This window comes from Anoplopoma fimbria, chromosome 17 (assembly GCF_027596085.1).
Source record: "Anoplopoma fimbria isolate UVic2021 breed Golden Eagle Sablefish chromosome 17, Afim_UVic_2022, whole genome shotgun sequence".
Classification (NCBI taxonomy): domain Eukaryota; kingdom Metazoa; phylum Chordata; class Actinopteri; order Perciformes; family Anoplopomatidae; genus Anoplopoma; species Anoplopoma fimbria.
The window spans coordinates 11,867,558-12,011,736 of record NC_072465.1 but is presented as its reverse complement, the minus strand read 5'-3'; the positions used below and the strand labels follow the sequence as shown (position 1 = coordinate 12,011,736).

Genomic DNA, 144,179 nt, shown 5'->3' with positions numbered 1-144,179 from the left:
GCTTGTGTACTTCTCTCACCAGTGAATACATCAAAAAGACAGTCTCGGATGAATATCTGTTTTACTGCCGCTATCCTGACTGTCGTTCCTTACTTGGCTAACTTGCTTCTCTTAGACAAGAATCTCAGCGTCACTACCATACCATACCGCTACTGCCCCCTATTGGCGAAAATGATTATTGCCCTCCGACTGCTTAAGGTGAAAGCAGGTTAGTTTAAGTCACACAAAGCGTTTTAAATTATAATAACCAGAAAATAATGGTCTGGTGGGGAAAGTTAATAACACACACTAATACAATAAGAATTCTGCAAATAAAGTGGGGTGCCACACATATGCAGGTTTGAGAAGACTGGAGTATCGGCGCGTGGCCAAAGCAATGTACTAGCAGTAAAACATATTTCAGACAATATCAAGTTAAGTCTACACTATAATAACAAATGTTTTCACCCCTTTATATGTTCTTTCTGCAGAACTGAGCTGAAAGTGGAACTTATCTATGCTCTCTTTAAAGCCACCAGACTCTGCTGACAAAAAACACGTTCTCATCCCAACGCATCACATTCTGACTCTTGGTCGGGTCCGCTTACGTCACCTTCTAACGCACTGGGAAACTCAGCTCGTCACACTTTGCCACTCCACTACGTTTTTTCTTTGCCCATCCACCAACACCCCCTCCCTGGGTTATTTAGAACTGTGTACTGACTCATCACACCACACACCTCCCTAAAGGGTTACTTTCTTTAGATCATTTCCCCCCCCCATTCATACTTTACTTATGCTCCTTGCAGGAGTTTTCCCATTGCTTGTGATACATTACCAGTATACTGCACTACTATTTATGCATAGCATCATCATTTGCATCCCCCTTTACATGTATATCTTTTTCCACATACGTTTTATTTTACTACATATTTCATACACTACATTAGTGTAAATGTAATATGTATATATTTTTACTGAGCATCTTCGTTTAGTCGAGTTGAGAAATGCTACCTCACTGTACAGAAGAAGGCATATTTTCATAATGGGAGTATAAAACACTTTGAGGACTCTGTCAGTAGAGATTTGTTCAGTAGGAAACATCTGACAGTGATATCTGTGGATTCACCACGATCATAGGGACACCGCTTTGCTTATTTTTTTTAAATCATTGTCCTTTTATAGTGTTGTGAAAAGAACAAATGGAATTACTGTCACAGATGTGGTATGGACCCAAAAGCAGTATGACCAGGAGACAGATAAAGTTCTGGGGCTTTATTTAAAGCTGAGCACACACACAGACCAGGCAGGGTCAGACTCACATTGGGAAACAGGCAGGGGATCAGGCAGACGGAAACCAGAGGAAGCGGAGGCTAAACTCGTGGTTGGGGACAGAAGGCTAAGGTGGCTAACCGAGGCAAAGGCAAGGTAGGGGAATCTGGTGGTAGGGAACAGAAGGCTGAAGGCTAGAACTCCTCCGAGGCCGCAGAGTCAGAATCCTTGAAGGCTGAGGCAAGGCGGAGACGCAGAACCCCTCTGGAGGGGGCGAACAGGAGGACAACCAAGGCGGAGAGGCAGAACCCCTCTGGAGGGGGCGAACTGGAGGACGACCAGGCCGACAGGGCCTCTCTGGGGGTCGGCCACGAGGACGACCAGGCCGACGGAGCCTCCCTGGGGGTCGGCCACGAAAACGACCAGGCTGAAGGGACCTCCCTGGGGTTGGCCACGGGGACGACCAGTCTACAGTGGGACACGTCATGCATTCAAAGTCTAATTCACCAGTATGTGAGATTTCCAGTGGAAGCCTCTCTGGAGGTCGGGCGAGGGTCTGTCGATGGCGGGCGGATCCTCTCTGGAGGTCGGGCGAGGGTCTCTCGAGGCGGGCGGATCCTCTCTGGAGGTCGGGCGAGGGTCTCTCGATGCGGGCAGATGATCTCTGGAGGTCGGGCGAGAGGCTCTGGAGACAAGGGCTCTGGCGGCAAGGTCTCTCGGACCTGGGGCTCTGGCGGCAAGGCGGGAACAGGAGCAGGGGGACTCTGTAACCCAGCAGGAACAGGAGGACGCTGCAGCCCAGCCGGGACTGGAGTCGGCCGGAGCAGCGACGGGTCGGGAGGTGCAGGAGTCAGCCGTGGTGGCGACGGGTCGGGAGGTGCAGGAGCCGGTCGGAGCGGCGGCGGGTCAGGAGGTGCAGGAGCCAGCCGGAGCGCCGGGTCAGGAGGTGCAGGAGTCGTGACGGATCATGAGGTGCAGGAGTCGGCCGGAGCGCCGACGGTTCTGGAGGTACAGGAGTCGGCAGGAAAGCCGACTGGTCAGTAGGTGAAGGAGTCGGCATGAAAGCCGACGGGTCAGGAGGTGAAGGAGTCGGCCGGGTCAGGAGGTGAAGGAGTCGGCAGGGACGGAGGGACAGGAGTCAGCCTGGACGCCGACGGGTCAGGAGTCAGCCAGAATGCCGAAGGGTGAGGAGTCGGCCAGAATGCCGACGGGACAGGAGTCAGCCAGAACGCCGACGGGACAGGAGTCGGCCGGAACGCCAACGGGTCAGGAGTCGGCAGGAACGGCGAAGGGTCAGGAGTCGGCAGGAACGGCGAAGGGTCAGGAGTCGGCGAGACAGGAGGTGCAGGCGTCGGCCGGAAAGCCAGCGAGACAGGCGCAGTCGGGATAGCCGGCGAGACAGGCGCAGTCTGAATAGCCGGCGAGACAGGCGCAGTCTGGAAAGCCGGCGAGACAGGCGCAGTCTGGATAGCCGGCAAGACAAGCTTAGGGACAGGCAGAGCGAAGGTCTGCGAAATGGCTGTTGTGAGCTGCTGAACCTGGTTAAACAGGGCAGTCCAGGCCTGGTTGCTGCTCGCCAGGGCTTGGTGAACGTCAGCGGTGTTGGTGACAACCTGGGTCTCGCGTCTCTGGAGCGCCTCTTCAATGAACCCGAACCGGGCCTGTGACGAGGTGTCGAACGCTGGGTCCATGTCATGGCCAGATCGTACTGTCATGGATGTGGTGTGGACCCAAAAGCAGTACGACCAGGAGACAGATAAAATTCTGGAGCTTTATTTACAGCTGAGCACACAGCAGACAGACAGGCAGGGTCAGACTCACATTGGGAAACAGGCAGGGGGATCAGGCAGACGGAAACCAGAGGAAGCGGAGGCCTAACTCGTGGTTGGGGACAGAAGGCTAAGGTGGCTAACCGAGGCAAAGGCAAGGTAGGGGAATCCGGTGGTAGGGAACAGAAGGCTGAGTCGTTGACCGGGGCACAGGCAAGGCAGGGAAGTCCAGACAGGCAGACAGGCAGGCAGGGTCGGCAACGGGAAATCAGTCCACGGGAAATTGCTGGAAGGTTTGACATAAATGCAACGAACGATCTGGCAGCGAGTGTGTGACTGACTGGGGTTTAAATACTGCAGGGTGTAGGTGCAGCAGAGTGAGCAGGTGAGAGGGATTGTGCTGATGAGGTGGGTGTGGCAGACAGGTGCACTGCATGAGGCTGATTAGGTGAGTGAGGGAGAGTGTGGTGAGAGAGAGGGGGCTGGGCTGTGAGCTGGAAGTGGAACTGGGAGTGGCCAGAGTGAACTGAGAGAGAGTGACAGGCAGGTGAACAGAGTGAGCCAATTAGGTGAGTGAGACAGAGTGACAGGGAGTATGGAACTACTGACAGTATGGAGGAAGAACTGTGACAATTACAGAGACTTCAAACCTAGAAAAATCTAAAAAAAAACTGAGTGCAGAGAGCCACGTGAGGTTAGGGAGAACTCGAACAATGAACTCTCATAATAGCCATCCTAGACATTAACCTCTGTTCTTAACTTCTTCACGTTGATTTTCTACCAATTAAGAGAATCAAAGAAGAAACCTCAATCACAAACCAAACATTTTTGCATTTAGTGAAAGCTGACCCATACTAGTAAGGTTGTAGTTTATGATAGATGGTTGGTAAATTCTTGTCAGCTGCTGTCATGCTCCTCGTAACCCTTTGTCTCTGTTTTCCTCTATCTTTCTATTTCTGTCTCCACTTCCATCCGCTCTCTGTCTGCCTGCGTCAGTTCTAGCCTGAAGCTAAAGCCAGCTGAGAGCTTTTGGTTTTAATTGAATTGGATAACCTGTGCCATCAGCTTCATCTGTTAAATATCACGCTGTTCTCATTTGGCCTGCTTGTGCTGCCACATTAACTGATAAGGAAGTGTCAGTCAATGTGTCTGCGCCACCAGCCCAACAGATGCACGGTCTTGTTTAGTTCTAGCACCCAACAGCTCTCAAATCTCCCAACGTCCCCCTTTGTAACATCTGTTGTTCCTGGACCAGCTTTTAGAAAACACAGATATTATACAATAACCTGATCACAACTGATTTGTGAACTGTGTTCTGAGGGAAATCTGAAGTCTGAGCATGTGAGGTGAATCCACAACAGGCTCTTTGCGCTTCTGTGAATCTATCTGTCTAAGGGTTAGTTTTAAGTAGCTGCAACAGTAGGGTAACATTTCACATACTGTTTTATAAGTAAACATTTAAAAACTTTTTATATTTAGGTACACATCATTCTGCATGACCATATTCTACTAGGCTTTGAAGAGTTCTCTCTCAATAACCTCCTAATTACTGCTAATTGATATTAAATATATAAGATGTACATAAATTATGATTGTAAAATGATTTGTTAAGTATGGGCCTCATACGGGGACTCACAGTAATACGTAATGTCCACTCTAAAGTAACATATGTTCCCCATTCTAAAGTGAGGTCTTATTCATAACTAATTTACTTGTAGTTTGACACTTATTAACCCACACAGCAACTCCATTCTAAAGTTGCCTTATCTTCACACTTAGTAAATCCATTTTAGTACTACTACTATTAACAGACTATATTCTTAAGAGATGGAGGCCTATTGAGACACACAGGTTATATCCCCATTCAGAGGTAGAAGAACACAGCCAGCTCCAGTAGAAGCTTTGAGGGAAACTTGACAAAATATTTTGACAGACATGTTTGAAAATCTCTGAAGTGGTCTATTAATAAAGGAGATATTTGTACCACCACTGAATGGGGATAGAACCTGTGCGTCTCAATAGACTGAGTCGTTTGTTATAATGGATTTACTAAGTGTGAAATGGAGGCAAAATTATAATAGGGAACCTATGTGGGACTGTATTAGGTTTGGCTAGGTGTACCTTATAAACCGTCCTGTTATTTTTATTTTTTTTATGTTTATTTTGTTTTTTATTGCAAAACGAGACTATACATCCATAAAGTTGTGCATTTAACACTGTAAAAATATTAATAAAGTCCTGAGCGGTGTGGCCCCGTCCACTGGCAGCAAAGCCAGACCAGGGTACCGTTAGGGAGCTCCAGAACGGGTCAGCAGGATCTGTCAGGCACGGTCACCTTATTGTTTTGTTTTGTAGTTATTAATAAGAAATATTATTTATTCATTTATTTATTGTTTTTAATTGTAATTTTTGTATTGTGTTTGTTCTTTTCTGCCTGATTGATCCAGCTTTGGGTCGCCCCCAGACCCTTAAAGGAGGGGGCTGGCCCATTGTGGGTTTGATCGCTGTAAAAAGAGAAACAGCTCTCAGACCCCAAGGAGGGACATATTATTTATGCAACAGCTTGGTCTAATAATGAAGTTGTTTTCTGCCTTAGTGTCTTGCAAAGTAGACATTTAAAAAAAAACATTAAATGTTTAAGTTACTCAAAGGAAAAAAATACGGACTAATTATATGCCTGTTTGCCTTATCATTACTATGTTATGTTATTACTATTACTTAATTTGCGTCACATTTGTTTTGTACCTCGCTTATGTTATGTAAATAGCTGATTAAAATACGTAACGTTAACCACGTGTTGAAGTCTATCAGACTAACCTACACATTAAAAAGTGATGCCAAGGGGTCCTGACCAAGCATCCGTATGTGATGAGTAGGGAGTAACAACGTGTTGCAGTGTCAAAGATCTCAAACTCATTGTACTCGCTGTGACTTGCTCCGGCTGCTGTATGTGGGATGTCAAGTTGTAAATGAACAGTTCTACCCAGACAGTAAATAAATAGGAGATGCAGAGAAGATGCTGGCTCATTTCTCATCTCATTTTCTTTCCCTCTTCTATTCTTGGTGGATCCAGCACACTGAATCCTGGAGGTTTGGGAGCACTTTACAAAGCCTGCCCTGAGGAGCTCAGTGCCTGTCTGCATCATTTATCAGAGCTAAGACAATTATCTCCGCTGAGGTCTGGATACTTTTTCTCACCATTATTAGGTTTCCTGCTTGGACAGATTAATTTTAAACAGCTTGCAAAATGTAGTTTATGCATCTGAAATTACATAAAACACCTGACATTTATTTTTTATGAATAATGTTTTAGAATAAACATCAAGTATTTACCTTATTTTACAGAGAAGTGTTTTTTTTCCTCTTCAGGGAGGTCATAGGTCACATACAGCCACAAAAGGCTGGGTTAATGTCTTGCCAAACACAGCAGCAGTATATAATACATATTGGAATCAAAACGATTCAAAGCAGGGTTCAAAAAGACTAAATAAAATATCTGTTTTGTAAGTGCACTGGAGCAAGAGTGAACCACCCAGGCCACAGATAATACACACTCACCTCGTAGTAGCTCTGGACAGCGTTGATGAAGGCCTCATCAGCAACAATCTGGGTTTCTCCGTTGAGGAACGCCTGGAAACGCTCTTTGACCGTCTGCAGATGCTGCTTACTGATCTGAGAGAGACAGAACAAGAGCCAAATAGGATAAAAATTATGAAACTTAAAAACTCTGTGAACTATGCAAATATTATATTATCTGAAAAAAGATAGGAAGGTGCTGTTCAATTAAAATACATTTTGTTTAATTTCCTGTTTACTTTATTTCTTCACTTTAGACCTCTTAAATGTTGATCCCTTAATAGATCCTTGTGATGTCTAATCACCTGAGTTTATAAACAGCCTACTTGTTCAACCAAAAGGACATAAAACTATTTGACCATTTGAAGTTTCTGTTTTGGAACTCCAGTGTCCAAAGAGGTTGGCTGTCTATGTGTCTACATTGCTTTTCTACAGGTGATGTTACCCACTGAGATAAACTCATATGATGATAAATATTATCATATGTAGAACTGAATCCTCCTCAACAAAGACACTAGCACTACAATGAAATGATCAATAGGAGCCTCCCTCCCTGCTAGCAGACTCCACACCCATTGGCCAGTGTCCGTCTGCAGCCCTGGTAACCGTTACCATGGCCACTGGAGCAGGGGAAGCAGTATGAGATTACAGCATCCATAATGGGGGTCAAAGTTCACAGTTCAGATTAACCACAGCGCAGCCGCTGTTTGCCGATGTTTATCCATAACACATCGTTTGTGGGTCAGTGTGTTGTCTCACTTGGTTGAAGAACTAAAATAAGTAATATCTTTAAAACTCTAGCAGCTTAATCCATTTGCAGGTATTCTGTGACGTGATTATAATTGACATAGACACACCAACAGATTATTACCATGGTACCAGGCTCCCTTAAGAATTCTCACCTTTAATTTAAACGTTATTATTTAAAAATGATAACAGCAAAAGTTCTGCCTAAAATCACTTTCACAGGGAAATACCTCCCATGACCACCAAATCCAGTACATCTCTAATCCAGTTTCCACTAAAACCATTGTAGATGTGCTGCAAACAATCAACAAGTCCTCAAGCACAGGACACACACCTCACACAACTTTGCTTTTGAGAGACCACCCTCATTATTCAAAAGACTGTTAAAGCTCGACTGTCAGGAAAATGTAAACATAGGTTGTTTTAAATGCCGCAGGGAAGGACAGTCTCCGAAACGTGTGAATTGTTCGGAGTTGTGTATTTTTCGGTTGTTTTGGTAAAAATGAAAGGTTTCACCAATCCAAAATGACTAGCCTCCCATACTGAGGTCCACTTTATCAGCCTGTGAGTCTGTGAAATAAGGGGCTCTCTGTCAGTCAAAACCATGGGACACCATTTCTGCCCCAGGCTCCAATCATGTCATCAGAAGTTCCCAACAGTGAGTTATTATCTGTATCACAGTATGTGTGAGAAACAGTGAGAGAGCCAGAGAGAATAGGGAGGCGTTCCTTTCTGCCATGCTGCAATGCTGTGTTGGGCTGTAACGATGATTCATCATCAACAATACAATATCACTGATGCAATGGGAATACGTCAATACATAGCATCATCTCAAGAAACACCTTTAAATTGAAATTTCCATGCAACGACTGTGTCTCCATTTCCGCCCACCTCCTTCCTACAGTGCCCACTAATAAATTTGTCAAATCCTATTTGAGTTGCTTTTAGTGAGCTGATATAAAAGTAACTGATTGTGTTAAATGGATATATGATATCATCTCACATGCAGCACAGGCCCTTGAATTGATTCAACCTCGAAATGGAATAATGGCAGACTTTGTGATATCAGCAAATGTCGCTCAAAGAATATAACAAATATATGGTTCCCTCTATAGATAAACGTCTTGTAAACAAGCTTTGTAAAAGTGTTTGATCAATTCAAACCAGATTTATTTTTAGTTTAGGGGGTATGATTTAAATTTTGTTTCATAATTATTCTCATTATTATCTACCCAAGATTTTCCTTGTTGCCAGTGTTTTGGTACTTTTTGTAAAAAGAAAAAAAAAACAAGTTTAATGAAATCTTAAGTAAAGAGGTAAAAAATGAAACACCAAAGTATGGTTTACATTTTGTACTACCTTGTCATTTGCAAGTGCCTTCATCATTTCAAGTGTTGATTGTAGAAAGAAATGTTATGTGATTCAAAAAGCATAAAACTTAATTTTATGCTTATGAATCAGGCCAGATTAGGATGATATTTTATATTGATGATCCTCATATGATTAGTCCTATTAATGATCTTCTCTGTAGCGCCACCAAAAAGGTCGGATTTAAAATTTGTACCCCCACAACTTCAATTATAGCAAAGACGTATCAAAAAGGACAATGTGTGATGTGAAAGGTTGTTCATTGTAATCATAGTATAATATATGTTTTGTATTATCAGTGCAAAGTATAATTAAACTCACACATAGCGGTATAGTGTGCTTATTTTCCACGAACCATTTCCCCCTCAGGGTTTTCACTCTTGGCTCTCTTTCCTGAAGATATCGTTCCACCCCAGTTGTGCATGTTAAGAGGCATCTGTTCTAATGTAACGCTCTGTTACCACTGCCACTCCAGGGAGGAGATGACAGAGGAAGAAAATAAAAAAGAAAAGAGGCAGAGCAATGACAGGAGCATTCCAGAGAGGGGGAGAGAGGGACACCAAAAGGAGAGAAGGGAAGGAATGGAAGAGGGGTGAGTAATAGACAATTAAACAGAGTGAAAATAGAAATATGGATAGGAAAGATGATACAACTTCTCACCAGCTAGACAGAAGCCTGTCCAGTGGGGAGCAGTGAGAATGTGGAGTGAGGGCCAAAAGGTGTAGATGTTTATTACACAGCAAGGATTACGGACAAAAGGTTGGCAGTGATGCAAACTTAGCAAATTTTCTATATTTGACCACTCTCAAAACTGCACTAATCAATATTTTTATTTTTCCAGTTTTCCTTATACATCCATGATTGAGCTACAGAATTCAATTCAATTCAATTCAGTTTATTTTGTATAGCCCAGAATCACAAATTACAAATTTGCCTCAGAGGGCTTTACAATCTGTGCACATGCGACATCCTCTGTCCTTCCCTCACATCGGCACAGGAAAAACTCCCCTAAAAAACCCTTTAACAGGGAGAAAAAAGGAAGAAACCTATGGGAGAACGACAGAGGAGGGATCCTTCTCCCAGGATGGACAGAATGCAATAGATGTCATGTGTACAGAATGAACAGCATAACAGAGATACAACACATTCAATGTATATGACATAAATGATGTCATATACATTGAATGTGTTGTATCTCTGAAAAAAGAAGCTGGTTGATTGGTGGTGAGCCTGGAGGTGATGTTAGGACCTCAGCTCGATCGAGTTCAACAAAAGGTTATTAAATACAGAAATAAGAAACCTAATATTTGAGTTTCAGTAACACTAGAGCACGGCAAGGGGTGAGATCATTGATCTAATGAGGAGTTGATGCATTTTTATTTTTTTGTTTATTTTTTGTAGCAGAGTGGAGAAATACAAAAGTTCAGTAGTTTTGTGTTATGTGAAGGGTTTTAACGTGAACCGTTTTTTCAATAGTATGTAAACATGTGAGAGAGGGAGTGTAATTACACAGAGGTTTGGAATTGGTTGAGTATGATTTGAAATTTGAAAGATGTGGTCATTGAATATATTTTGTAAAACACAGTTTAGTTCACACTGACTGGGAACAGTTTTGAAGAAGAGGATACATTATTTAGAACAAAAATGACTGTTACATATCAAAGGCTAGCTATGTTAAAAAAGGAAAAGGTTTGATAACCTAAAACTTAAATTTGCTACTTAAACAGACAGAGAGACAGACAGACAAATCGACAGACAGACAGACATCGGTGTGTAAGCAGAGTCTCTGGTGTAAGTGGAGGATGGCCAGTTACTACAGCTGCCATCAGGGAGATATCCCTGTGTGTGTGTGTGTGTGTGTGTGTGTGTGTGTGTGTGTGTGTGTGTGTGTGTGTGTGTGTGTGTGTGTGTGTGTGTGTGTGTGTGTGTGTGTGTGTGTGTGTGTGTGTGTGTGTGTGTGTGTGTGTGTGTGTGTGTGTGTGTGCTATCTACCTGCCAGAAATTGCTCCAGCCTGCGTGGCTGCTGGAGGGGAGCTGGATGTGGCTCACAGTCAGCTGACATCACACTGACTCAAGTCTGAGAGCACTGGGTATTCTAGGAGCTTCTTCACTTTGTCAGATCACTTTGACTTAGTCAATATAGCTGTCTGATAGTTATCCATCATTTAAAAAAGTTTTTCTTTCGCAGGTTGAGGGGACGCACCCATAATAGGTGTTCTGACAAATGGAGGTTCAGAAGACCAGCTCAGGAAATGCAGCTGACCTGAATTTGTTGTCAAACAACTGATTTGAAGAGGAGCAGTGAGCACACTGGTTATGTACTTGGCCTGGAAAAGTTAAAGCAATATATGTGAACATGAGCTACTGCCTCTAAAAGCCAGAATCCGGAGAAGTAAGTCGCAGATGTATGATGTCATCAAGTATGAAGTCTGAAGCTGCTCCATAAACAATGAATGGGAGACTGACTTGTACCATTGACTAAGAACAGTCCCATGGGTGCTCTCAGTGTCCTCGGTAACAACTGTCCCTATTCATTGTCTATGGAGCAGGTCCGCACTTTATACTTGATGACATCACATATTTGAGTTTTAGCACTGTAGTCTTTGATTTGCTAAAGAGTTCTTCATGTTTTCTCATACTTTTTAAAATGTTGTAGACAATAGGAATAAGATTTATGAATTTTGAAAACTGTTATAGTTATGCTTGAAAGGACGCAGTATGTCTTCAAGCTCTTCACGTGCATTTCAGAGACCAGCCAATGGGCTATGATTCAGCACCCCCCAATCAATTGACAGCAACCAATAATAAACGATGATGAATGATGTACCAAATAGTTTGAAGCTTCCTTAATACTGTTGACATTCATCTGCTATTTTTGTTGTTGCATCTTTATTCATTGTGTTTACAGCTGCTATTTCAGCACAGCTCCATCAAAACAACAGGCTGCAGTAATATTATTAGTATTGTACTATTTGGAGAATTAGATTCCAGTGGTGGCTGTGTAGGATTGTTTAAGACTGGTGTGAGCCAAACATTCCCAATAACCCCAGACCAATGTAAAGCTCAAAAGTATACCCATCACCAGCATTCAAAGGTATTTTAGTTTAACGGCTTGATAAAAAACCTCTCAAGCACATTATTGAATAGGAAAAAAATCCAAAATATGTTGGATGTGCTGTTTTGTGTAAAAAACAAAAGTGTATAAAAAAACATGTGAAAAATGTCTGCATGGTGCGTTCAGGATAAAGTCTGCAGGCACTACTGGTACAACGAGATCACTTCATTGAGGCAATATTTATTCTGCTCCCCCAGATTCCTTGTTTCCTCCCTGCATATAAAAAACAGAAAGTGTTTATCTGTGGTCACTGAGACAAACAATAACAAATAGATGCTCAGTTGACAGTGAATTAAGGGTTTTGTTGATTCAGAAAAAATATGAACACACACTTTATTTTAGTGCGATGGGACTGTTTTAAACCAAATGTGCACACGACTATGTTTCACTGGGTCTCTTCACAGACTCCACAGATTCTGCTCTGTTATTGTGTTCTCTCATCAAATTATCAAGTCCTGGTTCTTACTCTGGCTGCAATAGCTGCCTGTTCTACATTGAACTACCCTGGATATGGGATTCAGGGGAGAAGGAATAATTTATTCCAGGATTTTCCCCGTTGAGGATCAGTGTAAGGGATTACAATTTACAATACAGTAATCTTATTGTAGTTATTAATCCAATAGACAGTGAATTACCAGAATCGTTTTGGTTATTTTATATTACGACGCTGTGGGTCGGGACAGTGTTTTCAGCGGTAACCTTAACTGCAGTATGAGCACAGCTGCCATTAGCTAGCCAGAGGGACACACACAGAGGGAGCACAGGCAGCCGGTCCGGCTTAGCAGACTTATGTCAGGTGTAACACTATTTGTGTTATAAATTAGTACGCCAACAATGTACAAAATTTAAGCTGCAATGGCGGTGAGTGCTGCTGTTCTGGTCGTTCTCCTTGACTCCAGGGACGTGAAAAATAGTTTGATTGTGAAGTTGTCCAGCCTTCATGTAGCGTTAGCAGGCTATATCCAGCACCCAGCAGCAAAAGAGAACCGCAGTCAAAGAGCCGTCGTCTGATGCTGCAGAGGACATGCTGGACTTCAGAACTGAGGCCCCGTCCCCCACTGCTGCACAGAGCGATGTGTGCTTATTTATTTAGACTAATAAATAGTGAACTTGCCACGCGTCAAATTGCAGACAGTCAGAAAGACAGAGATTCTGCTGATGCAAAACTTTACTATATCCACATCTGATGCAACATCAGTTTAATGGTTAAGTTAAAAGTTACTGAATCAGAGCACAATTCACCAGGTGAATTTAAAGGGAAATCAGTGATAAAGTTTAAATTGAGTTTCAAGCAACCAAGCTGTGTTAAGCCGATTTAATACCCATGTTGAGTGTGTTCAGCCTCAGAAATTGATCCACTTGGAAAAGTCTTATAGATTCCCGATCACAGAACAGCAGACAACATTATGGATCAGATGAAATGAAACATTTCACTTTTGGACTATAGGTCACAAGGCAAAATGACCACCACATCGTCACAGAGGCTCGGGCTTAGTTTACACAATGACCTACACATTAAGAATCCAATGAAGCACACACACACACTCAGGCATTTACATTGACATTAACCCTTCCTCCTTGTTGGAGCAGGGAACATGCTGGAGCTCCGTGGTGATGACATAACATCAAATGGAGGGGTAATCCCAGATTACACATTCCACAGCAGACCAACAAAGGATTGAGAAAGTGCTCATCAGGGCGGGGGCTGCTATTCACACACTCACACACAGGGCTCTCACATGAATACAGGGCAGTGGCTAATGCCTTACAACGCACACACACACACACACACACACACACACACACACACACAAACACTAAAACACACACCTTCCCCCATGCTGTGGCTTTAAGCAAATCCGAAATAAAAAAAAACAAAGTATGCTTTTAATTCTTTCATGTAAAACTGAATATCCACATTTGTCTGGAACATCTTCTCAGAGCAATGACATAGTGATTGAGAGTGCAAGGGCGCTGTTTAAAGAAAGCTTCAAAACAAGCCACCCACTCATTACTGGCACAGGATCAGCTGCTGGCAAGTAAATTTGTCAAAAGTTGAACTGCGACCAACTTCCTCACTGGCCAACAAGGCGTTTAGTGCCAAAATATACTGTACTTCTCCCATTAAGAGACATTATATTAACATTCTGTGAGAAATTTCTTGATCTACTAATGTCATACTGTCGGAAAAGTGTGGAGCTTTCCATTTAGATAGATTTCACTAATCCAGCATTGGCAGATCAGGGATTAGTCCAAGGAAATAAAGGCACAGACAGTTTGGAAATCTGCTTGTGTGTCCGTTAGTCTTCTGCTCTCTACATTCCTGAACATCCTGCTTCATGCTCTTTGGTTCAGTTGATCCAAAGCAGTTTCAACAGAAGTATTTCTACAGAAACAATGCACCTTGGCTGTAAATTTAGAGAAGAGGGTGTGACTGTAGAAGTCTGAGCATCCTGGGCGACTTGTTGTGTTGATGCAATGTGACTTCACACACAAGAGTTGGTAGACTTTAGCTTAAGTGCTACTAGGACTCTGTCGCCCTATAGTTGTCGCTGCTTCAGGACTGAGCTTCACTGTAAATCTGCTGTACCGAGTAGAAACAAAGAGAGATGCTGTTATACCGATAAATAAGACGCCACGTGGAGGCAATTTTTGTTTCTCAACTCCAAAAAGTTTGAGTGCAGTTTACTTAAAGGTCCAGTGTATGATCAGGCGGCATATAGTTGTGAGGCAGCAGATTGTAACCAACTGAAACTTCCTTTGTGTGTCGGAGAACTACAGTGGCCGACACGAAAACATCAAGATGCTATAGCCCTTTCTAGAGCCAGTGTTTGGTTTGACCGTTCTGGGTTACTGTAGAAACATGGCTGATCACCATAGATACATTTAAGCGGCTCATTCTATGGTAATGAAAACATAATAATTCTTATTCTCAGGTGATTATACACAAAATAAAACATACCTAGTCATATCATATTTCATTTTTGCCATTAAATCACCCTAGATGCTCCACGCTGTACCTTTAAGTATGTTGTGGGTATGTTTGGGCCTGAGAACAGTTGCTGTTTCTGGTGAAATATTACATGCATATGAATGACATATCTATTACAGAATGAGTAGTAGAAGTGATGGTGAATGAGATGCCCTGGTATGGTCACCCCTCCAGTCCTGCTCTTTGTGAGACGCCACGGGTGATGGAGAGCTCGTGCAGAACGTTCTGATCGTCTGTCTAAAAGGCCGTGGACTGGTCATGCTAATTGCCCTGTGGCCCTGCACACGGCGGTGATGAGTATCGTATTAGAGTCTCAATAGATTGGATCGGTAGGATGACTCACCCACAGCCTAATTACACCTTCTAGAGTGGATGTGTCAAAGGACCTCCGTACACTGAAGCATGTGTACTTTCATGTGTGTGCTGTGTGTGTGCTGTGTGTGTGCTGTGCTGTGTGTGTGTGCGTGTGTGTGTGTGTGTGTGTGTGTGTGTGTGTGTGTGTGTGTGTGTGCGTGTGTGTGTGTGTGTTTAGACGTGCAGGTGTGGGTTTGTACGTGACCACAACTGACGAGGCTTTTATCATAATTAGCAGTCTACATGCTATCCTCTTGAATTATGCAGACCCTATTGATGTGTTTCTACAACACACACACAGACACACACACACACACACACACACACACACACACACACACACACACACACACACACACACACACACACACACACACACACACACACACACACACACACACACACACACACACAAATGTGCTGCAAACCTTTGATGGCATAATTCAAAAAGACTATCCTTTCTTTAACTGCCTGTTTTTTTTAGTTTTGTACACTGATGCTGAAAGCAGTGGAAACGAGTCAGTGTTCGGGGAAAAGTCTATTCAGTGACACAGATAAGTGATATCTTTGTTGTTTAAGTTGTATCTTAGTGGCCTGCTCTGTGTTTGTGACCTTTTCTGCATGATTTGACAGAAGTGAGAGCCAAGTTCTCTGGTGTTCTTGAGTCTATTGAGTGTGTGCAGTCTGTCCTCTTCTCGGTCTCCATGACAGAGATGTTGTGTAGCTCAGGTCCTGTTTGTCTGGTGACACCTTTGAAGTTGCTAAACGACCTCAATATTGTGATGTTGTTATTTTATTACGCTGGTCTAATTGGTTTACAGGACATCTCTTGTCTGTCCACGGAGAGTGATCGTATTATTTTTTCGTCCGTCTGTCTGAACATGCACTACACATGTATGTACCATTCTCATGAACCCGATATCTCAGGAACATTTCGTTGGAATTTCTTCAAATTTGGCAAATATGTTCACTTGAACTTTATCATTAATTGACTAGGATGTCAAAGGTCACTGTGACCTCAACCCGTCAAAAATTCATATGCCAAGTATGAAAATTTCCCACAAATGTTTCATAGGATTAAATTATGAAGGGATGCCATTCTGGACAGACATGGATGTAAGCTGGTGTATAACCACAAGGCGCTCTTTTGTTAAAAAAAAAAAATCCATGTTAAAGGTTTTTTGGGGGGTTCTCTGAGGACAGAGGGTGTTGTATGATGTTGACTGAAAGCCCCCTGAGACAAACGTATTGTCTACAAGTATGACAAAATGAAAAAAAGTGATTATTCTGCAATAAAGTCAAAAACATTGAATGTTTCCAGTATCACAGGGTTTTTACTAACACTGATAAAGTAAACGGGCACAGATTCAGCTGAGTTCACCTGAGTGCACTGCCACAAATTTTGATGTGATGGTGGGATTTTTCAACATGTCTGAAACATGGCTGAAAGTTTTACACTGAGCCTGATTTACTGGTTTGAGAAAGCAGTTAACATATTTAAAGTTGTAGTCACACACTATTGCCACAAAAACAAAGGTAAGGAGTAACATTTGTGATTGAATTCAAAAGCCATAGTAGAAATATGGAAGCTCAATTTGGAAGATTTATTTGATTTATTTGTTTTCAATCCAAGGTGCACTCTATGAATCTTTTTGTTTCTGTCACTGAAGTGATTATATTTGTAACATTGCTAGGGCTGAATGTGCTGATAAGATGAGCCTAAGGTGTCTGATATATCTGGTCTTCCTTCTCTCTCCATAGGCAGATGGACACACAGAACTTTGTTGTTTTCTATAAAAAAAGCCCCGTATTGATCCTTTTTTAATGCAACGTGGCACCCTATTTGCAATCAAAGTACATGTCCTTATCATTTAAAAGTTCAAACATGTACCTCAAAAACTGTTTCTGCTACTTTCCAGATTAATCATTAATGTGATGTTAAAAAGAGTATTTATATTGAGTAAAGAAAATACCTCTCAATTCCTTTCATAAAACATTTATTGAGTTGGAAAAACAGTTTAATGTTGTTATGTTAATGTAATGTTAACATTAGATAAGTTTAAAACAGTTTTCTTTCATTCACTTACACACACACACACACACACACACACACAATTTTCATATACAGTTTATGCAATGTGGCGCATGCACTGTTCAGCTCTCCATCATGCTGTCTGTCTGTACAATTGCAAGTTTTCACCTATAGTAAAATGAATACACACTAAGGTTTGGCGGACCCCAGAGTAAATAAAGAAAATGCTATTGGACTCACTATTTTCTTAAAATCTGACATAGATCATTATTTTTCACAGTTAAAAATTACATTCACTACTTTAGAAACCTTTTATTTCAATTACCAATTGTCATTTTTCCTCTGCTTCCAACCCATCCTAAGCAACTTGGGGTACAGTTGGTGCGTGCAATACGATTAACTGACACTTGAGACCCCCTGAAAACCTACAACAATTTTGGGGGGTCTCTGGAAAAAAATAAAAATCTTTTTAAAAAGATATATTAAGCTTTTAAAAGCTTACTCTATCCAGCAGTATTTATTACCCAAATGACAAAACATGTGTTCACAAGTTTTTTACAATTTTACAAAAAAATAATAATGTGGTGTTTCTCTTATATTGCCATTGAAAATAGGGTTACATGAATTTATTTTAATTTAATACAATTGATTTTGATTTTGTTCAAAATCACAAATTTGAGTCAAGGGCTTTACAATCAGTTCACATACAACATCCTCTGTCCCCGGACCCTCACATCGGTGCAGGAAAAAATCGGTGCAGTTTTTCCTGCACCTCACATCGGTATGTAACGGGGAGAAAATACAGACTCAGTACACATGAAGTCTGGCAAATATGTCAAAGAGAAAGTCCACTCTTTAAAGTTAAGATAGAATTTGTTTATATCTTCAGCCTGTGTTTGCTGTTACTGAACTGTGACGGTACTGTTGTGTCTGAGGTGAAAAATTGTACAGCGACACGTAGTTGTGTGTGTATTTTGGGTTAGAGAGAGAGTCAGCTGTTCTGTGGCTTCTGTTGCAGGTCATAGTTGATGATTGATTGGCCTTATGTAACGATATTACTCTCGGTGTTGTGTGTCCAAATATTTACAGGCTAGTTAATTGCCTTGGCTTGCATCCATGAAATCTTGTATTTTGCACAGTGGTTACAGTGTCTAGTTTAAGGGCACTTTGATGTGCAGACAGGAGGAACCATGGATCAAACTACCAACCTTGTAATTAAAGGATGACCCACTCCCTCCCCTGAGCCACAGCCGCCCCCACACTAGTTCAATGTCGTTTTTATCAACCCTATGCTGCGGTTGCAAAGATATGACCAACAGTTTTGAAGATGCTCACCATCACGTCTGGATTATTGTAAAAGTTACACCCAACCCAAAATCAAGAGAGTCATCCAGGAAAATTGGATGTGAATTTAACTTCAGAACACTATGTATTGGTAAAATCTTGTCATTGCAATTTGTGATTAAATTAGTACTCCACAGATTTAACGTTGCACCCTATAGCATCATGAAAAGTGATGCAACTGAAGATGATTTAAAAACTTTTGAAAGCCTGTTGCCTACATTACCCACAACACAACCCGGCCACCGACAGTTTGGTTGTTGATTCAGGTTTTTAAGCCACACCAACAGATTTTCAAACTTGAAGTCTTTAGCCCCAAACAACACCGACTGAAGTGACATCACTCCCAAAACCTGTTAACAGACTGTGATGTGTAAAATCTTTGAAGTACCCCTTTAAGGCCATGCTGATTTGGAAAAATGACAAAAGAGGCATGAGAGGCGCCGAAAGAAGAGGAGTCAAGAAACAGGAGAGGAAAGAGGATTGGATTCAACAGAGTCACTGACGCGATGCAGAAAACAAGCAGACAGATGGCCTGATTGTGTTTTGGCGTGGAGTGTCTCACCTGGGCATACTAATCTCCCCCCGGCCTGATCAGGAGAGAAAGGCAGCAGGAATCAAAAACAAAGGGGAAATAGAAAGCATCTCGCTACAGATGTTTACTTGTCCTATTAAGAACTAGTATTACTACTCCGACTACTGAGAAAGTCGATGTCATTTATTTTGTTTCAGGCCACTTGGGGAAAAAGTAAAGCCAACACTGATGTATTATCACCTTAAATGAAATTAAAATAAGTGTCCATGTAATTTTGAGTGGGGTTTTCATCAGAGGTACGATGGTGAGCTTTAAAATGAGCTGGGTTTGTCAGACTGAGAAGCCTGGGTTGAACTCAGCTGGGGACATGGTCAGGACAGACATTCAGGATCGCGCTCAGATTCTCTTACCAAACCCAAAGGATTATTTCTGATTACAGTATGATTGAAACGTTACATAACGCAGGCTGGCAGCATCACAAAGTTTGTCTTGAACCTGTTGCATTTTTTTGCAGTGGGATGTTTAATTTTTTGGGTTGGAAAAAGACAGATTGGCACAAGATTTAGAACATGAATTCTAATTATGACTAATTAGAAGTCATGTTGCAAATTAATCACACAAATAAAACGACCCCGGTGTGTAAAGAACTTATTAGATGGAAACATGCTATCACAAACCTTTAGTCTTATTTGGCATCCAAGACGATGACATGAAAAATGAAAGTCATCAGGAGAGCAAGAACCCATAAAAGCTCATTAAATGTCCTGTTGTTGTGTCAGCAAACAGGCAGGTACTGATATATTGACTAGCTATAGGTCAATTCATATCTCCATAATGATATATATCACAATATAGCATTTTTTCTGTTTATACAAAAAACTGTCTATGTGAATTTATTTATGCACATTACTGATTTTGCTTCTTCCCCGGAGTTCTTGTGCTTTCTCACCTCGCAGGTTCCCAGGAATCGGGGTTATATTTGGACTGTCATCGTGCCACCTACTGAGGCCCTGCTGACACCCACTACTACTACCACTATCATTATTAGTCACATTACTATTATTATTGCCTGTACTATTACGCTTATTGACTTGCTTGTACCCTGGAGTCTTTGTGCTTTCTCGCTTCGCAGGCTTCTATAAATCGTGGCTGTACCTGGACCGTGGACGTGCATCCTGCTACGGCCCTGCTGACACCGACTGCTACCACCATTATTATTATTACTAGTCACATTACTATTACTATTACCTGTACCATTAAGCATTTTAGCTTTACTTCCACCCTGAAGCCCTTTTGCTTTCTCGTTCTGCAGGTTTCCATGAATCGTTGTGGTACCTGGACCGTAGTCGTGCCTCCTGCTGTGAGCCGACTGACACCCACTGCTACTTCGATTATTATTATTAGTCACATTACTATCCCTATTTTCATGGCTATAATTCTACTGTAATAATTGCTGCTGTTATTATAAGTAGTCTTATTATATGAATCATATATGTCATATACATTGAATGTGTTGTATTTAAGAACTGTTATGCTGCTCATTCTGTACACATGACATCTATTGCATTCTGTCCATCCTGGGAGAAGGATCCCTCCTCTGTCGTTCTCCCATAGGTTTCTTCCTTTTTTCTCCCTGTTAAAGGGGTTTTTTAGGGGAGTTTTTCCTGTGCCGATGTGAGGGAAGGACAGAGGATGTCGCATGTGCACAGATTGTAAAGCCCTCTGAGGCAAATTTGTAATTTGTGATTCTGGGCTATACAAAATAAACTGAATTGAATTGAATTGAATTAACCACATGATAATGCCAGTTTTGTGTTCTCCTGAGTGACATAAATACTTCCAAATGAGAACTACTGAGAATTTTTTATTAGATAAAAACAATAATTATATCTAAATAAAGGCCTTATCTATATCTAACCTAACTAAGTTCTTTTGTTGCCTAAACCTAATCAAGTACATTTGTTGCCTAAACGTAACAAAGTAGTTTTGTCGCCTAAACATAACTAATTATTTTTGTTGCGTTTCTTTTTTTGTTTCAATTTATAACGTTTTTAACCACCAGGGTTAAAAAAAACTACATTGATGCCATTTTGCTGTTTGAAATGTAACACAAGTGAAGAGAAAAAGTAGGTGTTTGAGTAGCATCACGCCCCACAGCTACAAAAACGGAAGTAGCATTGTATAGTTCTTCTTTGGCTCCAACAACGCCACTATCAAGTCATGAAGACAGAACAGAGGTTGCGTTTCCCACACTATATCCCAAATAGAGATAGAGATAGAGATAGAGTTGAAAATTTGTGAATTGTCTAGATATATTTTGATGCTAATACCTTTGCACATCACTTCTGTCAAACTGGTTCTACACTGTGGTATTTCTACTTTAGCACTAGCAAACACATTTGCGATCAACTTTATGTGTTGGTTTTATTCCGGTTTAACTCAACACTGACACTAACTCTGCCTTCAAAGCAGCTCTATACCTGCAACAAATGTTTGAACCCCTACAACTTCAAGTCTTCCCAAGGCCGGTGTGAACATTAAAGTAACCTTTCAAACAGGGAACAGCCATGGCTTTATCTCTTCTCAGCCCACAGCATCTCAAGCCCGGTGCAGTACCACCCACTTCCCAGCTGACTGGCAAATGTGTTCTGAGAAGGCGTACGAGCTCCAAAGTCTGATCAAACACAGAATGTCAAATGAGACTCTCATTCTCTGTCTATGTCTACGACTGGTTGCTACATTGTGTCTGAGCCATGGTGCTGATGTGTTTTTGAATGGTTTGAAATAAACAGCCTTTTTAAGCGCATTGCACTCAGAGTCGTTGTGTGTCCTAATGACAGAAATGTTTTTGTCCTTCCATCCTCTCTTCTCGTCTAAAATCCAGATCACCCAGTTCCTCTTTTGCTGGTGATGAATGAACAAATGATGAATGAAAGCTTCTAGTGTTTGATTCATCCATTCTGAACTAGGAAGAGTTTTTGCTCCTACCAGTCAGATTTTCTAACGTCTCTCAGCTGATCCAGTTCAGCGCGGGAGATAAAATTATTATTGTGATGAAAACAAATCCTAGTGGAATGGGACGTGATAGATCGCACAATAAGAGGTTAAGAGGTTTATGATTAGGAACTCAGAAATGATTAGAGAAATTGGAATAGTAATTTGTTTAGTGTGGAGGCTACAGCTTTGAAGACCCTTCATCTCCTCTAATGAGGGTAGTCCAAACGGGCACATACACACTTCTACCTTGTACACTCTTAAACTCATGTTAGTGACGGCACATAATTTTATTATTGGATAATCACTTTTAATGCATTAATGTTAGGAGCATTTTAATGTTGTAGATGCCTAAGATGAATTTAGTTTTCAGTACTTTTTATAATATTGGGTATTTTGATCTATAAAAAGACATCATATGTAACATGATTTACAATTTAACCATTAAACACAGCTCGCAAATGGAGGTATGCATTAAAAAGTGTAATTGAATAAAGGTGGCAATAAAATGAAATAACTTCAAATCGTACTAAATTCAAGTTTAGTAAATGTATTCAAACACTTTCCAATACTGCACTTGATGTTGAAATATGAAATTCAAATTCCATTTTAGTCACTGAGGCCTTATGTAGCCTGTTGTTATTTTCAGGGGGCTAGATTGCCAGAGGGTGTAGTCAACAACTATGCTCATAAATCAGCTCAAGCAGTGTTCAGTCCATGAAGATGGTGAAGTGAAAGGCCCTTCACTGCACAAGTCTTTCATCATGCACTCCCCAGTGGAGGAGTATCTCATGGGGACAATGAAGTATATACATGGTAACATGATGACGCCACAACATGTTGACACAGAGAGAAAATAACAAGAATTTTAGTGAGCGATGTGGGGCTGATCTGCTCTCAGCGATGTCCTTTGTGTGAAATATGGAGTGAACATGAGGAGGGCTTACCAAATAATATACACCGTAAATCAGAAGCAATGTGCGCTCCACTTCAGCTGTGTAGGATGGATGTTTATATGTACATTCATTCCCAAATGTACTACCACCAGATACTACTGCTGTATATATTTTAAACAAAGCATATACAAGGAATAAAGGATTACACTATGTGTTCCAGTCAAAGGGTTGCCTTAGCACATAGCTTAAAGGTTGACTAATCATCTGAATTGAAATATGACTAAGTTAATAGCTAAATTAGTTTAATGGTAGCTCCATTGGTTGTTTCATTTGTTTGGTTAAGTAGTAAGGAAACATTTCTTCAGTTCAACAAGGAGATTTATTTTATTCAGTGGTAACAACACAGCCAGGGTCCGTTAAATGGAAAGTCAAGTCATGATGTTATGTCACTCAACCATTTTGCTGTTATAACAGTCATTTGAACTAACCACAGACACTCGACCGTCCTGCTGTTATTACAGACATGTGAAGTAACCAAAGACACTTGACCATCCTGCTGTTATTAAAAATGTGTGAACTAACCACAGCCACTCGACTGTCCTGCTGTTATTACAGTCATTTGAACTAACCACAGACACTCGACCGTCCTGCTGTTATAACAAATGTGTGAACTAACCACAGACACTTGACTGTCCTGCTGTTATTACAGTCATTTGTACTAACCACAGACACTCGACCGTCCTGCTGTTATTACAAACGTATGAACTTATCACAGACACTCAACTGTCCTGTTGTTGTTACAGTCATGTGACCTAAACACAGACACTCAACCGTCCTGCTGTTATTACAGAAATGTGACCTAACCGCAGAAACTCAAGTGTCCTGCTGGTATTACAGACGTTTGAACTAACCACAGACATTCGACTCACGAGCACCACACCACTTTCCCATGGCATCGCCTTCTTTTTTTACATTTAGCCAGCGAAGGCACGGGACTTATGGGAAATGGGGTTCATCGTGATCCACTAATTACATAAATATTGAATAAACAACAATAGTATGTTCTTAAAAAAAACTACCATATTCTATATAGCAAGCCACACACACGACATAATGTTGAGAACGGCCTTGTTCGAAAGTTGGATCTGTTATTATTAGTCTAGTTACAAATGCCAATGGGACTTGGAATGAAGTTTTCTTACTTCCGGAACAAACCCCAGAAGTTGAAGTTTTCCTTCGGATTACTGCTACAATAAGTCACAAGCATAGGCTCACTAGCAATAGCAAAGTTCTATCACTTCAGGAATGAAAGATAGTATTATGCAAACTTTTATTTTAGAGTTGTGAAAAGACAGATTTTTTTCTTGGTCATTGGATTAAACATAAGTCCCAAAGTAGATAGCTATGGTATAGCTTTAGATTTTGTCCGATGAAAATGTCTATATTTTATGTGACCATATTGTGCTTTTATTATATTACAGCAATTGTGTTTTCATTCTTTCCTTCACTTTCTGATATACAGCGACGGTGAAAAGATTTGCCTCTTCTCAGACTACAGCCATGCAGTCGCCATGGTTACATTCTTCCTTTCACTGTCACAGAGAGCGTGATTGCGGTGAGGAGAGGGTTCCCAGTGAAAATACCTTTGCTAGATCCGTGTTACTGAGCCCTTATTCAACTTGCTTAATGTTGTCCTCACTCCCGCAACATTCTCCATCAACAACTGAAACTTGCATGAGAAAAAACAACGGCTCAAGTTGATTAATAGTCGAGGTTCCATCCAAATATTTTCAAAGAATTTCAAGAAATCAGTAAAAACAAAAAAGCGAATTATGGCTTGTTTCCACACGCTTCTGTTGTGCAAATATTAGGTGATGGATGCATCATATAAATAGCTGGTAGCACTTATTGTCTGATGACCAATTAAACAATCTAAAAGTATGTGATGATGTAATTATGACATTCATGTTCATATACATATTCTTTTGAGGAAGGTCATGATTTTTTGTCTCTCCAGTGGAGCCAAAACTTGACTGGCATAAAAGTCACATCTGTATATGTACATCAGGATTTATTCACTTAGTCACAATCTGCTTCATTGACCAAGTACGTGAACACATATAAGGACTTTGACTCTGGTGTGTTGTTGTTCTCAGTGTTCTTAAACAGAAAACAGACATACAGCTAAAAACAAGGACAGCAAAGCTAATATATAGATATAAAGGTATAACAGTACATAGTGTATACAGCGTGGAGAGATATTTATTTGACAGTGATGACAAGTTAAGTGTGTAGACTGCTCCTTTTGCACTTTCGAGCATGTTGATTATATCGTTTATCCAACTTTTCCAGCTCAGCCAGGCATAAAAAAGTCTTTGGCGATATTTCAAGTTTTGTTTTAATTTCCCTCTGTTTCCATTCATTGGCAAATTAAAAATGTACATCAAAACGGCATCTCAGTTTTTCCACGTGGCTTCAAATCACAACAGAAATGATCTCATGACACTTTTCCTATAGAGCAGAGCAGACCAAACTTTTTGCCACAGTTCATGTTGTCTTGTGCCTTAGTTTTGACATGTACATTTTGAAGAGCTATAATCCCCATTTACTGAAGTAAAACTACACAAGGAAGCTTTAAAGAAAGTTCAACTCTCTTTCACTACAGACTAACACACCTCACAGGTTAACTTTATGTTTTTTGTTGTAATAAATACTTTAAAATTGGTTAGCATATTAAGTGTGTTTCCCAAGCCAGGTGATGACACTGTCATGTCGGCTCTATTGTTCCTCCAATGTGATAAAATCACGGTATCAGATATTTGGATGTCTTTCAGTCTAAAGCACTGTTCCCTCCATGGCAGCAGAGCTGTGTGCTGGCCTCTGATAGAGACACAGATAGACTTAATGGCTGCTGCGTGTTCTCTCCATCGATGGAAGAATCACATGTCAGGCTGACATCTCAGTCTGCGTGATAAATACCAGCTCCTCCCTCACTGACGTAGTTTTCTGTGCTGTGCTCTGGTGTAGATGCAGGAAGAATGTTCCATCAGCGTTCTATTGTATTGCTTCATGCTTTAGAAAGCACAATCATTACATGCTGGTAGAAATAATCGATCATTAAGCAAAGAGGAAGTCTGATTGTGATTGGTGGATGCCATCTTCACTAGTTGGATTATATGTATACAAAGAAATCAGTGAATACATCTATATTTACAACGTGATCAGACCACTGAGTAGACTGCCATTCTAACGCTACGTCTAATAGCAGGACACCTTCTTCTGGGGGCCCTCCTCCATACGCAGACTTTGTGGCTCTTTATACTAAGCCACCTGACTTGGTCCGTTGCTCCCATAATAATAACTACTGCCACTAGAGGTCGCCTGGCAAATCACATAAGGCAAGTATCTTTTTGACTAGCTGTTGTTTCTGAACCACGGACAGCACTGTTTGTTGTCTGTGACATACCAGCTATTTCTATGTGACTCTGCTGACTCTGACAAATAATCATTCATAGAAAAAAGGCCCCTCTGCATAAGCTGCTTCTTGCTACCTGTAAGGCAATATCGACGTGTACCAGATAATCAACTTACTTTGATTGCAACACTGTGATTACTCTATCTCTCCTTTTATGAGATTTGTTATGACACCTGATGTTTCAATCTGAAGAAAGGCCCTTTACTGGGAGAGTACCCTGCTTTTTGATATTGTCCACACATTTTAATTCACAAATACGTTTATTGTTGAGCTGTGAAAACTGGCTTAATTATTGATTCAGCTTCAGCTGAGCAGCAGAATCAATACATGGTTGTATGGGTGAACTCAAATTGAGGATGGATTGAATTATTTCAGACAGAACATGTACAAACGGTGATTTATTTTTTTATTTTTTAGAAGTGGCTGCCACAGTAATAATAATCAACAGTTCCTCAAGCACAACCTGTGGGTGTTTAAGGAGATTCTCACGATCTGTTCACCTGATAAGTAAAACCTCGGTTTGCATGACACTTCCTAAATCAGGTTACTGCTGGATCTATACTTAGATGTCTTACTGTCTCTGAGGGACGATAGTGTAAAGCAGCGTTGGGGATTGGGGCCGCTAAAGCCTCGGTTACCGTGGCCACGTGGATGTCACAACAAAGTAGGTATGTAGACATCCGCACAGGGCCTACACATGCTCCCTCTGATGACAAAATGTATATCAAGTCTCTAGTGGACCCTCATGTGGATGCATGAAGTAAAACAATGCTGCATCCGCAAGGGTCATGAGTGTCCGCATGGCCATAAACTACATCACATCGTCAGACATGGCCCTTGGCGGGGTTTCCCTGCTGCAGGTTTCCACCTGTCTGTGAACATACAACGTTTTCTAACTACCTTGACGCTGGTGGGAGCAGAAAATTGAGAACTTTAAGGAGCATTGAGAATGTTTGTTTTCTGCAAGGAGTAACCCGAATAAAATATAAAAGACCCACACGTTTCCTCTGTCACGATTCCATTTCAGCTCATGTCCGTGCGACTGTCTTTGTACTCTGTAAATGCTTCGGTGCACATTGGTAACATGTCCGAAACGTGAAGGAGCCACGTTGCAGTCAGAGATCCATGTAGCTGCATCTAGTGGACATGGTGGACATGTTTCAGTTGTCTGTCTCGTGGGTATCTGGCATAACAGATTTGCTTCAGATGCCTTGTAACAGATGTGTTTTGGCACCCTCAACTGCAAACCAAAGTACCCTTCTTCAAACTTACTGTGACTATGTATTAGAGTTTGTCCCAGTCAAACTCGTCTGAGTACTGCACGACAATACTGGCTGAAGGGTCGCTGGGTGTAGACGCTGATGGAGGTCTGCAGCTGCTGACATGCTGCTTTCACTAAGACACACCATAGACGCACACCCATACAGCCATTGAATGTAATTCCAGTACAGGTAGGTCTACATTCACTACACGACTACTTCCATCATGTTTTGTGTAGGGTGCGACACAAGGATGGCAAGACATTTATCCATGTTTGAATGTTTATCACGTCCCCCCTCCTCTACAATGGCTGACAATTCACCCTTATACAACTAGAGTTATAAACACCTTTCCATCCGACATGATCAGACGACATGTTGTACAAACTAGTTCACTTAAAGCACACGGACACCTTCAGAGCCAGTTCGTATTGAAAGGACTGCGATACCAGTACAGATCACAAGGGTCCTGCAGACCCCCAGTTAAGAAACAGACCTACAACAAAATCACACAGTTTATCTTAAAAAATGTCATCTTTTATGTGTTTTTTACAACCAAACCATGGTCTGATAAACCTCAGGGTGTGGTAGGTATGGGGATATCACTGAAGGGCCACATCAAAGATATTAGACTGTGTGAAGAAACATTCCTCCCATATAGGCTGGTGAGGCTGCACAGGATACATTTTTCCTGTGCAACAGATTGTTCTAATATGAGCTGGGCTAGAGACTAGCAGGAGGGGGGGCTGCTTCTATGCCCAGAGGCTGTCCACATATGCAAGGGCTACTACAATGGGTGGGAACGACATACACACATGCTCTCTCTCTCTCTCGTCATCCTTCAGCCGCTCCTTTATGTTGCCAACCCCACTTTGTTTGGATTTAGCACATTTCTTTGTGTCTTTTTTATCAACCTTTCTGGCATCATCATTCCAGGATGTCGGGGTGGAGGGAGGAAAAGAAAAATGTTTTCAATCATAAGAGACATCAAGTGAGAATGTGCTCTCGCTGCTGAGGCTTTATGTGCAGTGAGGTAGTGTAACTATCATCTCTGCACTTCATCCATCTTAGTCCACTACCTTCTCCAGTAAAAGTGTTAAGGGTTTGATGCTCATGTGGTGTGCAACAAATAAAATGTATAAAAAAGCATCTCTGACCGGAAGCTGAACTGGGTTATATTTGTGCATTCTTGAATATTCGAGGGGAAAAAAAAGCATCCAACGACACGGTGCGACTGTGGAAGCAACAGTTGGTGTCACGCTTCTAAGTGATGTTCTCAAGAAATCAAAGAAGAATTTAAAACACCAGTTTTGAAGTTTCTCGTTCTCCACACGGTTCTTACCTTCTGCTGCCTCCTGGCCATGTCGGTGGGTTGCTTTGCGTTGAACGGATAGGCGATGCAGCGCATCACAAACACATACAGCTGGAGTCTCTTCTTCCTCTCCTCCTCCTCTCTCTGCATCTTCTCCAGGTCCTCCTTCTCCTTGTCGCTGCCGACCGACGGGCTGGGGCTGGAGGGTCGGCCGCCGCCGCCGCTGCCGCCGCCACCGCTCCCGCTCCCTCGGCCCCGGGGCTGGAGCCCTCCGCCGCCGTGGCCGTCGGAGGCTCGGCCCGGTGACAGCTGGGCTCCTCCGAGGCTCTTCGGGGCCGCCACCTCTTTGTGCTCCACCTCCAGTATCTCATCCCCTTCCTCCTCGCTGGAAGACGGGTCCAACATGCTGGCCGAGGCTTGGATGGAGAATAAAGGCTATACCTGCTGCTGCAAAGGTACAGACTGCAAAAGTAGAAAAAGAGATGCTGATCAGATTGAGAGTGAGCCACAGAGGCAGAGACCCGGGGGAAGCAGCTGTTGAGACGCTCAAACCTGACAGATGAGCGGCTCTGAAGAAGACGAGTCAGTCTCAGCCGGAAAACAAACAATGAAAGTGTTGTAGACTCTAGTTGGTTGCGTGATATCCAAACCTTTCAAGTCTAGCAGTCAGTGACACACAGGAGGGGTTTATCATGGGAGCGCATATAAAGGGGGAGGGGTCGCGGGGAGGGACGACGGGAGGAAACGCTGTGATGGTGCTCCGCCGCCGGGGGAGAGGAAGAGGCTGGGCTCGGAGCTGACCGCGGTGCTGAAACCCGATCCCCGGCTGCTCTGGGACCAGTTTGATCAGGCTGCGAGCACAATGGATGAACGGCCACCTGATGATCCATCTGAGTCAAGAGACTGCAGGCTACAGCAGCAGATCGGAATCAAAGCCTTTCACAATAAAAGCTCTACCGCTGATTTAATATCAATAAATGATCAAATGAAATGTAACTCCATTATTGATTTAACGATTTAAAACATGTTTGGTCTGTCTGTCTGCCTGCTCACTTATAGGTAATACCAGGGATATCACCTTCACAAAACATAATTACCTGAATTGCGGGCATGTGCAAAAAAAAAAAAGCAACAAAAAGCATAAAAATAAAAAATGAAAAATGAAAAAGGCTTCCAAATATATGTATTGAGGACATCTATTATATTTTGTTAGACTTAATCTTATTCAATACAGGTATGAGTCTCAAATACAGCCTCATACCATCGATAATTTCAGGATCTCAAATTATTTAGATTATTTTCTATTTATAAAGCTAGATACCAGAATACATGAATCCAACACACCAAAAATAACAATGTTTCTATGCACAATATGGATGTAGTCAGTCAGTCAGTCAGTCAGTCAGTTTGTTAGGCTATTTCTTTTTTCAATATCACGTATATATCAAGTATTTGGACCATCCCACACAGGATTAAGATAAATCCATATATCAAACCCCAAAGATTCCTATACAGACTGAAGGTCGACATGCTCGACACACTGCAAATAACATTGTTTCATTGCTTATGCACGATTTTGAAAACAGGGTTCATGTGTCCACACACAATTCTATCTCCGTCTGTAAGAATTCATGTCCCATTAATGCCCAACTGACTTTGCTTCTTCCCCGGAGTCTTTGTGCTTTGTCGCCTCGCAGGTTTCCATGAATGGTGGTTACAGCTGGACCGTGGTCGTGCCCGACATCCACCGCTACTGTTATTATTATTATTAGTCAAAATTCTATTTGTATTTCTGCTACCATTACTGCTTTTATTATAATTATTATTATTCTGTTTTATACACTGCTGTTATTATAAGTAGTCTTACTTTTTTAAACATGTTCATATTGTACACATGACATCTATTGCATTCTGTCCATCCTGGGAGAAGGATCCCTCCTCTGTCGTTCTCCCATAGGTTTCTTCCTTTTTTCTCCCCGTTAAAGGGGTTTTTTAGGGGAGTTTTTCATGTGAGGGAAGGACAGAGGATGTCGCATGTGTACAGATTGTAAAGCCCCCTGAGGCAAATTTGTAATTTGTGATTTTGGGCTATACAAAATAAATCTAATTGAATTGAAATAAATTCCCAGAACTACACACAAAAGTGGCAGAACACCTCATATATTATACTGTAGGTGCAGAGCAGAAAATGGGTTTAAAGTTTTGGAGACTTGAGCTGAGGTTTTTCTCTCTGAGTGTCAGTTTCAATGATTGCACTTTATGTGTCAAATGGATGTGTAAGCAAATGAAACAAACACTGTAAGAAAACACATGCAAATAGACAAAACACAAGCAAATTAAGAAAGTGTTTGTTCAGTGTTTGTACAGTGTAATACAGATATGTTTGAAATGTCCCTTATTTTTACAACAATATTATTTTACTAAAGTTAATGGAAAGAAATGGAACCTTATGCATATTGGTTTTTGTACTGAACTCAAACAGAACCATGACTCTTAAACCCAAACCATGAGCAATATAGTCTGTTTGATGAAATGTGCTTTAGAAATAAACTTGACTTATTTGTACATTTACACTTAGAGTGACTTTAATAAAAAACTTATTTCTCAAACAGTTTTGGACACATTGTACAAAAGAGGTTAACAGACAATAAAGACACAATAAAGTGCATTCACCACAATTTAACGATAAAAAGAGCGTAAATCTAAAAACCTCCAACAACTCCTCATTAAGATACATACAGTAGTTTCACCATTCAATCACAATATTTCTTTAACTATTAACATTGAAAAACAGCTGACCTCACATGCTACCTAAAATGCTGTTTTAGGAAGAGTGTGAGGTCAGTAAGACCACAATGAAGAGACCTTCCTGAACCGCAGAAAAATAAAATGACATTGGGTATTTCAAACCTTCAACAAAATACACAAGAAAACTTTACTGCTGTTGAGCTTTTCTTTTCTATTCATAACTTTCTGACGAATTTGAATGATCAAAACCTGAGAAAGAACACTATCAGCAATCAGAAAAACAGGAAAACCTCCAACTCCACTGTAGCATAAAAGATCAGATAAGCACTACCTGTTTCCTGTACTAACTTACATCGTTTTTCATGTTATAATACAGCATAGCAGTATACTTTAAGGTGCAAAATACAACACTGGGAGAATTTCTTTTGGCTAAACCTAGCATATCGACGGCTAAGCTGATGGCTAGGAGCTAACAGTGCGTACAGCGCTAACAGTACAAATGATGGCAACAGTGATGACAGAGCTAACTGTGGTTTCCTGGGGGGGAACCGGAGTATGAGTGCAGGTAGACCTTACTACACTATATTTTCACATATATAGTTGTTTGCATCTATTAATGCTCTAAATGTGGAATTTATAACCTTAAAGTTTTGCATTTTGGTTGGAACACAGACACACACACACACACACACACACACACACACACACACACACACACACACACACACACACACACACACACACACACACACACACACACACACACAAACTTTAATGAAAAAAAAAGGATGAAAGTCAGTCAGAAGTTTGTCAGTCTTGACCGATACTGTGCTTAACTAGCTGTCGTTTATCTTGTTGTCACAAGAGCAAATAGAGACTTGACTGTGTACAACATTCAATTAAATTCAATTCAGTTTATTTTGTATAGCCCAGAATCACAAATTACAAATTTGCCTCAGAGGGCTTTACAATGGAAAGCACAGGAAAAACTCCCCTAAAAAACCCTTTAACAGGGAGAAAAAAGGAAGAAACCTATGGGAGAACGACAGAGGAGGGATCCTTCTCCCAGGATGGACAGAATGCAATAGATGTCATGTGTACAGAATGAACAGCATAACAGAGATACAACACATTCAATGTATATGACATAAATGATTCATATAATAAGACTACTTATAATAACAGCAGCAATTATTATAGTAGAATTATAATTATGAAAATAGGGATAGTAATGTGATTAATAATAATAATCGAAGTAGCAGTGGGTGTCAGTCGGCTCACAGCAGGAGGCACGACTACGGTCCAGGTACCACAACGATTCATGGAAACCTGCAGAGCGAGAAAGCAAAAAGGGCTTCAGGGTGGAAGTAAAGCTAAAATGCTTAATGGTACAGGTAATAGTAATAGTAATGTGACTAGTAATAATAATGGTGGTAGCAGTCGGTGTCAGCAGGGCCGTAGCAGGATGCACGACCACGGTCCAGGTACAGCCACGATTTATAGAAGCCTGTGAAGCGAGAAAGCACAAAGACTCCAGGGTAGAAGTAAGTCAATAAGCGTAATAGTACAGGCAATAATAATAGTAATGTGACTAATAATGATAGTGGTAGTAGTAGTGGGTGTCAGCAGGGCCTCAGCAGGTGGCACGATGACAGTCCAAATATAACCCCAATTCCTGGGAACCTGCCAGGCGAGAAAGCACAAGAACTCCGGGGAAGAAGCAAAATCAGTAATGTGCATAAATAGGAGATTAATACATAAAGAGGGAGTGAGAGAAGAGGAGAGAGGAGCTCAGTGTATCCTAGGTAGTCCCCCGGCTGTCTAGGCATATAGCAGCATATCTAGGGGCTGGACCAAGGCGAACCTGAGCCAGCCCTAACTATAAGCGCTATCAAAAAGGAAGGTCTTAAGCCCCCCCAGACTGAAACTGGAACCTGGTTCCACAGAAGAGGAGCCTGATAGCTGAAGGCTCTGGCTCCCATCCTACTTTTATATACTCTAGGAACCACAAGTAACCCTGCATTGATTGAGCGCAGCTTTCTAGTTGGGTAATATGGAACTATAAGTTCCTTAAGATAAGACGGTGCCTGGCCAGTTAGAGCTTTGTAGGTAAGTAAAATAATTTTAAATTCTATTCTTGATTTAACAGGGAGCCAGTGCAGAGAAGCTAATACTGGAGTAATATGATCTCTTTTCTTAGTTTTTGTTAGAAGATGTGCTGCAGCATTCTGGATCAACTGTAAAGATCTAAGAGACCTATTAGAGCAGCCTGATAATAAGGAGTTACAGTAATCTAGTCTAGAGGTAACAAATGCGTGAACTAGTTTTTCTGCATCGCTTTGAGAGAGGATTTGCCTGATTTTCGCAATGTTACGTAAATGAAAAAAGGCTGTCCTTGAGATCTGTTTTATATAAGAGTTAAAAGACAGATCCTGATCAAAGATAACTCCAAGGTTCTTAACGGTAGTGCTGGATGCTAGAGCAATGCCATCTAGAGAAACTATATCGTTAGTTAATTGATTTCGAAGGTGATCTGGGCCTAGTAGGATAACTTCTGTTTTTTCGGAGTTTAACATTAAGAAGTTACAGGTCATCCAGGTTTTTATGTCCGTAAGACATGCTTGAAGTTTAGAGAACTGGTTAGTTTCGTCTGGCTTAATTGATAGATATAACTGGGTATCATCTGCATAACAATGAAAGTTTACTGAGTGTTTTCTGATAATATTCCCCAAGGGAAGCATATATAAGGTAAATAAAATAGGTCCAAGAACAGACCCCTGTGGAACTCTGTGACTGACCCTGGTTTTCATCGAGCTTTCATTGTTTACATATACAAACTGAGATCGGTCTGATAAATACAACTTAAACCAGCTAAGTGCGGTTCCTTTAATGCCTATTAGATGCTCCAATCTCTGTAATAGGATTTGATGATCAATGGTATCAAATGCAGCACTAAGGTCTAGCAATACAAGTACAGAGACAAGTCCTTTGTCTGAAGCTATTAGAAGGTCATTGGTAATTTTCACCAGTGCCGTCTCTGTGCTATTCACTCTAAATCCTGACTGAAAATCCTAAAATAAACTATTGTTATGCATAAAGTCACACAGCTGATTTGCTACTACTTTCTCAAGGATCTTAGAGAGGAACGGAAGGTTAGATATGGGTCTATAGTTAGCCAACACCTATGGATCAAGAGTAGGTTTCTTAAGAAGAGGTTTAATTACAGCTAGTTTGAAGGCCTGTGGTACATGGCCCGTTAGTAAAGACAGATTGATCATTTCTAATAAAGAATTGCTAATTAAAGGTAAAACTTCCTTAAGCAGCCTAGTCGGAATCGGGTCTAAGAGACAGGTGGAAGGTTTAGACTTAGAAATAGTTAAAGTCAATTGTTGAAGGTCGATGGGAGAAAAGCCATCTAAATATATTTCAGGTTCTACAGCTGTGGATCGATCGGTACTGGTTGAGGGCAGTAGATTATACATTTTTTCTCTAATAGTTAGAATCTTATCATTAAAGAAGTTCATGAAGTCACTACTACTGAGGTTTATAGGAATACACGGCTCAACAGAGCTGTGACTCTCTGTCAGCCTGGCTACAGTGCTGAAGAGAACCCTGGGGTTGTTCTTATTTTTCTCTATTAATGCTGAATAATAGGCTGCTCTAGCATTACGGAGTGCCTTCTTATATATTTTAAGACTGTCTCGCCAGACTAACCGCGCTTCATCCACATTGGTGGAACGCCATATCCTTTCAAGTTTTCGCGATATTTGCTTTAAATCGCGGGTTTGAGGATTATACCATGGAGCAAACCTCCTTTCTTTTATTAGCTTCTTTTTTAGAGGAGCTATAGAGTCTAGTGGCATTCGCAGTGAGCATGCAGCACTATCAACAAGATGGTCAATCTGAGGAGGACTAAAGTTAGCGTAGGAGTCCTCTGTTATATTGAGCAATGATACTGAATAAAACCCTGAAGAAATCGCTTCTTTAAATTTAGCTACAGCATTATCAGATAGACATCTAGTGTAGAAACTTTTGCCTAATCGTACATTCTGGTAGAAAAAATTCAAAGGTTATTAGATAATGGTCCGATAAAAGAGAGTTCTGTTGAGAGACAATTACATTTTCTATTTCAATACCATATACCAGAACAAGGTCGAGGGTATGGTTAAAACAGTGAGTCGGTTTATGTACACACTGACAGAAGCCAATAGAATCTAATAATGAACTAAACGCAGTACTAAGGCTATCATTATACACATCCACATGAATATTAAAATCCCCTACAATAATAACTTTATCTGTTTTGAGGACTAAACTTGATAAAAACTCTGAGAATTCAGATAGGAATTCAGAATACGCACCTGGTGCACGGTACACTATAACAAATAAAATTGACTTTAATGCTTTCCCGCTCGGGTTTGAAAGACTAAGAACAAGGCTTTCAAATGAGTTGTAATTTAATTTAGGTTCAGGGTTTATTAATAGGCTTGAGTCAAAGATAGCTGCTACTCCACCTCATCGGCCTGTGCCTCGAGGAATATGAGTATTAATATAACTTGGAGGAGTTGATTCATTAAGGCTAACGTACTCTTCATGACACAGCCAGGTTTCAGTAAGACAAAATAAATCAATATGATTATCTGATATTAAATCATTTACAAGTACACCCTTAGATGACAGAGATCTAATATTTAAGAGTCCACATTTAATTGTCCTGTTTTGATGCACTGTTGCATTGGTTGCCTTAACTTTTATTAAGTTATTTTGTATAACTCCTCTTCTGTTGACTTTAAATAATTGAAGTGGCCGTGGGGCAGACACAGTCTCTATAGGGTTTTGGGTGGGTAACATCGACTTGTCAGTGGCGCCATTTCTATTTCACTTGAGTTCTTCTTCAAACACAGATGTATTTCCAAGGTGGCAATCTGTCTCTGTCACAAGGCCCCCACTCTCAACCCAACAAATTTTTCTCAGGACTGCACTCTCTAAGGGTCCCCCCGTCCAGGGGCCCCCAGTGCAACTGCACTGCCAGCACTGTCAGTATTTACACCCCTGCGTAGTTAAGTTTAGTATTACTTTACAGCCACTTTTGACAGGAGGACAATTTGCAGTTACCAATACCATCTTCAATCTCCACATAGGAATGTAAGTTATGTTTATATACAGACTTGAAAAAAGGTGAACTTATCCTTCAAAGCTAAATGTTCACCTTACTGTGGCGTAAGGTAGTTAAGTGGGCCCAAGTCCACACTACCGTAATGGGCCCTAGTTCAATACTGTTAAGGGCCCCAGTGCACACTACTGTTAAGGGCCCCAGTGCACACTACTGTGACGGACCTAAGTGCACACTACTATGACGGGCCTCAGTGCACACTACTGGGACTGGCCCCAGTGCACACTACTGTTAAGGGCCCCATTGCACAACTTACACTACTGTGACCGGACTTCCTCTAACTTCTCTCAGACTAAAGACCTACTTTCAGAGCTAAAATGGGTTGGGAATTTCTCTTAAGGCCCTGACACACCAGGTCTGTTGCACTGGTTTATGTTGAATCGGCAGCTGAGCCTGTCGTTGAGAGAAGTCACTCACATGATTGGCTGATCAGTTTAAGCAAATCACTGCATAAGAAGAGAAATGGATATGAGGAAAGTAAGCAAACAGGTAAAGTCAAGTGGGCACACAGAAGGCTTTTAAGGGCTTTTCAATGTATGACAATAAACTTGAACTTCTCATGTTTCCTCTTTATCTCATCTAATCATTAAATACTCAAGTATTTTCACAATAAAAGGGTCCTCTGGAATAAAACAAACTTTTGAACGAGAGTGGTGTTAAAATGGTTGGCAAAGGCTGTTTTGTTCCATGTATGTATCATAACAACGGCTTGTGTATCCGCAGCCTTAGATATTCCTCTTTACAGGTTCCTGGAATCTGGAAAGTTTTCTCACACGCAGGTGCAGAACATACGTGTTAGTTGGCCATTGGTTGTAGTCTTTGTGGTGTGTTAAAGTGCAACTTTTTGGTGCAGATTCAGGCGACGTGAGGCAGCCTTTATGGGTGCTGATTCTTTGATGCCGGTAAAACACAGGAGTCCTCAAGATTGGACCTTACTTTTAAGTCCTTTATAAGCAACAGTAAAACTCCATCCATTAAGTGCACAACGACAGTATTTGGCATGTGTCATATGATGCCAACAGCACATAGTGGACACTCAATGCAGCCAGAAGAAATATATAAGACACAATGTGATGGAATTGCTCCTTTTCTTGAGAGTTACCTTGTGTCAAGAAGCAGCTTCAGGGCGGGGCTACCTTGTGATTGACAGTTTACTTCAACAGTGTTGTCTGGTCTAGGAGTTGTCTGTGTTTCCGTCTTACAACTTCAACCCTTTCACAGTGTGTTACCTTATGAAAGTGAATTGTCAGTTGTATTAGCTCCACCCTATCAAGTCACTTCTGGTTTCAAAAAACCAAGTTGGTTTTAAAATGACATTACCATCTTCACTGCATCTTAAACAGGCCCTATTATGCTATTTTCCGGGTGCATATTTTTATCTCAAGTTACAGTTACATGTTTACATGCGTTAATGCTCATAATCCACCTTGTTTTTGTCTTCCTGGCTGTCCTGCAGCACCTCTTCTCGCCCTCTCTCTGAAATGTTCTTGCAGCTCTTGCTCCTCCCTCCAGAAAGCAAAGTCTGCCCTGATTGGTCAGCTAGCCTGCTCTGTTGTGATTGGTCACATTTCCAAAAACTCTTCCTCCGGAGCTTCAGCTCCGTCTCTCTCTTTTGTCGTTTGAGGGCCATACTAGCCAGAAGGAGTTTTACGTTACTTCTGTAACATTGTGACCTCATAAAGTTACGGAAGTGAAGGAGAGAATTCAATGGAGCCGTTTCAGGCAGCTCAGGAGCAGTGATTCTGAGGGGGAGGGTAACTCCTTTTAGGCGTGGACTTCAGGTTTTACACTCTACGGACCATTAACATGTACAAAAATATATATATAACACACTAAAGAAGAGGGGAAAAGTGGAAAAGCATAATAGGGCCACTTCAAGGAAAGTGAAAAAATGGCATTAAATCTATGCAAGACCGACACAAAACATTGCAAATGACTATTTACTTTTCTGAAATGACAGACCTTTTTTTTTACAGTTTTGCAGATATTCATCTAAAATGGTTTGCCGCTTGGATCAGATAACAATTAAAGTAGCTGGAACAATTATTTCTGGAACAATTACTTCACATGCTAGGAATCAACCAGTATATGAAATTCAGCGTGATTTCTGTAAAGGTTCATATGGATATCATGTAGTCCTGAGTTTTGTCACACATCCAAGGGGCTTCATCAGTTTGGAAAAAATTGGTGAAGGTCCCCTAGAACAAAGAGACAAAGTCCAGTTGCTTTACATTAAGGACGTGTGCCATTTTTAACTAGATGGGTTCCTTTAATTAGACAAGGACAGTACTCTGTTATTAACTTATTACACTATGTGCTGAATGAATTGCATTATTCATGTAATAATAGAATAACTTATTACATGTTGAACAAAACTGATGTTTTTGCATTGTATTCATGGTTTTCTTACATTTAGTGCTGATTATAACAGTATGAGCAATTTTACATTCAAATAATTACACTATGCGCCATTATAACAGGGCTGCAGTGTTGATAGTAATTCAAATCTTTTTCATCTTTTTTTCTGAAAAGGAATGTTTGACATAAATTATTTCTTTTATATATATTATATATATATATATATCTGGTATAGATATATATATATATATATATATATATATATATATATTCTGGTCAGACCACCACAGAAAAAAAGTCCTCTGGGTTTTTATTATTTGCGAATAGAATGATATTAGTAAGCAGTAAGCCGCCCAAGTTAACATTAAAATCTGTATGAGGTGAATGCAGAAATGAGAGAGATCGCTAGATCATGCGCAGTGTCCAAAATGTCGGAATGCTCCTTTAACGTATTCCAAAAAAAAACTCCTGTCCTTGAACGCAGCATTACGTACGAGATCAGAAAGGCGGTGAGTGGGAGGACGTGCTCTTGGCCATGCGTACTGAAACCCGCCCCTTTACAATAACCCCCAACCAACAAAAAAGAGCACAGCTTTGACTGTTTCAGCAGTGTTGTAACGTCTGAATCCGAGCTCCCTGTAGAAACACCGGGGTTACGGACGCGATAACTCGACGTAGAGGTTCCCTTTCTCTGCCGCTCGGTCTGCCTGTGGCTCGCGCTCCTGTTAAGTTGCAACGAGGAGACTGAAGTGACATTTACGTTAATTCATTCATCCACAACAACAATGGCAGCGCAGGAATTTAATTTCTTGCTGGCGACGGATTCATACAAGGTGAGTGGACCCGTTCTCCATTCCTGTGCCCCTTTTTGATTCATCCCGAAGTCTTTCCCCCGACGAAGTTGAATAAAAGCAGTATATATTTTTGGGGGAAAGCGTTCGTTAACGTAACGCCTCTCGTCCCGTGTCTCGCTACAAAGCATCACGAGCCGCTGCATGTTGGTCCATTGAATGTTTTGTGTGCTCCAACGTTGTGTTAAGCGCTGGGCCGAGTATCAGAACTGAAAGTAAGAGAGCCGCAATAGTTAGCTCGAGCTATATACTCAGCATTGTGTGTAACGTGACGCTCTTGTTGTTAGTGCACCCTGCGGTTTGTGAAGACCAGGAGCAGGGTTACGTTAAAGGTTACGTCAAAGTCTAAGCCGTGGGCATTTAAGCAAAGTGTAATCCATGAAACTGAATATGAGGAGATATGACTTTTAATGGATGCCAATGTGTGTGGCTTAGGTTTCGTTATCACCATACCTAACTAATCCATTCTCCGCACGTTGCTGCGTAGGCTACGAGCGCATTTTCTCAACATTATGTTGAACCACATTTCCCGAGCTTCATCTGCTCAGCGTTATGTAAAAAAAAAAAAAAAAAAAAAAAAAAAAAAAGAGACTAGTTTAGTTTCAGTCATATCTGCTCAAAAAATCCATGAACAAGACTTAAAAAGTATTTGGTACCAACTTTCAGTGCCCCCCTCCTTGGCGTGTGTTTGCGTGACGTGTGTAAAAGAGCCCAACCTTACATTGTCTGTTTTAACTCAGTTTCACTTCAGTCAAATCGCAACTGCTGGGCTTGAGCAGGCCGTGTGGTGATGCACTGTAACTTATGCTCAGCTCAGTGGAGTTAACGTTAGGAGCTACGGTGTAAGCCAACACCTACCAGAACCCTGGTTTAAAAGCAATTTTAGAATTCAACGTTACAGCATGGTATGAGCAAAATCAACATCTCCAAGATGTTGATTTTGTGTATACTGCACACATACTTTTTTCGGGTGCCCATGTCCACAAATGCATGACAGCAGAGACTGTACCACACATTTACAATACCAATACAAATATGTGTAGATGTCCTTGTACACAGACACCAGAGGTAGTATATCCAGATCCACAGGCATGTCCGCTTTCGCCCTCCTATTCATGTCTCCTTTTTTTTGGCTCTGAATTGCAGTTTATCCTTTGTGTGGGAAGGAATAGTGTCCTAGTACTAGAAACTGTGTTAGTGAGCATGAATGATGATGTGTAAGGCATTGTGGTGCATTTCTGGTATTTTTATATATAATGTGCAATTTTTTTCTAAATTGTAGTGTAGAGTCCAACCTTTCATTGGCTGTTTAGCTTTCAGTTTCATTTCAGTCATTTCGTAACCTGAATCCCTCATGAGTCAGTCCACTGCTTGGGCATGCTGGTGTTGGTATATACTGTAAGGTATGCTTCGCTCAGTGGAGTTAAATGCCAGATGTCACTGTTAGAGGTCATTCAAAGGTTTGCACTGCCGCCAAATGGCAAAGGTCTGGATGATGACCAACCAGTCTTCATTAGTGCCAACAATCCCTGAAAATGAGTCCAGAATAGAATCTGATTTGGCATATTGTTCATGTCAAAGTCCACTGGGTTTAACAGTTTACAGGGCAGCCCTTTTTAAAGAAGTAAACGATTTGTTTTTGACATAGGCTCCCTCTAATTTGCCTCCAATGTAACTACTTAAACTTTTTTTGCATTGATGATTACCTTTTAGTCACTAAAGTTACGTTGTCAATCTCAATGACATTCAGTCTGAAAACAGAGCGGCTTCCTAAAGTGGCCCTATTGTGCTTTTCCACTTTTTCCCTCTTCTTTAGTGTGTTATATATTTTTGTACATGTAAAAGGTCCGTAGAGTGTAAAACCTGAAGTCCACGCCTAAAAGGAGTTACCCTCCCCCTTAGAAACACTGCTCCTGAGCGGTGTGAAACGGCTCCATTGAATTCTCTCCTTCACTTCTGTAACTTTATGAGGTCATAATGTTACAGAAGTGACATAAAACTCCTTCCGGCTAGTTTGGCCCTCAAACAACAAAAGAGAGAGACGGAGCTGAAGCTCCGGAGGAAGAGTTTTTAAAAATGTGAAACGTTGACCAATCACAACAGAGCGGGCTAGCTCTAGTTGACCAATCAGAGCCTGTTTAATTAATGGATTCCACAATTAAGGTAATTTATAGCGCCATGACTTCTCTAGATCTTACCGCTGTTGGGCGGGTTCTTCTGTTTGCGCTCAAACAAGACCGCGTGTCTTGCTTACGAAGCAAGCTGGTAACAGGTCACTTCATTTGTAGCAGAGAGTCTCCTTTACAGGTGCGGCAGTGTGTTTGAACGCTCTAAGAAAAGTTCTGCTGGAGCTGTGGTTTCCATCCATCTTTTCTCATTAGAAAATACACATGAAAATGTTTTATGGGTATGTGGTGTAAGAAGGCCGTTTGTCCTTTCAGAAATAGCTCAGTACGTAGTACCAGCGTAGTGAGTGTGGGTTCGAGAGAGAGTGAAGGTGGATGCCCCACAAGCAGACAGCTGTTGGCAACAGGAGCAGTTAAGTGGGGGGGGTCTCAGGAGCTCACCTGGTAGAGTACCATATATTAAGGCTGAGTCCTAAGAGCAGCAACCCGGCCTGGAGTCGAACCCGGGCCCTGTGCTGCATGTCATCCCCTGGCACCACTTGCTTTGCCGTGTTTCTCCAAGCTATCACTATCTATTAAAAGGAGAAATGCTGGGACAAAAACGTTGTCTAGCTGTAGCTAATGTCTTCCCTGAAGCAAGAACGGTTGTGTCTTGTTTCACTGTTGCATATAAACGTCGTATAAACGATGTGTTTTTGTATTCTTAATAATTTAAGATCATTGCATTCTATTGGCCAGGTTTTTGGTATCTTAAGCATCCAATTTTACATTTAAAATTATAGAAATAATGATAGAAATATACAAATGAATACATGCAATACAATAGCTATTAACATTATAGTTATCAACTGTTTGGTCACTTAAACCAATTATTTATTGTTCTAAATTCGTCTTTTATCTGGTTGTGCCACCTGGCAACATTAATAATGACAGGAGTATGGCTGAATAATTGCCTTTTTACTTCAAATACAAAAAAATTATGCAAGTCAAAAGTTTCTATTGAAGTTAAAGTAGTAAATATTTCATAGTATCATAGTAATCATGTTTAGTGCATAGCAACTAGAATAGGCTACAGTGCAATGGATTGATTAGAATGACAGACTGTAATGGATTGTGATTGAGCATAATTAAGTCTTATTTTGATATATTCATAAAGAAACACCAGCTCAAGACATTTGAAAACAACTAATTTAAAACTATTTAAATGCATAAAATCAAATGTATTAACATTACATTACATACCATTAAATTAAACGCATAGCAACTGGAATTCAACACTAGCTCATACTAAATACAGCAATACTTGGTCAAAAGTGATTTAAAAAAACAAACTTGAATGACTTTGGAACTATTTCAAAACATTTTGAACACATATTAACTTGTCTATAAAATGTATTGCTAACTAAAACACCAGGTTGTTCCATGAGTAACCAATAAAAGCTCTTTATTAACTTGTCTATAAAGATTTATCTAAATTTGCTCAATATTTCAGTCACACCTCCATTAAATGTTTTTGGGGTTTTAAAGGTAACCAAACCATAGCAATAAGTTGTGCATGTTTCATCAAAATATATTGGAGGATTATACCCAGAGGCAAGGGGCTCTTCACTGTTTAAGTTTGTCCTTTCTGGGCTTCTGTAAATTTGAACAGCTCATTCTAAGCTTATGAGAACACAACGATTCTTTTTTTCAGGTGATTATACACTAAAGAAAACATACTTCCATTTCTGCCAATATATCACCCCAAACGTATACACTGTTCCTTTTTAATGTTATCACATCTGTTGGTGTAAATCAGGCAGCAACCTCCTGTTCTGAAAAGTGAAGCCAATGCGGAAGTTTCTTAAACCTGCATTCTCTCTACTGTCAATCAGGGGGCGACTCCTCTGGTTGTATAGAAGTCTATGAGAAAATGACTCTACTTCTCTCTTGATTTATTCCTTCAGTAAACATTGTAAACATGAGTTTATGGTCTCAATCGCTAGTTTAAGTCTTCTTCAATACAGCATGATGTTCATTTAGTAAATGATGCTCCATTATGATCCAAATGGACCATAAAGCAGGGTATGCTTTGGGGCGGGGCTACACAGTGATTGACAGGTCTCTACCATGAGTATACTTCATCGCTATAACACTCCTCCAAAGTCCATATATGGTAAACTTAACTGACTGCAAAAAGCCGTGATGGCAACAGCTGTAATCCATAACGGCGACGCCGAACCCAAGTCTTTAAAACAGCTGTCCACAAACTCCTGGGCACTGCCGAGGTGCCTCTGAGCAAGGCACTGGACTCCCAAACTGCTGCCCCTGCACAATAGCTTCCCACTTCTCCTAATACTTAGATGGTTTAAATGCCGAGCTACATTTCACTGTGTAATGTGTCGTGTACAATGTGTAACAATATAAGGTGACCCCTTATCCATGGACCGCTGTAAGCATACAGGCAAACTACCTCACACTGGGCAGAACTTTTTATTTATTTTTTATAAAAAAGCTGTCCAAGAAAACGTGTAATACCACTGACATGCCGAATAATAGCTTTTATGAGTCACCTGACATGTTCTGAGAATAACAGTATGTGACGTGTTGACTAATTTATAGGCCTGTAAATAGAGTACTCATTTTCTACCCTCCTCCTCTTCATACTTGTTGTTTTCACTCGATTAGGCTAATCATACTTAGAGGCTAATCTTAGCATAAGACACCAGTTGTTCTGGGGTTTTTCATGTTTGCTGACTTAAGTAATTTTGAGTTTGTTCCCTTGAAGTTAGACAAGGAGGAAAGGAGTAGAGAACTTAAATAGGAGGCCTGATGAGGCATAAGAATGTAGAGTGAGTGCCTCTTTAAGCTATTCCTTTCACTGACTGACTAGTTGTTGCTGGTGATTATTCAATTAGTGCTGTAAGAGCACGAGGGGAGACTTGTGCCTTAAGCCGTCATCATTTCTTACCACATTGATCCAGAAAACATCTTTTGTGTACATGCAAGCATCATGTTGAGCAGATTCTCAGCTTCAGTGTGCTTACTGCCGTGATATGTCACTGTGTGGCGTGAGAAGACTAGAAAGTGATGAATACACACTATCCCTACGAAGGGCGACTATTAGAATGACGTGACACATGTTTGTTTCTTGTCTTTCAGATCACACACTACAAACAGTATCCTCCAAATGTCAGCAACATCTACTCCTACTTTGAATGCAGACGCAAGAAAGGCTCCCAGTTCAATGAAGTGGTGTTCTTCGGTCTTCAGTATCTGCTGAAGAAATACCTCATTGGTACAGTCACGTCCTTCCCTCTGATCCAAGAGAATGAATGGACAGAACCATATGACAAAAGTTTATAGTCACTTTGCTGTTAAGAGAGAATAATAGGGAACGGCGTGTCTTAACCTGGTTACCCTGGTTTGTTGTCTGCAGGCCAAGTGGTCACAGAGGAGAAGATTCAGGAAGCCAAGCTCTTCTACCAGATGCACTTCAAACAGGCTGTGTTCGATGAGGAAAGCTGGAGGAAGATCCTCGAGGTAAACGAAGGGATGTTCAACCGTAAGTCCGTCTAGACATCATCAAATATCTAACCTGTTGTTCAATATGCTTGTTGCCGTGTCAGAAACATGATGGCCGTCTTCCTATCCGCATCAAAGCCGTCCCCGAGGGGAGGATTATACCCAGAGGCAATGTGCTCTTCACTGTGGAAAATACAGATCCAGACTTTTTCTGGCTCACCAACTACATTGAGGTAAATCCAGAAATGTATTTTTAGTGTTTAATGTTTTTAAATTATGAAAGGGTTGATGTGGCAGAGATGGGACCAAGTCATTGTTTTGCAAGTCACTAGTGAGTCTCTGCACCCAAGTCCCAAGTTAAGATGGGCAAGTCCCGAGTCATGTGCCAGGTCCCAAACTTTTAGTTTCAAGTCCTAAACAAGTCATAATGGGCTCTTCACGTAACAACATCTTGACAGCAGGGTTATAATATATGACATTTACAATTTAATTTAAAATTTGTATTTATTTGTTAAAACAAGTTTTTAAAAGAAGTTACAGAGTATGGATATTGTCGAGTCATAAGTCATCAAATTTGTGTGTCGAGCCCAAGTCATGTGACGCCGTTCCACAGCTCTGTTAAATAGCACTGGAGATCTCAGTAATGCCCCTATAGATCTGCAGAGATGGGAATCTCACCCAAAAAATGTCACACTCTAACAGAAACAGCCAATCATTTTTTTTAATAGCCTTGCCCATTTGTGATGTGCACAAATTAACAATAACACTATCATAGGCTGTAGCTTTCTGTACATTGAAGGCTACAGAAAAATGTATTCCCATCTCTTAAAGAGCAAATAACACTTGTTTTAGCTTGAACTTAAACCCGTTCACATATTCAAAAAATGAAAGGTCATTGCATCACTGATCTCACATCAGTCAACAGCCCAAAGTGTGCTACATGTATTTGAATGTAATGGTGCATTTTTGTTTACAATAACCGTGTAAGTGAAATTGAATAATATTCAGCAGGGCTAACGTTTTCTTGATAATGTTTCTTATAGTTGTCTGGCGGTCTCTTTAAATCTGGACCTTCATACCTGTACTTACGATGTTAGAATGGTGTTGTGATGATGTAATGACCCTTCCAAAATAAGGAAGCACTGTCTGCAACTAGCATCGCTGTTAGGACCTGATCAGGCCGAGCGTTTTTTGTAGTTTGCTGCGTCTTTTTCTTTTGTTTATTGTTGCTTCGCAACTACTAAATGAGTTCTAACATAAATACAAACCATAAACTGTATGCTACCCTATAGTTAATAGTAAAGTTTAAATTAATGAAAACATCTTTACTAAAAGTATAGCACTTATTTGCCTCCAGGCTGTTTGCTGTTCAGATCACAGGAACTACATTTATTAAAGTCATACAGCTCCACATATCTAGCATAAGTCGCCACAAAGGGTGGAAAAACTGTGTTGGATTTCATTCAACTCGGGTCACTCAAGGTGCTCCTGTTGAAATGTGAGGCACATAGAGCAGGAAAGCGTGAGGCGCTCAGCAGTGAAAATCGCTTCTCTCTCATTGAAAACGTTACCAAAAGGACAACGCAGTCTGCTAAAACATTATGTCTGATCAGGACCTGGCAGAGGGTCTGATGTTTACTTTAATATTTACCAAGGATGCCAGTTTTGCACAGTACTGCTATTGGGGTAATTTTATAAAGGCATAAATAATCTAATCTCTGTCCCTTCAACAACTGTCCTATCGCTCCTCTTCTGCCATATTTTCTTTTCCTCACCAACTGATTACTCTAAACCTCTTCTCTTTGCCCCCACAACAACCCTTTTTTTTAATCCAACCCCACCTGCTGACCAGACCATGCTGGTCCAGATGTGGTATCCCATCACCGTAGCCACCATATCTAGGGAGTTTAAGAAGATCCTGGCAAAGCACCTGAAGGCCACCTCTGGGAGCCTAGAAGGTCTGGACCAGAAACTGCATGACTTTGGCTACAGAGGAGTTTCCTCACAGGAGGTCAGCAAGACTTTTCTGACTTTTTTTGTAGTTGGTGAGATACCAGCATTGAGGTTAGATGGAGTGTCTCTTGCAAATGGAAGCTACTAATGTGTTTGAACTAAATGGAATTTCTTTTTCTGCATTTTCACAGAACATTGAAATGTCCATGTCCTATGCGACAAATGATCATCTTGTGATTTCGGCTATGTGTATACAACTGTGTCATGCTGATGTTATCACATTATGGTATGCCATATTACTGGTCACATGACTGATTAAAGGCACAAAGGTTAGATTTAGAGACCTCAATGGAAGTCAGAGGGAAAGTGTTACATAAAGCTGGATTGTCAATTCAGTCATTCATCTTTTGTACAACTGAGCTGCTGAGTTGGTGAAGGGTTTCATTGTGAGAGGATTCTGACATAAATATATAAACATACGACCCACTTACAATTGACAGGTTGATGTAAACACTTTTTAAAACCAGGCAGCAGCAGGGTGTTTATGATAACATGAAGGCAGTCTAGTGTCAGTGCTGTGTTAACCTAATGTCTTTTTAGATAGATAGTTAGTTAGTTAGTTAGTTAGTTAGTTAGTTAGTTAGTTAGTTAGTTAGTTAGTTAGTTAGTTAGTTAGTTTTGCATTGGCGCTTCTCTCACTCGTAACTGAGAGAACCTTTAAAAGCCCAGCCTACACCTGATGGCTATCTGAGGGACTTAAACGTTTCAGTCATTTGTAAGAATTGATGAGAAAATGTGTTGCTCAAAATTGAAAATAAAAAAGCACCTGATGGAACACAATAGGTAGTAACAATATGTTACTACAAGCTTTAAAGCTCACCAACTGAACAACTACAAAACCCACAGCGTGTGTTTTTAGAGGTATGCTTGGTTTTGAACTGAATTCAAAGAAAGCATTCAAACAGCAGAGTGATTCCTAGTTTCCATCTCTGCTCCCCAGTCTGCAGCATTGGGTGGAGCAGCTCACCTGGTTAATTTCTGCAGCACGGACACAGTAGCTGGGCTTCTGATGGCTCAGCGGTACTATAGCTGCCCGATGGCTGGCTTCTCCATCCCAGCAGCAGAGCACAGGTATCAGACACACATTTTTAAATCATGGCTTGGAATGTAAACATCATAAATGTAGTCTGTGGCAACATCATAAACAATTGGAAAATGATTTTTAGTTTGTACTGTGAGTCATCATCAGGTGTCCCTTTTTTTTAAACAATAGAACAAGTATTATTGGCTCTATATGACGAGAATGAGTCCATTCCTTCCTTCCCGTCATCCAGTACCATCATCTCCTGGGGGAGGAGCAGAGAGAAGGAGGCGTTTGAGCGAGTCCTTGAGCAGTTCTCCTCTGGGCCAGTGTCTGTGGTCAGCGACAGCTACGACATCTTTAACGCCTGTAAGAACATCTGGGGAGACAAGCTGAAGGAGCGGGTCATGGAGCGCAGCCAGGACTCGTGTCTGGTCATCCGGCCGGACTCTGGAGACCCCGCAGAGACTCTGATTGAGGTAAATAACAGGGCTGGGTGAGTCGGTGTTGGGCATCAACAAAATGGATATCTAAAATATTTTCAACTTTGCTTTTACACCTTCTATATTTTTCAACTAATGATTATTCTTTATTATTCTTACTTTTTTTGAGAAAAGTCATTGCTTTTAGCCAAATATAAGTCAAATGTAACCATTTTATTTATATTTATTTATTATAAACATAGCTGGGGCCTCACTCACGAGGTAGAGCGCTCGTCCCGCAACCACAAGGTTGGTGGTTCGAACCCTGGCCTCTACAGTCAACATGCCGAGGTGTCCTTGAGCGAGACACCTAACCACATGTCGCTCCCCTGGCGCTCCCTAGTGCACTCATGATACTTGGTCCCAGGTCCCAGGTCTGCTGGTGCCCTGTTAACCTAATGTAGTCTACCCATGACTTACTTCAGAGCAGCGCGGCTGAAGCCACAGATGGCGTAAATGTTGATGTAATGGCTTTCAAATAGCGCTAGCAGCTAATGTTAACAGACGCAGTGCAGCATGATGTGATTGAGAGCGCTGGTCTGAAGTCAGTACATCAGAAACCCGTGCTGACACTGAACTGATGGAGAAGCAATGTCTGTTGTGGTTATGCTAGTAAGCGTGATATCATACACAGACCGTGTATCATGCTTCAAAACTACTACGACTCCAGCTTTCTGTCCTCAGGTGAGTGTTCTAGCTAACAGTGTGTATTTAGCTAGTTGTGTTATGTGTAGCCTGATAGAAACAGAAAACTAGGAACCAAATTATGCACACTAGTAAAAAAGATGAACTTATTTATATTGAATGTGGACGTAATTGATGCAATGGTCCAACCACATGTTGTCCATTCTCTACACATGACATGTATTGCACTCCTGCCCATCCTGGAGAGGGATCCCTCCTCTGTTGCTCTCAATGAGGTTCTTCCTTTTTTCTCCCTGTTAAAGGGTTTTTCCTGTGCCGATGTGAGGGTCCTGGGACAGAGGATCTCGCAATGTGTACAAATTGTAAAGCCCTAAGGGGCAAAATTGTGATTTGTGATATTGGGCTGTACAAAATAACTTTATTTGAAATGAATTGAAAATTTGAAGCACAGATGTTCTGCCTCAGGTTAAAGTGAACACACCTGTAGTTGATAAAAAAACTAATGATGAAACATCACAGCATAATCACCTAATTAGCCTGAATGAGTCATCTGATAAGAGACTTTGCAGAAAGACAAGAGACTGATTTGTCCACTTCTCTAACCGAGTAGGAACTGGGACTTAGGACATCTATACTGGAATGAATAATTTAATAACAAGGTTGCATGTTGACATTCTTTATATTTACTTTTTGAAATAACAGACATATCTTGTATCATGCACATGCTTTTCTAAGTATGAAACAAAAAATGTAATTTAAGAAACTTGTTTTCTTATTAATGTAATATTTAGTGACTGTGAATACTGCCTGGTGTATATTTGGCAGGTTATCTAGTCTTAATTTATCAACTAGTCATCACTGTAGGTTATTCATTACTAGTGAAGGATTCAGCGACGTTGCTCCATTCTGCTCCACCTTAACATGGCTGATTCATACATGTATGAATCGAACTTCTAAATAAAATTGTTGAAATGCCACTTTGTAGGTCATCAAGATTTTGGAGGAGTGTTTTGGCTGTTCTCTGAACTCAATGGGATACAAGGTTTTGCCTGCTTACCTGCGAATCATTCAAGGAGACGGCATTGACCTCAGCTCAGTGGATGAGGTGAGAACACGTCTGGTTGTTGTACTGGTCTTGGTTAACCCTGGCTCTTCTTAATACATCTTATTTAGTATGTATTATTCTTTGTTGTCCCACCTGTTCTCTGGTTTGATCATTACTTTAGCTATTAGAAGCTTCCTTACTCAACCAGAAAGAAGAAGTTCAATCCTTATTGTGTGTAAGAGTCGCAGTGGTAATATTGAGAATACTCTGTCGTAGACAACACAGCAGGCGACACATAGACTGCAGCCATGTTCACTGTGATTTTCATAAAAATCTACAATCACACTGAAATTCTTCACTTAATGGCTTTACGTCTCTGCAACCTGGGGTCAGTTTTTGTACTTTAGGCTACCAATCCTGTTGGTGATGCTGAAATTTTACTCCCATGTTTGCTTGCTAAGAATAGCTGTGCTACGACACTGTCAGCCACAGCTTTAGTGTTAAATAACAAGTCTGTTTTCATTTCCTAGTAATTGGCATTGAGAATTTGTTTCAATTGGTCTGCTTAATTAATGTGAAACTGTGACTGCGAGAGTCACTGTATCCCTAGATCTCAGCCGGATGATCCGAACTACGACAATACGACCCAGGTTATTTTTCCCTTTAAGGATTTATGCTCTGTTGATAGCCACTTTCAGTCTTGAAATTCAAAAAATATATGTTCCAGGCCTGGAAATCCAGGTTTGGATTTAACAGAATGTTTTAGAAAAGTTTTGAATATATTTTGTTTTCGAGATTGTTGAAAACTATAAAAATCCCCAAACAAAATATTATGCAAAATGTATGTTATAGAAAAGTTTTAAACATTAAATTGTTAAAATGGTTGGGAATTCCTCGCTGTGTTCAAATAACAGCAGATGTGTCTGTCATGGTCAAAACAATTATTTACATCATGGTTTGTATGTTCTATGACGACAATGTTATCCTTATAAACAGATTTTTGCAGTTGTCTTGACAGTTCCTTTTCCCCTGCCTTGCCTCAAAATGTTTGTAATTATAAGTTTAGTAAACAAACTCATGAATTTTGAAGCCTTCCTTTCTTTGTTTTCTGTAGATCCTTCATAAGCTGACTGATGAAGGCTGGAGTGCTGAGAATGTCCTCTTTGGCTGCGGCAGCGCTTTGCTGCAGAAACTCAACAGAGATACTCTCAACTGTGCCTTCAAGTGCAGCTACGTGGAGAGTGACGGCAAGGGGGTAAGTGGAAGTTCTGCCTCGATACGGATGCTGCAACATTACCTTGCTTAAACTTAATTTACTGACTTTAACAGATGAACATCAATAGATTATTGTTGATATTAATATGAATATGACATGATGAACAAAAACCCCAAAATTAAGGCTGTTACTTGGCCTCTAATCAGGGTTTCATCACTGTTCATATGGGTATGTGAGTATTGTTTTAACACAGACTTGTAAAGAATTTGAACCTATCGTTTAACTGTCATGCAATGTGGTTCTTTGAATGCATTCTTAAATTGATTGTTACTGTTGGATGCAATTATCTTGAATAACAGTAGTCGTCGTCATCATTCAGCTAAATGTGCACTTTTACAGACTTTTTGTAGATTTGAAACGTGGTCTTAAGTAAGACTTCAGGAAGTAGACTTTGCAGAGCTACGTCCTGGTTCAACTTTGACCTACCATACTAATTGTGCAAACACCCGTGAGGGACAATAAACGGGTGAGCAGGACTGAAATGTCTTGAATCATCCTGAAGGAGTTCATCTCGCAATAATGACCGGCTCGCTGTACTTCGTCCTGCTTATTACACAGCTACTCACTAAAGAAATCAATGATTTGACACAAATTATTGTTAGTAAGCTAATGCATTACTGAACCACTTGTATGGAAGGGGAAACTGTAATACTGTCTATATGTGATTGCCATTCATTTCATTACAGAAGCTTACAGGAATGATGCCAAAACTACAAAAAAAACTAATTTGTGACAAACTATTTGTCAACTATAAAGCATCTGTACATGCATCTCACTGTACTTGACTGTGTGTGGCTCTGTAATACAGCACTGTTAGGTTTAAAAACACACTCCTATTACACCTTTCACTGCATGAAAACCATGTCTTTGTCATGGTATGAATTGTTTTATCTGTAATAGACATGTTGCTTAAAAATGAATTTTGAAGAAAATGAATAAAAAAAACACAGTTTCTTCATTGTGTGTCACAGATACAATAATCCTCAAAGAGACTTATTTTTTTCAATGTGCTCATGAGCATTTGAAGCAGATGATTTCACTTATTTTCTTTTTTTCTTTCTCTTCCAGATGGACGTGTACAAGCAGCCGGTGACCGACCCGTCCAAAGGGTCAAAGAGGGGTCGATTATCTCTAAGGAGAAACTCTGATGGCCTCTTAGAGACGATAGAGAGAGGGGCCGGGAAGCCTGAGGAGGTTAGTCTCAGCACTTCCTTTTGAATGCTCACTACCATTAGATCTGGATTATCACTGTTTTATTTATACATACACACATACACTTTGATCCTTATTCTTTTATATAAAAGTGTCCATCATGCCCAGCCTGCCTGAAATTGCAGACTGCAAGATGAGGGAATGTCCTTGTGTAATCATGTTAGCTAACTGGAATATTGTATAATGCACACTCGGGAGTCCCATTTTCAGGACCCAAATTTACGGTTCGGTATGGACTTGGTCCTTGCTTTTGTTTGTTTTTCTGCTGCTGGATAAAATCACGGAGGACTTACATTTTCCACTCAGAAAACACCCTCTTTCCTATTGTTTCTCATCAAATAAATCCTTTCAACATTTTATGCCACTTCACATCTAAATTAACTCTAGCAGCCAGGAAGCAATGACTACAGATGGTTTTGTTTTTTGCATAAACGTCTCCAAGTCTCTTATTCAGTCGGACTATAAGAGAGTGTTTTATACTTGTGATTACAAGAAAAAGTATTTCAAGTAGTTTATAAAGCTAACTCAACCTAGCCCGGGCTCTTTTTTTGTGTACTTGTTTGTTGCGTTTTGTATAAAAATGAATTGGTAATCAATCCGGGGACGTTGTGATGGTGTGGTATACCAGGGGGCCCCACCCTCATCTTGTTTTTTCCAAAGATTTTCAGTTGTGTGATTCTTTCCTAAAGATAGGGAACTCACAAGAAACGGATATTTAAAAAGAATCTTCAGAATCAGTGCAGCATGGGCCAAGATATACTGACTTTTAGTCGCGTTGTTCATTTGACCCTCCCTGCCTGGTACAGGCCCATGTCCTCCGCTTGTAATGAAAGCATTCTGTTTTAAAATGTGTGGTCCTAAGCAAAGACACTCAAGTGATGTCTTGATTAATGTTATCAGATCAACAAAGCTCCTCCAGAGCCACAGAAACTATTCACAGCTGCCATTAAACACTTCTCAAGTGCACTTGACAAACTACTGTATCTGGTATTATGAGGCACATTTGCCATTAAACGGTGTGCTCTGCGTTCTCCAGGACCTGCTGATGACTGTTTTTGAGAATGGCAGCCTGGTGCAGGACTACTCCCTGGAGGAGATCAGGAAGAACGCTCGGCTGAGGGACGAGGAGGTGAACCCCACCCTGCACAACCATGAACAGGAGCTGCTGCACAATCACATCAACGGGATTCATTAGAGCGACCACAAATCCTCGCACAATAAAAATAATACTTCAGATTTTAACTGGGTGCACTGGAATGAGGGAAGGCCCCCATCTATAAATCTAAACTGAACATTGGAAGGGTAGGGGAAAAACTGTTTCTCACACAACACTAACATAAACAGTTTTATTGATTATAGTAATCTTGGGGAATGGGTTACACTTGCTAGTGTTTGTATTTAATTTAAGGTCATTGTTAAGCCTTAAAACTACGTTCACATCCAACAAAACTGCATGTCAATTATGTTTGGAGAAAAACGTATCTCCTCCAGGTTTGTTTTTTTATGAATAGTTATTTTAAGCCAAACCATGAAGTTTTTACTAAACAGAACCAAGTTGGGGTTTTTTCTCGTTTTGCTTTGCTTCAGTTTACAACCTTAATTTTTAAGACCATAAGAACGTACATTTCCCTTGGAACCTAATTGAGAAAGCAGTTCATTTTGTAGGAGACATTGTTGCCGTTTCAGCAGAACCATATATTTCTGCAGCCCCACGTTCTGCCCTTTGACGTTTGGTTAGTGTAAGAAACACAATACCTAAAAATGTACAGTATTCTAACGAAGACATCAAACACTGACCAGTAGTGCACTGCGCTGCAACAGCTTGGACAAAAATGAAGCCATACCTGTTGTTTCTATTCCATACTTTCTGATGCAATCCGCACACAAAGCAAACTATGAATATTCATATTAATAAATTGTGTAAAATTGACTTTGGCTACCAAATGTAGCCAGTTAGCCTCTGTAAGTCAGAGCAGCAACAATGCTAATGTTTTTCTGAATCAGAAAACCACAGACTGCTGCTGTATATGAACACAGACACTAGACCTCTATAGCTTTTAAACCAAAGCTTTACTTGTCCTCTCTCCTTTCCTAAATTGGATGAAACGCATTTATATTAGTTTGATCATATGATATTGAATAATTGAGTTATTAACTTTAACACGATTCATTAAGACATAATTCATTGATATTCATGCTAATTACAAATTGTTAATGTGATGATGCTTATGATTTTAACAAACTCTACTCAAAACAAAGTCACAGTGTTCAACATTTTTTTGTGTCCTTTGTGGTTTGGTACAATATGGATTTTTCACTAATGAGTAATTTGTTTGTGCAAATAAACCTTAGAAGACAGACTGGTCGTAAAGGTGCTAATTCAATATTCAAAGCATATCTATGATTGAGGGATTACCTCCACACGGTTCTCAACATTGAAACGGCTGAGCCGGCCACTTGCAGCTCACAGTGCTAACAGCACAAACGGTGCAAACAACAGCTGCAGAGCCAGTAGCTCGCACACACTGACTCACATGCAATAACATTAGGGCTGCACCTAAAGATAATTTTTTCAATTAGTCGGTTCATCAAACAACTAATTATCCATTATTCTAACTATAATTTATTTTGCATTTCTGATTAATAAAACAATTTACCCCAAATAAATATAAAAAATGTGTGATTAATATTTCAATATTTTATTAAATTGTCTTAAATCAAATGTGAACGTCAAATAAATGTAATAAGTCCCAATTTGTCAGAAGCCTGATCAAAAAAAGTCTGATTGTCAAATTTAAAAGATTGCTGTGACAGATGGATGAATTTAATCAGAGTATGTTAGCAACCCTTACCTTGATCTGGAAATTCTGTATTTGTACTGATGTCTCTGGCAAATCTATTGTTTTCATTGGTTTTGGATAAGGGAAATAATTGAAATGATTTACAGAATCTAACAACAGTCTGTATAGTTGGTTAAAGCCATTTTATCACTCATACATTGCGGTTAAAGTAAAGAGAAAATATAAAGCATTCGAATAAGAAGGTAAGAAGGCGCATGGTGTACCGTTACCATAACAACGGTTCAGAAATTGCTTTTTATCACGGGGGCAATAAATAAACATTTAGAAAAACTATCCTAAGTGACCACAACTAACAGAAACACGTTCTGCGTGGTGATAACCCTGTTATATCATGCTTTATTGGGGCCAACAAGTAAACAAGACACTGTGTTGTCTTGACAAAGCGCTCCGGGATGCTTTCGCTTCAAGTGTTCGTGCATTGCAGCTGTACTGCTTGGAAAAGCCAGGATGGTTGGTGAGGTTTTTCAAGCTGCAACGTTTTCTTTGGGGAACGCATGCTTTGACCGAGCACATCCATACTGACAGTGCGCCAACGCACATTATGCAAATCAACGTATTTTTGTAATCAATGATGTTGATCATTTGGACAAACATCCCCTGTCCTAACCAACATACATGCAGTGCTAGACCGGCTCTCGTACTCAAAGCACAGAGAAGCTCATATTACATATACAAGAGTTGTTTGTTGCTATATTATTGCTCATAATTTAAATTGTAACACCTTTTAAACTGCATTTATTTTTGTTAATGTGCCCTGCAAAAAAGAGTGAATGATGTAAGAAAATAAACTGGATGTCAGGTATGATTTTGAATTAGCAGTATTAAATAAACTGGATATGGATTGCTGAAAAGGAATAGGTGGGATGTGTTTAGATGAAATGATACAGGAACAGGTAAAGAGAGGATGTTTTGTTTTAAGTCAGCTTTGGCTTCTGGACATTAAAGGAAACATTCACTGATGTTCTCCATCACATACAGTCTGATGTCCACTGCATTATTTTATGATTTTCATCATTAAGTATTTTAGTACCAACCTGCCTTGTCTACTTTAGTTGGAAGTATTTTTTATTTCCCAGAATGCCTTTCAATACATTATTGTTTCCAATTGTTTTTCAGGCCTGTATAAACCAGTGTATCTACATGTAAACTGTGTTTTAGAGAAGTTGTTCCCAAACACTGGATCTAGACCCACAGGCGGGTCGCAGAAGATTTTATTTGGGTCTCCAAATCAATAAGCAGAATTTCTTTCACAGTCTTTTATTTAACATTTCTATCTGCAGTCACCTTTGAGCCACATGAGGGAACCTGAATGTTCATATGGTTCAGATAATTGTAGTCTACTTATAGCATTGAATCTAATATGAAAAGCTAACGTTCATTCTGTTTGCTTAGCTGATGAGAGGAAATGAAATGAATGAGATGCATAAAACAAAGTTGTGACGTTTACGTATGCGAAATGACTGGGTTATCTTTTCTAGATAATATAAGGTGATGTGGACATGGAAGTAAAGATTGTCAGGAACGTTCATTGACGCTCAAAATTTCTTAAGAATAAAGATAAGGCCTGATGGTTTGTTATTTTTCTTATAAAGTGAGTCCCTAGTAATAAAGTTTGGATCATGTGATTACCTGCATTAAGCAAATTACTGTATAATGTAAAATATACAAAAATTTGAGGTGGCTTCTTTCTTCTGTTGTGGGCAGGTAGCAATGTAATGCTGCCTACTTTTATCACAACAGATAGAAGTTCTGACAGATGGAAAGACCAGCTAGTCTGCTGCTCAGATTCTATGCATTCAACATATGACTCCAAAGAAACTGCTGCTTTTATTCTTTAGTCTTTGTTCTCGGCTGGTAAAGGCAAGTTCTTTGTCATTTTTGATTCTTCTTACTCTCTTTTCAGGCCCCTTTATTTTCTGTACACATGTTTGGCTTCTTTTTAATAATCACTGGTGTGCATGTTCAGTTTCAGATTGCAGGTTCAGAGCCTGCTTGCATTATATTTTCTTGCTGATGACCTATAGACTGATGGTGTATAGGGATGACCAACACAAGGGTTACCAGCTGCGTAGTATCGGCACTAATCATATAAGTAAATACATTTTGTAAATATGCTTTTTGAAAAATATTTGATTTTTAACTTATCTGTATCTTTTAAAATGTTCTGTATCTTTGATTGTATTTGTTTTAAGAACCAACCTTTTGTACGATTAAAAATACAGTAATACAGTAAGGCTGAATTATTTTGCTAAAGTGAAAACTTTAGAAGTTATCCATAACACTAGAAAGGCAGTGAGTGTTATTGTGTTATTGATACACCAGAAAATAGAACCCAGGCATTTGGACATACTGAAGGTGTACACCTCTTTTCCAGAGGCAGTTGAGGAGGGCTAGAACTAATTCATGTACAGTGTCATTTTTCAACATGGTCAGGGGGAGTTAAGGTCTTTAAAGCCCCATATTAGAATTTAGAAATTATCCTGGAAAATCCTAGTGGTAGTATCAATAAGACAGGGGTGCATCTTACTACAATTTTAACCCTAACAGTTTAATTTTCTACCAAAAAAAAGCAATCAGAGGGATTTGAAAGAACATTCCGCATGCTACCAATGTAACTGACTTCAACTGCTCCATTAAGGCCCTCTTCATCATTATATACAGTAACACAACTTCTCTTCTTAATTCATTAAACTGCTCTTTTCTTTGGAGCCACTAGAGGGAAGCAGAGTCAAACAGCTGGTTTGAGAAGAATCTTCACACCTAAACATGTTGATGGAATGAGCTTTTAGTCCAGTGTGGATGAAGAGAACCACTGAAATGAAAAAAGCAGTCCAGCAACCTGAACTTGACTTAAAGGGTACAGTTCCCCAAAGCACAAGGAAAACCCTTTGATAGGACTACCTGTGTCATCGTGGTGCTGCAGGGGTTAACACTGTTGCCTCGCAGCAGGAGGTGACAGCAGAGTTGACCCGTCCGGGATGAGGTCTACCTCTCAGTCCTCTGTGATGGACTGGTGACCCATCCAGGATGAGGTCTACCTCTCAGTCCTCTGTGATGCTATAAAGTAGATAGTGAAGTCACTAGATTATCCAGAGTTTCTATTAAATTAAAGTAACTGATTGATGTGAACAGCACCAACAATATTCCAGTCTGCTCATTAAATTATAATGTTGGGGTGGAGGCACCAATCTCATCTCAACGTCATCAAAGGAATCTAGATGGTAGGGACACTAAGGTGAGTAAATAAATGTGTCGTTTATTAGGATGAACTGACCCTTTAAAGCTACAGCTCAGCTGTCAGATAAATGTCAGGTTGGTTTATCGAGAGCTTCAGAAGAACAAAACTTAAAACAGGCAGATAGTTTGAACAGTTTTATCTGAACCCAGGCTGAACACTCACTCCTTATTATCATCACTGTCTGAATACAAATTTAAGTCACAACTTTTTTGTTTTGTGTCCGAAATTAAGTCACTAGTTTCCCCTTCACAAAATGCATCGTAGAAGCAGGTTGGTCACAGCCTCACGAATCCTTCTGACTTCTCAAAAGTGAAGATATTTTAATCTTGAAAACATCTGTTTGGAAGTCGTAGCCCACCCAATCAGACTGATTTAAAATCCATCCATCCATCCATCCATCCATCTCCTTCCGCTTATCCGGGGCCGGGTCGCGGGGGCAGCAAGCTAAGGAGGGTCCTCCAGACGTCCTTCTCCCCAGCAACACTTTCCAGCTCCTCCTGGGGAACCCCGAGGCGTTCCCAGGCCAGACGAGATATATAATCTCTCCAGCGTGTTCTGGGTCTACCCCGGGGCCTCTTACCAGTTGGACGTGCCTGGAAAACCTCTAAAGGGAGGCGTCCAGGAGGCATCCTGATCAGATGCCCGAGCCACCTCAGCTGGCCCCTTTCGTTAAAGAGATTTCAGACGCGAAGGAGCAGCGGCTCTACTCCGAGCTCCCTCCGGATGTCTGAGCTCCTCACCCTATCTCTAAGGCTGAGCCCAGCCACCCTACGAAGGAAGCTCATTTCGGCCGCTTGTATTCGCGATCTCATTCTTTCGGTCACTACCCAAAGCTCATGACCATAGGTGAGGGTTGGAACGTAGATGGACTGGTAAATCGAGAGCTTTGCCTTTCGGCTCAGCTCCTTCTTCACCAAAACGGTCCGGTACAACGCCCGCATCACTGCTGACGCTGCACCGAACCGCCTGTCCATCTCCCGCTCAATTTTACCCTCACTCGTGAATAAGATCCCGAGATACTTGAACTCCCTCGCTTGGGGCAGTGATTCACTCCCAACCCAGAGGGTGCAATCCACCGTTTTCCGGAAGAGAACCATGGCCTCAGACTTGGAGGTACTGACTCTCATCCCGACCGCTTCACACTCGGCTGTGAACCGCCCCAGTGCATGCTGAAGGTCACGTTCTGAAGAAGTCAACAGAACCACATCATCTGCAAAAAGCAGGGATGCGATTCTGAGGTCCCCAAACCGGAAACTCTCCTCCCCCGGCTGCGCCTTGAAATCCTGTCCATGAAAATCACAAACAGGATTGGTGACAATGGGCAGCCCTGGCGGAGGCCAACACGCACTGGGAACAAGCTCGACTTTGTGCCGGACACAGCTCTCACTTTGGTCATACAAGGACCGAATGGCTCGTAGTAACGAACCAGGTACCCCATATTCCCGCAGTACCCCCCACAGGACTCCCCGAGGGACACGGTCGAAGGCCTTCTCCAAGTCCACAAAACACATGTAGACTGGATGAGCAAACTCCCATGCACCCTCCAACAGACCTGCAAGGGTAAAGAGTTGGTCCGCTGTTCCACGTCCAGGACGGAATCCTCATTGCTCCTCCTGAATCTGAGGTTCGACAATCGGACGGAGCCTCCTTTCCAGCACCCTGGAGTAAACTTTCCCGGGGAGGCTGAGCAGTGTGATACCCCTATAATTGGAGCACACTCTCCGGTCCCCCTTTTGAAAATGGGAACCACCACCCCGGTCTGCCACTCCACAGGCACTGTACCCGACTTCCACGCGACAGTGAAGAGACGTGTCAACCAAGACAGCCCAACAATGTCCAGAGCCTTTAGCATCTCCGGTCGAATCTCATCCACTCCTGGCGCTTTGCCGCTGAAGAGCTTTTTAACTACCTCAACGACCTCCGCCAGGCATATGGACGAGACTTCCCCTGAGTCTTCAGACTCTGCCTCTTCCACAGAGGACGTGTTGGTCGGGTTCAGGAGTTCCTCAAAGTGTTCTTTCCACCGCTCGACAATATCCCCAGTCCGGGTCTGCAGTTCTCCCCCCCCTGCTGAGCACAGCCTGAGAAAAGCCCTGTTTCCCCTTTCTGAGTCGTCTCACGGTTTGCCAGAACTTCCTTGAGGCCATTCGAAAGTCCTTCTCCATGGCCTCGCCGAACTCCTCCCACACCCGGGTTTTTGCCTCAGCAACCGCCGCAGCTGCAGTCCTTCTGGCCAACCGGTACCTGCCTGCTGATTCAGGAGACCCCTCGGCCAACCAAGCCCGAAAGGCCTCCTTCTTCAGCTTGACGGCCTCCTTCACTACTGGTGTCCACCAGCGGGTTCTTGGATTGCCGCCACGACAGGCACCGATCGCCTTCCGACCACAACTCCTAGCAGCAGCTTCCACAATGGAGGATTTGAACATGGCCCACTCGGGTTCCATGTCCCCAGCCTCCCCCGGGATGCACGAGAAATTGTTCCGGAGGTGGGAGTTGAAGACCTTGCGGACAGGATCCTCAGCCAGACGTTCCCAGTTAACCCTCACTACACGTTTGGGTTTACCGGGTCTGTCCGGCAGCCTCCCCGCCACCTGATCCAACTCACCACCAGGTGGTGATCAGTTGACAGCTCTGCTCCTCTCTTCACCCGAGTGTCCAAGACATACGGCCGCAGGTCTGATGACACAACTACAAAGTCAATCATAGACCTTTGGCCTAGGGTGTTCTGGTACCAAGTACACTTATGAACCTCCCTATGCTCAAACATGGTGTTTGTTATGGACAGTCCATGACTAGCACAGAAGTCCAACAACAAAGCACCACTCGGGTTCAGATCGGGCAGGCCGTTCCTCCCAATCACACCCCTCCAGGTTTCTCCATCGTTACCCACGTGAGCGTTGAAGTCTCCCAGAAGAACTATGGAGTCCCCAGTCGGCGCCCTTTCCAGAACACCACCCAAGGACTCCAAGAAGGCTGCGTACTCCGAACTGCCGTTTGGTGCATAGGCACAAACAACAGTCAGAGACTTTCCTCCTGCGATTCCCAGTCGCAGAGAGGCGACCCTCTCGTTCTCCAGGGAGAACTCCAGAACAGCGGCGCTCAGCCGGGGGCTTGTGAGTATCCCCACACCCGCCCGGCACCTCTCACCCTGGGCAACTCCGGAAAAGGAAAAAGTCCAGCCCCTCTCCAGGAGTTTGGTTCCAGAACCGGTGCTATGCGTGGAGGTGAGCCCAACTATATCTAGCTGGTAGCATTCCACCTCCCGCACCAGCTCCGGTTCCTTCCCCGCCAGAGAGGTAACATTCCACGTCCCTAGAGCTAGTCTGTGATGCCGGGGGTCAGCACGCCCAGGTTTCCGCCCCAGCCTGCCGCCCAGCTCACATTGCACCCGACCCCAATGCCTATCCCTGCGGGTGGTGGGCCCACAGGGTGGCGGCACGATGTAGCTTTTTCGGGCTGGGCCCGGCCGGGCCCCATGTGCCAAGGCCCGGCCACCAGATGCTCGTTTAAATTGATGTCTGGTAATGGTTTTTTCCTACTGTCTCAAAAATCCCACGAAAAGACCCAAACCTACAACAAATGTATCTACTAACGTTAAATATTGTGAGTGAATCCAAGTCTGATACATCTTCCTCTGTGCCATAGAGATTAAAAACACATCAGCGAGCTTCTCTGTTGCACTGGGTGACATGTTCCTTCATCAACATGAACACATATACTGCAGAAAAGAAATAGTCCAGATTATTCCCTGCTGTTTATTGCTTCATGTGAATGTTTTCTGATGTTTTCAAAAAAAAATTGTTTGTAGACAGATTCATACAGTGGGATATATATGTTGAAGTGATCAGTTGAGAGGCATTAAAGGGCCAGTGTGAAGGATCTGGTGGCATCTAGCGGTGAGGTTTCAGATTGCAACCAACTGAAACTTATCCCATGTGCCAAACATGTAGTAGAACTACGGTGGGTGATGCGACAGCAAGAAAACACAAACGACCCTATATATAGCCAGTGTTTGCTTTGTCCATTCTGGGCTACTGTAGAAACATGGCGGTATGTAGCTCAATCCCCCAAGAAGAGACGCCATGCTTTGAAGCTTATTTACATAGTGTCCATAGAGTGGAAATTAACTCCAGGGTCTGTCACGTGATGTCATGGGGCCCAAAAAAATATGTTCCCATTGAAACACATTGGGACAGAGACGTCTGTGAATCAGCAGATCTTTTTTTTTTTTTTTGTTTTAGTTAAAGAGTCCAGAGTTGTTTTCCTTCCTCCACTTGTGTGAATGAGCTGGGGGCGGGGCTAAAGGAAACGCTCTTGCTCTATGGGCCCAAGATCTGGGCATCATTGTATCTAAATTTTATGCTCAGAAGTCTAACTTTTTATAAGAATGAACATGGTGTATCCAATTCTCTCTATACATCCATGATGTAGATATTGAAGGCTCATTCTAAACTAACCAAAATACAAAGTTAGAAAACATATTTAATAATATTAAATTATATTAAGAACCAGTAGATCTCAATAAATGCTTAGGAACATACAGGGCATGCAAGATCACTAACCATGGACACAGTTGTGGAAGTTTACATCAGGAGGGGGAACTTTTGTTTATTCCTGGCTTGACAGCTGATTGGTTGGGCGTTGTCATGGAGAGGACTGGACACGTGAACGGACGGGGATCCGATAGGAGGTTCGGCTGGAATAAAAGCCAGAAGAGGAGGCTTTTATGATGAAGAGCAGAGCGCTTGGCCTCGACTCACAGCTAGAAACCACACCCTCCGGATCGACCCCTTCACTGTCCGCGTACGACACGCTGACGCGCAGCAGGTGGAATGACTCCGGTGTCTCCTCCGTGAGCTCTCCTCCTGCCTCAGCCCGGTGATGATGGAGGCGGAGAGCTGCCGGCGGCGGCCGCTCAGGCTGCTCCTCCTGCTCGGCTTCATGGCCCTCCGCAGCTCGGCCATTGAGACCGGTAAGACCTCGGACACGCTCCTCACTCACTGATGGATGACGCTGGAACCGCACGAAATACTGTAATAACTGTAACCAAAATGTGCAACTTATTTCTGACACAAGGGAAAAGGATTTACTTAATTTGACCGAAGTAATGTTTCTGTGATGCAAAAGGTTTATTCCAAACTTTACACACTTTGTTTCTAATCATGCAGAACTCATGAGATGTGATGTCAAATTGTTTTGTGATACAGAATAAGGGGAGACACTACGGGTGAAGAGTGTAAAAAAATAAATAAATAGATATCTCCACTAAACTTCCCCAGTTGATTACTTACACTAAGACAATTATTTATTTGTAGTATGTTTTCTGAAAATAATATTTTTAAATATGAACATGGGGCATTATCTTATGAAATATCTGCTAATTTCCTTACATTTCCAATATAAATGTGAACGTTGGATAAAGCCAGGTTCGGAATTCTTCTTTCAATATCTTGACATATTAGAGTCAAAGTCAAGGGACTTTATTTATTTATATTTATCTCTATGTGCCACTGTCAACAGGCATAAAAAAAAATTCACCATGTTTTTTGAAAACAATGTTGTACATATTTATATTCCATATTTGTAGACTATGAATGTTGTATGAACAAACCCCTCTGTTAAAACCTGTAGAATATAAAGAGGAATGAAACTAAAGTTTGGTGCATGTCAGAGCTACTGAAGTGGAGATTTCTCATTTAGAGGAAAACAGCTTTTAAAGATATGTTTTTTAAATTGACCTACATTTTGTAGACACTACAGGAGATTAGGATACAAACTTATATTGACACAATTATATTTTGTATTATAAATCTTTTTATAAGATTTCTATGGTTGAAGACAACCCTAAAAAAAGCCAAAAATCACAAAATCGACCCATTACATGAAAAACTATGTTTTTGTCTGGGATGTCTTCCCTCAAATGCAGATTGAAAAGACTTCTTTGCATTGGAATTTCAACAAAAATAAATGCATGCTTGAAGTTCACTATTATGGATCACTAGCTCGAGCAACATTCATAGTATGTTAATATATTTCCATATCTCATGGAAATGAGTGGAAACCAAGGGGCCCCTGGAACAGAAGAGTATGGTTAGTAAAGTGGATAGCTGCTGTGTAAAGTCTGTGATTTGTAGTTATGGAGCTGATTGTATGGCCCCGTAAAACTAACTATGTTTTTATTCATTTGTTTGATCAAAAGTTATTTGATGTTACTGATATGGCTATAGGATCGAATGATGTTGAAGTTATTGATCAAGTGGTTTGATCAGCTACTAAGTGTTAAGAATAACAAAATTACTTTCTGTAGTGTTTATATTGAGGTCACGCTTTAATATGCATAAGACCACTTTGGGCCATGTTGCAAATCAATGAGCAGATGTTGTATTATGTAACGTTAAATAAAATGAAGAGTAAACAAAGTGGTGAGGAGAGTCTCTGCACCTGCAGGTCAGGTCCCATCTATCTGGATAATTAAAGGGGGGGCTTCCTGAAAACAAAGCCAAGGGTGTTTCTCATTTCCTGATTTTGTGCCTCCTCGATTCCCTTGTGATCTGTGTACGATCTCAGTGCTCCATCTTGAAGGACATCCCAATTCAAATAAGGCATCTCTAGGAGCGAGGAAAGGAATAAAGGAGGTATAAAATCAGGAAATGAGAAAGACCCTAGGTGCACAAAACACAATGTAAGTCCTAACAGAAATGGTCCTGTGTTTTTGTCTATATGCAATTACTAATTTGTACAGGGGAAGCTGTGGATCAGCGGCGGAGTTGCTGGTTCGATCCCTGGCTCCTCCTGTCTTCATGTCAAAGGGTCTTTGAGTGAGACCCCGGACCCCGAGTTTCTCCCTGGGTGCTTCACAGCAGCCTTCAATATAAATTAAGGTTTAGTTTTCTTATTTTCTAAAAATATATCTATCATGATATGTATAGATATAGTGATATAGAATTCCATACCAAATGATAAAAGCCCCCTGCTGCAGCCCCATGAGACCAGTTATTATATATATTATAATGTGTGTAGGTCCACAGAGGACTGAATCCGTTTCAGTGTAAAGTGATAGAATGCTAGCCTTTGTTGAGTCACCGGTGTTAGGCTAACACATGATGGACAGTGGTGCGGCTGCCCTTTTCCACACAATGTCGTCCCAGACACATTTCTTACTACAGTGTGTCACACACACCTTCACCCTCTGGCCTTGCTCTCTGAAACGCACTCCATTTACAATGACAGTGTTTTAAAGAGTTGAATTTTCAGCCTGCAAAAAATCTTTACAGGGGATTGGTGTCCTCTGGTCCTCCACGTTTTGGACAGTGTCCCCCGAGGCTTTGTGTTTACTTGTGCGATGCAGAGGGGATGAGCTGTTTCCCACCAACAGGGGCTAGCGGGCTTCGGGACATTCCTGGAGGTCAGTGCAGGAGGATCTAGTTGTCTCCCAGGGAAACAGAGCTAATAAACTCCAGGGGTGGTCGTAAATTCTCTCATTATTTGGCCTGTGGCCCAAAGGCAGGGGCGGTGGGTGGCTGGGTGGGGGCTGCTGGAGCCGGATCTGCCCACCCATCTGTCCTGGTCCAGCCTGTGGATGATTTAGCTGAGCAGGTTTACGCTGATGTGTGTGAGGTTCTACATCCACCAGTGTGTTGAAGACAAACTCTGTATGTCAAACAACTCTCAGACTCTCCTAGAATTATATTTGATTAATGTCTCCTTTATTTTAGCATATACATATTTATTTTATCTTTGTCAGGTTATTGCTTTCTTTTAAATTTAACATTCTTTACTTCCCTCTTGCTAACTTTTTTTTGATATTGTTTTAAAAATCGCTTTCATATTTGTGAATGCAAATGAAGGTGGTTTTGTGATTGTCTCATGCAAAAGGAATTGACACAAAGATGTGATGAACATATAATCATTGGCTCAAAAAATACATACAAAATATGTAATATAAGTATTGTTTCTTTGAAATAGGAATATATAAAACATAAAATATAAATACGTAAATTAAGTCAAAAGCAACTGGACTTGCTTTAGATTTTTGATTTCCGGCTGTCACTAGTTTCCCGGGCAGCGTTTCCCTGTTGAGCTGCAGTGATTGAATAGTAACAAACAAAGAGACTGAACCTATTCTTTTTTGACTATATTTTTATTACATTTTTTCCCATTTTATAGCATATAAAAACATACACTTCACACTGAACATATAATGGAAGTGAGGCATGTTTTGCTGTCATACTTGCTGGCATACAGTAGTACGAAAAAAGAAATGATCCGACACTAAATAATAACAAAGTGCTCAAAATTTAAAAATGAAAATAAACATTTTAAATGAATTGTATTAGTATTAGCAAAATGTTTCCCCTCCAGAAATGTAATGAATTTACTTTTACTAAACATGTAAGTTTCCCCATAGCCAGAAAATGCAACAACAAGTTGGCCGTTTACTGGGAAGCATCCAAAAATACACCGTTAGGGCTGAGTGGAGCTCCTCTTTTGTGGTAATGGATAAGGTTGTTATTATCTCCTTCCAATACCCCTGTATGGTTGGACATTCCCGAAGACAATGGAACAATCCGCCCTCTTGTAAACACCATGTGATAAATCAGGTATATTAAGGTTGATGCCATGTAGTAAAACTGGTGTAATGTTTAGTCTCATTATTCATTTGTACCAAGTGTTTATAGTTTGGACCAAGCAAACATTTGACCCTCTGGAGATTCCTTTACTGCCGCCATAGTAATGTGTTAAACTTGCCTCATGATGGCTTAAAGGGCCGTCTTTCTGTTAATGATGGTTATTTAAGAAGAAAAAACTCTTGCGTATAAGTTAAAATGACGTGAAAAGTAAATAAACACGGACACTGTTTTCTTTTAATCACAACTACAATGTCAAAACACCCTTAAAACAGTCTTCTGTTCTCTGCCAAGAATGAGACTCTAAAACACTCAAGTCCATTTTGTGATCAGAAATATAACTTTTTTTTTTTTTTTTTTTTTATCCAAACATACACAGCCGTCTATTTGGAGTTGGACTCATATCATTACTGACATGCTCCATTTGTCAACTTGTCTCTGAGGAATCTGTCTCATGTGTCTTTGCCTTGTCAGTGAACGTGGTAGACTTCTGTGGCCAGACGATCCGGGGCGACGGCATGATCGTCAACTCGCACCAGGAATCCAAGAAATACTACTTTGTGACCATGGCGACCGACTGCCACCTCACCATGCAGGCCAGCTCTGCTAAGGACAAGGTTCAGTTCCACTTCCGCTTCTTCCTGGTCTACAGTCTGCTCCGAGTGGCCCCTCTGAGCCCGGCCCCTCTCTTTCCAGAGTCCCCCCGTGGCTCCGCCCCTCTCAATCCCAGACTGGAGCCCACCTCTGGTGAGAGCTCGGGGGACCCGTGTCACGCCGGTTCATACGTTCAGTTCTATGATGGACGGGACAGGAACTCGCCTCCCCTCGGGCCCCCTCTTTGTGGGAAGAGCCCGCCCCGGCCAGTGTTGTCCACAGGGAACTACCTGACCCTGAAACTGGTGACCCGGGGGACTCAGCCCCGAGTCGACTTTGTTGGGGACTTCACGTCCTTCAGACTGGGTAAGAAAGACACAGACATGTCCATCCATCCTACAGATGCTTAGATGACATATTCATAATATGTGATGATGGTATAATGATCCTGGGGATCTGAAATCAGAAAAAAATGGACAAGGTCCGTTATTTTATGTAATCTTGGAGTGTATTATCTCTCTCCGACAATAGCTACTTGTCTTCCATCAAAGTCTTAGCCACTTTATCACCTTGGTTTTACCAGTGAAAGTGAACTGATAAAGTTGCAGGAAACATCAGCCCAGGTTCATTGCTAAGTAGCATCATTTTTTCACATAATAGGAATTTGCCTTGGTGTTAGTTAGCATCAGTATTGTCGCTATGGTAACCAAAGTTTTTTACTGTGAGCTATTTTTAGGTGTTTGTTCTTAAAATCCATTAAAGTGCAGATATATTGATAGATGGTGTCATGATACTTTTGTTTGAAATTGGTTGGTACTAGCTTATGTAAACACATGTCATACGTTGTGATACAGGAAGAGAAAATTATGGGTTTTGATATTAAAATGTAAGAAAATTGATTTAATATATTTTTTTAATATTTTGTTAAATATAATTGCACATTATGAGAGTGGATCTGATTTAAAAGTGTGTTTTTGTTAATTTCATGTTGACTTTAAAACATTAACTGTTTTGTGCTAGCTAATCAAAATCTAATAGTTTTTGATGTTAATAGACAATATTTGCAGCACACAAAGAGACATTGAGGTAACGACAGATCACACATTTACATCTAGGAATACTTTAGTAATGTGTGGTCATGTGCAGTCTGTGGTGAAGAGCATAAGATATTTTACTCTAAGGTGACCCTACTTTAAGTTACCTTACACCAAGATGAATGCTAAAAGACTATTTCTTCAAAGTGTCTTGAGGAGTCAAGAGAGCGCATTAATAAGGAGTCAGCTGGTGCGGTATTACTAGTTTAGAAATAAATAACAATATTCAACATTGTACTTTAACCAGGAAGAAAAAAGAAAACTTTACCGTAAACTAGTGATGAAAACCACATCATATAGTCTAATTCTTCCAAACCCTCTGAGACCAACGGGTTTGCCAGCATTACTGTCTATTAGATGCTGTAGTAGGAGATATTGACATAATATGAAACTAAACAACCTAATGAATCCATTTGTACCACCCATGTCATGCTGGGCTAAATAACACTCCAAACTTAAGCTAAATTTGGCGAGGGAAAAACTAGCATGGCCATGTTCACAGAGTTCCTTTGACACGTAAAGATATGTGAAAGAAGATGGGTTCTATTGGAACCACAAGTCTCCCCTTTGCAGACATGGCCACTTTATGATGACCACATGCTGTTTATTTTGCAAGCAGTACAAATATGTACCATTTCTAAAAATGACATTCTCCAAATGTCAACATTTTTTAATACCAAATCCCAGCATGGATTTTTCTACGGTGTTCCTCGAGGTCTTGGTGTCTTGATGTGGTATTTTTTGAGGGATTGATATATCAATTCTCGAGTCGTCAAAAATTGTTACATTTAGCTCCAAATCTGTTTAATAAATGGTATAAACCCCAAAATATCTGCAACAACTTATGATTCACAAATGAGCATGGGAATGATATCGTAATCTCTTATGGAATTGTTCTATGCCCTTATACATATCAACATTTAAATGTGAATTACCAAACATAACGTTCATTACAGATTTATTATAACTTGATGCACTGTGCTGAGCCGTATCTTGAATTATTCTTTAATAACTACACCACTTCTATGTGGCCTTTACCGTTGTCCTGCCATCTCCCCCCGAAAGATCCCCTGTCCCCCCTAAAAAAGACGAAAATGTGTCTACATGGGTCTCAAAGGGTTTTAAAGATACATATTGCTGTATGAAATTTTACAATATCAAATCCTTGGTAAAAACATGACTAAATTCTTCATTTGTCTCTAAATGACAGAAACTGAAAAAAATGAACTTAATGCTCAATATGAGGTTCAGGTGAAAATACAATTTTGCAATAACCCTTTCCTTTAACAAAGACATGTGCATCAATTTAGTGCAAATATCCTTCACAAAGATTTTAATCATTCATTACCCTAAAGTCACAGCAGAGCTGTACATATCATATCATTCATAAAACTTTTCAAACTGTTAGTCATCATGGGCAGTCTATTATGAAAACGCACAAGAAGCAAGTTCACTGAAGATCTTTTTATTTTGGCTGTCACAATCTTGTTTTTTTTCAAACACGAAGTGACACGAGAGGGTCAAAGTGAAGTATAACTGAACACTGAATCATTTTTAGCTGACCAAAATGTTGCAATTAATGTTCATGAAGTGAAAACACTGAAATAATTAAAGTACTAAGACGAAAACACGGTCAACTCCGAGACAGGACAACACTTGTAGAGACCTGTCAATCACTGTGTAGCCCCGCCCTAAAGCATACCCTGCTTTATGGTCTATTTGACTCTAAATGGAGCATCATTTACTAAATGAACATCTTGCTGTATTGAAGAAGACTTGAAACTAGAGATTGAGACCATAAACTCATGTTTACAATGTTTACTGAGGGAATAAATCAAGAGAGAAGTAGAGTCATTTTCTCATAGACTTCTATACAACCAGAGGAGTCGCCCCCTGATGGACAGCAGAGAGAATGCAGGTCAAAGGCACTTCAGCATTGGCTTCACTTTTTAGAACAGGAGGTTGCTACCTGAGGAGAAAACTTTTTTCTAGCTAACAATGATATAAACATAGCTTTGAAAATGCTTTTTTAGGTTGAAAATGCATTCGCCATGTTGTTTTCCCTCAAGATTAACAGTTTTTATTGAGAAGAAAACTCTATAATTAACCAATCAACGTCAATCAAAGAAACTGTTACACTCCACTTGCAGGCCTTAGGTTTTTATGGTTCACTCAGATCCTTCCTCTCTTGCCCAAATCCCTTAATTGTTGTCTTCCTCTTCAGGTTTTAACCAATCAGAATGCAGCAATGAACCCTATTTCACCTGCAGAAATGGGAAGTGCATCCCTCTCAGTCTGGTGTGTGACGATAAAGGCATTGACAACTGTGGGGATGGAAGTGACCTAGAGGAAAACCTGACCACGGGTTGTAAAGGTTAGTTAAGTGATGATGTCCAATGCTTATATGTCAAGAAACAGTCCTTGATTTTATTAATACACGCTCAGAATTTCATAGTTGATGCTTCACAACTACATGTTTTCTGGGGAATATTTGGGGATTTTGGAGGTGTCTTTACAGTTCAACAACATAGCTTTTCCTACCATTTGAAAGTTTACCCCTTGTCTGTCCTTCATCAGCAGGTCAGCTTTTACCTCCTGAAACTCCACCGCCAATAGCAACCCCACCCCCACCTTTTGTGAATCCACCCACATTGCCAATTCCTACTCATCTCAATTGTGGCGTGCCAGACAGCGCTCCCAGTCATGAGTCTGTAACAGGTGAGTTGCATCTTTGACATAGTATATGTCTATTAATTCAACTAGTAGAAACCCTTTCCACCGGCACAAATTAATCAGGTACAATGCACTTAGCTTAGGTCCTGCAGTCGGTTGGTTGGTAGACAAATGAACTAAGTACCCATTTGGATGCAAAGTGTCCTGATGACTGGGCATAAAACTAATGGGGGTGACCATTAAATTGTTAATTTCACTAAAGCCTCGTAAACAAATTTTACAAAATGGTAATGGGTTCTCACAGTAGGGAGCACCCTTTTGAGTAACCCGTCTCTATACCAGCGTCAGAGGGGCAAACACGGACTGTCTGGGCCCACATGTCAGCTTCTGATTGCTGTTAAAGCCTGGCCAAGTCTGGCCTAAGAAAACATCTATTCTTTCATTCTGATAGTAACATTGAGAGCGGGAGAAGGGGATTCACATTAGTTGCCAGCTGTTTACTAGCTGAGATAAATTTCAATGCACCCTGGTCAGCCCATTGTAAGGGACCATCGGCGAGGAACAGACTTGTTAGCTGTGGTTGAATTTCTTCCATTTTCTAAGAGTGTAAAGACTGGACATCTAATCAGTCAGTGGGCTCCATGCATATCAATATGTATGGTTCATTGACTGCACAGTTAGAAACTTAATTGACGGTTACAGTCAACCTCAACATCTTTGACAAGACAATTAGACAAGTTTGCTAGTTTGTTAACTTTTTAACTTGGGAGTTGGACCTGTAACAAAGAATTTATATTAATGTTTTTTTCTGACTCTTGATAAGATGAGACTTGTATTTCCCAAAATGTTGGATTGTAGTTGTTTAGAGGCTCATAGTAATTGTAGTTTCAGAAAAAGTTACTGATTTTCATTTTCTAGACATCTCCTTTTGATTGTTGGTAGAGACAACACTAAGGCCTAGGTCACACAGCTTTTGTAACAGCTAAAAGGCCTACATTTTCAATGAAAATTGCCAGCCCAGTCGCCAGGAAATAATGTTGGCATTGTACATTTCTGCAAACCATGAATATGTTGAATGTCTATGTTTTTGCATTCAGTCAGAGCAAGTGAAAAAGTATAGCGAGCGATGGTTGGGTCAAACAAACACAGAACTTTCATCCAGGAGATAATGTTAGTGTCCGGTGTGAAACTAAAAGTAAACGTTGACTGAACGCATCTTACGTGACATTGTTATGCGTGTTACGTAGGTGGTGTTTGTTATTTATTTATGGTATTTGCGTTATCACAGCTGTTATGTTACATCGTCATGTTGTATTGTTTTATTTTGTCATGTTACATCGTCACATTACGTTGTTACGTTAATTTTGGAACACAAACCATGATCTTTTTTCTAACCTTAACCAAGAAGTTTTGTTGCCTAAACTTAACCAATTGTTTCACAATGTTAACCACGTCCCATTGTTTGGTTCTACAAGCACTTGATAAGAGACTCTGGCATGCAGTAAAGTAGAAGTATAAAGTAGCAGAAAAAAGAAATACTCAAGTAAAGTACAAGTAGGCTACTTCAAATCTGTACATGTGCAGCCACACGCAGAGATAAGATAAGATAATCCTTTATTAGTCCCGCAGCAGGGAAATTTACAATTTACAGAGGGCCGGTTAAGAGAGATGAGAGAGGAGTCAATAGGCGGTCAGTGGCAGTATAAAACAGGTAATAAAAGGTCTTCTGAGAAAGTATGAGTCACCACAACCACAAGAAGTCTTTGAGCATGCAGCCATAACTGGCCACCAAAACATCATGCAGTTTGCTGCAGCAGAATGTGGGATTAGCTGTGGACAGACACAGAGGCGCACACTCTCTCAGTCACGGACCCACACATACACAACCGAAAACATAGCCTCCCTCCAGGCCTTGTGCAGATAATAAAAACAATCTCTGTTCACATGAAGCTGTGCTTACTGGTGTTGGAACTGCAATGTTTCACGGTTTGAAAACCTTAAAGAAGATTTCTTTCTTTGGTTGCATGAACAGTGTTAGCTCTACTACATCAGAGGGTTTCTGCATTCCATTCTTTACTTGCCTTTCTAAAAATTATTTTGAACTGATTCGTGTTCCAAGACCTTAATGTAAGAGTTATACATGTTGAGAGAGTAATACGAGGAACTTGAGGAATTCCAGCACTGAATACCAATCAGGATAATACAGATTTCCATTGAAAACCGTTGTTGTCAAAAAAAACATCTGTTCAAAACCTGCACTAAAACCCTCTCTCATCTACTGAAGTAAGTACATAATGCCCCTCAACGTGAGAGTGTCAATATTATTACATTATTGTCAACATCAGTAGTGTCACTTGTGTCGCTAGCAGGACTTTTAACAGAAAAAATAGTGACGCTAGAATCCGATCACAAGGTAAAAGTGCTAGTCTAACACAGCAGTAGGGCGTGACTTGCCACAAAAAAAAAATTCTAATCAAAATCCAGTGGGTCCATCACAAAAATGCTCCTACTATTCAGCATAATTATTATTCATTTTTGGTTCAGTCATTATGTTATTTTTGTTTCCACCTTATGAAAATATTCGCCACAGTTAGGGGGCCCAGAGGGGGGACTAGATGTAGTAAACCACTTGCCCTCCCTTATATCCACCGTTTGTTCGTCCATCTCTTAATACTTGTTTATACTTATTTTATGGGTGCTGTGGTTAATAAACACTGTGATTCCTGTGATCTCATCCCCAAAACCTATTTGTCCCGTCTGATGACGTAAATCTGTAAATCTAAAGGCAGTTTATAGCAAACGTTAGTCACAAAGGAGTAAAAGTGCATGTGTTGGGGGACTATTTTCAGCAGGGGATCCACGTTTCCACATTTAGTATTATGAGCTCGTGTAAGTTTTTTATTTCCATGATTAGACTTTTGTTTGAGCTATCAGGAAGGCAGAGAGGGAGCCAGAGTCAGGCCAAGAGGATTTGTTTCCTGCCAGATACAACACCGTTTCAGTAGTGAGTGTAGTGTGAGCCTCCTCAGTCTGTTGCAGCTCGTTGTGACAGTGTACAGACTGAAGAGCTCAAACCCTCAAAATTGCAAAGTAGTTTGGTTAATACTAAGATAAGTTATATACGTGTTTCCCACCTGCATTATAACGTAAACTTAATATGGCTGAATAAAGACAATTGTATGGTGTATGTTTGATTGTATGATCCCTAGACTCCCCTGCCTCCATGTCCCTGCTGGTTCTCTACATCATCCTGGGTGTGGTGGCCGGCGGCGTGGTGCTCTGCTGGTGCTGCTGGTCGCCCGGCTGGTTCCTTTGGCGCGTCAGCGTCTGCCGCTTCCTGCCCTGCTGCAACTCGGCCTGCGCCTCCTGCCAACTCTGCGCCCGCAGCTGCACCCACAGCAAGGAGCACCGACTGGCAAAGGTCACCCCACACACACCAGCTAACAGGGCCCCAACAGGCATGGCGCCCAGCGCCAACGGTGCTGAGGAAAATGTTACCGCGGCGGCTGTTTAGAGCGGCAGGACCGTCCACTTGATTTTGTTTTTCCATACAGAGACTTGTGCGGATACTGAGCTGTGATCAGTGGTGGACATGAACAGTTACTGCACTAGTCAGCGCAACATGACCAAGATCTTTGTAGTGAAGGTCGGACCGATGTGGTAAAATGTGGTTTGTGTGCTTTAAATGTGATGATGATGCTGTGTTTTTGTTGTTATGAGAAGGTGAAGCAGGGTACTGTATGACTGCGGATTGTGTAAAAAGTATGAATGTATCTAGAAAAGATAGGATTAGAAATACTAAAGAAACCTTTTTGTTTACAGCACATTTTGCCCAAGCGATCTCTTACTTGGCTGGTTTTCATAAAACAAAATGAAGAGTGTTCAGTTTTTAGTCATATGTTTGTTTGTATATAAACGTACTTTTCTGCTTTGCCTCAGAGGAAACAATTTAGTCCCACAGTGAAAACACACTTCCAGTCCACAGCTTTGACCCAAAGTGTGCCACGGACACACGCTGAGGACACAGCCGCAGAACTTCAAAGTCAACAACAACAGCTGTTCTCCGCTGGAGAAATTTCTCCAAACTTTCCACTCTCCTCCCAGCAGTCTGCTGTTGTTCCACATAGAAGCAAATGTGGACTTTGGATAATAGAGCACAAAGTCGCCCAGTGTATCTTTGTAGGTAAAGAACTTTAAGTTGAACATCTAACATGCTATTGTATGGACAAAATAAACATATAGCAAACTTGAACAGAGACTCTTCCTAATTAACCAACTGAAATCAATTAACCAACTGAAATCAATTATTGTCAAGTATTGACAGATGAAGTACATAGATAACTAGTTGTCGTGGGCCCATTTCTGAGGGGCGAAATGACATATTAAAATAAAAATAAACAGAATTGTGTTGATAGTTTTGAATCTTAAAAAAATGTATAACTAGGTGAAGAAAGTTGAATAAAATAAATGTTTTAACGTGAAACGATACAGATGTGATTTATGACCCATGACCATTTTCTGTTGGGGTTTTTTAATGGTGTGATCATGTTTTGTCATTAAATGTCCACTGGCCATTGTGTCAGTCATAAACAACACCTCTACCATCTCATGCTGGATTGTGGTTGTCGTCACCTGAACTCTTACCGAAGCTGCAATAGCATCAGTTCTATCAGAGCTGGAGATAATTTATTTATTGAAAGAAGAGCAAACAACGACACTGAAGCTTTTCTAGGTGGGAAAAAATGTCCTTGTCTTTCCTAAATGGCTTCACCAAGAGTTTGATTGACAAGATGGTTCATCCAATCACCTGCCAAGTAGTTTTTAAAGATGCCCAACAGTTTCCAGCATGCTAAACAAAGATGGTGAACTTTTTGGTAAAAGTTCTACCTGCCAAACATCAGAATGTTAATTGTCATTAAGAATGTAAGCATGTGGAGTTTGAGCATTTAGCATAAAGCATTGCTGTCCCCATGTAGAGCCACACAGAGCTGCTAGCATGGTTGTGGACACATTTGTTATGAAACCATTTAAGTTGTCTCTAAAACTGATCATTATTCAAGAGAAAGTGTATCAGTTCCATTATACTCTCAAGACAGTGTTTGATCATTAAAGGAATACTTCACCCTAAGATGACCATGTATGTATCTATCACTCACCCTGTGTCTCCTTGAATTCTTGAAGAAAACTTTTCCTCTTGTGCCTCCACAGTGAACGGAGAATCAAAAAACGGAGAAAAGCCTTGATGAATTAAAATGAATGGGTGAAGTGTTCAACCACAGAAAAAATATATAAAATCACCTGTTTACAAACCCTCACACAACTCCTGCAGTATAATTCAATTCTCATTTATATAGTCGTATGCTCACTGCTTCCAATACACATGCATCTTCTCCAACATCTCCGTCGACGAGCTACTCGTCCGAAAATGTTTTTAAAAGTAAGTGTTTCTTCAAGAATTCAAGGTAACACAAGGTGAGTAACTGATATACAAATGTTAATATTGTGGATGAAGTAATTCTTTAAAGTTTGTGAGTTCATACAGAAGTATGTGAACATATGAGACTGTTGAACATTCCAGAAATGGACCATTAATATGCTGCTAGAACAGCCTCCACTGATGTGGTTCTAAAATTGACATCACTTGAACTGAGGGACCAAGAGTCAAAATAACTGGAGAGGGGTGACTGCATTCTTTTAGGTAATCATTTGTTATTGTGCATCATAAACTTCTTTGTAAACAGCATTGGAAACTGTTGATGTCTTTCTAAGAAGATCCTCTATCCTTCCCCAGACTTCATATACAGTAAACAGTACAAAGAGTACAGTAGAGCCAAGCCCCTGTCCTCTCCTCCTTTACCCAGATTGATGCTTCATGTGGGGGCAACCTGTGTCCATGTGTCCACCAGGCAAACTTTCTTTGTGGCATCCTCTAGATGGAGTAGCTCCATAACCTTTCCTCCCTCTGCCACACTGTGTGTTGTGTGAGTACATTACACAGAGCTCCCTGCACTGTCTTCTCAGGAATTGCTGAGCCATCGGGCCATATGCTTGAGCAAACAATGTGTTTCTGACCTCCAGGTTGCCAGGTGGCAGCACACCGAAGTATTCAGACATCTTCATCTATCTCACTCTCTGTGGAGGCTGTACAGGAATACACGGGCATCTGACTGCACTCATAAGACAACACACACACGCACACCACTGTAAGCTTACATTTAGCATTTAACAACTTCCACATTGTTTTATTGATAAATACCACTGGTACCGGCGGATTGTATCGGATCTGCGTTCAATAAACACTGTGATAATCTCTGAAAGTCAATATGATTAAAGTTGGGATGTCAAAGAAATGTCACCGAGCCTTAAAGCTGCACTAGTCAATACTTTTATGTTAGATGTGTATAGTTGAAGGGGTCACTCAGCCCCTAAAGAATTATCAACCAAAGCATTTGCCTTTAACATGCATTCTTTCTATTGGCCATAAGGGGGCGACTCCTCTGGTTGTATAGAAGTCTATGAGAAAATGACTCTACTTCTCTCTTGATTTATTCCCTCAGTAAACATTGTAAACATGAGTTTATGGTCTCAATCTCTAGTTTCAAGTCTTCTTCAATACAGCATGATGTTCATTTAGTAAATGATGCTCCATTTAGAGTCAAATAGACCATAAAGCAGAGTGTGTTTTAGGGCGGGGCTACCTTGTGATTGACAGGTGTCTACCACAGCGTTATGTGGGAGTTGTACGTCTTTTCGTCTTTTCATGTGTTTTAGTTCATGGATGTTAATTGTAACATTTTGGATGCCCAAAAATGTTTTATTCAGTTGTACTTAGCTCCACCTTCTCGTGTCCTTTCTGGTTCCAAAAAAACAAGATGGCGATGGCCAAAATGTGGAACTCAAGGCTTCAAAACTGTAGTGCACAAACCAATATGTGAAATCCTAGTGACTACGTGCACTCCTTATAAACAGTCTATGGTTCTAGCTTTGTTTAGCTCATTGATTTGGTTCTCTGGCTCTCAGCAGACTGATTTTGTTTTGCTGTTTTCAGTGAAAAAGCTCTTAAAAAGCCACTGTACATGACTGCACCTGCTCAGCACCACACAGCTGGTGAACATTGCAGAGCATTTGCAGGTAAAGAGTGACTACAGTGTTTCCACCAAAATGCATAATGTAAATAGTGAAGATTTGCTTAGACCGATAGATGCCTTGGCTGCATGATCAAATGGGAAATATTCTTCACTAGATGTTATATAAAGTTTTGTAAGTTTGAACAAACTTGGTCCCTACATTAGTTTTATGGTGTTTGTCCCACTTGCAGATCAGTTCGTATTGAACTTAGTGTCAACGCTTGGTTGACACTGGGGAGGGCTTGGCAAAGAGTCAGCAGCTCCACACTGAGTGTGTTGCCTCTGGTATCCACTGGCAACCTTTCAAGTCAAATCCCTCTTTCTATAAAAGTCAGGAAAAAAAACCTTTTGTCACTTTGAGTTGACTTTCTGCAATTCACCTTTCGACCCCTAGTTAAAAGAGTAAGGTATGCAGCTGGAGGGTTCATAATTTTGTCGAACCTGTCTACATAAGGCAACCTTTCTGAAGAGGCAGTAATGTCAGAATAGGAATTTACCTTTTTTAAACAGACTGTGAAAGCACTTCAACTCTGCAAAAGAACTGTTGCCCACTTTTTCATTTGCCAAATAGACTTAAACAAACTTTAACGACCTGCATAGTCTCATCCATCTATGTGATGAACTTATCACAGCTCTGCACTAGTAAAGAGAAAACGAGGTTTGAGAGAAGAAACATTAACAGAACTAACAACTGGAATGGATCCTTCACAGACCACAATACCAGTCAGCCTTTGCCTTAATCATGAAAACATTTACCATTTAATATGAAGTAAATCAGTTATATGGCTGGTCCCCAAAGCTACTAGAGTGAGGTTAAACAAGAAATGTTTATTTTCTTAGGTCAAGATTAATCTAATGTGTCTTCTATTGCGTACATACACATTTTTTCATTACTTTTTTTAAATTTACTTTAATATTTTTATTTAATTAAAGAAAAAAGTCCTTTCTATTTTGAATTTGCTCATTTTTGATACTGTTTAAATCTCAATTTCATTTTATATCATATGGTTTATATCTATGAATATACATGACAGACAAAATTATACAAATATAGAATTATATTTGTAAATGTGTTCTTTTTTTATATAAATTGAAATGACCATTGGCATAACAACATACTGTAAGTATTATCTTCTTCAGGTTCAAGTGGTATTACAAGGATGAGCCGGGGCTAGCTGGTTAGCATGCTCATATCAGTAGATATCTCTGTTACACAATGCAAAGACTTCTTTGACATCAATACTGTAACCTTTTCACATTCTGCTTTAAGCGTGCGTTTATTTTTTGAGTGTTTTAAATTAGTATTGTGGTCCTGATCTTCCAGGTTGCACCTTTAACTTCACCATTTTAATGAGAACACTGCTTTGAAAGTTGTGCTGAATCACACACAGCTCCATACAGCCTCTATGGGGGTCTGACAGTCAGATTAGGTCAACTGTTCAGAGCTTTTAGGGTCATCGCTCAAGATATTCTAAAACCAGAGTATCATGTTGACTCAGGGTTATATGGCCTCCCACTCATGTGTGTGCAGATGTGCACGTGTCAGGCAGCATTCTCCCTTTGTTACATGTGCTATCTCAGTGGACCATGCTCCTTGATCAGTTGGTGACGGAGCTAAACCGTCCTGCATCCCTACAAAACCTGCAGTCCGCTGTCAAAGCACCAGGGGTTCAGGGAAAACAATCAATAGTGCATCTGAGGGCCAGTTAAAGGGAAAGTTCAGCCTTAAATCAAAGTACATAGTTTTACCTCTGACCTGTAGTAAAACAGATTATATATAGATTATTTTGGTGTGAGCAATTTCATGTAGGAACTCATTTTCCTTCAACCGTAATTCTAGCATGACACTGCTATGTATTTTTGACTTTGGATTGAACTGTCCCTTGGACGGTACTTATCCATACCACCTAAACCCGGTCCTCGACAGGAGCTCACTGGGAATTGGTACATTTGGAGCACATGCTTTACTTATTACTCATTCTATTAAGCTTCAGTGAATGGCTTGGTAATTTAACTATATCTCACTCTCCACTTAAAGTTGCTCAATAAGGTTACCAAAATACGTCAGACTGATATATCTGTAGTGATCTTAAACTAAATAATAATAGATAAATCCATCCGTGCTTAATATTGATATTTTGATGAATAAAATTCGTAGAAGGACATCACTTGAACAAAGGAAAAGCAGACTTTATAAATAAAATCAACTTTATTGGTATGAAAAAGATTGTATATTTACAGTATATACACACAGCATAACACTGCTCTCCTTGAACACAGTGAGTGGGAGGATGGGCCGATTAGATACACCCACCAGACAACAGGCGGTGCTACACAGCAGCTTACCAGCCAGGCAGGCTCTCAACACCACGCTGCCTTCAGGTACTTCTCTTAAACTCCCTAATTTTAGCCTCCCAACTTTGGATTGTTAAATATGAACAAAATGAACCTTGTTTTTTGTCTGTCTGCTGTTTTCATTTTTTTTTTTTTTTTTTTGTAGAAACTAAACTTTGTGTTTCAGCAGCAGAATATTTAAAAAAGGGGTTTTATGTAGCACACATATATTTCAGGGCTCTTTTAGGAATTTTCATATCTTTTAACCCTGACTAGATTCACATAGTAAAGAAACCTTACTCCAAGGATGAATATGCGAGAAATAACAATTCTAATGTTTGCTGAGCAATCAGGGTTCCAACTGGAGGATCCAAATCCCTGTCGTACTGAGTGAATGTGCACTTCTCTTATACTATTTACTATATTCTTGACATGAGGTCTGTCCAAAAGTCTCAACTCTCCCATGTAGGCTGCCACTAGAGCCTTCCGGGGTCTTTCATGTGCATCCAATGCATAAAAGGCATACTTAGAACATTTCCAACTGCACCTAAAGGCGTCATTAAAAAGCAGCATAGAATGGCAGGCAGCTCAGACACATCTTTCTCTAAAGCTTCAGATTATGTACGTGTTGCACAAGTCGGTGGTGTGGCAGGACCAGTTCCCTGATAAATATCTCAAGTCACTAGGGGCTGACCCTTTGGCTTTAGGAAGCATGCAGCCGGTTGGCCATGCTCCGCTGGATGGGTTTATGGGTCTTGTAGAGGTTGGTGGTCTGGGTCACGGCCCCTTTTTCATGAGTCAGCTTCTCCTCCTCATCCTCCTCCTCCTCCTCCTCCTCCTGACCCCTTGCATCCCTCTGTATCTCGGCCTCAACAGTTCTTTGCTCCCGGGCCAACATGAGGACCATCTCTGCGTCCATGGGCTCACCAGAGGAGAAGGGGTGGCACACGGTCTCGACCAGGCCAATTACCGTCCCCAACACTGCAAACACCGAACCCACCAGGTAGACCTTCAGCAGACCACAGCTGGGTTTCTGACTCAGCATCTCTTTGGCGAAGGGGATCAACTCCTGCATGCTTTCCATTTCCAATGGCTGAGACGAAGTGATGAAGGTTGTATGAAGACCTGTTCAAAATGAACATTAGATGGTGTGCAGATGTACCATTTTTGTAAATGCAATGCCTTTGGCCATATAAATTGATGTTAAAAAAAAAACAGAAGGTGGACCAGGTATCAACTCAACACAAGATAGGCAATAATAAACTACTTTTTGAAAACACACTCATGTAGCAGCAGTCTAATATCCCATTACTGCATTTGGCACAAAGCAATACACTTTAAACATAGATGTTTCAAAAGAAAGCATAATAACTACTTACTGTGATGAACTTTGTGGTTTGTTCTAGTCAGAGGTCGACACTACTCAAGAGCTCCAGTTTGTGGCAAGAACACACCTTTACTGGATACTGTGCTCATTTATAGCCCCACTCTCTCCACCCACACAGTGACAGCTGCTGAATATTCAGGAACCACGGAGGAGAGTCTCTGAGCCAGAAACTTTCACCCAGTTGTGTGTAGGCTTATTACAAAGACTAACTGTCACTCATATACCTACTAATATTGTGTCTGTGTTTGTGTGTGTTTGTGTTTGTGTATGTGTGTGTGTATTGTAGCTTCTTAACTAGTGAAGTAGGTGAGGTCATATTGGTACCATACCAAATGAACAGTACTGTACCATACCATATACAACATCATACCCAAATGTTAAGAATTGTTAAGAAACAAGCAAATTAAAGAAACATTCCACAAACATCCACTTAGAAAAAAATCTGACATTGTCAAATGGACACTCAAACGAATGGGATAGTTGTGTAAAGCCAATATCTCCAATAATACTGGCATCCCACAGTCAGGCTGTTGAAACTAAAATAAACTAGAGACAGTCTTGCGCTGGGATCACATCAGCCTTAACGCCAAATCGGGCCAGGGCCATAAGTGAGGTGCCAATGGCCCCTCCCCCTCTTCTTACTTCCTACGTCCCGGACTTCCTGTGTTCTTGCTTGGACCACACCCATCTTCAAATTCTACCTTCAATTTGAGCTCAACTACACATCTGTAAAGTTTTGTCAATGTATCTTTTACAGTTGCAACACTATGGCAGACAAGAAATTTTACCACCTGGGAAGTACTCCAAGCCTTTCCTGTGGTACTTCCCGCTACAGTAGGTGTCCCCAGGAACACATGTTGCCATGATGACACACAAACACACACAAACAAGGTGAAAATAATACCAGTGACGCTGAAAACAATATTATCTCCTTTCCAAACATCTCTGACAGGTGTGTTTTTTGTTTCCTCCAGTAATTCCCATTGTGCCCTGAACGACTCTGAGCAACTGTAGGCTTCATGATGTCAATGTGTATCACTGTGATTTCAATGTGTCAAAGTATGAATGTGTTCGTTGCTAATGTTTTATTTTGTTGCAGCATGCTGTCTGGAGAAGCAGTTTTCTTATATTAACGTGTTTCGTGTTTTGTCTATTTGCATTAGTTTTATTATGTAGAATACTGAGCTGACTTCACCGCCATAATTAACACATTTTATCTCCTAAAATGTTTCTTCTTTAATGACATAAGCCAAGCCTCTCAGTTTTGCCTGTACACAGCTGCCTATAATGTTACCCCAAAAGGTTCTATAGCCTTTTATCCATAATATCAAAGTTCACCGCTGGCATTATTCCCCCTCAGAGAAGCAAAACCAAGTAATTGATTCATGCTTTACAGATTATGTTTGAAGGACAAATTATGGCACAGGATGGACACTAGATAAAGGTCTCTATTCAATCATAGGTGAGGATTATGTCAAAAAACAAAAATAAGTAACAAGAATGAACACATGATGCTCCTCAGTTGTATGTTGTCAGTAATAGCCCTATGGTGACCATAGGAGTCCATGTGAATCTACCATCATCAGCCACCAAATGAGGTGAAAGGCTGTGTAAACCCAGTCCCCTGCACCCTATCTGCTGCTGCTGTGACCTGTGGTCAGATTGGAACCACACAGAACAGCACACAGGGCCCACCACACGTCTCACACACACTCACCGACGTGACTAACATGGAGCAGCACATGGAGTGTGGAGACGTGACAGCACGACAAGGAGCAAACATACGTGATCACATCAACTTCACATTTGAATTAAAACACAAACAGGAAGTTCGTATTTCATTGTTGGTTAATGTTTGATTATTATTGAAATAATACAAAAACAAGACACACCTGCCAGTTTCTGTTCTGAAAAGGCATATACAATTGAAAAAATAACTTTTTAACTTTTCAGTCCCTTCTACACCTAGCCTTTTAGTTAAGTGGGCCAATCAAATTGCTTCTAATCTATAATAGACTATTTTCATTGTAGACCGACACCGATGTAACTAATAACAAAGATATTTGACCTCTCAGAGCCCTGCCTCTGTGGATGCTGGTGACTGGGATGACTTACTGGCACACCTAAATGAAATGGATCCATCGTTATAATCATCAGTATTACTCACGCCTGTGTGTGTGACAAATCAAAGTAGTGACTGTTGATCTAACTTCTTTGGTGCTTTTGCCCACACCGGCATTTTTAGTTCAGAACATCCTGCCTCAGATCAAATGTGATAAAAAAAATGTTTTCTTGATAAGATCCTTTTCTTCATTCTATACCTGGCAATGAGAATTTTTGGCATTTGTTTTTTATTTACCAGCAAGAAGAAGCTTATTATTGTGTGTGTGTGTGTGTGTGTGTGTGTGTGTGTGTGTGTGTGTGTGTGTGTGTGTGTGTGTGTGTGTGTGTGTGTGTGTGTGTGTGTGTGTGTGTGTGTGTGCAATCCATATCTTAGTTGATCCATATCTTACCTTAACATTTAGTGCAGAAACATTTACAGACACATATTCAGGCACACATGTTTGTGTTTTTGGACTAGCTTTTTGTCCTATTGTCTTAGTTTTTCTTGCTTATCTGCTCTGCATTGATGTTTATCACCTTATGATACCAATCAATTCAATAAAGCAGCCTTTGCTCCATTTCACTGTTACCAACAGGCCAGATCAGACGGGAAGGAAACACTAGGCCGTTACCAAGAAATAAATCACAGCTGCAACTGCTATCCAGAGTGATTGAAGGCGTGACGGTACTTGTCTGAAACTGTATGTGCACAGTAAGCCCTGAGGTTGTTTGTGTGAGTCAAGACAGAAGACACACCCTGTACTTGGACTTCGTCAGTGTGTCTGCGGAAAATAGAGAAAAAAATAAATGCGTGTACAGCTGGCCCTCGGGCTACTATTTCTTTAGATGGAGGTGATGATCAGCAGAGTAACCACACAGCCTGGTAAAGATAAAACACTGCCTACAGGGCATGTATTGTGTCTGGGGAGGGAGGTGTGGCCTTCTCTGTGTGACAGTGCCCCCCCACCCAAGAACCATTATCTGAATGGAAAAGACCACAAACCAGTGTCAGAGTTAGGACATACATTTTTATAAGAGACAAATAACAGAATCGTAACAGATCAACACTTCTACATCATGTCTTTGACATGGTCTGACTTTGTTGAGACATGCTAGTTTAAAATTCTGGCATTTAAAGAATTTCGCTCTATGTCTGTCAGCCGCAACTGAGCCAAACATCCACACAGCCTGATCACGTTCTGTAGTAAGCCTACACTCTGATACTAACACACTGCAAATATTGACAGTTCTGGCAGTGTGTACACAAAAAATACATGTACTTTGATATTTTGTATGAATGATACAAGATGATTGGTACTTAGCGTCATATCCTACCAGCCCATCCCCCCATTTCCATTGTGCATTGCATCATGGAACACAGCCTCCATCAACCCCACTCTCTTAAAATTAGCAAATGTATTTCTGATTTCTGAGAACTTCATTTAGTCAGTTTCAGTGTGCATCCATAGCACAATAATAAATCGGCTAGTCTCGGTGTGCATACTGTGTGGTATAGGCTACTTAATTTAGTCATGTTTCTAGTGAGAACATGCTAGCAATATCTAGCTGCTTGGACAAAGATGTGCTTTGAGCTTAACGCTAACATTAGCATGCTAAAATATTCACAAAGACAATGCTAACATGCTGATGTTTAGCAGGTATACTATTTACCATGTTCACCACCTTAGGTTACTGTGTTAGCATGCTAACATTGGGCAAATTAGCAGTTAACAAGAAGTACAACAGGGGCTGATGGGAATGTCATCAATTCTTCAGGTATTTGGTCATAAACCAAAATATTGGACATATTCAAATTTTGACCTGATGATGGTGTTACATGAAAAGTTAGAGAATCACCAAAGTTATTATCCTGTGGAATTTTTTTAAATCAATTGAGCTCAGCTTTATGTTCTTATTTGGTGTATTTGTGTTGACTATGTGTCTCCGTCTGCCTGCCTGCGTGTCTGTGTCTGTGTGTGTGTGTGTGTGTGTTGATTCATGGAGTGAAGGGAGTGGAGGGGAAGGGTGTGACTCTGACACACACTGTATCACACCGTCCAGGTGAGACGGTGTTTATAAAGCAGCAGCTTGGCAGCAACGGACAGTTTAACACAGCAGATAACAGAGCTGATAGAATACAGACTGCCAGGTGAGTCTCACATCAGGAAATACAGACTTTGATTGTGTTTGGTTGTTTCTGCTTGCTGATATTTTCTTTTCTTTTTCTCGTCTGTTCCAGACTTTTTAATAGAAGGGACACAACATGAGAATCCTTTTGCTTCTAGCTGGTAAGATTTCCTTATTTTTTTTCTTTTGCTTTGATATTTGAATTTTCTCTTAAGTGTCTCCTTTCTGTTTCAACTTGGTCCTGAAACTTTCACCGTAAACTTCCACTCCAGATGTTTACATTTATAGGGTTTCTACAGCATGCAGGTTTTTCATCCGACAAAACACTGCCGCGTCTGATTACACTGATCCCTTCATATATATTTATAGTTGATAGCTTGTAAATATCAGTCTTGAATTCACAGTCAATATACTGACTCAATTCATTGGAGTCTTGTGAGGCTTTGCGTAGGAATATAAATCTTTGTAGCATCTAAGGGATGGTCAGGTTTATGCAGAGGTTTAAAAACATATTTAGGCTCAGGTTAAGTTTAGAGATAGTTTGGTAAAAATGTGATGTGATTAAGATAAGCGTGATGTATATCTATATGGTTTCATTTAATATTTCACAAGTACATTTGGACAATATTCACTGTTATTTTTCTGTTTTATTTAATCTTTTGTGAAAATTGTTGGGATCTTGCAGGAGCGATTTGGTTATAAGCAAGTATAAAGATTAAATTATTTGAATTAATAAAATGATTAATACTAATACCCAGGCCAATGTGACTTTGACCATGTTGTTGTGTATTTTACGGACTGCCGAGTCCCTTACACTGCTGTGTAACATAACTGTATAGTGCTGTTCCCCACTGCTAAGCTTTGCTGTGTTTGGATCAGCCACGGTGACTAAATTTGGTTCGACCCTCAGGCTTCTGGGTGATAAAGAATAGATGTTTTGTTGATTTATTATATTATTGATTTTTGATCAGTATTGTGAAGGTAAAAAAAGTCTTATTTTGTGCATCTGTGTTGTGATAGTAGGTGGCTGATATAGTCAGTGCTCGGATTCAAACCTTAACTGTCCACTCAATGAATGTGGAAAAGTACTTTAACTATTGACATTTTGAGTGAACACCACTTTGAGGCTTAATCCATAGTTTAGTTATTGGTCCCTGATCTCAGGGTGGGGCCCCGTTATTGTAAATGTATAACCATATTGAAATTGACAATTTTATTAATATCAACAATTACATTTTTTGATACTTCCTAATAACCAAACCCACTCCTGCCAGATCCCAACAAAAGTCAATCCAAAAGCCAAATAGTGCTGTGACATTTCAAATTTCTCTTAAGGTTTAGGCCTTCATTAGCAGCTGCTTCTGGTACTAGCTAGCTGAACTTAATAAGTAAGAAGACAAAAGTAAATAAAGCAACTCTTTAATCCAGATTACACAACATTTTAAATGTGTGTTCTGTTCTGTTGTGTTTTAGGTTGACATAAACAATCTTTACAAAAAAGAAAATATTTTTTATATGATATATATAATAAGTATGTTCTTGTAATAAATACAAATTTTGTGTTGATCATAAAAAAATGTCTGCTTGCACGGAGGTTCAAGTGCTGTGTGCTGGAAATATTAGAGTTGAACTTCCCCGGTCCAGACCATCCTTATAATATTGGTTTCGGACTGTTTGTCATGATAAACTGGGATATTGATGTTTTGGTCATACACATGCTTTACGGTTCTTACAACACAGTGTAACGTTTCATGTCTTGTGCTGCCTTCTCCCACACAGCCATAGCTGCAGTATCCCAGGCCCAGACTGACTGCTCTCGGGGGGCTTGTTACCCGCCCAGCAATGACCTGCTGTTGGGCAGGGCTCAGCAGCTCCATGCCTCCTCAACCTGCGGCCTCTTCGGCTCCGAGGTCTACTGCACCCCGTACCAACAGGTAGGAGCACGGTCCTGTGTTCAAAGGACATTTCATCTCGTCTTGTGTCGCACTTTTTCTCTGAATTAGTTACAATCACTAGATTACCACTGTGATCAATTCTTAGTAATCAGTATTATTATTTTATTAGTATTATTAGTATCATCTTGATCAAGGCAGATTTTTTGGCAGAGGAGGCTATTGATCTAAAATATTGATTAGTGGCTCTGTAAAAGCCATACGAATCAAACCAGAGCACATGGACAGCCACTGTCTCAGCCAGCTGTGTCCTCTCTGGCCCCGCATGGGTGTCTACGTGAGGTTTGCTCTGTCGGGAGGTCAGCGGTGCAGGGGTTACGGTGAGCAGACCGACAGGATGGAGGCTGTGCTTTTTTTTTTTGCCAGACTGACCACTGTCCATTTGTGAAAGAGTCTGATTTCAGTGCCAAAGCATCATGTTGCAACTGTGCTCTTTGACCGACCGTCTGAAAAAGCACTCGCCAGCCCATCTGCTGGCTCAGCACAAACCGCCCATTACTGGATTCAAACGCGGATTTTGTAATAAGAGAGACATACAGTGAGCAAGAGCCAAGCCTGCAATGTTGCAATTAAATTTTTGCTCAGAGGGAGAAAAGCACCTCTAATGAGAGATAAAACCCTTTGTTTGCAATACAGGAATTGTTTTCTTTAATAAAGTTATCATGCTAAAGTTTGATGTTTAAATGTGGTATTGTTATAAAGAGATGTTCTGAAAGACATCTTATAGGTGCAGTATTGTCATTTGTAATATTGCAACTATATAAAGAATAGTGGAGGATAAAGTACAATATTTCCTTAGAAATGCAGTGGAGTAAGTCGATAAGTCAGTATAGTATATCATTAGTTCCAGCACCTCGAAATAATGACTAAGTGCAGTACTTCAGTAAAAGATACATCGTTCAGTGTTTTTCATTTGATCTTCACTAAGGTAACCTAAACCTGAAAGAAGGAGCAGCACAGAAAAACTAATGTGTAACCTTCGTACCTTACAGTGTTGAATCTGCCTCAGGGAATGGATAGCTCAGTTAGGTGTGGACTCTCTCATTGATCAATGTTTCCCTTCCCCCCATATTTGTTTTTAAATACCTGAGCCGCACCTCGTCCAGACAGAAAGGGGCAAGAACCCTCAGCCGTATCTCAGATCTGACACAAACAGACAAGCTTGCATGACTACCTCTAAAGACCAATAATGATGAAGCTGAAAGCCATCACTGTCATCATAGAAAACTAGTCAGATCTTGTAGTCTCTGCGTCACCTCACTGCTACAAGCCCCATGTTTTGTAATGAATAATGCCTAGTAATAATTTGGTGTGCTGGGGCATCATCTCTGAGACTGACTCATCAGGTCTTTATGTGATGATTCTTTTATACTAGTGCAGTGCCTGTTTGTGGAACGGGCCGGTTGCTTGGCTCCCGGTCCTGCTGCTTGCGGCGATGTCTTTGTTTCCAGGGACGTGAAGAAGAGTTCAGTATATCCAGCAGCAAAAATGAACCACAGTGAATGAGCCGCGCCATCTAAAGGTCAAAAGCAGAACACATGCAGTCCGCTGAGCCCTGAAGCCCCGCCCCCGCTACTGCACAGAGCGCTACCGCTTGTTTGAAGAGTACTGTAGAGATGACGGATTTTTGTAGACCACCTGACAGTTAGCATCTCACTGTTTCACTCAACAAAAACACAATGGCGTTTTTCCATTGGATTTTGGTTTATTACAGAAAACTCTACACTCTACACCACGGTCACATGTTCTAGTGAAGACGTTTAGTCATCTTATTCAGCCTCTTGTTAGCGACTGCCTTTTTTAAGACACCTAAAAGCTTTTGTGTCGTAGAGCTAAACGTTAAAATCTCTACAACAAACTTTATTTCAGGCATCTATAAACACGTTTACTTCAAGTCAGGAAGTGAGGAAATGCTGACTTGTTTTTTTAGGACTCATTCCTGCAGTTGTTTTTATTGGGGTTGCTATATCATTAGTATATTAATGGAAGGTATCCTATAAAAGGCATTAATTACAGATTTCATCAGGGGACCAAATTATTTTGGTGAATCGCTACACTAGAATTTGTAGAGAAAACTGGAAAATCATCCCTGAAATCTAAAATGTACTTATTCCAGCCAGAGGCCTGCTGGTTGATAGTCTGATGTAGCAGGTTGAAACACAAAAAATCTATGTATTCTATATGCTGTTAATGTCAGATACTGATAATATGACCATGCATTTAATGGTAACCGACACCAATGATGTCATCCCTGTTGCTTTTTCCCACACCAGTTAACATGAAATAGTGCTGTTAATGTTGATGTAACTGCAAATGCCAAATGTAACCTTGGTGCCAGTACAGACCCATCTTATCATCATGTCTACTGTAGACTTTAAACCAGAGCTAACAACCGCTCAGCTGGCAGCAAGCGGGTGTTTGCATGTGTGTTTGAGATGACAAACTGCAGTGCCAAAAGCCACAACAAAAAAACCCACATTGCCTTACTTTTAACCTACAAAGTTAAGAAGAACCTCCCTATCATGCTCAAGCGGGGTAACTGAGGTGAAGAGGTGGTAAATATGACTCGGGCAAACCTGAGTCTTCTAGGGGGTGAAGTCCTTATCACCTGGGATTAGATAAGATTCACTGGTCTGCGATGATAAAAGATTCACACACTTTAAGTTGAATACATTTAAATTGAAGAGAGCTAGTGAGTTCACTGAATGGTGCCCATAAAGGGAATATATGACAGTTATCATGTATAATGTAACTGGGGTCATTGGGACCTGGCTGCTATGGGTAGGGGGAGAAGGTGATGATAACTCAAAGATAAAGTTTATTTTTTAACCATTTCTTCAGAGCAAAGTGTGTTCCACTCATGTCTGCAGCATCCTGCGTCACATTCATGTAATAAAAGACAAACACTCCTAACACTTTAATATTTTAGGAAATGCTTTTGTTTCCCATCGATCGATCTGATATCAGTTTGCAAACTGTGAATCTGATTAGTTTAGCTTATTTTAGCATGAAGGATATATTGATAAGTGGTTTCATCCAAAAGAGAAAAAGACAGTTTTCATATTTACATATAGTAGCAAGGGATAATCCAGGCCAAACAACACAATATGAAGGTGTTATGTTTAGTAATATATGGAAAATCTACTTTCTAATTGTTATTTTTGTGTTGTCACAAATTGTTGTTGTAGTTTATAACTCCTAACAAGTAGTAGAAGCTGCCAGCTGAAATCTGAAAACCTCCCAGTTATCAGACCATGTTTTAATATTTCTCAAAAATCTCTCAAAAAGTTCAACTTTACTTTAACTGTCCCAGAACCATAAGGAGCAGTGCAGCATGGGGAGCAACTTGTAGTTCAGTTTCTCGCTCAAGCACACTTGGGCTAAGCTTTTGCAGTGTTATAAAGCCTTTCAGCCCGGACCTGTCCTCTTCCTTGTCCTCAGTGGAGAACAAATCTGAGCGACTTCTAGCGTAAATTTGCCTCCTTATGTGGGGAGCGAGTTGAGACACGAAGCTGGAGTGGAAAACATTAGTGAGGCCTTCATGTTGTAACAGTCAGCAACCCAGAGGGAACTTTTCCCTACAGGGAGAGCAGCCATGGTCTGTGTGCAGTGGCAGTCATGCCTGAGTACCCAGGAAGGCGGAGGGGTTCCTGCATACTGACTGGGGAAAGCTGTAACCGTCACAAAGCTCATAAGAGATGGAAAAAAACATTATCTGCTCTCTTTTATTTTATTCAATACATTGTAAATGCAGACTTCACAGGTGCCCTGACTGACCCAGGGTCAGTAGACAAATCATGACCTAAAACATACTTTTTTGGAAGAATTCTGATGATTATTTCTTTAAAGATGCATAAAACGTTTACAATTGCTGATTTATTGTGTTAACTGGAAGGTGTCTGAATTCATATTCCAAACTTGGGCAGCACATTGTTCCTTCCTCATCTGAAACCGGGGCAAAGTTTCCCCATGATGATGTTGATCTGAGGCTCATTGATTTCCTGCTGCGACCTGCTCAGTGACACAGCTTATCAAACTGGCACAGCAGGGAGGAGAAGGGACTATATTTGGAAGTTGGTCTTTGGTCCTGCAGCTTCAGGACAAACAGCAGTGACATGCACAGTGACACACATACACACATATAAACACCATATGCCACTATGTAACTCTGCAGGAAAGTCAATTGTTACTGATTTGTTTGCTTTTTGTTTGCTTTTTGTTTCTTAGAGGAGGATGAAGTGTTGTCCATGTGACTCCAGTAACCCAAACAGTAAGCTGGCCCACACTGTCCGGGACGTCCTGTCCACCTCTGGACCAGATAGATGGTGGCAGTCCAGGAAAGGTGGGCAACCAATGAAAGAAAGAGAATGCTTTTTATTTGCAGGAGTGAAATTGTATATTTCTAAGTATACCTTGTTTTGTAGATATGTATTTAGTTATCAGAGCCCTTTACATTTTTGTCTCTGTAAAGTCTGAGCCGTCCTCACCACTAGAGGAACCTGCTACTCTAAACTGGGCTGAACACTTCCTCTTGCAGCTATTCTGTCGGGGCCCACAACATTTGGTGGGCGGTAGAGATACGGGCAAACGGTTACATTTAAGTAGAAAATGAAAGTATCCCCCAGTGAAACAGAATATTTGAGGCTGGCTTAGAATGTAACGCGATACGAAGCTACAGAGGACTGCGCTCCACACACACCTGACTTGTTGCAAGTTACAGGTTTTTTTTATTTCATCTCTACTTTAAATTAAAAAATATATTTTTGGGGGGTCAATTACAAAGCTAGTAATTTTTATATCTAAATGTGCTCAAGAATTCATTCTTCAGTGACACAAAATATTAAAGTGATGTGGGAGACATCCCTGCTCCTCCAAAACATGTGGTGAGGAAATATGACCCTGATTACATTATATTTGGATTCATAATTGCAGGCAGTGATTGGAAAGGTTATGAGCTGAACATTTATTTTGGTCATTACAGATAGCTAGACAGCTAGACTCTAGCTGCAGGAAACAAAACAACATCAAATCCGTGTGAAAAATAATCTAATTTCAATTCATCTGTTATGTGAATGCCGTTCTGCTTGTCTGTCCTGTAGAGGTGAATCCAGTCACTCTCCAGTTGGACCTCAACAACCTGTACCAGCTTGACAACTTGGTGCTCAGCTTCAAGGTATGCCACAGTCTGCACATCACATGAACATCATCTGGTCACTTCTATCTTTTCTCTTTTGATGCATCTACTTTTGAAAAATCATTATTTTACAGTTAATGAAGCACATCAAACAGAGCATTTGTGTTTTCTTTGTGCAGGGTCCTCGTCCCAATGCCTTTGTCATAGAGAAGACACAGGATGACGGCCAGTCGTGGCAGCCCGCTCTCTACTTAGCTGTCAACTGTCAAAGAGAGTTTCCCGGCATCCCCACAACTACACCTCTAACCCTGGATGACACATACTGCTACACACTGCCCCCTACTGGAGCAGACCCATACCAAGATCACACAGTAAGGACTAACTGTCTGCTGTCAGAGAGCTACTGCTTTACGTCATCTTCAGTCGAGGATTACTGTTCTAAAGGTTTAATAAATAATATCTGCAGGACCAACACTATCACTGATAATACTATTAATAGTGGAAATCATTATTACTTCAATCAGCAGCTTATTTGCCTTCATATTTTCTTTCTGAGATGTCTTCAGTACAAGAGGACGTTGTTTTTTGCTGATAGTGGTATACATGTCATTGTAGAACCTACAGTTCATTTTTTCGTTTTTAGCTTTGTCATCAAATCTTGCATTTTTGTAGGATGCTTCATGTGTCATTTTGACCTAAAATATACTGAATTATTTTCATCTGATTTTTATCTACAACCTGAGTAAAAAATAAAAATCAGTTTTGTAACTTAATAACTGTAATTGCTCTATATTTAATTCATGATGAATGTAATTTATTACTTTGAAGACACGGACATAATATATATAATACAGATAAGGACAAACACATCACACATGACAGTTTGAATCTCTGATAGAGAATGTATAAACAAATAGGTTTGCGAAATAAGAGCAAAACATTCTATGATGGAGAAAACAGTGATTTATATACACTATAACGTTGTGTACATTTCTCCTCTCCAGATCCAATTCAGTCCTCTGCATCAGTATGCTTATGTCCCAGCTTCCAAAACCCAAAAAATAGAAGGTAAGTGTCTGTCCGACGTTAATGACTAGACCCGTTTAAAGGTTGTGGCCTGCTGAGTGACAGCTGTTTAACCCACAGATGTGTCCGCGTTAACGGGGCTGAGGGTGAGGTTCACAGAGCTGGGAGAAGTGCCACGTCCTCCAGGCAGAGCTCTCAGTAGGTTTTACGCCCTGAAGGAGATGAGGGTGATGGGCAGCTGTATGTGCCACGGACACGCCAACCGATGCATGCCCAACGCTGACAACAGCCTGCTGCCAGACAGCATACAGGTATGTGTGCAGGTGTTGGGGGTGGGCAGTTGTGGAGTAGTTGGTAGACACATGTTTTGCTTTATACAGCTAGTAGTTTCCTGATGTTTTCAGTTAATTCCCTTAACTAGGCTAAACACATCCTGGACCTACAGTGTCTCTGTACTGGACACTCGGATATGAGACAGATATTTGTCTTAGTATTGGAGTCTTATTAGACAGCAAGCAAGAGGACTTTCCAAAATGTCAGTTGCCAGTTGTTATAATGATGGATCAAGAAAACACTGTCCACAAATATATTTGTCTATCTATTGATCTATTATCTATACAGTTCAAAGGCTGCCTGCAACACAAATGCAATAAGCAGCTAACTCAGCCCTTGCGGCATCCACAAATTCAGAATAAAAATAAATAAATTTAGCAGAGAACCTTCACCAATGGTTGCATTACAGAGGGTACGTACAAAGACATGCAGGTTAGTTCCACTGGCTCTAGGTGTGCATGTGAATGTGAATGGTTGTCCGTCTCATGAAACATATTTGTTTACTGTTTTGAACCAAATTTCCTTCCAACTTTACCTGAAAAGGCTTACTGGGATAGCTCAGTGACATGGTAACCAAATCTGATCCCAGCCTGAGTCAATCAGCTGACCTTTGATCAAACATCTCTTCATGAGCCTTTGTGCTGTGTCTCTGTGCAGGTTCACCCTCAGTGTGACTGCCAGCACAACACAGCAGGTGTGAACTGTGAGCGCTGTGCTGACCTCTACAATGATCTGCCCTGGAGACCTGCGGAGGAGGGCAACACCTACACCTGCACACGTAAGACTTCAACCACACCCGTTACAGTTTCTCTAGACAAGGGTGATCAGCATTATAATGTCATGGTGCAACACAGACTGTAGAAAAAACATGGAGGTAGCACCTGTTAGACAAAATATCCAATGCCTCTCAAATTTGCCACAAAGAAATGGAAGTTTTGACCCATCGTCAAAATAAATATCATAAGTGGTCTAGCATAGATGGTCTGGCAACACTTTCTTTTTTATAAGACACCTGTGCACACACCTTCAATGAAATAAGGTAGTCAAATATTTAAGAAATGCAGATCTCCCTGACTGTTTTGGAGCCTCCATCGTGGCAGAGCTGGACAACAAATAGGCCAAAATATATTCTACATTCTAATGTATTAGTAAAAAATATATAATGAAAGCAATGTTTGCTTATTTTTTATATGTGAAGTGTCTTTTGGATAAATAACGGAAAGTCCCTTTAAGTCAAATGTATGAATTGATTTGAATCATGAACCAATTCAGTGTGCTGTAAACTAACCCGACTGCCCTCTCCTCAGGCTGCGAGTGTAACAACCACGCCCAGCGCTGCCGTTTTGACCAGGCGGTGTACGAGGCCAGCGGGCGGAGGAGTGGAGGTTTGTGTGAGGGCTGCATGCACCACACCACAGGGCCAAAGTGTGACCAGTGTGCCCCGGGCTACCAGCCAAACCCCCGCAGCCGAATGGACCGCCCCGACGCATGCATAAGTAAGTGGATCATGTGGGAAATGACAAGCCCTCTGACCTCGGCAAGGTGGAACTTCAAAAATGGGCAACATATTTTGATGTAGATACAATCTGTGACGGGTGTTTGTGTCGGTGCCAGGCTGTATCTGCAGCGCTGAGGGGACGGTGAATGGGGGCCGGTGTGACGACAGAACAGGCTCCTGTGTGTGTAAAGTGAACGTTGAAGGCCCCCGCTGTGACCGCTGTAAGAGGGGCTACTACGACCTGAGCCCCGCCAACCCTCTGGGCTGCTCCAGTAAGTCATCTAACACCTTCATCACGTCTCACTTTGCAACACCACAGTATTACAGTTCACCACATGCTCCTAGATGTTTAAATCAAACACCAGTATCCCAGGATTATGTAGGTCACTGATCCTTCAATGGTTAACGGGTTTGTGGTTGAGAACATTTTCATATTTAAGTTTGATCTGTATGTGCTTTTGAAGATAGAACCTGATAGTATTTGTTGAGTCAAATCTGTCAAATCTGATATTTTAAGAGAATTTCATTACTTTTGTGTGTAGCAGTTAGGGGGAGTATTGGGTTATCTCTGTGTTCTTTAGGGTATAGTCACCTAAAAAGGATACATTGTGTTTTCATTTTTCAGAGTCTGCTATGTTGCACCCAAATGAAGTGTCTCTAAACTTGCATTCTCTCTACTGTCCATCAGGGGGCGACTCCTCTGGTTGTATAGAAGTCTATGAGAAAATGACTCTACTTCTCTCTTGATTTATTCCCTCAGTAAACATTGTAAACATGAGTGTATGCTCTCAATCTCTAGTTTCAAGTCTTCTTCAATACAGCATGATGTTCATTTAGTAAATTATCTAAACCATTTGGATTTAAAGTAGGGTATGCTTTAGGGCGGGGCTACCCTGTGATTGACAGGTCACTACCACAGCATGGTCTGGTCTGGGAGTTTAAAAGTTTAGTGACAAAAAAATATTATTTTTCAGTATTCAGTTCAACTTAGCTCTACCCCCTCTTGTCACTTCTGGTTGCAAAAAGCCAAGATGGCGTTGGCCACAAACTAAGATGGCAAAGGCCAAAATGCAGAAATTCATGTTTCTACAGTAGCCCAGAACGGACAAATCGAACACTGCCTCTAAGTCAGGCCAGTCAGGTATTAGCGTTGGCCACCGTAGCTCTCCTACACTCTTGGCCTACGGGAGAAGTTTGAGATGGTTGCAATCTGTATCTTCACCACTAGAGGCTACCAGATCCTACACACTGGCCCTTTAATTCCGTACTGAAACCTTCTGTACACTACCTCTGTTACTGCCACTGACAACATAGTTATCTATACTTGTGTGGAATCTGAAGTGTGTGTCCAGTCCATCTTCCTAACTCTGATGTTACCCCTGCTTTCCAGAGTGCTCCTGTTCTCCAGACGGGTCCCTGTCAGATGTTTGTGACCCAATGACCGGCCAGTGTCCCTGTCGCCCCCACTTCCACGGCCTGACCTGTGAAATATGTTCAAAAGGCTACTGGAAACCGTCCGTGACAGGCCGCTGCCAACCCTGCAGCTGTGACCCCACCAGGTCATACAGTGATACCTGTGACCAGGTAGGACCTGTACCCAGAAAGAGAATATTTCACTCAAGTACAAGTCAAATCCCTTAGAATGAATTCATTTGAATATTTAAAATAGAAGTAGGTAAAAATGTACTTAGATGAGAGTAAACCATTGCTTCCTTGTTTCCAGGTGACAGGTCAGTGTCAGTGCAGACCAGGCTTTGGAGGCCTGACATGTACCGAGTGCCCAGAGAAGGCATACGGAGACCCGCTCATAGGCTGCCGATGTGAGTCAGCTCTCTCTGATTACTCCATTTATTGTTGGATTAGTGGGATATAATACCTTTACCTCCGTTGGAGGTTGTAGTTTAGTTTTCTGTCTCAATCATGGCTAAACAAAGTTGACCTTGTTTCCTTTTTTTACATTTTATGAATTCACATTTTGGTAAGTACAATTGAACCCGGATTTTAAATTCCTCGGGTTCACACACAAATCCTATGTGTATCATAGACTGTCGATGTCTCCTTACACATTTTTGTACCAGATTGCAGTCACAGGTTAATCCTTTATATCAATCCCTAATACCTTCATTATAACATGACCCAAGTCTGCTGCATGGTGGCTTCATTCAACTCTAAAGTGGGTCTCTTTATAAGTACTCTACTTGAGTAATTGTACATTCAGTTTAGCAATTAATGAATTACATAAAAATGTATCTGACATTGTTATTACTAAGATAACAGGTTTTGAGGAATATGAATGGTTATTGTGTAAAACAATGTGTGGTGAGTGTCTCGTGCCTCCTACTTGTTGTTATGACATTGTTTGAATGAAGGTGTAGCAGACACCATATTACATTTTCAGTACACTATTATTCTGGCCAAAATAATTCACGATATCACTTTCTATAGATATCTCCAAAATAGTGCTTTAGTTTTCAGTCAAATTCATCTTTATTGTGCATTCCCCTTTATCAAATGAATTACACTTAAAATAGCGGTGTATGGAGAGAGTGATTTAAGAAGCGCTTAATTATTTACACAATATCTGTATTATTGACATCAATATCTAATTTCTTGCTTTTTTACGATTATTTTTAGGCTTTTCTTGCCTTTAATAGAACAACTGAATATTGACAGGAAAGGGGCAGAGAGAAAGAGAGGCAAATTTCAGAACTGACCTATAGGATGGACAAACATATTATCCGTCATATGTGCGTTGCGCCATGGTTACTCCTCAACTTGCACATTAAGTCTGTTTGAGTTAGTCAGCTTTTTTCTTACTTTTTCCATTATAGTTTCAAAATAATCTACACTGCCCTTCTAAAGTGCAATGTTTAATTCAATTCAATTCAATTCAGTTTATTTTGTATAGCCCAGAATCACAAATTACAAATTTGCCTCAGAGGGCTTTACAATCTGTACACATGCGACATCCTCTGTCCTTCCCTCACATTGGCACAGGAAAAACTCCCCTAAAAAAAACCTTTAACAGGGAGAAAAAAGGAAGAAACCTATGGGAGAACGACAGAGGAGGGATCCTTCTCCCAGGATGGACAGAATGCAATAGATGTCATGTGTACAGAATGAACAGCATAACAGAGATACAACACATTCAATGTATATGACATAAATGATTCATATAATAAGACTACTTATAATAACAGCAGCAATTATTATAGTAGAATTATAATTATGAAAATAGGGATAGTAATGTGATTAATAATAATAATCGAAGTAGCAGTGGGTGTCAGTCGGCTCACAGCAGGAGGCACGACTACGTTCCAGGTACCACAACGATTCATGGAAACCTGCAGAGCGAGAGAGCAAAAAAGGGCTTCAGGGTGGAAGTAAAGCTAAAATGCTTAATGGTACAGGTAATAGTAATAGTAATGTGACTAGTAATAATAATGGTGGTAGCAGTCGGTGTCAGCAGGGCCGTAGCAGGATGCATGACCACGGTCCAGGTACAGCCATGATTTATAGAAGCCTGCGAAGCGAGAAAGCACAAAGACTCCAGGGTAGAAGCAAGTCAATAAGCGTAATAGTACAGGCAATAATAATAGTAATGTGACTAATAATGATAGTGGTAGTAGTAGTGGGTGTCAGCAGGGCCTCAGTAGGTGGCACGATGACAGTCCAAATATAACCCCGATTCCTGGGAACCTGCGAGGCGAGAAAGCACAAGAACTCCAGGGAAGAAGCAAAATCAGTTTAGAATCTTATTTGTCAAAACAAGAACATATACATTTTCTACAATTCTATAACCTCATACTAATTATTCATGACTGAGGAACTTGGGTGCAGCAGTGAAACAACTTTATAAAAATCTATTTTGAAATGTGTATTCGTGTCTGAGCTTCCAATGCGCGATCAAACATGTGCTCCTTTTCTCCTGATCTCCTCTTCTCCCGCAGTGTGCCGCTGTGACTCTACAGGAACACTTCCACAAGTCTGCGACAAGAAGACGGGAGCCTGTCTGTGTCGGCCCGGGGTCACCGGAACTCGCTGTGACTCCTGCAGTCGAGGACATTGTGACTCCTTCCCTGGCTGCGAGACATGTCCCTCCTGCTTCTTCACCCTGGACGCCCAGAGACAGACCCTGAGCTTTTCTCTGGAGAGACTCTCCCTTAGATTACCTTCTCGTCCTGTGGGTGATGGTGATCTTGGAAACTTCGAACCTCGCATCCGCATGCTGGAGGCTAGCCTGACCCTGATCCAGAACTCCATCTCCCTTCCACCCGGTGTTGCCATACAGATTGACAATGCTCTGTCCCAACTGGACAATCTCAGGTGAGGGGCTAAGATTAAAAACACAATAAGCTCTTCATAAGCCACCTATCAATGTTGTGGAAATGTGATATTCATGAATGTAATTTCTTCTCCCTATACTTATTCTTGAATGGAAACTGGCTAACTTAGATTTTTTTTTTCTCTCACTGATGCATAATTGAACACAGGGAACAGGTGGACAAGGTTAAAGATGACCTTTCACCCCTGAAGAGAGTTCCTGGTCTAGACTCAGAGCTGGACAAACTGCAGGATCTGCTGGACAGCCTCACTCTGAACTACAAAGCCAAGAAAGATGCAATAGATAATGACGGTCAAAACAATACAGGTCAGAGAGAAAAACACACCAATCACTGCCACACACTACACTTTTAGTTGCATCTGTTACTTTGGTGCATCACCCTAAAGAAGAAAAAAAAATTCTAATAAGACTTCAAATCTTGCTAGCACACTTAACACATGTTTGTCTTTTTGAAGGGGGAGATAGCAGGTAACAGTAGAAGACACATTGAAGTGGTGTCCATCACTTGACAGAAGGGAACCTTATGATTAATCTTTGATGCTTCTCAGCAGTGTTTGTCAAATTGATAGTTTAGAGTGTAAAAGGGCTTAGAACATTATGATTGAAGTATGATGACATTCCAATGCTTTAAATATGTCTCATACTTGTTGCAGCACTTTGGGGTTTATACCATTTGTTAAACAGATTTGGGGCTATTTTACAATTTTGACCTCTGAAGAATTTATACAAAATTATCGAAATGCCTCCAAAATAACACATCAAAACATCAAGACCTTGAGGAACACCAAAGAAAAAACTCCAAACTGTGATTTGGTATAAAAAACTTTTGACATTTGGAGATTTCTGTAAGAAGTGCATTTTTTGGCTAACACTTCTGTTATTGAAACTGCTCAGAAACCCCCTTATTGTCAATATTGTTAGGAAGGCCTTTCATCCTCTGAATACTCTAGGTGTTTAGTTTGTAGTTGCAAAGTTTCATGAGGCTGTGGTTATCCTAGACGTCACAACAGGTAATTTTATACAGAATAACATCATCACACATAAATACAAATGAGCTCAGCTTTTCCGTCAAATCAAGTTTATGCAGTTCCAAGATTGTTTATTGGTACGAAGTAGAGATATTAAAATACAACATTTTTTTAAAAAACACAGCCATAAATAACATATTTATTCTGCATGCAATAACTGCATGCTTTTTGCACCAGACTGCATGTCATTATCATAAAGTGGACAGGTCTGTAAAGCTCAGATCTTGACTGTGTTTCTCAAAGAGACATTCTGAAATGGTGTCATGATAAAATATACTCATGTTTCTGTCTCTTTCAGGATCGTTTACTGCCATCAAGAACGCCTACAATAACTCCACAGATGCAGCTAAGAAAGTGGATGCCAGCGGGAAGCCGCTGAAGGAGTCAGCTGATATCAGAGGAGAGACTATGGACCTCCAAAACAAAATACAGCCAGGCAACACCAGAGACCTGGACAAACTGAACCAGAGCATGGCCTCCCGACCCGACCTCACTCCTGTTGCCAAACAGGTAACAGCAAGGCCTCAGTTCTTCGACATGATGCTGCCACATCACATTTAGAAGGATGCTAGATTATAACATCAAATGTTGCAGAATGAAATTTCAGCTTTTAAATGTGTTTGAGACACAAACATCTCCTTGATGTACAGAAGTTGTTGGGATAGGATATCTAGATACAATTTCAAATGTTTTAAACTTGTATCAACCCCTGATATTTAATGGTTATTTTGTTAAAGGGGAACCTAGCTCATAAATGTCCTCTTTAGATATCCTTCTGTGACTTTTCTCCAGGTCTGTGGCAGTGTTCGCTCAGAGCCCTGCACCCCTCTGCAGTGTGCGGGTGGAGATCTCTGTCCACCAGACGGAACCCCACCTTGTGAGAAGGGTGGGGTGTGCGTGGGCGCCCTGCCTCTGAGTAAGAGGGCTGACGCTGATGCTAAGGATGTGAAAGACAGACTGGACAAGCTCACTGGGAAGTTAACAGATGCTGCGGAGAAGGTACACACACACACACTCTCTGAAAACTTTTGACACCTGTTTTAGATGTTTTCAGAATAGTACAGGTTATTCTCAGACTATAAAAACAGTATAGAGATTCTGAAACTTTACTTTTACTTAAATTCCTTACAGCTCCAGGAATCACAGGAGACAACCAACCAGGTGAGAAAGTCTGCAGAGAAGCTGTCCAATAAGATGAAGCAGGCCAGAGACGACCTAGAAGACGACTTGAAAGAGACGCGTGACGTTGTGAAGGCGCTCAAAGATTTCCTGTCAGGTAAAGATAGTTTTAATGCAGATGGTAGCTGGATGAGTGGCAGATGAGAGTTATCTACTGATAAATAGAGGGAAGGTTCACTTGGTTTCAGAAAAAAATGGCAGATTTTGAATGAATTCATGAGAAGGTGACGTCATGACGTCGTTCCTTTGCAATTTGGCCTCCAACTTTTCCGTTTCTGTTCACAGACCCGTCTTCCAACCTGACCTACATACAGGAGGTGAGCGACTGGATCCTGAAAGCCAAACTGCCTCTGAGGGAGAAGTTGAATGAGCTGAACAATCTGGCCGCCAGTCTACCAGACAGCGAGTCCGTGTTGAAGGAGGCCAAGCCGCAGCTGGACACAGCCAGGAAACTGCTGCAGGAGGCCCAAGATGCCAGGTGGGCCTTCACACAAAACACAAAACACAAAACTACTTGTTTTTGTAAATCCCATAACAAATAGTAAAAATATTCTCAAGGAATATATATATATATATATATATATATATATATATATATATATATATATATATATATTTTAAAGAAACAATAACTTTTTCACTACACTCACTTATATAATAATATAACTTGCACTTTTTAATCAGGAATAGACTTTGACATTGTGGTCTTTCTGGAGGTGTATGGGTTGCTCTATCAGATAATGAGTCTGACTGCTCTGTTATGTCTCTGTAGTGATGATAAAGGTTAAAATGATGTTAAAGATGTTTTTCCTCTGGCTGCACATCCGCAGGGATACAGCACTGGGAGTGAAGGCCGACGTGGACGGGTTGCTGGAAGGCTTCGACATGGTGAATGACTCCCTCTCTGACCTGGAGGACAAACTGCAGAACAGCGAGGCTCTCATAGACAACATTAACAACGACATTGTCAAGGTAGGAAGCATGGATACATCAGACGATGGTTCCTATTAAAGCTGCTTGCCAAGCATTACTGAGCTGTTGTGGTTTTTCCTCATGCAGGCCAAAGACCAGCTGAGCCCAGCTGAGAAGGCTCTGGATGATGTATCACTACTGATGAAGCCAATGAAGCCTCAGCTGGACGAGCTCAAAGAACTTCTGCAGAATGGAGGCCAGTGGGCCCAGGATGCTCAGGATAATGCAGACAAAGCTGAGGATGAAGCAGCTGCTGCAGACAAGGTGGGAGTCCTGCTGTTCTAGATTGATATATGAACATTTTGTTTGCCAAGGAGCCAGTTTAGAATAACAACGTGGGGTAAGGGCTTAGATAATAGCTATTGGTATTCTTCAGTGACTTGTACTGCAACGTTAAGCTACGAGAACTAGAAAATGAATATCAATGTACTATAATGACTAAAAATAGCTGAAATGTTAAAGTGGTGAGTTATGTTTATAATTAAATATCATGAAAGTAAGTCATATCATTTTTGTAGCGCGTGTCATTGCAAATATCTGCAAGGTTAAGTAACTAAAAGTGTCCTGAAAAAATATTTGTTGAAACTTGTGGGACTCTAATACAGTTTATTGGTAAAGGTAGAGAGTTTAAACGTGTGTATGTGTGTTTGTAGGACCTGTTGTCCCTGGTGAAGCAGCTGGATCGTCTTAAAGACGTGGCTCCAGCCAGTGGGTCAGGTGGAGAGGCGGTGGGGGATCGACTGGAGAAGCTGCAGAAGGATGCTAGAGCTCTGGGCAACACCACTGACAGCATGATGAAGGCTCTGGAAGGTAGTAAAGCAAAAGCACACTAGAGGAATGTCATTCACTGTCTAATGAGACAGCTTCTTAAATAAGTCTTCTTTTCCTCTGAGGAAGGAGGATTTTCAGACTACATTCCCCTTTAAATCTGCCTCAGAGGTTATATATAGGTTATTTAAGGGGACAATCCTATGAAACAGTAATCTGAGTATACAGGTAGTTCACTTGCAGAAACATTACCCTAAATTATAGCTTTAAATGTTTTTGTTCAGTCTTTTCGCTGGGCTGTGTTTGGTTTTGGATGTTTCTAACATGGCGGCCGGGTCACAAACTTTCAAATTTTACACTGTGAAATGTATTTCTGAAAACACTTGAGGCGAAATAGGCAAAGCATTAACTTAATTCTGATTTTCATAATTTTGATATTTGATCAGCGCTGCTGAGTTTGACAGTTTGATTAAAGCAGCGGCTCCGATTGGTTGTTTTTCTTCGGGCAAGGTGGAATCTTACAGATGCTATTAGGAGAAAAAACACAGAAGAGTTGACCTTTGTGTTCACCAGTTGGAGCTCTGGTCCTGTGATAATCTGCCGTGTCTTTATTAGATCCCGGCTCACTCCCTGTTTTCTGATCTTTTCACAGGGAAGGCAGATTCCCTACGGGGGCTGCAGGAAGAGATCCGTCAGAAGTCAACAAAGCTTGAAGGACTTGATGCTACGCTTAAAGACCTTTTAGAAACACTTCTAGAGGAAGCCCATCGGCATCGCACCTGCTCGTTTTAAGTCATCGAGCCGCCGTCTCCGTGCAGAGCAGCATCTGCTGCTGCTGTCACTGCAACACTTAATACCAGCCTCCCACACCATTCACTCCTTCTACTGGGAGAAAAACTCGACTTACGTTACTAAAGGGGGAATTCCGTCCTCTTCCCTGGCAGTTGTCAAAGAATTGTGGGAAATTTAGGAAGATATTATCTGGGGTTGAATGAGCTACAGCGGCTCAGAGAGACTTAAAGCACTACTCTCAGCCCAATCTCCAGGAAAAAAGGTTGCCATTGTATGTTCTTAATACAAGCACGGATAGGTTGAATTTCGATGTTTTTTTTGTTTTGGCATTTGGTCAAAGCAAATGGCATAGTATATGGAGCCAGTCATGATAGTTTCGTGGTATAATATATAGAGCATATCAAGGGGACAAAGTCTGTTAAGGGTGCGTGGGAGGGGTGGTGGATGAACAAACACATGACTCTCACCAAGGAGACTGATGTTCTGTCCTGTGTGAAACCAAAAGTAAACGTTGACTTTCGCTTGTAATGTAACATATAAAAGTACAATAAAGTTAGTTGTTATTTATTTAAGCTAGTTACATTAATACGTAGCGCTGTAATGTTATTTTTACACCAACCATGATATTTTTTCCAGCCTTAACTAAGTAGTTTTGTTGCCTAAACCTAACCAATGTTTCACAACGTAACCAGGTGGCATTGTGCTTTTCTTCGAGCGTGAGACAAGGCTGACATGGAACATATGAAACCTATTTTTGGTTCAGAAACATCGACATTCAACATATCCGGTGATTTGCAGAAACGTACAATGCCGACATATTTTCTGGCAACTGTGTTGTTTCTCATCATCATAAAGTAACTCCTGGAATATATTGAAAATTAGATGTGTGTGTGTGGGGGGGAAATCCACAATGTGTGTAAATACCTTTTCAAAGTACCAATATTATCACATTACATATATATATATTTGACATGTGACATAGTGAGTTTTCATCATGAAGCATTTTAGAAAAGACCACAGCTTCTGACTTTCTGACAGCAAAGAGCCAACACAAACTTTTATTTGTCAGAAGCAAAACACTCCACTGCATTGCACCACAATTATTGCATTTACACAACTGACAAAGGTTGATATTACATTATTTATTTTCTGTTTTCTATCGGTTGTTTGTGCAGAATCCACAGTATTTTAATAAAAGCCTGTTAATACTTTGTAAGCTTCATTTGAGATCCATTCAACACAAGAAGAATTAAGATTTCTAACTCCATACTATAATACAAAAACAAACAATATATGTCACTACAATTGTGAATTCAGAATCCTCCATGGCATCATTAGTGTTGACAGCATCCTTACACCAGCGTGTGGCACTTGATGAGCAGCTTATGTATAGGTCACAGAAAACACTGGGCTCCATGACTCCAAAGTAAAGTTTAATCTCATGAATAAAAACAACCACCCTTCATCTCTGTGTAAAGTGGAAATTGGATGTATAATCCATCATTGTATTCCAGTATAAATGGAAAAATAATAAAACGTGTCCAGAATTCTTCAGGTTCTACAGTCCAAACACTACAGTTAAAGGTACATTCCCTGATTTGGTTATGGTGTCCAACTGTGAATAAGAACATTCAGTATCTTAAAGAAGACAGATCATAGAAATGACACGACTCTGAAGTTTCAGAGTCTAAAAAAGCTTATTAGCTTTATAAAATGTGTCTGTCAGAAAGCCACAGCAGACATGAAAATGCTGAGAAGCAGATGTGTCAACACCTTCATATCCAGAGGGATGCCGTCTGCTCCGTCAACTCAAGACAAACTAAAAAAAGATAGATTGTTGTCAGTTACATGCAGGCCTGAGTCAGCACTTTTTATAGACAACATCTAAATTCTGACAGAAAGAGATGATGCTTCATCTGCATGAAGTTCGTCTTAGGCTAGCCAGTCAATCACATGACAGAACACACTCCAGACTGTAGCGGCTGGTCCTTCCTCTGGGACACAGCAGCCATGCTGCAACACATCACACACAACCAGGATTATTGACACACACACAGAAACATGCAAAATACAACTGTCAAAATATCTCAACATATAAACAGTCTTAAAAATTATATATTAATTATTATTAATTATATATTAAAGGCAGTTCATACTCTGACACAGATAGAGTAATAATCACTTGTGGGCTACCTGAAGGCTCCATTCCTAGGCCCTCTAATTTACATAAATGATCTCCAAAATGCAACTGATAAAATATTGCCAATACCTTTTGCAGATAATATGAATTTCAGAATTTCAAGATGATATTGGCATACATATGTCCAAATTAAAAAAAAGATCTGGGAATATATGTAAAGATATTGTCGGCTGACATGCCGATTTTCCAGCAGCTGGAACAGGGCGGCAGCTCTCACCTCTTAGATGGCCTGAAAGGAGTGTCGATCTCTGAAAGGAAGTTTTTGACCTCTCTTGATCCATCAACGGTGAGGGTGTTCCCAGGCTCACTGTGACTGGCTCTCAGTGGTGGACAGAGAACTCTGCCCAACTCAGGATTAGAGCAGGATAGATGATTGGCTGCATGAATGGGATTCCCGTTTGGGTCGAGGCCATTAGCCTCATCGTGGCAGGGTCCCAGCGCCTCCTGGTCATTCTGGGAGGCCTCTACTAGGATGTTGGGCGTGCAGAGTTGTGAGGGGGACGGCTCAGTGAGGGACGACTGCATTTTCTTCATGTGGTGGATAATTGAGGCTGCGTTGATGGCTTGCTGTTAGAAATTCCCACAAAATGGGAGAGGGTTATACTGGTGCTGCCTACTTAGCCATGACAAATCTGTCTTTAATCAGTAAGGACAGCCTTGAACATGTCATGGTTGGCTTTATATAAAAAGTGACTGTGTCACTAACCATTGACTTGACCTCAATTAAATTGGTACAGTTTGTAAACAGTTTGTAGTCACCCCAGGTGAAAAAGGTAAACAATTTAACTAAAAGATATCATCATGAAACTTCCCCAGTTGATTTCTTACATTAAGACAAATAGTTTTTTTAAAAGTTGTCTGAAAATGTATGCTTGAATATGCAAATGAGGCATTGTCTTTAAAAAGGGGATTTTAGATCTCTTTTTATCACAATCATATACAGTATGAACAAAGCCCTCTGTGAAAACTTTCAGAATATTGATAAAAATTAAACTGTAAAGTTTGGTGTATGCTAGTGCTACTGAAGTGGAAATTTCTGGCTCAGAGTCTGAGAAAAAAATCATAAAGAGAAAACGGCTTTTAAAGATATGTACATTTTGAAGACACTTCAGGTAAGTAGGTAAAAATATTAACTAATAGATATCACCATGAAACCTCCCCCAGTTGATTACTTACATTAAGACCATTTTTATTTGTATAACAAGTATTCTAATACGTTATGTATACATTTTTAAATGAGGAATTAGCTAATGCTATCTTGTCATGGAAGCAAAATCCCAAACGCTCGAATTTCTATATCATCCACTTCGCCACTGTTTGTCAATCTGCTCAATATGTTTCAAATGCTCATATTTTATTAGAATATGGCTGCATACACTGTATTTGTTTGTATGTTGCGTGTTCAGCTCAGCTTATGTTGGTTAACCTTAAAAGCAAATGTGGTTGTAATATGAAGTAGTCCATGAGCCGACAGCAGCTTCTCTTACCTTCCATTTGGATTTGGCAAAGTTTCTCTCTATCTGTTCACAGACAGACTGATAAATGTCCAGGTCTTTAGCTTCATTTCCAGCAATCCTGCAATCAAGTCACCGACATTAGTTCATTTGGAAAACGAAAAAAAAAACGTGTGTGTGTGCGTAACCAGGGGAAAGGACTTACCATGGGTGTCTGAGTGCCTGCTCGGTGAGGAAGCGTTTGGTGGGGTTTTTCTCCATCATATTCCTGATGAAGTCTTTGGCTGTTGAGACATGGCATGCTCATCTGTTAGAGTCTGATTACAATGCAGCACTCTGACATGCTGTAATCAGGATGCCAACTTTTATTCAATTTTAATTTTTAGGTTGCAATAGAGTTTCGTTCAAACTCTTGTTGCAAATTTCGTTCATTTTTAAGTTCATCTACCACAATAAAATGCTCAATTTGATCACCATAGTAAGACAAGACAACAAAATACCTCTCTATGATATGAAACATATTTGCATTGTTTCTTCACACCTAACACAACATTTACTTGTACTTATTATTTACTTATCAATTAATTAGTTTGCACTTTCCCAGTGTTTTGAAACATTTTCATGTGTTGGTCTTTCTGTGGAGTAAAGGTGTGTAACATTGGGTGACAGCACTATGCTGATGCTTCAACTTCAAAACTGGAATTAAAACAAGAAAGGAAAGTAGCTCATGCAGTGTTTTAAAATACTGTATTTATCTATCAGCCTTTCAAAATCTCCTCTCAATCAGCAGGTTTCTTTTTTTCCTACATTTTTTCGTTAAGTTATAAAGATGTTTGACATGTCTCTTAATGCCAGCTCTTTTAATCCCTCAGGTGAGCGAGAACTCTCCTTCCCCATTTAGTATCTTCAGTAATTATATCTGATCTAATCCAAACAGGTCAAACCTCTATAGCAGTGGGTGACGTAAGTATGATGTAAGTACTGTAGGTATGCTGCTCTATATTAGGTTAAGCTCTAAATACATTCTGATCTATACTTAGTTATCACTGAGGTTAATAGTGACAGGATTTTTGTCACATTGTCACATGAAACAACCAGAACTGGATTTGAGTCTTTCAAAGGCAATCTTTAGACTTTGAAACAATGTTTCAAGTCCAAACTTTTAACCCTTCCTTGTCATTATTAATGCATAAAACAGTGCAATGCATTTTCATGTTACTTTTATAGAAAAAAAATGTGTTGCAAAGTAACAGAATGAACATAAAACTAGTTTCTCAAACATGAACCTCATTTGTGTGGCAAAGACTACAGAAATTCAGAATTTTGCATGAAATTTTGTCTGGATTTAAATGTCATTGGAAACGCGTTAAAAACGTTCTGTGGTTGGCATAGCCTACATGCTTTTTAAGACATTTAGTAAGGTCACATTTGCATAACAGGCAGATGACTGTCACTTAAAAGTCTCCTGCAAATCCATTGGGAACAATTGAGTCCATTGCACCCAACTAATAGATCCCCTCAGATCTGTCTAACTACTGCCTAACTACATTTACTTGTAAACAAACAGAAATAGAGGAAATATTATAGAGCACAATGTAGAACTGAATGACATGCACAATGTAGGGAGACACATAGAATAAGGCTCATGTAAATTAATCTTTTGCCGCAGTGCATGCTGGGAGGGTTCCCAAGCCCCCAATTCATTCAGCCTCATTTAACTTCAATCACACGATCGGCACTCAGACAATTGTTTAATGGGAGAACACTTATAAAAGAATATACAAATCAATCTTCAAACTGCGTTTTAAAAAACCTACATGGCTCTTCATAAATATATATATATATATGTATATATATATATATAAAACAAGCAGGATCATTTTAGCCGGATATTAGCCTGAATTAGTTAGCCATATTTGAGAACAGGGCTCTTATTAGCAATTAGTTGCTTTTTTATTCGTTCAGCAGTTATGGAGCACCATTATCATTGATTTGGAGTCGTGTTTCTGGCCACCTGATGAAGTCCATTATGCACTCTCTTTCAGGGACATATCTGCAAGTCTCTAACTGTGTCTGTCTTCTGTTTTCTAGAGCTTTATTGCTGACTGCATCTGCCTACTGCATCCAAAAATGAAGCTGGAGATCTAAACAATGAGCTGGAACTCACTATAAAGCTCTGCAAAATCAAGGTGAGCTGCACATTCAGCTGATCATTTTCTGTCAAATTCAGCACTACAAGGGAGCCCTTTCACATTGTTGCATTGTTTGCATTTGATTGTGTTATAAAATATATTGATAAAAGCTGCTTTAGGTCTGGCCAAGACCTAGACTAAGTCACAGTCATTTGGAATAGCGTCAAAGCAATGAATAAAAATTAGTATGATTCCAAAAGAGAAAGAACAGGGGTATCAGATATGAAAAAATGTTTGTGGAGCCTGAGAAGTGAAGTGTTTTTTGCTGTTTCCACACCTGACTCAGAGATGTCGTCCCAGAAAGGTGAATGGAAGGCGTACTCTGCTCTCACGATCTTTGAAAAAAGACGAGTCTCGTTGTCGTCAAAGAATGGAGGGTAGCCGCAGAGCCTGCAACATAGAGCCAAGCAGCTAACTCAGCTAATCCCATTTTATTCACCCTTTGTAAATCCCTTATACATTTTGGATCAATTTTGGAAATGCTATAGCTTCATAACTAAGAATTATGATTTCTCAACAAAAAAAAAGATTTATGTATTTACTGCATAGCCTCTGGCTAATTATTGAAAGTAAATTTTCAAATGTAAGCTTTTCTTGGGGAAAACAGCTCCAGAACAAATAGATCCCCTTAGTTCTCCAGTCTGTTATGAGTATTTATGAAGAGCCATGTAGGTTCTTGTGAGAGGAAAGAAATGTACTCACAGGATGTAAGTGATAACTCCAATGGACCAGCAGTCCACTGCTTTGCTGTAGGGCTTCTGGGCCAAAACCTCAGGGGCTGTAGAATGACACACAGCAGTGATGCAGGTTAACAGAAATAAAAGTACTTGTACCATGGATGTCTAATGTTTATGTTTCTATTATTGTGATAGAGGATCATCAACTGTGTTGTTGTTGGGATTTCAAATGTTGCCATATACGTACACCTCTGCTTGTAACTGCCAGCAAAAGTCAATTCAAACATGCTTGCTCTGATCTGATTTTCTGGAAACTTCCAGATGATTTAGTCTTGAACATCTTACTTTCTTTACTTGTATAAATCCCATGGCACATGATTATATCAAACGTGATATTTTAAAAGATTTCAACTGCACTAACTCAGTTCTAAAACAGTTCAAATACGACTGACAATCAAAAACCTTCAACGTGTCATTGTGACAATGTGTACTTTTTGGCTGCAAATACATTTAAGCATTCAAGCAAACATAGAATGATATATTCCCACTGTTTATAAGCACATAGAGTAGACTGACTACTACTGATTTGACTGCTCCTGCCCCTCCAAGAGTTGCTGGTGGTTGATGTGGGCCTCTGAGGGGAAGGCTCTGAATGTTGTTTGGCACTGAACAGCAGTCCGGAGTAGCCGGCCTTCTTAGAACTCCTGATAGAAATCAGTGGATGATTGACAACTCTTGTCCTTTCAACTATTCAATTAGAACGCACGCTGTATAATGAAACATTAACGATTCCTCTTCACTTTCTGGATTCATTTTCTTTGTGTCATCAACACATTTACACCACTAAAGTAACAGTGATATACAGTAATTTACTCAAAAAATATCCCTTTTAGTTGTGTTTTTTAAAAGTACAATTTTCCAGTGGAGCTTTGCAAAAAAGTGTATGTGTATTCCCTTATACAAAGACTCACCGACATATCCTGGTGTACCACAGGCTGTGGACATCACTCCGTGCTCCATCGTTTTGGACAGACCAAAGTCACTGACCATGATCTTAGCATTCTCATCTGTATTATAGTACAGCAGGTTCTCAGGCTGCTCATAGAAAGAGAGAGGCAGGGAGAGACAGAAAGAGAGAGACAGAGAGATAAAGACAGAGAAAGAGATAGAGATAGAGAGAGAGAGAGAGATAAAGACAGAGAAAGAGATAGAGAGAGATAGAGATAGAGAGAGACCGAAAGAGACAGAGATAAAGACATAGAGATAAAGACAGAGAGAGAGAGAGAGAAAGACAGAGAGATAAAGATAGAGAGAGACAGAGAGAGACATAGAGATAAAGACAGAAAGACAGAGAGAGAGGAAGACAGAGAGAGAGAGGGAGAGAGAAAGGCAGAGACAGAGAGAGAGAGAGAGAGAGAGAGAGAGAGAGAGAGGGAGAGAGAGACAGAGGGAAACAGAGAGAGAGAGAAAGACAGAGAGAGACAGAGATAGAGGAGAGAGAGAGGTGGACAGTAAAAAAGAGGGAAAGAGAGAAAATAATGTAAAAGTTAAGTTGTGTATGTATTTCAAAACAGGATTGTTTAATATCGGAACTTTTTTGTCGACCAAAGGGTGTGTGTGTGTGTGTGTGTAATGTAAAAGTTAAGTTGTGTATGTATTTCAAAACAGGATTGTTTAATATCGGAACTTTTTGTCGGACCAAAGGGTGGGTGTCTGTCTGTCTGTCTGTCTGTCTGTCTGTCTGTCTGTCTGTGTGTGTGTGTGTGTGTGTGTGTGTGTGTGTGTGTGTGTGTGTGTCTGTGTGTGTATGTGTGTGTGTGTCTTACCTTAAGGTCCCTGTGTACGATGCTGTTTTCGTGCAGGTAGCTGACAGCCTGCAGCACCTGTTTGATCACTGTACTGGCGTCCTTCTCGGTGTAAACCCCCTTGTCTATAATGCGATCAAACAGCTCCCCGCCTGACACTCTGCACACACACGCACACACACAAGGGAAATCATCAATATTTCTATTAGGGATCTTGTTGCCTATCCTTTACCCCTTTGAACTGCTTCGTGGACAAAGAGTTTTGTTGGACTAAAAGGTGTTGTTGTGGGCCTGTAAAACCTCAGAACTTTGTTATAACTTTGGAGATCTCAGAGTACCCAAAAATACATATTATGTCAGGGTGGATTTTGAAAGAGGTGTTTTAATGGAAAATGGAAGTTTGGGTTTGAATAATTCACTCATATAGCTTCAATGAAGAACCAGAACGATATTTAGTTCTACCAAGGTAATACTTTGTGAAAAATGTGATGATAATAATGAATCCATTTACAATTGCATGACCAGGTAGTAGTGCGTTTGACTCTCATAGAAATCCTCCAGTCCCACTACGTTCTCATGCTGTATCCTGAAATAGAAAGAGAAAGGTTGAGGTATTACTGCTGTCCTCAGTAGCAAATGTAGCATGTTTACAGATGCTGGCTGTATTTACACATAAAGAATGGGACCCTAGTTAACCTCTGACTCAGGGCAGTTTGTTAAATTAAGGTAAGAAGGTGATACACGTACTATTCAATACATTTAAAGAGAAACACAGTGTTGACTTCATACAGAACAGAAAAGGGCCGCTGCACTGATCTTTGTTCCACACAAAGGAAATTACCTGTATGAATGTTGTGTGTGTGTGTGTGTGTGTGTGTGTGTGTGTGTGTGTGTGTGTGTGTGTGTGGTATGTGTGTTTTGTGTGTTTACCTTCTCAGTACATTGATTTCATTTTCGAGGTTGCTATGAGCAAGGTGTTTTTTCCTCAGACACTTCAGGGCATACAGTTTTCCTGTTGTCTTCTCTCTCACCATAAACACCTCTGAAAAAGACCCCCTGCACAAAAACAGACAGGACAGAGATACAAACATTGGTGGGGGGTTAAAGTGCTTTGCTATTAGTTTACCCCATCAAGGCTCCACCTCGGCACACTGAGTGTTCATTTTGATTGTCACCATAAGTGTCCTGAGTGCCAGCACCAGGCTGAGGCCGACGGACAGGAGTTTCTCTGCTCATGACTTTAGCATTAATGTAATCTCTGTTAACAAATTCTGCAATCACACCTAAAATCTCCAGGCAACAGGAAAAGATTTTGTCATCTTAAGCTTTCTGGTTTCGTTTGTAGTCTTAATAGTAGTGACTAATCACATTCAGGTGCAGCAATGAGACCTAAAACCCAGAAATGAATCAGCATTTTTCCACTTCCTGTTCCAATCTTTAAAGTTCAATGTTTTTTTTTTTTAAACCCATGTGAAACATTCTCATATTTTTACTGGAATTAAGCTGAAATCATAAATCTTTCTTGTTTTCTTAAAATCGCTAACACAATTTGCTTGTTTACCAATTTTTTGGACAGAAAAGGCACCCGACTACCTGATATACTTTCCAAATGTGACAGATAATGTATTCTCTTTCCCTTGATATGGGACCTTATAATTTCCATAAATCTCCCTCCTCCCCACATTGTCTTCACAAAACCTACACAAGTGCATCCTTTCTTGAAGTATCATCCCTTTAATGCCGAGACCACATAAAGCCTGCTCCATCCTGTCCAATGCCCAGAGATTCTGGAGGCTGGTCAGTCTTGGCTGGGTGTCAGATGGCATCCAGAGTGTAATCCCATATTTTGTCCACTGATTGGAGCATCTGTTCAGGTGATACTGCAGCTCTGACCTAAAACGCCTCGGACCCATTAAGGGAGACTTAAAAACACACCTTATGAATGCAGTGTTGCCATCATATGTCTGTTGTGCACTGCATTCTGAATTAGGGTTAGACTCATGTGACCTACTGATACTATTACTGAAAAGTTACATATGAGCCTGTATTTTTTTTTAAATTTTAGAGCCGGAAATTAGCCCTTTCTGAATAGAGCATATTTCATTCTTTAGAATTAATAAAATCATCTGATCAACTTTCATAACCTATAGGAACATCACTGCAGCCCATCATAGCCTATAACTATTAATACCCTTAAACTAGTCTTCAGTCTTCAAGACAAATCACTTGAGTTTTACTGGAGATAATAAAAATGATTTGCAGAGTAACACATGTGTTGACACATTTCTGTCTCTTTTTGGCACAACTGCTCTTGCTCACACCTCCTCCCTTCATACTCCCTCAGTATACCCATCTACCAATATAGTCAGTCAACCTCTTAATCCTATAATGAAGTGGTGCTAGGATGTTCCAGCACTGCTGCTCTGACGTCAGTGCTCAAGAACTTCAGAGACACAAACGCGCACACACACACACACACACACACCACACACACGCACACGCACACGCACACGCACACGCACAGCCAGTAGAGGGAGGAGGGCTTTAAGCAGCTTTGAGGCTGCAGGACAGCTCTGAGGAGGCAACACCTGCAGTTTAACTTAGCAGCCATTTGTTACAGGTAACTGTACTGACACGTGATGTGATGCCAGCCTGGTCTCGTAACATTTCTGAAACTGATGCAGATAAAGCAATTAACTGTTTCTGTGCAAAAATGCTGGATCCTACCTTTCCCATGATGCAACTACATAGTGTCTTTTGTTAGCCCTGTCCTGTCTGTGCCATGTCAGAAGACATTATACACCTGTTTCACTGGCTGATGTTTTAATGACTGGTAGATAGGCTTTGACACACAAAATAGGGGGAATGCCCCTTTAAATTGTAAAACAAAAGGAGCTTTCTGTTAAAAACATTGGTTTAACCTCAGCTAACTAAGGTAGGAAGTTTAATTTGGTTTTAGTAATCACGGGCACAGGTATGAAAACAGCTGTTTGGAGCAGTAGAAGAATCAGGTATAGTGTATCTTAACATTTAAATAAGCTCTGATGTTTTGAAGGCACTCAACACGAAATGTCAACATTAACATTTCACCTGATCAATTTCATTCAACTGCAAAGTTGTGATCATGATCATTATATGATTTATTATGACCCTATTGTCTTCCAACAGTCTGGCAGGTTTGGCTATGAGTAGATTACCCAGGCAGTATAAGAAGCTCCATTGATACAACAAGCTCTCAGGGAGGTGATGGAAGGGATTACCCTCAGCTCAGCCCGGAGGCCCATGTGCGCCTGGCAACTTGGAGACAGACGGCAGTGCCTCCTTCCATCCCCTTAGTCCAGAGACAGCCCTCTGAACTTGGTAGAAATAACTTAATGTCACTAGAAAACAGTAGCTACATGTCGTACTGTAACATTTAGGATTTTCTGACCAAAAACCATTGGTTTCCACAAGCTGCTGGAGCAAGCCCACCTCTTGTCTGACGTCTGTACCAATTACCCTCACCAAATGGTTTTTTAAGTCCTGATTCCAAAAGGGTTTTATTAAATGGCATCCTAGAGTGACAAATAAATCATCTATGATTTACAAACTGTTGTCGGATAGCAGTTTGGTGTATCTTGGTGCAACAAGTAGACAGATGACTATCGCACCCACCCACACCATGTGGAAGAACAACCATATCAGCTGTAGGTTTCATTGGCACCACCTCCATGCTTTCCCTCACAACTTCAAATCATACTCTATCACCTGACCAAATGACATTCTTTGTAAATCTGTTCAACAGCCAAGGAACATTTTTGTCCTGAACGTCCATATTAGTGAATTGACGGTCTTCTAAACCTTTTGTTGGTCTTTTTTGTGCAGCTTTGTCTAAAACTGTCTTAACTAGTTACCAAAAAACTTGCACACTGATTACTTTCGTCATCAGCAGTACTTACGATCCCATTTTCCCCTTGAAGTCAAACACGTCCTTGATATTACTGGTGCTTTTCTTCCAGCTGCAGCTGATCTCCTTCCGCCCCATCTTGGCTCTGACGTTGCCGTAGACTCCTGAAGCACAAAGGACATCAATAATTAAAAAATTGTATTGGCTAAACTACAATGTGTTTTGTGAGGTCACAGTAACCTTTGACCACCACATTCTAATCAGTTCATCCTTTAGCACAAGCAGATGTTTGAGCCAAATTTGAAGAAATTCCCTGCAGGCGTTTCTGAGATAACAGAGAGAATAGGGCGGGCAGACGGACGATCCAAAAGCATAACGCCATTATCATGGAATTGGATCAGTATCACATAAATATGTGTTTCTTTTCAACAAACTTCTCAAACATAGAAGACTACTGTGGAGCCATCTGACATATCTCTGTCCCAAAAATATCAAAGTGCTAACTCAGCTTAAGTTAACCCTAAAAAAAAATCTCATTCTGTGAATTGCAGCATCTTGGCAGGGCAGTAATACAGACCCGCGTGGCTTGGGGGCCCGTAGAGGGAGCGGGCCCTCTAACAGGAGCTATTTCAGGGTCATGTCCAGGAGTGGCCAATCTGAAAACACGCACATAAACTCTTTTCCGAACAGTCTTATGGATTGTTTTGGAAGACACTCACAGATTACCTTCTATGTTATTTAGGTACGAGAACTTGTTCAAAATTTGTAGTGAAACAATCAACCGATTAAATAAACGATTATGAATCTATTATTAATTACCTCAGTATATCTAAAATCCTGGCTACAGCCCTGACCATAATAATCAAACATACCTGATGAACAAAGTCAGTGGTGGGGTCATAAATCCTTCCCTCAACCCTTTAAGATATCCCCCCACCTTCCCATGTTGTCCTGCTTACATAAACGGCGCATGTCCATGACTGAGGTAAGTCATTACCTGCTGGGTAAGGCCTATTTGTGCCTATCAGTTACACAAGATTAGAAAGGTAAAAAAAACAGTGGTTGGTTAATCTTCCCAACCCTCCTTCCTTCTCATCTCCTGTGTTCATCCCCTGTGTCTGCTGTGGGAACAGATTAGTGGCTGATTCCCTGACAGGACAAAAACTAGGTTGGTTTATAATCCTGGCCTTGAAAGGCCAATTGGATGCAATTTAAAAAGGATATTACACATATTGTATACTGACTGAATTCTGCAAAGTCTAGATGATGAATTTGAATATTACAAGTTAATTTGAATTTTGTCAGAAACAAATTAAAGTACAGACTTACAACTTCAACTTGTATTCATGGTCTTTACAAAGTGAGGAACAGGAATGAATTTGTTCGCATGTCTCTGCTCTAATTAGCCATAATTTTGAAAAAAAACTGAGGCATAACATTAAGCAATTTAGGGAACCCAGTACTCAATTGGTATAGATTAAAGGATGATAAGTTTACTTAAGATAGCTTTAGCGTTGTTGTGCTTTAGAAAATTACAATAAACAAATACCAAAACATACTACATGGCATTAAATCGTGTAAAGCGTGTCTAAAACCAACAGTATGTTAAATGTGTTACTCATCCCAGGCAAAGTCAATAGTATCTTCCAAAGGGTGCATGTGAGTGGTGTGTGAAACGTTTTTCCTCCTGATAAAAAGTAATTTTCATAGATTTCTGAACGGTGTTTGGCGTGATGAAAGTACAGCACGAGAGCAAATTCCTGTAGGCTAGTAATAATCTAGTTTGGTATCTGTGATTTTTACATTTTGATCTATTATACAACTCAGTATGCGAGCATAAGGCATGTTTCTCAACAACAACGACGACATTGTATGCATACAGCTTAAACATGTCACCAAAGTATCTTAATCTAGTCCTGAAAGAGTATTAAAGTTAGTTTTTACCTGATGAGCGGTGTGGAGCTGGTAGAGATGAGGTATCCGTGGATGAACCTGACTGTTTCAGGCAGGGTGAGTCTTGACGAGCAGGGGGCGGGGCCTCGTCCATTCAGCTCCTCAGCAGTCAGACCTTATGCTACATTCAAAGACTCCTGGAAACGGCTGACTGCCAGTTACTAAGATGTTCCCCTTTTGTAGAACTGACGCACAATCTTGCCATTTATTTTGTTCATTAAAGCTTATTCTTTCATTGATTCATTAAATCGATTCGTATGTCAGAGAATATATTTTTCTTTCTATCTTATAACTGTGAGGGCATTTCTTTTCTTTACCATAATTGACACTGATTTTCATCTCATTTGGACTATTTTCACATGTATTGGAAATCTTTCATAATACATATGACTCCATGTACATTGCATGTTCTGATTTAATATGCAACTGATAACAAAAACATTTTGTCAATAAGACAATGTGGAAGATGATATTTGCTATGCCTGGTTTTAGACGTGAACTTGTTCAGTCTACCTTAAAGAATGTTCAAAATGATGACATCTCAACTAAGCTCACAGAGACAAAGGTGACAGTAATAAAATCTGTTACACTGTTATTGTGGGAGTACCACATAAAAGTCCATGACAAGTCCTGCAATCAAAGTTTCACTCAAGTAAACAAACATTAGCAAGATCGGATATTGGTGACCATGGGGCCAATCAATTCTATTCAATTCAATTCTATGTATATGTTCTACATACACTACATACTGGAATTTGAATTATTGTTTAAGTTTTGACCAATTTGTTGCCACATTATAAAGGTTGATACTTGAATTTGAATTCCTTATAATTAATATTTTTACCAAGGTTTTGGTGCACAATTTATTATTTTAATGATGAATAAAAGTTCAATGAATTGGTATTTGTGTATTTATTTGTTACATATTTTTTACAAAGTTAGGAAAGTCATTGTTAAGTCAAGCCTGATGTTGCCTTACACATAAAAGAATGACCCCATTCACTTCTGCTCAGTAAGGCATACAGCTTAGTAATTAACTTGTATCGGATGATAGCAAAAACCCTGGTATCTTTATCAGTATGGGCCCTGGTAATGGGACTGAAAAAGTTGGATCAGTGCATCCCTGAAATCCCACAATAACAGCCATCAGCTAAATGAAGGAAGAAGTGCACCCTTTTGAAATATATCAGATTGAAAGTAAGTCTCTGAAAATTGAAATAATCAAGTACCTCAAATTTTGATTAAAAAGTTTCAGTAAATTAGCTTCTTTCCACTTCTGCAAAAAAAAGTTGAAGCTAGTGCTTATTTTATCTGACCAATAGTGCACAACTAACAGGCATTTGATCTCAGCTATGAAAGAAAGCAAAAAGGCAGTGTTACTCATATTGGAAAAGAAAGAATGCATAAACATTGGATCCATATAAGGGGGTTTATAAACATATAATATTTTGTTTAATAAATCTACAAGTTACTTGAGTAATTGTTTCCCTTTCCCTATTTGGTATATACCAGTACATTTCCAACTGACATTTACATTTTTGAAATGAAAAAAAGAATGAATTGAGGAACCCTGGGAAATGTTACATTTGAATGTGCTCATTGTGTTTGTATTTTTAAGCAGTGCTGCATGCAACCGATTACTTCAGTTACACTTAAGGCTAGATAAGGTATGTTTGTAACATCCTGAGTCAATAAAATTTAACAGCATAGTTAGCCACCAACTTGAAAAGAGTCGCACATGTTTTCTGACTCTTCAACTTTTATAATGACCCATACAAACATAGACTTTGGCCACCTCTAGAATTAAAATAAATACACATGTTTGTGCACATTTACAAACTTGCTATGGATAAAAGCACCACATTGCAGACAGCTTTTCTTCAAGGAAATTGTTTAATATAAACTGTGATTTAACTATGTATTATTATCATAAATTAATTGTTATATGTTTTGATTTATCTAAATGTAGTTATTGGTCGTCCATATGAAAGACACCAGCAGTATTGACATCACAAGACATGAACAGAACTAAAACACACTTTTCATAAGGAAAATAAATGACAATAAACAAACTATTCAACAACACGTTTGACACATTCAAATATTTTATTCTCGAGACCACATAAAAAGGCATTTATAGTGCCAACATTGTTAATTCGGACAGGAAAGTGGACTCTGAAGGCTCCGCATGTATCCGACTGTTCCTTCCTCCAGTCACAACAAAGAGACGTCGACTACGTCACTTGTCGACGTCGTGTTGATTTTGAGCGGAGAAATAATTTATTTATAAATTGACGCAAGGGCGCTAAATCTAAAATAAACCGTGAATAAAATGTGAAAATACATGAAATATTTTTGGTGAAGCAGCTGCACGCATGAAAGGTTAGATCATATTCGAATTTAACACAATAAACTCGTTACGTTAGCGTCAGGTAGCGTTGGATTGAAAATGCAGTGGAAATGACTTGCTAACACTGCCGGTCGGACTAGCTACATTTTAGCTAGCTAGCTAACATTAGCACGAGGGTAGTCCTTACTCCTGTCGTTTTCCTGAAATAGTGTGTCGTGTTTTTTTGTATTTCAGTGTTCTGTTTATGGCGATGTGTGGGGCGATATGCTCACCTTTTCAATCCAATAGGGCAGTAAGGGCACTAATAAGCTAACAGTAGCTGCTAGGTTAAGTAGCACCACGTAGCTAACGGTAGGTTGCTTCGTAAGATCCGAGCTATGACATGGAAGAACTTATTTAGCCCCTGTTAGCCGGCTATGTTAGCATTGTTGGAAACAGTTTGGCTAACCTTAGGCCATAGCATTGTTGCTTTTTTCGACTTATATACGGGTTAGCTGACTGTGCGGTTGACGTTGTATCGCAGGACTATGGCGCCCCGCTTACAGCTGGAGAAAGCGGCCTGGCGTTGGGTGGAAACGGTGAAACCAGAAGAAATAAAGCAGGAGCATATCGAGCTAGCATATCGCGTCAATCTTCCGGCCTGCAACAGAGGAACCTGCAGGTAACGTTACGATATGAATTGTTATCTAATGTGTTTGGACAACGCATCCTTGTTGTGGTTGAATGTGCCAGTAAAGAATAGCACGAACAGATGTTTGATTTCATTTTAAAGTTGATGACTTAATGGCCGGCTCCACAGAAGGATGCTAATGTGCATTACAAGTCTGATTGTTTTCTTCCTTGTGGACAAGCCTTCGTAGCATGCAAGGCAGCTTTGTAGACTTTGTCTGAAAGGTCATGAAGATCCACTGCACATATTATTCGGCCCACCACAAAACAATGTAGATGATGGTAGACAAGAGGTCTCATAATTTAACACATATGCGTACTGTCGTAATGTTTCTGAACTTAAGCTTGCCCTGTGGCTTCCAACTGTAACTATAAAAGGGCGTGTAACTTTTCATGCAGGACATTATTCATCTGTTATTTATTATTTAAAGCAGTTGGAAATGGCATTTGTCTTTACACAATAAATAAATGCAGTTTCCTTCTTCTAAAGCAGTCATTGGAACATGAAGGTTAATAATCAGGACTTGCTCTTACAGGAGGAACTGCAAAGGGAATCCCAACTGTCTTGTGGGTATTGGTGAACAGGCTTGGCTTGGGGACATTGATGAAAATGCTTTCCACAATATTGATGACCCAAATTCAGAGCGTCGAGACAAGGTATTTCTTTAATTTGCCACACATACTGCATATTGTTTCCTCGCCTGCCTTTTTTCTCAGATCACACATCTGTTGTTGGTGAACTGCTGAAGACCTGGGAAGTTATCAAAAATGCCAGTGATAGAAGAATCTCTTAAGAGACAGTTTATCCTCTCTCTTTCCCTGTCTCTCCTGTCTCTGCCTCTGCCTCCCTCTGTCTCTGCCCCCTTCCAGAACACATTTGTTGGCCTGACCAACCTCGGTGCAACATGTTACGTCAACACATTCCTGCAAGTGTGGTTCCACAACCTGGAGCTGCGTAGGAGCCTCTATCAGTGCCACAATTCCCGAGCAGAGGAACACAATACTGACTCTGGTATAACTGGAAACTTCATACTGGGGATCCGCATGTTAAGCCGTATTTTGTGAAGTCATTTTTACTTTTTTGTGCATACGCTTAAAAAAGTGCATATATCGCCAGCTTTCACTGTCCCAGCCATTGACATTCAAGCTTTCTGATCCTGTGCTCAGTACTTATGAGTGCCAAATGTCAAATTCAAGACTGTTGTAGACTTAATTATCTAAACAAGCCAAAGGCAGAATTGATCAAATCGTTTACCAGAATGATGATTTATTGTATCCTGACAAACATAAGATAACAAATCAGGATAATGCAATATTGAACGTTTGGGCCTAAACCCAGCTAGAATAGAAACCACCATTTTAACCAATATGATATTAAGTTGTTTGACTATGTTATTGTGCTCTGTACCTATGGCTTATCTCTACACAACCATTGTAACCCACTCATATGCTTTTGATTAAATTTGCATACAGACATGCAAACTAACAGAGCAATAATAGCTATCTTGTTGAAAGTTATAACATCAAGATCTCAATGACGTTGGTTTAATTAATTTATTCGCACGTAGGAATAAGCAACCCCGAGTTTTTTTTTTTTTCAAATATTGTTAATATAAATGATTTCACAGGCCATTTACATAATGGCTTGTGTTTGAGTTTGAATGTGGCTAGTGTGACCCTGCAAACCCGTATTTTAGACCTTTTGAAGTGATGAAAGCATTTCATCCTCTCAGACAGACGTCTCTGTTTCTTTCAGAGTACGAGCCTCAGTCCATCTGTGAGCACCTGCAGTATCTGTTCGCACTCCTGCAGAACAGCAACAGAAAATACATCGACCCTTCAGGGCTGGTCAAAGCACTGGGCCTCGACACAGGACAGCAGCAGGTAAATCACTACATGAGTTTAGAAATACAGGGATGGTTTCACAGTTTGTTGAAAGATGATTGTGGATATTCCCTGGTTTAATCCCACATTGTGAAAATTGTGTTCAGAATTTTCTCTCTTGCGTCTCTGACTGTAGAACTGTGTATCATATCGCCTCAATACATAAATGGTCAAAAATATCGATCCTCAGAAGTTACCAGAGCCCAAAGTGATGTCTTAAAATTGGACCAACTGTCAAAAAACTGATTTTCAGGTGATTAACTCCATGAGACGATTAACCTACTATTAGTTTCAGGATTACACAGCACAATCCACACACATAATGGGAGTGACAGCATGTTTATTAGTGGATAGGTCTTTAAGACTTTTTTTTTTACATCGCATTGAATTCAAACTGTAAACTTCAATTGAAATCCTTTCCCCTCATTAAAGTTTTTTCTGATGTTGTATTCTGTACAGATTATAAAGCTGCCTGAGGCAAATTAGTGATTTGTGATATTGGGCTATATAAATGAAATTTACCTGACCTGAAACCTTTTTATTTGCAGGATGCCCAGGAGTTTTCAAAGCTCTTTTTGTCTCTATTGGAGGACACGCTGTCCAAGCAGAAGAACCCCAACCTGCAGAATGTCATCCAGCTGCAGTTCTGTGGACAGTTCTCCTACGTCACTGTGTAAGACTCTCAGGACTGAACCTGACACAAGTATTTATTTAAGTGAAAAAGTGCCACGATTAAGTGTTGGACATCAGAACTCCTCAAAATGGCGCAACTTGTATTTTCTTAACTGTGTGCTATTGCATCCAGACGCCAAAGTGAGATGACTTTTGATCACCGTTCTGTGATCGCAAACAGTGTGCTGTTTTGGCAGATAATGAGACTATATAATTAGCTTTTTTGTGAGTTTTTTAATTAATGTCCCATTTTAGTGTCCCATTACTGTATGAACATGTCTTGTACAAGGTGTCAACATCTGTGGCAGATACACCACATGTGCTGGCTTGATGTCAAATGAGTCCACTTGTTGCACTACTCTTCTTTGCTGGAGTATAAAAAAGGCTGCCGCTTTTGCAGCCTCACAAAAATACCAGCTAAATCTCAATTGTGAGTGAGACGTCAGGCCTTGGCTCATAACTGGGACTGTGGGTTGGCCTTTCTGTTTTTTTACATAAAGTAGGTTAATGATAATTTGGTTGTTTTTGTATGCGTTACAAGTTCCTCTTAGACTATCGTATATTTGACTTGGTCATGTCAGATGCAAAAATAAGGATTTAGGGGAACGTATAGGCTTTTTTATGAGGGAGTGAGAAGTTTTCTTGTTGCTCAGAGAGACATGCTATTCTTCTCTCTTAAGGGGTGTTTTTAAGTCTCTCTGTGTGGTTGTGCAACACTTTATCAGATGCGGTGCCAGTCAGAGGCTTGATTTAATAAAGGTTATGTTTTTATTCATTTGAAATTGGACCAGAATCATGCAGAGGCATACAGCTATTTTTTGTTGACTTTATTTTATGAGAAGAGTTGGAGGGATTCTAAGTATTCAGCCACATACAAATTGAAGTTCAGGACTCGCACCATATTGAATTTGAATCATTCATATTGAAATTGCATTAGAAACTAATCATTACTGCAAAAATGACTCCATCGACACAATCATTTTAGCCTATACAAAAAAGCCATTTTCTATGCTGAAATCTTTTATCTTGGTTTGGCTGTTTTCCAGCTGTAACGAGTGTGGACGATCATCTGCACTTCCGTCTCGATTCTACGAGCTGGAGCTGAACATCCAGGGCCACAAGAACCTCACCGAGTGTGTCACAGAGTTCCTGAAGGTAGCTTTCATTCCCTACATTCAGGGCTCTACGCCAATCTAGTGTTTATGGGACAGCTATTCTGCTGTGTTTCTATTCATTAGCGGGTAGATTGGCGGCATCCAAACAGACACAACTAGTTTCTTCCTTAGCTGCTTCAACAAATACCAAATCTTTGTTTCTCCACGTGACACACTTACCTTTGTAGGAACAACAAGAATTTGTCTGTGTCACTAAAACCCAGCGATGGTGAGGAACACTAAATGAACGTCTACATCCTCAGCTCTGATACATGTGTGTATTTTGTTGGTTCACAATGGTTACCTTTGTTGTGCCCTGCTCTCCACCTTGCAGGAGGAGAAGTTGGATGGGGATAACCGCTACTTCTGTGAGAGCTGTCAGACTAAACAGAGCGCCACCCGCAGGATCAGATTGCACAGCATTCCTCCAACCCTAAACCTGCAGCTCATGCGCTTCGTCTTTGATAGGTCAGCCATTGTTGCACAGAATGAGAAGTGCTTTATAATTGCTCATTTGGGAACATTCAATTTTGGATACATGTCAGAGCCATGTCATACTCTCTCATGGTATGAGAAGAGGGGTTTACTGAACCATGTTGTCTTCGCCAGACAAACAGGTCACAAGAAGAAGCTCAACACCTTTATCAGTTTTCCAGAGCAGCTGGACATGGCGCCTTTCTTGGAAGGAAAACCAGGTATTAGCAGTATGAATCTTTGTGACACACACACTCACACATTCTGCACTTTCCCTTCACCCTCAATGCATACTGACATGTGTCAGCTATACAGAAGATTTTGTTGATTACTCTTTGAAAAGTTATTTGGTTGATATTTGTGCGTCTTTGGACGGACTGTTCTTACAGACCAGAAGTGTGTTTATGAACTGAGTGCGGTGCTGATCCATCGGGGCATCAGTGCCTACTCAGGCCACTACATCGCCCATGTGAAGGACGCTCGTACCGGCGACTGGTACAAATTCAATGATGAAGAGATTGAGAAGATGGAAGGCAAGAAGCTGCAGCTTGGCATTGAGGAGGACATTGGTGAGTGATGCTAGTGGCACTGTATAGTACCAACTTCTTAATATCTTTAGCTACCTCATATTGTGTAATCTTGTAGCAGTCTTATTGTTAGACAGCATTATTTTGTAGAAAAAGGTTATTTTACTTTTTTTTTTTTTTTTAAACATACTTAAACCAGGTGAAATTTTCAACTTAAGTCAAGATTTGTTGAAAATGGATTAGGAGTCTAACCTTATACCCAACTGAGGTTCATGTCTGTATGTGTATACACTTTCTCAAAGTTGGTACTCTTCTTTCTTTGTGTTCTTGGTCACAAGCTGAGACAGTGAAGTCCCAGGCACGAAAGCCAAAGTGCAGTAAAGGCTACCACTGCTCCCGAAATGCCTACATGCTGGTGTATAAGGTCCAGGAAGAGGAGAATACAGATCACTCCTGGACCAACGTCGAGGTGCCAGGTGAGAAGTAAAATTTTAACTAATTCATCCAAGTTTTTGTTTAATGGGTCCTTTAATCATTGACGGAAGCAAAGATGGCAGCCAGATCAGAAGCTACGTTCCTTCCTGGTTTCTATTTTTGTTTGTGTCAAGGAATTTAGGTATGACATGAGAAACATTGTTATTATATAAAAATTACACCTACAGTCTGGTCCAACTCGCCTTGTTTGATGGTTTCTTTTACCTCTGTCCCGGCTCCCAGCCTTCCTTCAGAGGCTGGTGGACCAAGACAACCACAAATTTGAGGAGTGGTGCAATGAAATGGCTGACATGAGAAAACAGAGCGTGGACAAGGGCAAAGCCAAGCATGAGGAGGTGAAGGAGCTCTACGAGCTTTTACCCGCAAGAGACGGTCGGTAAAAACATTCCCGAATCACCCACAGTCCACTTAACAGAAAGACTAAAGCGAGTGTACATGTTTGTTGTGACTCCAGTTAAGACAGTATAAATAAGGGACAGTCAAAGTGATGTTTTTTTTGTTGCTAATCTTGTACAACAGCTCCCCTGTCCATAGTAATACTGCAAGTACAATACCTCACTGAACCAGGACCATTGGCCAAACTGTGTCTTGATGTGAAATGTTAGAATGATACCAACAGTTTCCAGTGTTAGAGTTACAAAAGAAGTCATGTGTTGATCAAAACTAGTAGTTTGATTCCATAAAATTACCATACTTAACATGTGTTAATATATGGATATGTGAGGGATATGCACAGAAAGCAGATGTTATCACAGAATGGTGGAAGGCAATATGACCTAAAACCTATATCAGATTGTTTGGGGGGTTTTGCGATGAAGGTGTTGATTCTACCATTGTTTTAATGTAAGGGATCATATTTTGAAAAAGGAAAAAAACATCAAAGAAAAATAATTAGGAATGAAAATGAGGTATAGACCTACATGTGTTTTGTGAGGAGTAATGTGAATGTAATGTGATTCATTCAGTTAATAGCAACAGCCATGCTGTTGTTTTGAGTTAACTGTATTGCTGAGCAACCTGGATGTCAGCAATACAGAATATTTGAAGAAAAAAAACCTTGTCTCTTAATGTTTGATGTGTCTCTCTGCTTTCCCCCCTCAGGCGAGCCGTATGAGTTTATCCCCCTGGACTGGTTGAAGAAGTGGCTAGAGGACTCCACTGCCACAAAAGAGATCGACAACTCCCTCTTTCTTTGTTCTCACGGCAAACTGCACCCAGACAAGGTGGCAGATTCCAAGAGGGTTTCCCTTCAAGCTGCTCAGGTCCTCTATGAGCGCTACAGTGGAGGGCCGAGGATGGACGGTGAGTCAAATGGAGGGTTTGCGCTCTTCTCAAATCAAGAGCCTCATGCTTCATGCTTCAGATTCATTAGTCACACAGAATTAGGTATCACAATGATTTCTACTCTAAAAGGCTAAAGGTTCTGAAAATCATCTAACCAAACATTACGCATGTAATCAACTTTGCTTAGCTTTAAACATCCTTTAGTTGTATGAGGTGTGTGTGTGAGACTTAAAGGGTGAGCCTGTATTATAGCACTTTTTAATGTTTTGGACATTGAACGACTCCTGTTTGACATAAATAACATCAGTGTAAACATGCTGTGCACCATACAACACTGAGCCAGTTCTTTTATCACAACCTACAAATCCCTTTATCAATGATAACAAAGACTCATCTTCTGACAACAGTGAACTCCTAGGGTTTGTTATTTTAGATGATGCGCACAATACAAGGTCTAGGATGGGTTGTCTGCAGGCTGTTCACTATAACTTTTCACTATTTCTGTCATTTTAGGAAATACTGTAGTTGTCAGTAAGAATGGAACTTTGTGCTCAAAACATATCTTAATCCATAGATACAGCGGGTAAAATAAGTATTGAACACGTCACCATTTTTCTCAGTAAATATATTTCTAAAGGTGCTATTGACATGAAATTTTCACCAGATGTCGGTAACAACCCAACCAAACAAATAAGTTATGTGTAATCAAATGGAATGACAGGGAAAAAGTATTGAAGTATTGCCTTTTTGCACCTCCCTTTCTTCATGTGTTCAATACTTTTTCCCTGTGTCATTCCATTCTATTACACATAACTTAATTTCTGAACTTATTTGTTTGGTTTTCTTTGTATGTATGGATTACTTGGGTTGTTACCGACATCTGATGAAAATTTCATGTCAATAGCACCTTTAGAAATATATTTACTGAGTAAAATGGTGACGTGTTCAATACTTATTTTACCCGCTGTATGTCTTATCCTGACTTCATCTAAAACCACAATATTTTTCTTCTCAATTTTAAAATATCCCACTTATGTTTGTTTGTTCAGGCTCCTCTCTGTGTAGAGAGTGTGTTGGCCAGCGCTGCAGAGTGCTGCGGCTGAAGAACCAGCTCAATGAAGACTACAAGGAAGTGACCAACCTGGTAAAACGCACCCTCAGGTAAAGAAAAAAAGGATTCTGGTGTTGTGCATCAAGTCTCGATCATAATTCATTTTACAAAAACTAAAGATGTCAGTGAATATTCTTGGTTTGGAACGGATAGTCAAAGTCTTTTTTGGTCCATTTTGAAAGCCCTAAGCCATAAGGAACGTAACATTAAAGTCTTTTCAGTGTTATATAGCCCATTTCTGAAACGGATAAAGAATCCATTCCCTTGTGTTGTTGCAGCTGACAATACATGATCCAGAAGGAAGCAAAGTGGTCTCTAAATATGAGCAAAGTCAATAAGGGGTATTTCAGAACAAGTTTTCTGGGGAAAAAAAAAACTCCATAAGAGAGAACTGAAGTCCTCAAGGGGCCATAGATAATTGCTGTTTAATCTAATCATAGGTATTTATCAGTGTGTGTCTCTATCTCTCAGCGGTGAGGGTTACTGGGTGGGCAAAGCATCTCTGCGTAGCTGGAGGCAGTTGGCTTTAGAACAGCTGGAGGAGGATGAACACGAAACCAAACACAGCAATGGCCAGACCAATGGACAGGGACCACACAACAACAGCAAAGGTAGGAGGAATGGCTGGGGTTTCATCTAGTTTCTTTTTTAATCTGTCATATGCTGGTATTGCATCTAGAACCTGTCGTTTCAACTTGATTTTTGAAGTCAGTATGATAATGTTTATCTCAGCATACATTTTGTGGAAACCTAGTTTATGTGATTTATAGGAAACTGCGTACACAATGCTCACTGTAAGACTAGCAAGACTTAAAGTCTAGGGTGATGCTAGCAGTTGAATTAGCATGAACTCACAGCTGACAGATGGGAATGTCATTAGTTTTGCAGGTATTTGGTGATAAACCAAAATGTAATCTTCACTTCAAGTTGCTAGATGAAAAGTTAAAGGTTACCCAAAGTGATTACTTTGCATTCGGAGGGGAACATGAATGTGTTTAACAAATTCCATGGACATCCATTTTGTGTTGTTGTGACCTTTCACACAAGACTTCAGGGGTGGTAGAGGATCCTCTTACCTACCACATTTCATTACACTCCATCTAGTAGAATACTTTGACGATACCATGTCATTTTCTGTAGCAACCCCATTAGGTCAAAGTCAGATTCTTCCTCTGGACATATACATAACTGTACAAAAGTTCATGGCAATCCGTCCAGTAGTTGTTGTCATTTCAGTCTAGGGAAGAGTAATGGACTGACCAACATTGCTATCCCTTCAAGCTAGCGTATCTAAAAATGTGAAGGCAATTATATTTTTTAAAAAGACACTGGCTGAGTCACATCCACTCAGTTAATGTTTGTTTTCCTTGTATTTTAGTATGAAATACAGGTAGCATCTCCTCTGAAACGTTAAAGGTTATAATGAACATTATCATGAAGACAATTTTTTTTTTTTTTAAATACATCCACAGAGCTTTAGAAAGGTGCTGCACCAAGCTTACCAACCCCAAGTGTTCACTGAAAAAAAGAAATGATGATAGTGAATAAAAATTTTTTTCAAAATTTGACGTGTCCAAAATGAATGTTTATATCTTTGGAAGATAGCTGACGTTTGGTTGCTGCTTCTAACAAGGCTAATGAGCACCAAGCTTACCAACCCCAAGTGTTCACTGACAAAAGGAGGCTGCCCCTGACACTGGTGTCTGACTGCTCTCATCAGGCTGCAGCATACGTGAATATTTATCACTGCAGCAACAACTGACTTTAACTCATAGACGCTATCTTAGCTTAATTGTCAGAACAACTATATCGCATGAAGTAACAATTTGGCATATTACAAATCTACGACAAACAGCAGCCATAGTCCTTAAATCCTCAACTAATGCTTATCACTGGTTAGATTGTCATGAGAAAAAGAACAGCCTCAATCCCTGAGAAACTACGTTAGCATAAGCAACGGTTGCATCCAGTTACAATACAATAATAGTTCCCTGAAACAGTATGTGTACCTCGAATAGCTATACTTACCACATAGTTGCTCTTTAAGTAAAGTGGCACACTCCTACATACATCTTTGACAGAACTGGCGACCACTTGATGTGAAGTGAATGCAGTGGAACTTGGGAGGGAGCGTGGGACATCTAGTGGCTGAATGTTGTAAATGTTATCAGAAGCATCATTAACTTTCATAGGGAATTGTTTGATTGTAGATTTCGGCTCAGAGCTCTCAGAGGGCAATGGGGACGAGATGAAGACCTTCAATGAAGACATTGTCTGCGTTCACGGTACTGTCCCATCATCAGCATCTAGAATGATGTTACAGAATACTTTTAACATAGAACTTTCACAGTTTTGAAACCAAAACAGTTTTCCTTACATTATTACATACCACCCATAATGTTAGCTCTTAAATGTGTATGTTTGTTCCTGCTGTAGGGGCTCTGAGTATTTTGGAGACCGAACGAAAGCTGGTATCATCTGAAGTTTGGACCAAGCTGAGGGAATATTTCCCCAAAGCTCCAGAATTCACCCAAATCCAAGAGTCCTGTCAGCAGTGCCTGGTGAGTAGACCATGACAAACCATCCAGTGTTGCACTACACTGATTCCTCACTAGCATCTCACATCTTTTAATAATACCCCCACGTCTGCACTGTATTCTCAAAAGTATTTCTGTTAGCCTGCATTGAAGTTTGAAGTGTAAATGTGGTATTGCTCACAGTGCACAGCCGTCCAGCCGTAGGTGCCTCTGGTGTAACTGCCACGGCAACACTAGATGGACACCTAAAGACTGGAAGTGTTTAATTACATAGCCCATAATCATTGTGTTTACAATCTTTGACTCACGTTGTGATACAGAGGGTCAGTGGGCCCCTTTGCCTTGTTTGCTGCGCGGCCATGAATAGCTGCAGTAATCCTGTTTATGTGCTTTGGTTCACTGTGATAGAGAGCAGCGATGCCAGAAGGTTTGCAGTGGAGACTGAGACTTTTTCAACTGCCTTCATGGTCAACAATCTCCAACAACATCAGAAACTTTTAGGAGTAAACAAGTTGACCAATCACAGTTCTTGTGCTCTCCAAGTATCACCTGATGTGTACCTATACTTTTGAGGAGGTGCACTTAAGTTACGACAGCTGTGTGAATATTCTCTGTTGATGCCCTGTGACCCCTTAAACGTGGAACTGTAATCAACCAAAGTGGATGAAAGCTATAGCCAGACAGCAGGCACAGAGAGGAATGAGTCAAGGAGTCCACCATAGAATAGGTGTGTCTTCATAATTGTGGATTAGAATGTTTCCTCCCTGTGTGTGCAGACCTTAGAGCAGGAAGAAAAGGACAATGAGGCGGTGAGTAAGATGATGGCCCTGGACCAGAAGAACCAACTGCTCAACCTCTTCCATGAGAAGAACCGGCCAACACTCAACAAGTGGCCTCAGGTAGACACAAAGCCAAGCACTCATCTGTCAGGCTGCCAGAGTCACGGAACCTCTTCACACCAATGCAGTTGTTAGAAAAAGAGGCCGAATGTAACCAGAAAGTTATTAAGACTAGGACACACACACACAAAAAACAACTGTGGTTCAGGTAAATACAGTAAATCGTCTCATGTTTCTCTCGCCAGGGCACAGATGTACTCTACATAGTCCCTCTGTTTTTTGTGGATGAGTGGAAAAAATTCATCAGGTATGTTTGTTTCAAAAAACAAGTGGAATGAACAAAGTAATATTCCTGTTTGTTGTAACAATGTCAAAGTAGTAGTAGTTTGGACTGTATTCTCTTGGGGAACAGGGTCGGCCTTCCATGAAAGGATTTAGTAAAAAGACGAATTTGGCATGAATATCAGAATTCACTGGTAATGACTTAAATTGATAGTCTTGGAGTTTTGAATTGGGGTTGTATGGGGTTCTTAGCTATAGTCAGTGTGTTCGGTTGATGGCGATCAGCACTCCGTCAGTTTGTAGAAGCAGACAGGAGTACCACCACAGGACTAAAGTCATGTACTGTTGTGGATGGGGACAGCAGCAAACTCTATTTAAGACCCCAAAAAGAATAAACATCAGTTGAAGTCCACGCAATATTTAGAATATTTTTCCAACATGGAACTCAACTGAAGAGAAACTTTTCAATACTGTTTTTGGTCAACTGAGTCTTATGAGAGAGCATAGTAAGTTTCACTTCCAGTTCATGTCACTGTAGGAAAAGGCTATCTGACAGCAAGATAAAGCCTTGAGAATATTCTAAATATAGCGTACACTTAAACAGGTATTGATTTTTTTAGGTGGGCCTTTCTTTGGGATGTCTAAATAGGTTTTGCTGCTGCCCCCAACTACAGCAATACATTACTTTCCTCCTATACTTCTACTCATGTCTATTTCTCAAAACGCCATCTACTGTAGGTAATACACTGTCTATGTAGAAGAAGCTCATACAGTCCCACTTCAAAACATCCCCTTAAACCAATTGAATGTATTACGTTTGCATTAAATTGGACCTTTTTGTTTTTTGAGTTGTCCAGTCCCTAATGATTCTGAATATGACTGTAAAATTGCACTTGGAAGAAGATGGCTTTCAGGGCTTTCTGCCAGAAATCTTCCTAGGTTAAGGGAGTTTGGGGTTCAAATAAAACCTTTTCTGGAAGAAATGTTAAACTTTCAAATTATAATTTTCTCCAATCTATGTATGTATTTCAAAGGAGGCCCACTAAATCTTCGCCAGTGTCTAATGTGGGCAACACTCTGCTGCTGTGTCCCCACGGAGGCTTCATGTTCACCTACGACTCGCTCATCAATGGAGATGCACAACAGTGAGTTCTGCTTATTTATATACTATATCTAATATATTTCTAACAGTATATTAAAAATGGAACAGCAATTACACTTTGCTGTCCATTCTAACTCATACTAATAATGTGGGTGCTGAGCAAAATACGGTGGAGCGGCTTGTCACCTAAACCTTGATAACCTGAGCCGGTGTGTTACTGACGCTGCTGTGGTCTCATGTTGTGCTGTTTGTCCTGCACAGTGTAGCTCTGCTCTGGCCCAGCGAATGGGAAGTGATCAGCAGGCTCTTCATTGTAGACCAGCCAATCTCCATCCACTGCTTCAAGGAGACAACATTGAATGGTCCCACCACACAGTACACTACTCAGCCTGGTAAGAGGTCAAAGTTAGAGAATATGGTTCACCTCACATATTCACGGCTTCCAATATTTTTACAGTGATTAAAAAGTATCAAAATGCGCCAGTCGAAACACCCCTACGGTTTGATATATTTTGGGTAGATGGTGCTTTGACCTTTTTTGGCTTCTCAGCGTCCTTGATTTCTTTGATATTGATGTGATGCATGTTCATGTGTCAGATATATGTTGGGAGTGCAGAGAGAGCTTCCTCTTCCAGCAGCAGAGGGACCTCAGAGAGTACACCCAAGCCACCATCTACATCCGCAAAGTCATCGAAGACCAAATGGTATGAAAAAGAAAATAACTGTATTTTTTCACATTATGTCGGAAATGAGATCCACGGAATTCAAATTGTTGTCCTTTGCACAGATGATCAAAGACGCAGCTCCGGAGATGAACGCCAGCAGCTCTGAGGCTGAGGAGGAGAAGGAAGAAATTCCAAAGATGGACGAAGAAAAGGACCGAGATTTCAGCCAGGTAAGTCCATTTACCCACTGTAGCCATCGTAACAGTAGTTAATAGGGATGCCCCCCGAAACACGGTTCTAAACAGGAACCGGTTTTAAATGAGTTAAACCCAAAGTATTGATGCGGTCCAGAGTTACCGGTTCTGCTATTGGTACTTTAGAAGTTCCAGAGTGAGATGTCCTGTCTGAAATGTCCTCTCTTTGTCTTTGTGCTTTACATTTTACTCCAGTAGATGCTGGAAACTCTTGTTGTATCAAACTCAATAAAACCCTCACAAGTTAAGGGAGGAAACATCAGCAGTTTATCACAACATCTGTACAACAAGCAGAACATCAATCTGCAGAAATGATTAGTGTTCTACTGTTTGGAGATCAGCCGTCCATCCTAACAACTTCAACCATCCATTATTGTTCATTTTTCTGCTCTTTGACTGCAGCTGTTGTCTTTCCTCTCTCAGCATCATTTCTGGATTCCTTTGGTTTATACTTGTGTTCCTGATGTGTGCAGTGTGAATTAATGAAGAGGAAAAAAACAAATTAATAATAATAGTAGTAGGAGGAGGAGTATCAATAGCCAGTTGACAGAGTAACAGCTGACAGTCAAATCAGTAGAACTAATACAAGTAGCAGTGTACACAGCTTAGCTTCATGTTTGATCATTCTTGGTTTCATCTAAAACCTCTTTCTTGACTTTTTTTGATGTGAGCAAAGATGAAGAACAGAGCATTGTCAGCCCCAATAGCTAATATCATCAAGCTCTATCACACAACTTCCTTTCAGTCACAAGATGGTGCTAAGCGGCTAAAGTTGAGCGACGACGGCACAGCATCAGCAGCCGCAGCTCCAGTGACCAACGTGACCAAACTAGGCGGAATCCGGAGAAGCACACGGCACAGGAAACTCAGAGGGGAGAAAGCCCTCATCGTTTCAGCTAACCAGACACTTAAAGAGCTGAAGATACAGGTGAGAGCTCCGGATGTCTGGATGCAAGCCTGAAGCCTTGATCTGTTTGTAGTAGAAGTAATGGAATTACTGTGTAGTCTGTATTCACAAAGCTGACTGTGCTGTGCTTCTGACCCTGTAGATTATGCACGCCTTCTCCGTGGCTCCGTTTGACCAGAACCTCTCCATTGATGGAAAGAGTCTGACAGACGACTTGGCCACACTGGGAAGTCTGGGCGTCATCCCTGAAAGCATCATCTGTCTAAAGGTACTTTGACATAGAAATCTAAACCACCGCATCAGATCTTTATGGTGATTACAGACATGTTCCCTTCAATTTCAATTTGGTTTCCTAACAGGCCGATGAGCCAATAGCAGACTACGCTGCAATGGATGATGTCTATCAAGGTAAATGCTGTTACCTTCACCACCTTTTTATTATGTTTACTTTGGGAAAAGCTTAATTATGACTGTTTCTCATCTTCTTCTTCTCCTCATCTTCTTCATTCACAGTGAGAATGCCTGAAGAGGGATTTAAAGGTGAGCACACATTTTCTACATTTGTTTTCAACAAATTGTTATTTTGGTTTTTTCCCCACCCAGCAGGAAGTTAACATCTCTATTGTCCACTGTAATGCATTAAAACACAGAGGGACTGCCCCAATAATGAAATTCACCTCATTACTCTATTAAGTGAGATGTGGGCATCAATCTGGAGGTCTGGAACCAAGCTAGGGAGCGACGGGCAATACACCTATAACATAGTGTTCTTATGGATCTTGCTTCAGCGCAGACTTTCCAATTCACACCTTATAATAGTCTCTCCTCGTGAAGGATTTGATCGTTTTGATAAGACAAGCACAGGAAGTTGATTATTCATAATCAGATAATCTGGAGAATTAAATTTGTTTTTACTTTTTGGAAGAAAGTATGTTTTGGTTCTGATTTGACCTTATCATTTCTGTTTTCCGCTGCAGGCACTGGGCTTCTGGGGCACTGAGGAAAGCTTGAATTGGACAGATGACCGATGGGAATTTTAAAAGAAAAAGGCTTGAATTTGTCAAGTGTGCATATATTTATATATATATATATATATATATATATATATATATATATATATATATATATATATATAAGTGCTTTAATTTGTTGTTTTTTTTACATTTTGAGTAGGCTTTCTTTAATGAAACTGTGACTATGTTGCAAAGCCGCTGTTTTCTCTACATAAGGTTAGCTGGCCTTTGATATTTAAAACTCCTAATCATTCTGAAGGACTGTGTGGTAGTGGGTCTGACGCATTCTGAAGCTTGGCTTCAGTCTACTGTTGCTCAGAGAAATGGGCTTTGTTTTGACTCTTTTAAATTATGGCAGGAGATAAATTGAAGATGTTTTTTCTTTCCATTATGTGGAAGCTTTGGAAGCTGTGTTCTCACTGCAGAGTTTTCAGGTTTGTCGAAAGAATGCACGAGTAACTGTCAACTATTACAAATATAACTGCTCTTAAATGTTAGAACATTTATTACCTCTACAGCAAATCTATATCCGTATACTCCATGTGGCGTTTAGAGATATACATAGCTACACGGTATGTATAGGCTGATTCCTGCAGACGTTTCAGCAGTGCAAACCTCGAGAGTTGGAAGTGAGAGACAGAATGCAAGCAGTGATGTGTCCTGTTCTTTTCACTGTTATTTCTTATGGACAATAAAGTTATTTTCAAAGCACCTTGTCCTCACATACACGTCATTATTCCATTCACAAATTGTCAGTGTTTATTCAAGTAACTGAAGTGACATTGGATTATTGCAGTCCTGTGAAGGCCAGTACCTTATGCAACATCCACATATATTAAAAAATATATTATTAATGAAGTAGTCACAGTTATTACATAAGTGTCATCCTCTTCAAATAACAGAAAATGGACAGCTGCACAAATGTGAAAATGGAGTGTTGACATATATAATTTACACATGTTCAAACAGCCATTTGTAGAACATAATATATGTTGATTTATTTTAATACATTTCTTTTGATTTTGGGGGAGTAGAAAAAGTGAATAACTTGGTCCTAATTTGAACATGATCAGTTTTAGAAAACTCCAACAACAGATATTTTCTTCTAGTGTGGGCAGAGAAACGTTCCAGAATGAGAGCAGCTCTAATGATTTTTATTACTACATCTATCGCCATCAAGTTCTTCAAGTTCATTTTATCCTATCATCCGGAAGCTTAAAGCACTCACTTTAGAAAAAACACATTTCAAGAATATTATCTGCAAATTATGAAAAATGTTTTCATGGAGGAAAAAAGATCTGCTGATTCTGATTTAACATTTCTGAACTTTGGGTCAAAATTCGGATTTCTTGTTTTCCATTCTTTCTACAAAACTCATTGACCAGTCAATGTTTTGTTTTCATTGGTGGGGGGCCTTCAGTGTCCCTTGCTTCTGTTGGCTAATTTCTCTACCTCCTAATATCAGACATTTCCCATGTGTCTTTGCGGTCGGTGCAGTTTACTGCAAACCAACTCTGTGTCGTCTAAGCGTTAGAGCTTAGCTCTGCTAGAAACCCGTGAAGAGTGGTACTTTATGCCTCATAGTTGCCCTCACGTCTCTGTCATGACGTTGCACAGAAATGTTATGAAAATCATAATATATTTACTGAAACAGTAATCAATGTATAAGGACTATATTGTGTGTCCCTGACCCTCACATCGGCACAGAAAAAACTCACCTTAAAATTAATTTACAGGGAGAAAAAAGGAAGAAACCTATGGGAGAGCGACAGATCCTTCTCCCAGGATGGACAGAATGCAATAGATGTCATGTACAGAATGAACAACATAACAGAGTTACAACACATTCAATGTATATGACATGATATATATATGATGATTCATATAATAAGAGTAGTAAACAGAGTCACAAAGGAAAAAATGAAAACTACTTATAATAACCGCAGCAATGAATATAGTAGAATTATAATAATGATATAGGGAATAGTAATAGTAATGTGACTAATAATAATAATGGTAGTAGCAGTGGGTGTCAGCAGGGCCACAGCAGGAGGCACGACCATAGTCCAGGTACCACAACGATTCATGGAAACCTGCGAGGCGAGAAAGCAAAAGGCTTCAGAAGCGAAGCCAATGAGCGTAATGGTACAGGGAATAGTAATAGTAATACGACATATCATTTTTTTGATCTGCCTTAATTCCTTAAGCTTCTTTTAGTTGTTTAATTAGCTTCCAAAGAAGGCAGAGCTGTATATCTGATGTTTTATGTTTATTCTAATAATGAAGATCTGTATAAAAGGAAACGGAAAGTATATGCATAAAAGGAAGGAAAGATATGTATACCTACTTTGTATCATGCTCAAAAACCAAAAAGATTCAGCTCTCATGTTCCACTATTCATGTTCTGTGCTGCATGTCTTACTCGTGTGCACTTGAACTAATTTTTTTTCACACATTGTGTCTTATCGTGCATCAGTTGGTATTTCAGTTTGATTCTGTCTGTCAGTTAGCTGCTTAAGGCATTAGATAATATGACTGATGCTTCTGTTGTTTTTTAACGGACTGTTTTATACTTAACATGAACTGTTGAAGGCCTGTTGTGTACTGAATGTGCAAATGGATGTTTGCCATTTGCTGTTATTATTGGGTTTTTTTGTACGACTGATTTCAATTTGTACTTGTTTTTAATCGTGGAAAGCCAGTTTCTTAATGAGTTTTGCTGTTATTATTTCAAAATATGTACTGAAACTGTTCATTTGTTGTTCCGGGAATTTCTGTTCTTCCTATTGCATTGTTTTCTGATCCCTGTCTTTTAATTTGTTGTCAAAGTTAAGCTGTATTTTTTTCGTATCTCACAATTCTTTAGCAGTTGAAGGTCAGAACAGAACAGTATTTGTTATATGACTAATGATGGAGTAACCAGCTTGAGTAAAAGTGAGCGGTTGTGTTGTTGAGATTTAACATGAAAAGCACAGATTTATTTCAGGAGTCACCTGTTAACCTTTTGAAGAGCCAACAGAGGTTTCGTCTTTTAAACTCCACGTGTCAAGTCAAAGTTTATGATGATGAAGATCTTTGTTTAGTGATGTCACACATTTTTCTGCAGCTTGGCCTGCTTTAAATGGTAGTAAAATAGTTAGTGTAATAGTAAAATGTTAGCCTGTGTACAAAGCTGATGTCTATTCTGTCTCTTCTGTTGCAAGGCATTTCATTCTGTTACAAGCTACTTCAGTTACATAGCAGCAGCATGTTGAGTGGTGAGAACACAGAGCAAAGAAGATAGGGCTTGTTGAAGTAAACTGGAACCAATGGAGGCAATTTGTCTCTTGTTTTTAGTGCCCTGTTTCAGGCTGAGGGAGAAAACACTTTTTTACAAATTTTAACAAATTTTATTTCCAGCAACTGTAATGCTTTCTGAAAATGATGTCTTGCTCCCTCTGTCAGGGTTGGCCTGGTGGAGTCTAAAATCAGACTCCTGGTGGGGATTCTGGAGAGAAATGTGCACGTTAACCTGGCCCACATTAACCTCAAGACCTTCCCCAGATCCAGCAAGAGCAATGCCAAGTACGACACGTGATTTTAGCCTCTACTCTAGTTATGGAGGGTAGTCTCTACAACATTAGCCATTAAGCCAGTCGTGATCATTTATCATTTCTATTAACTCATTACTGTTTTCATGTTCTTATGCTACATATTTACTCTGTCTGCAGTCATAAAGTATTAAAACTGGTTAGTATTTGGAATTAGATGTGTTTACTGTATTTCTGTTTTTAGAGACGGAATAAGGACAAAGTGGCTGATTGGACTCGTCTTTAACATGGAGGGGTCTAAAAACCTAAAGATAGACCTGAGCCCCGACCTCCTGTCCTTCACTGATACTAGTATGTCTTTTTACTTTTCTAAATGCAGTAGCAGTGGAGCAATGTTGTGTGAAACTCTGAATTATAGTTGCAGTCTACAGTCTGGCAGAGAGCTGTGAGGTCCACAAAGAGGGGATGAGCGTATCAGCCACATACGTATCCAGGGACAATCTCTGCTTGGTGATGCTAGATGGACAATGCCAAGGGGTTCTCGTTCCAAAACCAAAGCCCACAGTGAGCCGTCACATCTCTGCCACCTCACCTGCTGGTCGCACAGCAGCTGCCAGCGCAGCAACAAAGAGAAAAGGCTGGTGTGACTCTGAGACGCCAGCCAAGACGATCAGACTTGACCAGGTATGTCAAACTCTTCCATGCTTTGTTAAGGAGAAGATCGACCAGCAAATGTCTTCAATTTTAGCCGTCAATTATTCCACTATTTTGGGAAATGTGTTCATCTGTACAAAACTAAAGTGTAAAAAGGACAAGTTTTGGTTTTGCAGTGGGTTTATGTTCTGGACTATTTCTTGGTAGAGCTAAGTCACTTCCTGGAGTCTCTTCACCGTCACCTTGACGACAAGACTCCAAAAAGTTACTGTGCCAGGAGTTCGGCACATAACAGTACGTGTAAACATGTCCCCAGTGAGACATTTTTATACTAACCCTTTCTGTACGGATGAAAGATAAAAATATTGAGGCGCTGGTTCATCCTTTTGTGATGCGTTTGTTAAAATGATGTATCATGCTGTTCTTTAAAAAAAATAAAATGTATTTGATCACCCTCCTGGAAGCGCTGCTTCCAAAGGATAATGTTTTGTCAGTTGACCTCTGGAACTCTTTGCAGAATGGCGCATTTAAGTCAGTTGCTGTTGCCTTGACCTCCCAAAATCTAATCAAGTTCTCCTTGAGTTTAGGTGGATGTTTGTGCCAAATGTGAAGAAATTCCATCTAGGTGCTCCTGAGATCTTAAAATTCACCAGAATGGACCCAACAAACGGATGGACAGAAGGACGGATTGAAGGAGGGATAGTCCGCCGTTGAAACCCTTCGATGCTTAAAACATGTATTGTACATTGTCTGGATTGATGAATATTATATAAATTGTAATCATGAATGTAAGATTTTGAACTGCTTGCCGGTTGAGGTTTGGCTTAGCAACACACCACAAGCTTGCTTCTATTCTCTTTATTGTGTTTTGTTTGACAGATACTCAGCCATAGGAAGGAGACTCATCACATGCGGCCATGTTAAATGGTCCTTCAATGTTTGAAATA

At 40.5% G+C, this 144,179-nt stretch overlaps 7 protein-coding genes across 9 annotated transcripts in view; 4 read left to right on the top strand and 3 right to left on the bottom strand.

Moving 5' to 3' along the window:
* cadpsa (Ca2+-dependent activator protein for secretion a) overlaps positions 1 to 29,421 on the bottom strand; it is a 126,911-nt gene extending 97,490 nt beyond the window's left edge. Inside the window, exons 1-2 of the mRNA XM_054616472.1 lie at positions 29,047 to 29,421; positions 6,579 to 6,692 (exon numbers count right to left, since the gene is read on the bottom strand). Coding sequence (XP_054472447.1) covers positions 6,579 to 6,692; positions 29,047 to 29,421 — 489 coding nt within the window. The remainder of the gene's footprint in view (positions 1 to 6,578; positions 6,693 to 29,046) is intronic.
* Positions 29,422 to 39,868: 10,447 nt separating this feature from the next.
* On the top strand, positions 39,869 to 57,747 carry nampt2 (nicotinamide phosphoribosyltransferase 2). Its single transcript, XM_054616760.1, has 11 exons — positions 39,869 to 40,128; positions 45,414 to 45,549; positions 45,691 to 45,794; positions 45,881 to 46,009; positions 47,629 to 47,787; positions 48,730 to 48,860; positions 49,064 to 49,289; positions 50,923 to 51,042; positions 52,097 to 52,237; positions 53,327 to 53,452; positions 54,507 to 57,747. Exons 1-11 carry the CDS (start codon positions 40,081 to 40,083, stop codon positions 54,663 to 54,665), a joined length of 1,479 nt encoding a protein of 492 aa, XP_054472735.1. The 5' UTR covers positions 39,869 to 40,080; the 3' UTR covers positions 54,666 to 57,747.
* Positions 57,748 to 64,450: 6,703 nt separating this feature from the next.
* Positions 64,451 to 76,839, top strand: ldlrad2 (low density lipoprotein receptor class A domain containing 2). The gene is made up of 6 exons (XM_054617495.1): positions 64,451 to 64,541; positions 68,671 to 69,156; positions 69,272 to 69,275; positions 72,131 to 72,258; positions 72,462 to 72,602; positions 75,767 to 76,839. The coding sequence occupies exons 1-6, from the start codon at positions 64,451 to 64,453 to the stop codon at positions 76,069 to 76,071; spliced, it is 1,155 nt and encodes a 384-aa protein (XP_054473470.1). The 3' UTR covers positions 76,072 to 76,839.
* A 5,035-nt stretch (positions 76,840 to 81,874) lies between these two features.
* Positions 81,875 to 83,478, bottom strand: LOC129106123 (G0/G1 switch protein 2-like). Its single transcript, XM_054617459.1, has 2 exons — positions 83,398 to 83,478; positions 81,875 to 83,143 (listed from the first exon to the last, which is right to left on the bottom strand). Exon 2 carries the CDS (start codon positions 83,100 to 83,102, stop codon positions 82,722 to 82,724), a length of 381 nt encoding a protein of 126 aa, XP_054473434.1. The 5' UTR covers positions 83,103 to 83,143; positions 83,398 to 83,478; the 3' UTR covers positions 81,875 to 82,721.
* Positions 83,479 to 87,583: 4,105 nt separating this feature from the next.
* lamb3 (laminin subunit beta 3) lies at positions 87,584 to 108,591 on the top strand. Its single transcript, XM_054616776.1, has 23 exons — positions 87,584 to 87,657; positions 87,748 to 87,796; positions 89,415 to 89,569; positions 93,815 to 93,929; positions 94,687 to 94,760; positions 94,901 to 95,092; positions 95,726 to 95,789; positions 95,868 to 96,058; positions 96,738 to 96,858; positions 97,388 to 97,576; positions 97,695 to 97,850; positions 98,969 to 99,162; positions 99,302 to 99,398; positions 101,529 to 101,904; positions 102,072 to 102,229; positions 103,250 to 103,461; positions 103,744 to 103,950; positions 104,083 to 104,227; positions 104,416 to 104,608; positions 104,961 to 105,102; positions 105,190 to 105,366; positions 105,756 to 105,912; positions 106,523 to 108,591. Exons 2-23 carry the CDS (start codon positions 87,772 to 87,774, stop codon positions 106,660 to 106,662), a joined length of 3,480 nt encoding a protein of 1,159 aa, XP_054472751.1. The 5' UTR covers positions 87,584 to 87,657; positions 87,748 to 87,771; the 3' UTR covers positions 106,663 to 108,591.
* Positions 108,592 to 109,075: 484 nt separating this feature from the next.
* camk1ga (calcium/calmodulin-dependent protein kinase IGa) lies at positions 109,076 to 120,874 on the bottom strand. The gene is made up of 11 exons (XM_054617492.1): positions 120,821 to 120,874; positions 118,929 to 119,040; positions 115,921 to 116,046; positions 115,502 to 115,576; positions 115,012 to 115,150; positions 114,157 to 114,280; positions 113,211 to 113,286; positions 112,786 to 112,898; positions 110,522 to 110,600; positions 110,350 to 110,437; positions 109,076 to 109,429 (listed from the first exon to the last, which is right to left on the bottom strand). Exons 2-11 carry the CDS (start codon positions 119,012 to 119,014, stop codon positions 109,076 to 109,078), a joined length of 1,260 nt encoding a protein of 419 aa, XP_054473467.1. The 5' UTR covers positions 119,015 to 119,040; positions 120,821 to 120,874.
* A 2,102-nt stretch (positions 120,875 to 122,976) lies between these two features.
* On the top strand, positions 122,977 to 139,784 carry usp48 (ubiquitin specific peptidase 48). 3 transcript variants are annotated; one of them, XM_054616951.1, is made up of 28 exons: positions 122,977 to 123,211; positions 123,703 to 123,840; positions 124,385 to 124,505; positions 124,719 to 124,860; positions 125,605 to 125,732; positions 126,281 to 126,405; positions 127,451 to 127,559; positions 127,893 to 128,026; positions 128,168 to 128,253; positions 128,422 to 128,601; positions 128,898 to 129,035; positions 129,277 to 129,426; positions 130,156 to 130,356; positions 131,388 to 131,499; positions 131,921 to 132,060; positions 133,660 to 133,734; positions 133,886 to 134,010; positions 134,763 to 134,885; positions 135,071 to 135,132; positions 136,142 to 136,252; positions 136,471 to 136,601; positions 136,807 to 136,913; positions 136,997 to 137,104; positions 137,874 to 138,056; positions 138,178 to 138,303; positions 138,395 to 138,443; positions 138,549 to 138,575; positions 139,013 to 139,784. In XM_054616951.1, exons 2-28 carry the CDS (start codon positions 123,707 to 123,709, stop codon positions 139,033 to 139,035), a joined length of 3,150 nt encoding a protein of 1,049 aa, XP_054472926.1. In that variant the 5' UTR covers positions 122,977 to 123,211; positions 123,703 to 123,706; the 3' UTR covers positions 139,036 to 139,784. The 3 variants fall into 3 exon arrangements, with proteins under 3 accessions (XP_054472926.1, XP_054472928.1, XP_054472927.1); XM_054616952.1 differs by lacking the exon at positions 122,977 to 123,211 and adding an exon at positions 123,262 to 123,530; XM_054616953.1 differs by lacking the exons at positions 136,997 to 137,104; positions 137,874 to 138,056; positions 138,178 to 138,303; ... (1 more) ...; positions 138,549 to 138,575; positions 139,013 to 139,784 and having other exon boundaries at positions 136,476 to 136,601; positions 136,807 to 136,896.
* Positions 139,785 to 144,179: the final 4,395 nt, after the last annotated feature.

Coding starts and splice junctions, on each gene's coding strand:
- camk1ga (XM_054617492.1), bottom strand. CDS start 119,014: ATGGGGCGGAAGGAGATCAGCTGCAGCTGGAAGAAAAGCACCAGTAAT. Junction 116,047..118,928: donor TTCAAGGGGAAAATGGGATC/GTAAGTACTGCT, acceptor GTTTTTGTGCAG/GGGGTCTTTTTCAGAGGTGT. Junction 110,438..110,521: donor CAGGCACTCAGACACCCATG/GTAAGTCCTTTC, acceptor ACTTGATTGCAG/GATTGCTGGAAATGAAGCTA.
- lamb3 (XM_054616776.1), top strand. CDS start 87,772: ATGAGAATCCTTTTGCTTCTAGCTG. Junction 101,905..102,071: donor TCCCAACTGGACAATCTCAG/GTGAGGGGCTAA, acceptor AATTGAACACAG/GGAACAGGTGGACAAGGTTA. Junction 103,462..103,743: donor TCACTCCTGTTGCCAAACAG/GTAACAGCAAGG, acceptor ACTTTTCTCCAG/GTCTGTGGCAGTGTTCGCTC.
- LOC129106123 (XM_054617459.1), bottom strand. CDS start 83,102: ATGGAAAGCATGCAGGAGTTGATCCCCTTCGCCAAAGAGATGCTGAGT.
- usp48 (XM_054616951.1), top strand. CDS start 123,707: ATGGCGCCCCGCTTACAGCTGGAGAAAGCGGCCTGGCGTTGGGTGGAA. Junction 134,011..134,762: donor AGTCCTGTCAGCAGTGCCTG/GTGAGTAGACCA, acceptor CTGTGTGTGCAG/ACCTTAGAGCAGGAAGAAAA. Junction 138,304..138,394: donor AAAGCATCATCTGTCTAAAG/GTACTTTGACAT, acceptor GTTTCCTAACAG/GCCGATGAGCCAATAGCAGA.
- ldlrad2 (XM_054617495.1), top strand. CDS start 64,451: ATGATGGAGGCGGAGAGCTGCCGGCGGCGGCCGCTCAGGCTGCTCCTC. Junction 64,542..68,670: donor CAGCTCGGCCATTGAGACCG/GTAAGACCTCGG, acceptor TTGCCTTGTCAG/TGAACGTGGTAGACTTCTGT. Junction 72,603..75,766: donor CAGTCATGAGTCTGTAACAG/GTGAGTTGCATC, acceptor TATGATCCCTAG/ACTCCCCTGCCTCCATGTCC.
- nampt2 (XM_054616760.1), top strand. CDS start 40,081: ATGGCAGCGCAGGAATTTAATTTCTTGCTGGCGACGGATTCATACAAG. Junction 45,550..45,690: donor GCTGAAGAAATACCTCATTG/GTACAGTCACGT, acceptor TGTTGTCTGCAG/GCCAAGTGGTCACAGAGGAG. Junction 53,453..54,506: donor GGGCCGGGAAGCCTGAGGAG/GTTAGTCTCAGC, acceptor TGCGTTCTCCAG/GACCTGCTGATGACTGTTTT.